General features: G+C 35.7%; 11 protein-coding genes and 1 long non-coding RNA gene across 15 annotated transcripts in view; 4 read left to right on the forward strand and 8 right to left on the reverse strand.

Annotated features, from left to right (window-relative positions):
* The first annotated feature begins 10220 nt into the window (after positions 1-10220).
* On the forward strand, positions 10221-11966 carry LOC130746239 (hydroquinone glucosyltransferase-like). The gene has a single exon (XM_057598797.1). It carries the CDS (start codon positions 10372-10374, stop codon positions 11782-11784), a length of 1413 nt encoding a protein of 470 aa, XP_057454780.1. The 5' UTR covers positions 10221-10371; the 3' UTR covers positions 11785-11966.
* Positions 11967-13795: 1829 nt separating this feature from the next.
* Positions 13796-15138, reverse strand: LOC130746240 (uncharacterized). Its single transcript, XR_009022068.1, has 2 exons — positions 14255-15138; positions 13796-14152 (listed from the first exon to the last, which is right to left on the reverse strand). It is a non-coding gene; the product is annotated as an uncharacterized LOC130746240 (long non-coding RNA).
* Positions 15139-17926: 2788 nt separating this feature from the next.
* Positions 17927-20817, reverse strand: LOC130746241 (probable WRKY transcription factor 46). The gene is made up of 3 exons (XM_057598798.1): positions 20155-20817; positions 19918-20046; positions 17927-18911 (listed from the first exon to the last, which is right to left on the reverse strand). The coding sequence occupies exons 1-3, from the start codon at positions 20463-20465 to the stop codon at positions 18320-18322; spliced, it is 1032 nt and encodes a 343-aa protein (XP_057454781.1). The 5' UTR covers positions 20466-20817; the 3' UTR covers positions 17927-18319.
* A 10961-nt stretch (positions 20818-31778) lies between these two features.
* Positions 31779-36369, reverse strand: LOC130746242 (rhodanese-like domain-containing protein 4, chloroplastic). Its single transcript, XM_057598799.1, has 8 exons — positions 35549-36369; positions 34651-34753; positions 34450-34536; positions 34063-34137; positions 33874-33948; positions 33035-33115; positions 32569-32904; positions 31779-32169 (listed from the first exon to the last, which is right to left on the reverse strand). Exons 1-8 carry the CDS (start codon positions 36196-36198, stop codon positions 32122-32124), a joined length of 1455 nt encoding a protein of 484 aa, XP_057454782.1. The 5' UTR covers positions 36199-36369; the 3' UTR covers positions 31779-32121.
* A 2060-nt stretch (positions 36370-38429) lies between these two features.
* On the reverse strand, positions 38430-39090 carry LOC130746243 (uncharacterized). The gene has a single exon (XM_057598800.1). The coding sequence runs from the start codon at positions 38878-38880 to the stop codon at positions 38671-38673; it is 210 nt and encodes a 69-aa protein (XP_057454783.1). The 5' UTR covers positions 38881-39090; the 3' UTR covers positions 38430-38670.
* A 1196-nt stretch (positions 39091-40286) lies between these two features.
* On the forward strand, positions 40287-44048 carry LOC130746244 (pentatricopeptide repeat-containing protein At4g01030, mitochondrial). The gene has a single exon (XM_057598801.1). The coding sequence runs from the start codon at positions 40584-40586 to the stop codon at positions 43410-43412; it is 2829 nt and encodes a 942-aa protein (XP_057454784.1). The 5' UTR covers positions 40287-40583; the 3' UTR covers positions 43413-44048.
* Positions 44049-45159: 1111 nt separating this feature from the next.
* Positions 45160-47288, reverse strand: LOC130746245 (abscisic acid receptor PYL9-like). The gene is made up of 3 exons (XM_057598803.1): positions 47000-47288; positions 46189-46404; positions 45160-45851 (listed from the first exon to the last, which is right to left on the reverse strand). The coding sequence occupies exons 1-3, from the start codon at positions 47123-47125 to the stop codon at positions 45636-45638; spliced, it is 558 nt and encodes a 185-aa protein (XP_057454786.1). The 5' UTR covers positions 47126-47288; the 3' UTR covers positions 45160-45635.
* Positions 47289-68721: 21433 nt separating this feature from the next.
* On the forward strand, positions 68722-77184 carry LOC130746246 (uncharacterized). Of its 4 annotated transcripts, none has more exons than XM_057598805.1 (9): positions 68726-69666; positions 70261-70449; positions 71836-71928; positions 72023-72205; positions 72283-72385; positions 72480-72665; positions 73296-75700; positions 75825-76408; positions 76578-77184. In XM_057598805.1, the coding sequence occupies exons 1-9, from the start codon at positions 69433-69435 to the stop codon at positions 76585-76587; spliced, it is 3987 nt and encodes a 1328-aa protein (XP_057454788.1). In that variant the 5' UTR covers positions 68726-69432; the 3' UTR covers positions 76588-77184. The 4 variants fall into 4 exon arrangements, with proteins under 4 accessions (XP_057454789.1, XP_057454790.1, XP_057454788.1 ...); XM_057598804.1 differs by having other exon boundaries at positions 68727-69666; positions 75822-76408; XM_057598806.1 differs by lacking the exon at positions 76578-77184 and having other exon boundaries at positions 68722-69666; positions 73296-75726; positions 75822-75959.
* A 9964-nt stretch (positions 77185-87148) lies between these two features.
* Positions 87149-92366, reverse strand: LOC130746247 (DEAD-box ATP-dependent RNA helicase 31-like). The gene is made up of 10 exons (XM_057598808.1): positions 91571-92366; positions 90727-90833; positions 90389-90444; positions 89666-89890; positions 88915-89121; positions 88721-88807; positions 88506-88601; positions 88079-88294; positions 87649-87831; positions 87149-87533 (listed from the first exon to the last, which is right to left on the reverse strand). Exons 1-10 carry the CDS (start codon positions 92248-92250, stop codon positions 87306-87308), a joined length of 2085 nt encoding a protein of 694 aa, XP_057454791.1. The 5' UTR covers positions 92251-92366; the 3' UTR covers positions 87149-87305.
* A 16633-nt stretch (positions 92367-108999) lies between these two features.
* Positions 109000-110032, forward strand: LOC130742740 (uncharacterized). Its single transcript, XM_057594841.1, has one exon. It carries the CDS (start codon positions 109059-109061, stop codon positions 109737-109739), a length of 681 nt encoding a protein of 226 aa, XP_057450824.1. The 5' UTR covers positions 109000-109058; the 3' UTR covers positions 109740-110032.
* A 20629-nt stretch (positions 110033-130661) lies between these two features.
* Positions 130662-144179, reverse strand: part of LOC130746253 (probable trehalose-phosphate phosphatase 7) — a 15436-nt gene continuing 1918 nt past the window's right edge. Inside the window, exons 2-10 of the mRNA XM_057598818.1 lie at positions 133034-133179; positions 132734-132874; positions 132425-132496; positions 132216-132341; positions 132028-132084; positions 131774-131878; positions 131612-131689; positions 131373-131513; positions 130662-131253 (exon numbers count right to left, since the gene is read on the reverse strand). Of these exons, the coding sequence (XP_057454801.1) occupies positions 131101-131253; positions 131373-131513; positions 131612-131689; positions 131774-131878; positions 132028-132084; positions 132216-132341; positions 132425-132496; positions 132734-132874; positions 133034-133132 (972 nt within the window). The 5' untranslated portion in view covers positions 133133-133179 and the 3' untranslated portion in view covers positions 130662-131100. The remainder of the gene's footprint in view (positions 131254-131372; positions 131514-131611; positions 131690-131773; positions 131879-132027; positions 132085-132215; positions 132342-132424; positions 132497-132733; positions 132875-133033; positions 133180-144179) is intronic.
* On the reverse strand, positions 142156-142572 carry LOC130744791 (uncharacterized). The gene has a single exon (XM_057596945.1). The coding sequence runs from the start codon at positions 142570-142572 to the stop codon at positions 142156-142158; it is 417 nt and encodes a 138-aa protein (XP_057452928.1).

Consider the following 144179-nt stretch of genomic DNA (forward strand, 5'->3'; position numbering starts at 1 on the left):
TGTGAGCTACCCACCCCACCCCATTTGATGGTTTTAGTAATTACTCTATTGAATCAGAGGTGTTTCAATAGAATAGTTATTGAATCAGACTCGACTTGCTGTATCCAGTTTTTAAACTCAGGGTGCGACAGTTCTCATATGCGTGCTCTTCTTGTGGGCCAAATTCGTTGCATTTTGCTTCAGTTCTCTAAGGTTGTTTAGGGGCACGTTTTCAAAGAAGCAAATGCAGTTGTTGTCGCCCTAGCGAAGCATGGCTTTGGTTTGATGATGGATATATAAGAGGATCTTTGATTTTTTTTCCTAGTTTTTGTTATGTTCTTTTCTTGTTAGATAGTGAGGTCCTTGTTTACTATAGGAACACTACAAGAGAGTGAGCAACTAGCGGCGGTCATTTTGCGGTGGTTTGGGTTAAACCGCTACTATAAAGCGACTGGCGACATTTTGCGGCAATTGGATTATACTTAGCGGCGAATATTGATATTTTTGCTTTTTCTTTTCTTTTCCTTCTGCGGTGGTTACTATCCGCCCCAAGTACTTGCCCCTTAAAATTTTCATTTTATTTTCCCTAAAATTTCATTCGTTTCCTCCCCTCGCTCTCAACCTCTCTCTTAACCCTCGCTCTCAAGTCTCAACCCTTCACTAAACATGGACATTAAAACAATTAACCTAATATAATTTTTTGTAAATTCATATTTTTAAACATGAGAATTCAACACCACTTTGGTGGCATGAGATGAAAGGCTTCAAAATGTATATTAATTAATTCCACCAAATCTGGGATACTGTATCAGAGATACAATAACCAAACATAAATGTGTTACACGATCAAGGATATAAATTTTCTATCAACTCAAGTCATTCGGATTTGAAATCATATTAGTAATAAACTTACATCCTACCTCTACCGCACTTAGAATAAGATAGGAATAATATAGGAATAGACTTCCAAAAAAGAAAGAATAAGATAGGAATAAAAAAAATGAAAAATGTAATAAGTGATATGATAAAATAATTATATAAAAATAAAATAGTGTTATGAATAAAGAGTAAGCAAGTGAATAAGGTAGGAGAAGAGAGGAACAAGAGATAGATAAATAGTGTGATGGATATGCTCTGCTAGGTGCAGACTCCCTTGTATTTATATTATTAGGTTTGGAGTGTTGAACAAGTATACATGTGGGCCTAGCCCATTGACTCTTAACCTTGATGGGCATCCATATATTTCATAACACTCCCCCTTGGATGACCATCCCTTAAGAATGTGCCTCATTAAAACCTTACTAGGAAAACCCAGTGGGATAAAAACCTAGTGAAGGAAAAAGAGTACATCATTCTATAGTTCGTCTTTGTACATTGCCTCATTAAAAACCTTACCATGAAAAACCCAATGGGAAAAAAACATGGTTAAGGAAAAAAGAGTACAATGCATTTCAATTGAGATCTTTGAGCCGACGAACTCCCGTATTCTGCACAAGCTTTTCAAATGTTGTAGTTGGAAGAGCCTTCGTAAATAAGTCTGCTAAATTATCACTTGAACAAATTTGTTGGATGTCGATGTCACCGTTCTTTTGTAGATCATGAGTGAAGAAGAGCTTCGGTGATATTTGCTTTGTCTCATCTCCCTTGATGTATCCTTCTTTTGATTGAGCAGTGCATGTAGTATTATCTTCATATATAGTTGTTGGCGGCATCTTTCCAGAGGACAAATCACCAATATCAAGTACGAATTGAATCACGAATCTCAGCCAAACGTATTCTCGTCTTGCCTCATGTAATGCGAATATTCCTGCATGGTTAGCTGAGGTGGCTATCATAGTTTGTTTCACAGATCTCCATGAAATGGTTGTTCCTCCACATGTAAACAAGTTACCTGTTTGAGATATTTAGACAAATATCCAGCATCTGCATAACCAATTAGATCAAGCTTGGACATATAAGGGGGAAATAAACGCATATTCATTATGCCTTTAAGATAACAAAAGACTTGTTTTATTCCATTCCAATGTCTTCGTGTAGGTGAAGAACTATATCTTGCTAATAAGTTAATAGCAAATGATATATCAAGTCGAGTATGACTAGCAAGATACAATAATGCTCTGATAGCACTAAGATATGGTACTTCAGGACCAAGTAATTCTTCATTCTTTTCTCAAGGTCTAAAAGGATCTTTATTTACATTTAATGACCTTACAATCAATAGAGTACACAATGGACATGATTTGTCCATATAGATTCCTTTTAATACCTTTACAATATAAGTCTTTTGGTACATAAATACCTCAGCCTTTAGATACTCAATTGATAAGGCTAGACAAAATTTTCATTCTCAACCATTTTATCTCAGATTCTTTCTTAGCAAATCTACAGCTTTGGTAGCTCTTCTAGAGTCCCAATTAATCATTGTCATTAACATTAATTATGACATAAGCAATCTCACATCTCATCATAAATATGCATGAGTTGGGTGGGTCATTTTGTGACCGTCCTTAAGCAAATAATCATCTAGATTGCTTCAATCTAGTAATTTGTTCATTGTTGAGAACATGTATTGTGTGCTTTAGGCATCTTACAATCTTCAAGGAGTTTTATATAGATATCAATCTCAAGTGAGCCATACAAATAAGTTGTAACTCCAAGTACTCTTTAAGCCTTATCGTCTTTATACCTTTAGGGTATAGACATCAGGTCCAAAGACCCTTAAATTCAGCAAATGAATTGCTTCTTTCTATTTATGGCCAATCATACCCATTCGTTTTTTTGTTTGTTCAAGATTCTCGCACATATTTCTAACATTGAGCGCTACTTCAACATGTCGACAATTCTTCATATTCTTGGTTCATTGTTTCAACTTGTAGAGACATAATCATATGAGATCTCTTCAATAAATAATTACAGGTACCTGAACCTCTTTAAGAGGAATAAACATTTTTGTAGTCTCTACACTTTTCAAGATAATTTGCCTCCTCAACAAGACCATCATCCTTCTCCAGGATATATATTTTTGAACCAAGTTTTAGGCATGCCTTAGTCTAATAATAAATTTCCAACTGGGATATTAAGTAAGAGAATGGTATTTGCAGCATATAAGGAATTTAATAATTCATTTTAGGTCAGAGAATGCATCTTTTGAACTTCTGGTTCATAGTGCGAGTGTACATATGCATTCTTCACAAATTTTCAGAGCTGCTTAATTTCCTCTCCCCCTAATGCTGAGAAACAACAAGTAAGATATGAAATATCTATCGGTAATGGTTCAAATTGATTACATAATCTCAGCTTTCCTTGTGGTCCCACCTTAGTGCGTTGTGGTGGAGCAATTGAAAATATATAACGCACATTGAAAATTTTTAGATGGAAGATATTAGGTTCCTGACCATGAACCAATTACAATATGGAGAATTCTAATGAATTGTTAGCTTGATGCGTGTCAATGCTGCTAATTGCAAAATCACATGTCCATAAATAAGGATATTTGTTCTCATATGTAATTGTCTAGCTATAAATAGGAGGCATTTAACTAAACAAATCAGCTAGATCATTTAAATACGAACATGTGCAACTAGATAATTCAAAATCATGTCATTTACCAACTTGATCAAGGTTGGAATTTTCACTCTATCAATATTGAGAGTTGATGACATATATTTGGTCATTTAGTCGATGCATCGATAAATTTATGAAATTCTTAAATGACTCATAAAAAGAGTGAATACGTGCACATGTATCGCTAGGGGTGTTCGCGGATTGGATTGGATCGGTTTTGAGGAGAAAAATCATCCGATCCGATCTCATCGGTTTTATGATTTTGTCATCCAATGAATTTTTTACTAAATTCAAATCCGAACCAATCTGATCCAATCTATAGCGGTTTGGATTGGATTGGATTGTTCGGTTTTTGTTTCACTTTTTTATACTTTGAAATTGTGTTGTATAAATTTTAAAAATATATAATATATGATAAATACAATGATACATAATTTATAACATTAATATAACATTCATAAATTATAACATAGTCAACATATTTTAAAATTATGATTATAATTGTTTACTTTGATGCATGTATATAGTAAACTTTGATGCATGTGTGATATAATCAATATATATACAATAAATATGTACTATGTAAGTGTAAATGGAATGATATATGTATAACTAAAAGTATACATATTTGTGAATGTTCGGTTTGGATTGGATTGGTTCGGTTTTGGAAATCAAATCCGAAATCCGATCCGATCCAATAAATAATTTTGGTTTTTTCAATTTTAAGTCTGTTCGGTTTTCGGTTTGATTGGATTTCGGTTTTTTTGGATCGGTTTTTCGGTTTTGTTTGGATTGGTTCGGTTATGAACACCTCTATGTATCACATCGAATATACTCAAGAATAATGAGGGATTTAAATCCATCCTTTTACCAATTATTAAATGGTCATGAGAACAATATATAAGAATTCATTATATTGAAGAATCTTCAGGTTCTTCGATGAGTGCTCATATGAATTCATATACTTTCGCATCATAAGACTCGGGATGGTCTAACCGGTCATGCCAATCACATTCAATTTGTTCCATATATAGAACTTTCTTATTCAAAATAATACTTAAATGTTTGAAGTAAAATTTTCTGACGTTTTAAATCCTTTAAGGATTTTGATATTTTCAACCCATAGTTTATCGTTACATCAATTAAATGTAAATAAAGTCCTTCAAGACTTTCAAATTAATAAGGAATTTGTGTACATGACAGTTGTGTCACAAGATGAGTATTACATCTCATAATTTCCTTTAACTCATATCCATCACATGAAAAGCGCAATAGGTTTGACATCTTTACATGTCTGGATTACTACTGATCCAAGCAATATCTAACAATAATGTTTATATATACTCTTTATATTTGTATACTTTGATATCAATTTAGGGGGTGATAAGGGGAGTAGAAAGCATGAGATCATGCGCCAATGTGAGACTGTAACTCACACTTTAATTCTCAACATTCTCCCCCTAAGTGTGAGTCACAAACATATTATTATGCTCCCCCTCAGCAAGCTAATAGCAATTGCACTGCAATTTGCTTCATCACCGTGCCAATAGGACACGTCGACTGACCACCACATTGTGTCAGGAAGACTCTGATATAAGGAGTCATTATCATGGCTACCATTTATAGGATTGCAACCGCATCTGGGGTTGTTTCTTGAAAAAATATAAGATTACTGATCTATGGATATTTTCAAGATTGTCAATGATCCCTTTTTGAAATATTGCTTTGAAGTTTAGAGAGCCACCACAAAGTTTCATTTCATGAAACAAATGAAACAAGATCAAATATACCATTTGATGTCCTTCAGGGACAATTGCCCATGCCTTAAAAAGGATCACAACTTTTGTCATGTTTGTTGAAATATTCACTTCAGGGAATATCTCAATCATTCCTTAATATAGCTATTTCAGTAGCTTATATGATAGACACATCTCTTTCAATCAACTTTATCATTTATAATGATAACGATATAGTTCCTCAAGAACTATAATGTAAATATTTGATAGCAATTCCGCAAGTGTACGGATTGATCGAAGTAATACAAAAGATTGTCGAACCACAGGGATAGTTGTTCATCAATTGCTTCTAAGAGTTTTGTGTTCAGAATGTGAAAAAGAAAGCAATATAAGTTTGAGGGTTTGTTGTGTTTAACACACTTGTGATGAAGAGCAAGAATTATAATTCAGATAAAGAAGTACCCTGGGCAAAGCTCCACTTAGTCCAATTATGGTTCTCAAATCAATTCTTATATGAAGTTCAGAATCCTTATCCATGATGTTATAGCCTCTACCTCTACTTGTTAATTCCTTAATCAAGTAAATCATTCAATTTCATCTGCCAAACCTAATGCCTTAGTGCCTAGTCAATTCAATTGAAGAATGAAGTTTATAAGTTCAGGCCAACACAATAAGTTTCTACCCTTATTCCTAAGTGATAGCAAACAAATCAATCTAATCCCAAGTCCCTTAATCCTCACCAACTTCCGTTGTGCAAGAAGAAAGCAAAACACTTGTGTGCACTCAAGAGAATATTGATTCAGAGAAAAGATACATGGAAAAGAAACTTTATTCATATAAGAAAATAAGAAGTTTAAACCATAATCAGAGCTAAGGTTCACTTCACCCAAAGTACAAAGAGAAACTAGCCAAGCATGGCTAGGGAATTCATAATGTAAACTAAATGAACAAAAACCTGAAAGAAGAGGGCCAAGAAGCCTCCCACAAGCTCCAAGGAACTAAAACTCTAAGTTTTGTTCAAAAAAGTACAAGATACCTAAAAGAAATCACAAAATCCTAATTTATAGACTTTTGGGCGGCCCGCCACGCATGTGCGTGGCCTCCTCCACGCACATGCGTGGATCATCTGTAAAAAAAAACTTCCAGGTCTGCTTACCACGCATGTGCGTGGCCAAAACGGCGCACATGCGTGGCCTTCATGTTCCTTTACTTTTTCCAGCAGAACCACCACGCATGTGTGTGGCATAGGCGGCGCACATGCGTGGTTCATCAGATTCTTCTCCGAATTTTGTAACTCCTTCTTCAACTATCATCATGACTCATTACTTTGCCTTCAACCATCATCATTGGCCATCAAAATCACCTGAAACCTTCAAAGAATCTCAAAAACCATCATTTCCCCAATGTAACTCATGGAAACACTCATTTAATCACAATAATTCAGAAATCTTTCATTCAACTCATCAAATAAAACTTCTAATATGCAATCAACTCTCATATTCTCTCAAGACTCTAAATCAAACCTGACCTTAGGACTTAAACCTCAATAAAAACTAATTAAAAAGACCAAAAATATTAATTAAAAATACCTAAACTAATGCAAATGCAATTATGAACTATAAATGGACTCAACTTGACTCAACACTCAATGAAGGACTCAAAAAGTAGAATAAAGAGGCAAAAAGGACTTGATAAACATAGAATAAGCCTCGGGTTATCAATATTGACAAAAGATAATAAGGTCTTCTTCTTTTGTTTATTTCAAACAACTAAGTTTGTTTAAATATTCCTTTATCATACAAGGTGGAAGTCGAAATACACGTAAATAAATTTGTTTATCATAAATAACAAAAATAATTTTATAACAAACTCATATAATTATTCCTAAATATGATCTCATAAATATTTACACATTAAAAAAAATCCCTTAAGATTTAATAAAAATTTATGTACTAAATAAAATAGTACGTCCACATACAAATGTTTCTACATGTATTCAAAATCAATAATTACCCTTTGATTCTAATTTTATTAAGAGTTACAAAATCAAATGATATCATATAAAAAATTTCCGTAGTATCTAGTTTTAAAATTAAGCACTCATTATAAACATAAATTGAGAATATATTCCTTTATGAATCAATGAGTATAATAAAAAGATATCCATATATTAAAAAAAAATATGGAAAAGAAACGACTTTAAATAATTGATAGTTTTGAGAAGAAGAAGAAAAAAAAAATGTGACAAAATTGATAGCACAAAATATATATATATTTTAAAAAAATCTTTTCATCATACAACTGTTTTAAAAGTAACAAAATTAAAGTTGTTGTACCTGTACATATTACTTATTTTTTTATTTTTATTTTTCAATTCAATAAAGAGATCAATTCAAATAATTAAAATATAGTATATTTTATGACTCTTTTCTTAACCTCTTTCCGTTATGATATATCTCATCACCTTTCTTTATCTCTTCCACTTCTAGTGGAAAGATTCAATAATATTTCATTCACGTCAAGAAAGGAATGAGGAATGAGGAATGATCAAATCAACTAAATGATATGTATAGAGATATAAAGCAATTTCTCTCATACATTCAAATATCCAATAAATCTATTGAATCCTTTTGAGATTTGATATTCATATAAATTTCTAGTTCTTCATGAACTGTTCTTTGTGTATTCATGCTATGATACTTCTTGACTCATAGCTCAAAGAGAATATATCTCAATACAATTCGGATATGATCTTTATGAATCTTCAGGATTCATATTTTAGATAATCAACTACGGTTTCTTTAGCCTTTGTGCTGTAAGTTCTTAGTTAGTTGCTTCTTTTTTCTTTACCATTCTTTCTCTTTGTATTGGGTTGAAGTACCCCTTGTGCTTCATTCAATATATTCTTTTGGCTTATCAAAAAAAAAAATCAACTACGGTACTTCCAGACCCGTAGGTTATGAATCTTCAAAACTCATATATATATATATATTTTATTTTTTTATGAATCTTCAGGATTCATTCAAAATAATTCAATTACAGTACTTCTGGACTGTAAGACTATAAATCTTCATGAATCATTCAAAATAATTCAATTCCAGTATTATGGACTGTAAGGCTATGAATCTTCTTGATTCATTCAAAATATTTCAATTACAGTACTTCTGGACTGTAAGGCTATGAATCTTCTTGATTCATGCAAAATAATTCAATTACAGTATTCTGGACTGTAAGGTTATGAATCTTCTTGATTCATTCAAAATATTTCAATTACAGTACTTCTGGACTGTAAGGTTATGAATCTTCTTGATTCATTCAAAATATTTCAATTACAGTACTTCTGGACTGTAAGGCTATGAATCTTCTTGATTCATGCAAAATAATTCAATTACAGTATTCTGGACTGTAAGGTTATGAATCTTCTTGATTCATTCAAAATATTTCAATTACAGTACTTCTTGACTGTAAGGCTATGAATTTTCTTGATTCATGCAAAATAATTATGAATCTTCTTGATTAATTCAAAATATTTCAATTACAGTACTTCTGGACTGTAAGGCTATGAATCTTCTTGATTCATGCAAAATAATTCAATTACAGTATTTTGGACTGTAAGGTTATGAATCTTCTTGATTCATTCAAAATATTTCAATTACAGTACTTCTGGACTGTAAGGCTATGAATCTTCTTGATTCATGCAAAATAATTCAATTACAGTGCTTCTGGATTGTAAGGCTATGAATCTTCTTGATTCATGCAAAATAATTCAATTACAGTGCTTCTGGACTGTAAGACTATGAATCTTCAAGATTCATATTTATTAATATGGTACTTATGGACTCATAGATAAATAATTCGAAGAAGAAGGAGAAGGAAGAAGAAGAAAAAAAAAATTATAACCTTCCACATGGATGTGATACTTACTCTGGAAGTGGTACTTACTCTTTCACTTAGGAATTAAGGAGAGACTATCGTGCTGATAACGTGTTATGAATAAAGAGTAAGCAAGTGAATAAGGTAGGAGAAGAGAGGAACAAGAGATAGAGAAATAGTGTGATAGATATACTCTGCTAGGTGCAGACTCCCTTGTATTTATATTATTAGGTTTGGAGTGTTGAACAAGTATACATGTAGGCCTAGCCCATTGACTCTTAACCTTGATGGACATCCATATATTTCATAACAAATAGAAAATAAAGTGGTTGTAAAGGATAAAAACTCTTCACTCACAACCGATGAGAGGGAGAAGATGGCAAAGCAAGAAGTTAACCCCATAAGCAACGTAACCTGGGGTCGAACAAAAGTATTTACACACAAAAATGAATTGCATGAAAATATGATAAAATATAATTACATGGAGAAAAATGTAAACTTTTATGTAATTTCATTGGTGCAGATATAATTTCCCCTAAAAAATGACTTTGTAGTCCTTTTTTTTAAAAAAAAAATGAGACATTGCTTAATGCTAATATAAAAAAAATTTGGTACATCAAAAAGTTAAATTGCACCCATTAGAGATTGATTCTTATACCTTCTCCTATCTTTATAAGGATTTCATTTAATTAGCTTAATCTATAAAAGGACGGATAAAACATTAGAATAATGCATTTCCACCAAGAATAGTCTATGGGGTTAGTTAGCTTAACTCCCATTTATTTGACTTAGGTTATTCAAATAAATTCCGTGTATCCTACGGTTCCCTAGGGTTATTACGAATAGTCTATGTGGTTAGTTAGCTTCTCCGATCCAATTTCAAATGGTTTACCATTCAATACTTATTGCCCTTGTTATTTTGATAAAAAATACATTTCAGCATATAATAAGTGTTTTTTATTTTAAAATATGGGCGACATAAAAACAATCAGGAGATGATAGTATCAATTATGGGATCGGAAAGTATTAATCATTTTTCTAGAAAGTGATAATTGGAGAAGAATTTGCTAAGCTTTGGCCAACAATTAACAATCAATCAAACACCCTCTGTATAAATAAAATCCTCCCCCCTCCCTCCTTCATTGTCCTAGTACTCCACCAATATTATTTCCATTAATTCTCAAATAACACTGCCTATAGTCCCTTCCTACTTGCTTCCATGGAAGGGCAACAACCACTAGTGGCCATGATGCCAAGTCCAGGCTTGGGACATCTCATCCCATTCATCGAGTTCGCCAAGAGACTCCTCCGCCACCATAACCTCCCAGTCACCATCTTCATCCCCAACGATGGTTCTGAACCCTCTAAGACTCAAACCACCTTACTCAACTCCCTCCCACATGGCATTTCCCATGTCTTCCTCCCTCCTGTCACCCTCTCTGACTCTGACATTCCACCCAACAACCAAATCTTGTACATCCTATCTCTCACCATCAACCGCTCTCTCGCTTCTCTCCGTCATGCCCTCCTCTCTCTCACGGCGTCACAACAAGTTGCTGCCCTCCTTGTCGACCTCGTGGGCACTGACGCCTTTGACATAGCCACCGAACTTAACATCCCCTCTTACCTCTACTTCACTTCCACCACCATGCTCTTGTCCTTCTCTTTATATAACTTACCTCTCCTCGACCAGGAGTATCAGTGCCAGTTCAGGGACCTCCCTGACCTGGTCAAAATTCCTGGTTGTGTCCCGGTTCACGGGAAAGATCTGTTGCAACAGGTTCAAGACCGAAACAACGATGACTACAAGTGTTTCCTCCACCACTCCAAGCGCTATAGGTTGGCTGAGGGGATCATCGAGAACAGCTTCCCAGAGCTTGAGCCGGGGGCTATTGAGTTGTTGCAGAAGGATGAACCAGGCAGGCCACCGGTTTACACGGTTGGACCGGTGGTGAATGAAGACTCAGCTCAAACCGGGGCGAGTGAGTGTTTGGAGTGGTTGGATGCACAACCACGAGACAGTGTTATATTTGTGTGTTTTGGTAGCGGTGGGACCCTGTCTCGTGCTCAGACTATAGAACTAGCTCTTGGGTTGGAGAGGAGTGAGCAAAGGTTTTTGTGGGTTGTGAGGAGCCCAAATGATGAGGTTGCTGATGCCTCTTTTTTCTCTAATGAGAGCCAAACTGACCCTCTTGATTTTTTGCCGAAAGGCTTTGTGGAAAGGACCAAAGAGAGAGGGTTGTTGGTTCTTGATTGGGCACCACAGGCAAAAGTGTTGAGCCATGCTTCCATCGGTGGATTCTTGAGTCATTGTGGTTGGAACTCCGTCCTTGAAAGTGTGGCGAATGGGGTGCCTCTGGTGGCCTGGCCACTCTATGCAGAGCAGAGGATGAATGCGGTCTTGGTCACTGAGGACGTGAAGGTGGCACTGAGGCCAAAGGTAGGGGAGAATGGGTTGGTGGAGTTGGTAGAAATTGCGAGAGTTGTGAGGACGTTGATGCAAGGTGAGGAAGGTAAGAAGCTTCGTTGCAAAATGAAGGATCTCAAAGAGGCAGCTGCTACAACTCTAAAGGAAAATGGGTCTTCAACAAACCAAATATTCCAATTAGCTCTCAAGTGGAAGAAGGGTTAAACAACATTATCAAAGTGAAGTCTTGTGCGCTTTTAACTTCTTCAATTCTCTATCTCTTTTATTGTTCTTATGTATTGATTTTTATTTTTTTGCTTTTTGACGAAGACTTCATGGTGTGCATTATGTTAAGAGTGAATATTTGAATCATTTGTGATTATATCAAAGAGATAACTTTAATGTCATGTTATCTCTATTTCTCATTCAATTTATCTATCTATCTATTATAATATAATAATCCTGAAGCGCGCGCTATAACGCTGCCAAATCATTCTTTGGACTACTATTAACACTTGTCACATCAGATTTAGAACTTAAGTGTCTCTTTCTCCTCCACCTTAATTAGCTACCATCCTCTCCGGAAACCCTCTCTTTTGTAACGTTTTCCAATTCTATATACTTTTCTCTTTCTTACTTAATCCTTTGGATAAAATATTCAGGTATTTTGGTCAAGTTTCTATTTACATGCTTTTTTGTTTTTATTTCTGCATGTATAACCAAGGAGAAAATTGCGGTGACTTTCCAAGGATTTAGATGTTGCTATCTCACTGTTAGTTAAGGACATCTCATTTGTCTACCACTAGAAAAGCATTTTCTTGGTAATAAATTCACATGTAGTGTTGATATACAGTAATAAAAATATTGTCAGAGATAAAAATAAAAACAAATTTATTTTTATACATTAAAATTGTAAAGAGTTTCAAATCTCCAATTATACCACTTCATTTTTTATTTTAATTTTTTTAAATTGAACAAACTTGTGGATTCTGACTAAACACATGTGCAAATCTATTTCACATTGTCATTGTCATTTATAATAGATAAATTCAATGAATACTTAAGGATTTATGGTGCGTTAGAGTAAACAGCTTATTCATAACAATGAAAAGTTGAAAAACACATATGTTTTCAAGTAGGATAAAGAACCTAACTGACAATGAATAGCTCCGATAGCATCCTAAAGAGAACTTTTCACCCATACAATAAAGAGAGAGCACGACTTTATATTTCCACGGAAGTCCAAGCACTGAAAGTCTGAAACTTTATAACAGTACACTGTATAACATCTTTCTAAAATAGTCTTAAAATATCATGAAACAATTTTCCTTAAAAATAAATTTTTACACATAGAAAATGAAATATTATAAGAGACATGATTGCATTATATTATCCTAATAACACAATAAACATCGAAGTAATGAAATATGAGTGGATATAATTATGTTATCTATCTTTTCTCATTTTCATGCCAACCAAATGGTCCTAAACTCCTAAAGGATATAAATAGTAAGCAAGTCCGGCCCCTTCATACAAACAATTGTTTTTTTTTCTTGGCTTAATCCTCATATTAGTCCCTGTCTTTGTGTCGCCGTCTGAACCAGGTCCCTGACCGGAAAAATTTGTGGATTAAATCCCTCTCTTTAAAAAATGTTTGGAGCCAGTCCCTGCCGGAGCTTGGAGCTCCGGCGAGTGATGATGTAGCGTGCTGACTGTGTAAATGAAGCTGACATGGCACCCATTTTTTTAATAAAATTAATTTACACATATGATAATTAAAACAAATTCCCCCCAAAATTAACCCAAATTCCCCCAAATTAACCCATAACCTAAATCATCTTCATCATCCATCCTTTTTCAATTATCTTCATCTTCATGAAGATCTTCAAGTTTTTGAACCTAAATCTTTCATCTTCATCTCTGATTCCAATTCCTATTTTTTTAACCAACCACGATTCCAAGATTAAAATGGATGGAGATGAAGAAAATGAGAAGAAAAAAATCCCAGAAACACAAGAAAAGAACCCAGAAGTGAAAAACCCAGATTTGTTCCCTGCAAGATGTTACCATCAAGTCAACAAGCATGCACCTCAATATTTTTTTAGCAAAGTGAATCTAATCAGGAATTTGTATTAAACCTCAAAATAACACTACAACAAGGTTTTCACAATAATTTAACCTTTTCCGGCTTTCCCAGTTGAATATTGGAGAAACTCATAATTAAGTTATAATAATCTACTGCAAAATTGGATTGGACAAACTTGTATTGTAATTGAAGGTGTCTACAATTTATGAGGAGACAAACTCACTAGTGAAGTTTTTCTCCCCCACAAAAGGTCCAATAATCTATGTTCTTAGTGGGGATCCATTGAAAAGCTGAACAAGAAAATCAGGCCTCTTCTTGCTACGTACGAGTTTGTTGTACTACTGCATCCGTTGCACTGCGAGTTCTTGATAGAAATGAAGCAGAAACATTTGAGAACAGAACTAGATCCATGGGTCTCGGCTTCTGTACCATTGGAGAAATTTCTCTCCTTAGAAATCTGTATCTGACAATGCTTCAAGGTCCCTCACAACCAGATCTGTTATACACCTAAGGAGAGCAAATGACGAATTCCACAACAGAGACATGGCACGTCAGCAAACAAACAGAGCAGCACCAGTGTAGAAAATTCAAAAAGGAAAACAACATCACCTCCCAGCCTATTACAGAGGTTCCAAAAAAAGGACTGAAACAACCACCCTAACAGGCTCTTCCTCCGCCACCTCGCTCCACCCGCCTCCGCCAAGCCCCACGCGCCCTCCTCTGACTCCCGGTGGGACACCATCCACAAGATCTGGTCGGAGTCCCCCAACTGCCGCATCGTCCTCTCCGGTTAACGATTCTCCCGCCGCCTCGGCTCCGGCGACATCAGCTCCGTCCAGAGCAAGGGACTTTGTTGGTGGTGGTGGTTGTTGGGGTGGTGAAGAAGAAGAGAGGACGGAGGAAATTGGGGAAGAAAGGTGAAATGGAACCCTAATTTGAGTTTCAAATTCTTGGTTAGTTTTAGGATAATTCAAAATCAATAATTTTAATTTAACTTTTAGTTAATAAGTTTAATTGATTTTTTTTTTGACATTAATAAGTTTAATTGATTAATTTGGAGGTAATTTTATTAAAAAAAAAATTTGGGTGCCATGTCAGCTTCATTTACACAGTCAGCACGCTACATCATCACTCGCCGGAGCTCCAAGCTCCGGCAGAGACTGGCTCCAAACGTTTTTTAAAGAGAGGGATTTAATCCACAAATTTTTCCGGTCAGGGACCTGGTTCAGACGGCGACACAAAGACAGGGACTAATATGAGGATTAAGCTTTTTTCTTTCTTGTAATGGTTTCGTGAGGGAAATGTTGTCTTCTGTTTGGAACATGTTTTTGTCTCTTTTTTTTTTGGTATGCCAAGGTCCAAGGGTAGATTTTGTCTATGCTAAGTTTTGGAACCTGTCTTTGTCTTTTTTGTGGTATGCTAGGGTAGATGTTGCTTGCATTGCACATATATACATGCAGCCACATGATAATTTTGTAAATTTTGTTTTTATTTTTTAGCTAATAATTCAGGGACTAAAAGTTATACAAAAAATTTAGCTACCATAAAAGAACTAATATCATTTTCTCAGAAAAAAACTAATATCCTTACTTTGATAGTTTTTATAAGTAATACTTATGTGTTTTATTCTTAAAAAAAGAATTTACTTGTAAATGTAACAAAAAGTAAAATAACTGAAGTAACGGGTTTCAAAATAAATTTTTTTATGTTGATATAATTGTATTTTTATAAACTTTTTTTCCAAATTATTAATTTATTGTGTTAGTGGTGTCATAGATATTATTGAACATAGCAATTAATGTGACAAAAAAAGTGAAAATATGTTTTTTTGTTTGGAGGGAAAATGAATTACTTAGGAGGGGACATGTGGCATAGGTCTTCTAGAAGAAAACCTTCTTTTCATATGTATATAGATATAGATTCAATCACATATCTCACATAATCTTTTCTTCTATCTCTCGAGTCCGTCTATCTAGCCATAACTGTATAAATGCTTTTTGCCAAAATATATGCATGTAAGCATCTTTACCAATGAGGTTTGGAGGACGCGCATGGATGAGAGCAGAGTTATGATATATACACACATCTTCATTTCTTTTCCACCTTCATTTCTATCTATTTCTCTTTTCTCTATCAATCAAATTACCTATCACATATTTACTTTCCCTTTCCTTTCTTCCTATCTTTCTCTTCCTCCACCTCTCCACACCTCATTTTTGAGGTGTGAAGATTTAATTATTCATGAGATCACAACTCTCAAATGACAACGTACCCTCTTAGCAACAATTTTGGTTAGAACTTCCCTAAACACTAGGTTAGTCGGAGGTCTTCCACCAAATAACCCTCAGGACTCACGAGGAATGTCATAATGGACATTAACATAAGGCTTAAATATGTTTTAGGTTCTTAATTTTGTAAGAGGAATCAAATAGGGTATCTGAAAAAAAAATATCTTTTAAATATCATCCATAATAAATTTTATTTCATCAAATTAAATCATTGTGCCTAGGTGTCTTCAATTTTGATCAGATCATCATCCACGTGGTGAGCTTAATCAGTTGAGGATGACCACATAGTCTTTTTAGTATTAGTTTTAGTCCCTGTAAATTATAATCACATTTAGTCCCCGACTTCCATCTTTATCTTCTTCCTATTCCACCTTCATCTTCTTCCTCTTCCATCATCCATAGCTCATGCATTTGCATTTCTAGAAATAAAAAATTCAGTTGCTCAATCTCCTCCATCTTCTTCACCTTCCTCCTTCCACCCACCACCATTCTCTTTCTTAATCTCTTCCCACTCAAATTCATCAAAAAAAGAAAAAACCTTAAACCCTCTCATCTCAAAAACCCGAAAAGTGGTGGAGGGAGGGGTGGCACACTGGTTCCATTGGTAGCAGGTCATATATCTTAATCATTATTTTTTTTGTCAACGAAACATATATTAATACCGCCAGCAACACTTCCACTATAGTGGTAATAAAATCTCGAAGAGTGATTCTACAATGCAACAAGATTGATAAATTGAGAACAAAGCATGCTCACTCAAACTGATACAAGTAGCTAACCTACTAAAATGCATACAAAGCCCCTAAACTCCTAAATTTAATCATGATCAAGCTGACTTTCTAAGGGGTGGAAATGACCTTATCAAGAAAATAACTTTATTTTCCTTTTTTAATCAATGCTCTAGCATTTACAACTCATATGGCTATGTCAGAATTACAATCTTTGCTACTCCAAGGAAAGCCAATATCATGGCTCCAATGGCGCCGAAAAGTGTCAAGCCGACAACACTAAGAACCTCTTAAGTAGGACAACTTCAGTACAAACCACAACCAACAACAGAAAAAAAAATACCTTTAAAATACCAAAGGACCATTTTCCAAATATTGGGCCTATTTCCTGGAATTGGGCTTTACTTGTAGTATTGGAATTCTTCTATGTTTGCTTTATTTCACACATGCTTTCTTCTTATATGCAAGAATGATAACCTTGCATTGACCAAAAAAAAAAAAAGAATGATAACCTTGCAAGTATTTATAACAAGGCAATAAAAGCCGATAAAGTGAGAAAAATATAGCAGTAATGAATGAACTGTAAGCCCTCAACTATAACTTACATGTACTCAAAAACCTCAAAAACCTAAATGTTAATAGAGTTCTTATAAAAAGAAACGAATGAAGAATAAATGTTAGAATTTTATTATCATATCATATCTGACATATAAAATGAAACTATATACGCTCTTCAAAAGAATGACACAATTTGGTGAAAATTTTATAGCAAAATGCAACAATAATACACCGATAAAAGTAATTATTTTCTGAATTCAAATAGTAAAAAATTGTGTTAGTACCAAAATAATAAAGATTTGCAATGATACCTTTAAAAAATAATCACTTTTGCAGCCACTTGTCACGCAATCACGCTAAAGAGAATATCAATAGCTAGTTAAGTGGGGATACAAACTTGGTTGGGAATTTGGATCCATGTTTAACCAAGACAACATCAATATACCAACACCATAACATGAAAAATGCATTCACATTCATTTTTAGCCTTTATGTGTTTGTTTCCTTTTGAAGAATCAAAATTCCATTTGGAGTGTGGTTGAGACATGAATTGACAGTTGTAGATTGCAATTCTTATCAGGAAGCTAGGGGCACTGTACAGTTTTTCTTTTTATTTGGCAAAGAGTGCATGATTTAATTAGGATGTGTCCAAAATCTGCAAATGTCTTTTCTGTAATGCATTCATCACAATCTTAGACAGCAAAATGTGGTAAAAACTCACTAATTTCACAATCTCTTGCTATTGCTTGAGCCAGAAGAAGACAGAAAACAAGTAACTATGTTACAACTAAATTGAGAAACCTCAAAACACTATACACCTACATACAACTTACAAATCATTTTCAAATTACATGATAGGCACCAGAAAACTCTCTTAACTAGCATGAGAGGGAAGTTCCACTGTATTTGTATATATGATTACTATAGTTTTCCTTCCTCTTTTATGTTGCTAGTCAGGATCTACAAAAATCACCAATCAATCCGCACGCACTTGAACCATGTATTGTGTTTGGATACCACTTGAGCGCAATGACGTGGTTTGCAGCGATGCCAACAGATATCTTAGCATAACGGTTAACTTGGAAGTGGGACAATTGATATCAAGAGCAAAGTTCTGTGGTGTTGATTGGGAAAACCGTGTCGAAATCCATGTTGTCAAGGAAGAGATCTAAATCTATCATTTCATAATTGGTAACTGAGGTTGGGGTTGAAATAATCTCTGTGACATCAAAATCTGAGGTATGCAAGACTAGTTCTGATGTAGCAGGAGATATGTATGGAGGAGAAAAGCTTTCAATGAAATTGTTTTCAGAGAATATGTTGTTGTCCTCTTGTTCAGATCCTATTGATGGAGAAGAAAAGCAAAATGATGGGAATGTGTCCTCCTTGTAGTCCAAGTCCTCAATTTTGAGTTCAAGTTCTGATCCAAAAGACAAAACTCTCTCTTGGGTTTGTTCTGTTTTCTCTTGTTGTGGTTGGTTCTTTTGATGGGTTAGAATATGGTGCTTATTTTCTCCCAAGCCCACCTTTACTTTTGTTGATGGGGATGCCTTGTTTGCATGACTAGCTTGGGTGCAAGTGTGTTTTCCTCTGTAGTTTATCTCATACATAGTTGGGTCTTTATCTGACTTTTGCACTTGCTTAGTAGCCTGACACCCTTGCACATTTCTGTGAGTGCATCTGTAATATCCTCTGTATTGAAAAACCAAATTTAGTCAGAAAAACATATAGCTATGAGAACAATAATAAGATTTAAAAACATAATGCTTTCTTTTTTCTTGCTAATTTAGGGAACATTAGGACTATTATTGAACAGCGAATGTGATTTTCTTAGTAGCTTTGATAAAAGTCATTTTCAGACTTTTAGTGTGTGTCCAAAAGTAAAGAATGACAAAAGGGGTAATAATAAAGGTCATGTTATTATCTTTCCACTATGCAAGTGGAAAGGGGACTCAGTAAATGCCACATGGTGCATTAATCACAAAGCATGAATTGCAGTGAATTAAATCCAACCATCTATGTCCTTTCCTTTGGATAAGTTGAAATTAAATAATAGTCTTTAATAGACACCTTGTCCTTAAATTTGATTATTTGATTATTTCCCTCTTTGCAGGTCCATTAGCTACTTGACCAAGTGACCTCTAGTACTGATTAAGTACTCCCTCCGTCCCTAATTATAAGCTAAAGTTGTAAAAATCACACTTATTAAGAAAGTCTTAACTGATGCATTGATTTTTTAAAAAATGGTACAATCTTTCATATTTAACCATATTTAAGTGAGTAGGAGAAGAGGAAAGAGAATAAAGTGAGTTTTAATTTCAAAATATTGGAATTGAACAACCAATAAATGCAAGGGTAAGTATGGAAAGAAATATTAGCTTTTACAACTTTAGCTTATATTTAGTGACAAAACATAAGTTTGAACTTTAGCTTATAATTAGGAACGGAGTGAGTACATGCTTAGATACCAAATAGATCTAAAATAAATGCGTTTTTTCCTCAATTTATAGTGATTGAAGTTTACTTTTATTTTAAAGTTAGTGCTAACGTCTGTTTACACTAATGTCTAACACGGGATCCAAATATAACTTAAAACACCATCCTATATCAAAGGTGAAACTTGTATATATAAAAAGAAAAACTTCTAACTACAAAATTCACAATAAAAGAATGTATAAGGTAAAAAGTATTCCTATACCTTGGAAACTTAGCTCCAAGAATATCCTTCTGTCCATATTTTCTCCAGCTATAACCATCATCCAGAGACCCCTCAATAGCTGTTCCTGAGCAAACCCTCACTTGGCTTGTCCACTTAGGCATGGTCTTTCTGCATCCCACAAATTCAAAGAATCCCAGATTGAAATAAGAATCATGAACCTTAAAAGTTTATCCCAATTGAAAAGGAATCATTAATTTGGTAACTTATTGACATTACCTTTTCTTGAAAACATTTTTGTGCTTAACCTCTGGGTCCAGGACCTCACTTCTGGGGCTCCCATCATAAGAACAATGAGAATCCATCATGGTACCATTGCTCATCTTACTGTCCTCCACATTAGCCTTCCAGTTCAGCATGGTGAGTGCTTTCTCATAGGAGAAAAGTATTTTCTCAATTAAGACTTCATTAGTTACATTGGATGATGATGATGATGAAATCAGATGGTCACAAAGCTGCTTTGTTAGCTCCTTCCCTTGCATTAGCTCACCAATCAAACCAACTTGTTCACACTTCATGTTCTCTTCCATTTTGTGAAGATGAAATAACTAATAGCAATTTTGAGTTGCTGCTGAAACCTTGGGCAAAGTCTTGCTGATTAATTGAGGATTGCAAGAGATTATAGGACTAATTTGGAAAGAGAATATGCAGGATAAGATTTAGTGTTGCTATTTTGGCAAAAGCATGAAGAACAAGGAATTTGAAAACTCTTATGAAATTGTCCAAGTGAACTAGGCCAGGTGGTAAGGTGATGATGAAGTGGCAAATGGATCATTCAAATTTACAAGTGAAGATGAGTGGACACTTGGAGTGGGATTGATGAGGAGATGGTGAGTTATAAGGAAGAAGATATTGGAGATATATATATGTGTGTGAAATGGGCAAGAGGGGTGTGCTTTGAAAGAAGGTGAGAGGAAAGGGAGATATAAAGGAAAGAAAAGGGAAGGAAAAGAGGTAGATTTGACTAAACAAAACTATGTGAGTAGTTTTCTACAAATGTGGGGTCCCTTGTTATGAGGCCTTAGATATAAAGGTAGATTCTATTAAATTCTCCTGTTGGAAAAAAGGAAAAAAGAAAAAGAGAGTTTTTTTTTATAAGCAAAAGAAAAAGAGAGTAATGTATGAATTTGGTGATGAAATTATTGACAATTTCCAAGTGTGAAAACTCTATATAGTCACAACCCCTTGAATGGGTCAAGAAATTTTAGAAAAGTGAAAGAGAGGGCAGACACGGTGTGCTGTACATTCCCACGAGGGAGTGAGAACCAACGCGGAATAAGGGCTGAAGATTCTTGGTTGCATCCATATTTTAGAATAGAATTTCAATTTCAAACACATGATCATCTTCTCAGTTTTCTTTTCTCACTCTTGAATGTGTTTTTTATATCTAGATAGCTTTATTTGGCAATGATTAACGTATTAATTTGAGTGGCATTCAACAAGGGGAAAGTGAAGTGATGTATGATTTGCGTAATGCAAAACATTTTGCTTACGCCCGTCGATGGTGATAGTTATTATAATATCTTTGCAGATACATAACATTACAACATGCAGGCCAGGGCTATAGCAGTGAATGAAGGAAAGTGGTTGATTTTTTTAATGAATTGAATATGCTTCTTAAATCTTAATACTTTATGTGCATTTAAATAGTTAAAAGTTAAAACCATTCCAGTTGGGCAAAGTATTTATTGGATAGAAAACAAAAAGAGACAGTCTTGATATGTATTCTAACCATACAATTGACACATGCAATTTGTGACTATTCTAACCGTGACAAACTACAAAGTTAAAAATGTATGATAATGAATGTGTAGGATTGCTATAAAGTTTGATAAGTCTTTACACACATTTTGCGGAGGTTTTACACTTTGATTCTCATGCTTTTTTTAACTTTATAGTTTGTGTTAGTCAAAAATTGTCACAAATTACGTATATTGATTGAATAATCAGAAAACAGTAAGTACGAATATCATTAAAGAAAATATACAACCATGTAAATAGTATGCTTAATTAGATCTCATTTAAGTTGGATTTTTATTTTATGTTTTGAAATTGTTTTAAAACTAAAATTAGTTTCAAATTTTATAAATTGATCAAATTTAGTTTTTTTTTGTGGTTTTCAGTTTTAAAAAGTTGTTATTAACTTTGTTTATATGAATTCCAAATTGAAAATTTGTGTGGGATTTTAACTTCCAAACAAGAAAGAAAACTTGCCCTCTTTTTTGCACTCCCTTCCCTCCCCTCTCAAAGTCTCCCCCTCCTTCCCTTAAAAAAACTACACAAAGCCTGAGGCAATTGCATTAGTTAATTTTCATGGAGTAATCGAATATTCCTTTTTATTCATAAACATAATGGAACAAGAAAAAGAGGATTTGTCAGTTGTGTATATATAATTGGATTGGCTGTATTCTATATATGAATACTGCCCAAGACCACATGCCTCCCAACAACACTGACTCGTGATGAATTATCTCTACAATATAAGTTATATAACTGTATACAATAACTAACGAATTCAAGTTGATATTTATTAAATAAAATCATAAAGTGTTAAGTTTTAGACTTCCAGTATAATATTTGAAAATCTCTTTGCCTTTCTGTCAAAAATATACTATATTTGCCCAATAAGCCGCCAACGCCAAACAGGCCTAGCAACTAGCAAGCCACTTTATAGAATTTTGATATGCATGTCAATGTGTAATTTCCAGTTCCACACAAAAAAATGTTAATATTATATATAAATTAATTGAATTACGTTTTTTATAGGCCAAAAAATTACAAGGGAGTAAAGGGGTACATCCTTAAAAACAAGAAAAGAGAACAAAAATTACAAAATGACTGAATTAGTTGAATTGCATAACTTCAAAGATTTTTTTTATAAGCACATGCATAACTCAAAAGATAAACATCAAAGGCTAACTAGCTTCTAGATATAAATACTATTTAATTTATACATCGAGATTCAAGATGCAAATTGATATTGAAGACCAGATTAAATGAATGTATGTCTCTATCAACGTGAATGCTGCTATTTTATTTAATTTCCTCAAAACGTATTGCATTGAAGTTGGCTTTTTATCAGTAAACAAAATTGGCTAGTTGTTGAAAAAATGAGGTGGACATGTTTGGTTTCCTTATTTTCTATTTTTATTTAAAAAAATGTTTAATTGTTAAATTAGTCTTTAATTTTGTAGATTAATTTAATTCTAGTTTTTCAGTGGAAAAGTGACGTTCAGTGGTAGTAAAAAATACTCAATAATTGTAAAAATGACTGTCACTGAACGTTACTTTCCCACCGAAAAACTAAAATTAAACTTGTTTATAAAATTAGGGACTAATTTGACCATTAACCCTAAAAAATAAATAAAGCTAATTATGTTTGGTTGATATCCTTTTTTTTAAATACGGTCAAAAGAGAAAAAAAAAAAACACATTTAAATTTTCGATAAGAGTGAATATAATTGAAAGTAGTGAAATGAAAAGAGCGATGGTGGTGAGGTGATGGCAGCAGTAGTTATTAGAATTAGGGAGGCCTAACTCAATTCAAACGCTAGCTCAAGAGTTGAGGGTTGTTCTACCCTTATAAGCAATTGTCTGGCCACATTTCTAGCTAATATGGGACTTCTAACACACCCCCTCACGCCTAGGGCTGGACATCTGGAGCGTGGAATTAACATCAACGGGTGGCTCAACTATGGGGATTTTCCACTGCATATAGATCTATGATAGGCTCTAATAACATATTAGAATTAGGAAGACCTAACTCAACCAAAAAACTAGCTCAAGAGTTGAGGGTTGCTCTACCCTTATAAGCACTTGTTTGGTTACATCTCTAGTCAATGTGAGACTTCTAACATTGGTGGTGTTAGTTGAGGTTTGTTGTGGCGGCAACAGTGAGCATGATAACAACAGTACTGGTGGGGTGGCAGAGATGACAATGATGGCGGTGGAGGTTGTTGATGATAGTTGTGGCAATGTAAATAAAATATATATATATATATATATATTCTAATTTTTGAAAATTAAAAAATGAAAACTATTTTTAAAAAAATGAATATGGATAAGGAAAATATTTTTGGAAAAGGAACATATAAAATGTTTTTTCAAACCAAACATACTCTTGTTATGTAATCTTAATTCTAATAAGAAGGGTTATTGAAATAATTTTTTTTGTAAGGGATCACATAAAATAAATATTTCATAAAATTATTTTGGTCTTGGGTGATCCTATAATATTCTAACATGCGTTATGAGTTAGAATTTTCCATACAACACATATCAAAATATTATTGTGTCACTTAAATTTTAGGTGATTTAGATAACTCCCTATATTAAGATTTTAAAACAAAATTTTATAATTTAAAATTTCTAATAAAAAATTTGTACTTCCAAAAAAACTTAAATAATTTTAAATTTTTGTACTTACTAATCACGTAACCAGTTATCATCATAGATTAACATTTTTTTTTGTTTCATCGGAAGATTCATCTTAGATTAATTGACACATAGTTGTTATAACTTAATATTTTTTATATTTTATTTAAATTTGTAATTAAATCTGGTAATATTTTACAAAAGCTAGCAATTATTATTGAGGAGAAACTCATTTAAACATATAAAAAATCCATGATTTTTATTTATTGTGTGTAAAAGCCTACTACATGAAAATTTAATAAAATTTATAAGGACATACAGATTATAGAATACTTAGTATTTTAAAATATCCGTATCATCAGCTTCAAGATCAAAATTCAACAACAGAAAAATGATCATTATCCTGTTCTTTGTCCTTTTCTCTCTTTTTTTTTTTGTTCCAGTTTGTTAGCAAACACCACTCTGTAGTCTTTACTATTGTAGACTTGTAGCATTATATTAAACAACATAACCAGCAGCTCTCCAAAGTACCTAGTTTCATTTGCTTGTGGGAGTATAATATTCTACTCGGTTTCTTGTAAACGCGTTGGCACTTCAACTTTCCTTTTCCTTTTGGATAGGCAAAAGAAAAATATATATAAAAACTAACACCAATGGTATCGAACTTCAGCATCATCATTTCTAGGTTAATTATTTCTTTACTCGAGAAGAAAACGTGCACATTCATATCCTTCCAAAGAAATGGTCTTAGAATGGAATAAAAAACTAACTTACTATTATCTGTACTAAAAATGATAAGGGTTTAATTTGAAACTTCAAAAACTCAATTTTCCACTTTTTTATTGTAGTAATAGATTATAATACCTTCACTTAGCTTCCTTATCCGTTTCTAAAAACTCGGAACGTATGGTGCGCGTTTTCTTATTCTGGGAATTAAAATTTAGAGAAATCTCTTAATCTCTTGCGATATTACAATATCACGTATAAAAAACAAGATCAGCAGGGGTAGTAACTGTTTTTCCATATCTCGGGTAATATCTAGATATATCTCTTAATCTTGTGTAATTTCACGAGATTACCACGAAATTACGAGATAAGCTTACTTGGTCTAGAATGTCGAAAAAGCTACCTAGTTCCTTCCCCTATTTCTTCTCTCGACATTACGTAGCTTCTCTACTTGCTCTTCGGGCCTCTGCGATTCCACCCTTCTCTTTGAGCCTCTGCGTCCTCCTCTCGCGCAAAGCCATCAGACCGATCTCCTTCTCTTGCGCGACCTCCTCCTCTCGACGAAGCATCATCTCGTTCCTTCTCTCACGCGATCTCATAAAAAGATAGATGTAGAGGAGAATGAGATTGATTGTGAGAAGGATGCTACTGAGGATATCGTTGAGTTAGTTCCAGAGGACCTTGAGAATTTGGTCCTTGATCCTAATCTAGGAGGGTCAATGAATATCTTATCTGAGGAAGAACTTGATGGTGATGATGATGATTCTAGTGTGTTGAATTCAATGATGTTGGAGGATTTTAAATTTGGATGACTGGTAACTTATTTGTTCTTATTTTAAATTTATCATAACTTGTGTTGATGTTTTGTTGATTTGTTCTGACTTACGTACCTTAGATTTAAATATTTGATTATTTTATGCATGGTTCTAATTGTCATTGTTGGATGATTTGGATATTATTTTTTTAGATGTTTTTTGTGGTACCTTAAGCCAAATTAAGGTGTGGTACCCAAAATGAGTTGGTTCAATAATAAAGACTTATGTATCGGTTAAAATTTTGATTTGGTTCTATCGTAGTAATGCAGCGTTTCATTCTTAGGGACGTGAGATATGCCAGTTTTGTTTTCTAAACTTTGTTAATCCATCAACTATGATCATTTTTACGCATATCTCCATCACCATCATTCATTTCTACCACTCATCCATCTTTTATTATAAAATGAATTTCATGAAATAAAATTATTTGACAAGTAAAATAAAATCTAAAGATGTAGTATTTACCTTGAATAACATGATAATAATCTATTGAATTGCTTAATGCTGATACCACGCCCAAAAAAAATTAAGGTACCACAAAATTTACCTGATTTTTAATACTATTTGTGTAACTTCTTCATTAATATGGTTTTAAAAATATTATTTTTGTACGAAATAATCTAAGTAATCTCCGAGATCGACAACGTTTGCATGTACCTACATTTGTTTGACATAATACACCTACTAGTTAGAACATGGACATCCAAACACATAGTTACATCATCATCAAAATCCCTACACATCTCATACCATGCAGCTACTAATCAGAACGTTTCCATGTAGGCGTGACTCACATGATCCCAGCGCTAGTCCGAAAGTAAGAAGATTTTAAATGAGAAATAATGTTCATATTAATGGAAACTAAGCTTTTTCCACCAAAATGTGAAGTTTGATATATAAACCATTAGAAGGTTCCCTTTGGTAATGTGGGACAATGAGGCTTTCTTCAAACTTAGTGAATTAAGTATTAATTAACACGCCTACAATCTTTGGCTAAGCAACGACAGGCTGCAAATTTTCCTTGTTGATGAAACTTTGAAACTACGTGGTTATTTTGTGGAAAGTGATATAGAGGAATAATAGTGACTGATGCTGTGATATCATTATCAAGGTTGTTGTCTCGTCGCTTCTTTTTCCTTTTAAGTTTGTGCCCAAGCTTCTTTTCCTATTGATGAAAACTGAAAACCGCGTGGGCTTTGATCTTTGACATTAACCTTTTTGTCTTCTAGCTTCACAATTTTCCAACTAACATTTTTCTTTCAATTTTCGTTCTAGTCTCTTATTTAGTTGTTTGTTTGTATGGTTAAGAGGGACAGGATAATTAAATGAATCTAGAAACTTTAGAAGAAGTGTTCGATTCCACTCATGTGCCAAAGACCACAACGCGCGTGTTGAAAAATTCCAGAGTTATTGACGCCCCGGAGTGAACAACGGGTTCCCAATAATTTAGCCATTTCTTTGCATTTTCTCTGAATTTGATCTGTGTTTGGTTGAGAGAGGAAATCATACAAAAGAAGAGAGAAAAAGAAAAGATAGAAGAGAAGAGAGAAAATAGTAAGTAAAGAGTATATAATAGCTATAGTTGTTTGGTATTAGAAAAATAAATAGAAAAGAGAGAAGTTAAGAATGAGCCAATGAGCTAACTACTAGCTCCTCTCGTTTTAAATAAAAAATAAGATAAATAAAATGTTTTAATGAAATAAATTTGTTCCTAGTTATTAATAACCGCAATTCAGCTTGCTTGTATTATTTTTTTCACTTATAATTTTCTATTACGGGGAGATAATCATGTTCGAGTCAAGAACAATCACATCATGATAGGGTTAATTATTTCAACGAAGTTTTTTTTATCCACAAAACTCAAACTTGAAATCTTACTTAAGAGAAACTTGAAACAACCACTGATTGATAGTTTGCTTGTTTGTTAAACTTAACTAAACAATATCTCGACTTGATTATTTATTCAATACAACCATAGATACAATTCTCTCTATAGCTTGATTAAATTCAATTGGTTTAGTTTGGTTCAATCTTGTAAAAACTCTCAGCAAATTTGAATCAAACTAATCCGATTAAAATCAAGCGGTTGGTGCATAAAAATTAAATAATTAGTTTTTTAAAAAAATCTGATCGTGAGTATGTTATTACATTTATGTGGGTTTGGTTCGGTGTTTAATGTAAAGTAAACTAATAAACCAAACAAATCTAACCGGTACTTTGGTTTTGATTGGTTCATCGGGTTGTCCATATAGCAAATAGCAACCTTCCAAGACTTTCCAATAGTGACCGGCCGTGAGTTGCTGTCATATCACTTTGCGAAAAGAAACTTGCAATAAAAATGCTCTTAATTAGTACTTTCTCCGGTCCTATTTATAAGCAAAAAAAAAAAATTTACATAGTTTAAGAAATGTAGTTAAACTAGATAAAATGCATTAAATTTGTCTTAAATTAAAATGAACTTTCAAAATTACCCTTTGTTATTAGTGTTGGAAAGTGGAAAAGAGAGAGAATAATTAATGAGACACATTTTACAAGTTAGAATTAATAAGGGCATCATTGAAAAAAATTAATTAATATAGCTCAAACTTTCATTTGGTTCTTATAAAAAGCACCAATATTTTTCTTCTCTTTCATGCTTATAAATAGGACCGGAGGGAGTAGTTATGAAAAATTGCTCACAAGTGAAAACTGCATAAATAACTTTAAATTCAGAGGGACCATTTAGAAGTCAAGCATTGATCAACTAGTTGATACCTCACAGTTGGATATATGATGAACACTTGTTTTATAAAATTTGATAAAGAATAATGTCCAGCAAGATTTGAACATGCTTTTCGTAAAAAAATTGAACAGATTTTTAAAGTATTTTTTATTCACTTGATTAATGTCCACCTTGATTCATTCATTCACATTTATTTATCTTGTGACCTTCTGCTAAATAGTATTGTTTCCTCTTATTTATTTTGAGAACAAAATTTCACGATTATTTGCCATTTGTATATATATATATATATGAGATGTATCTTATGAGAAAGGTAATCTTATGTGAGAAAATGAGAATAAATCACGACCGTTAGATCTAACAATCAACGGTTAAGATTAAAAGAATTTAATGGTCATGTGATTGTCACATGATCACTTAAAAAAGTCACATGACATAATGTTTTAATCTTGACCGTTGATGGTTAGATCTAACGGTCGTGATTTATTCTCATTTTCTCACATAAGATTACATTTCTCATAAGATACATCCTCTATATATATATATATATATATATATATATATATATATATATATATATATATATATATAAAAGGAGACTTGAGTTTTTTGCACTCTTTTACATTAAATAGTAAAAAAAAATTATATTAATACCTTTAATAATAAAATTAAAAATTAAATTAAATTTTAAGTCATAATCTATTCAACTACATACTAAATTGTAAAAGTCACTTTGAACCTTTGTATGAAATACATTAATTAAAATATTAAAAATGAATAAAATTGGTTAAGTCATTAGCTATTCAACTACCTACTAAATGTAAAACTCACTTGAAAGTTTGTTACAAATACATTAAGAAATAAAAAAAATCATGTTGTATTATATACATTAAAATAAAAACAGATCAACAAAATTTACAAAGCAATAAGTTAATCAATAAGGTAGAACATGACATAACACTTTAGTTCTTTAAAAAAGTGTGAAACAAAAAAGAATGAAACATACACTAATAAAAAAAATCACAATGATGTTTATCGACAAAAAAAGTGCATTGATAAAAGTACTCATAATTTACATGTGAACAATTTTAATTAGTTAATAAAAAATAGTTTATATACATAAATATCTTAATATATAAAACATTAATTGATTTAAAAAAATATGTATGGATGCTTAATTTCCCTTAAGCAATGTATCAGGTTCGAGTTTTGTGAATGAAAAAACTTCGCTGAAAGAGTTAACTCCACGATATTGTGAAAATTCTCGGCTCGAGCAGGATTGCCTATAAAGAAGGATTCCTCTGGAGGAGGATCCATGTAAGCGCAAAAAAGATTTCAAAAATATTTGTTTGTGGTAAGAAGTTTAATATGACTTAATATAATGATTTAAAAATATATGTTTACTTTAAAAATCCTAAAAAATATATTAGTCATAATATTTTTATTTTTTAATTTAATTAACATAAAAAATTCATTAAATACATTAAGAAGTAAAAGCGTCCTACATTTGTATTAAAATACATGAAGCAATAGCAAAGATTTTAACTATTTTTTGATAATCTGATTTTAATTTCCTGGGTTTTAAAGAAGAGTGATGAAGATGTGGAAAGAAGAGATAAAGAGAATATTTTTCGGGGTTTTCTAATTTTTTGCCCATAAACCTATAAGTTTTTGGACGGAATTGGATGGAAGACCAAAGTTGCTAACGGAGAACAACGTTGGGGTAATAAAAAGCAATTAAATTTTGTTAGAGATCAAAATCGTGAAAAATGTAAAAGTGGGGGACCAAATAAGCAATTAGACCTAATAAAATAAAAAACCGAAAAAATATATTGTCAAAATCTTTCAACTACCTACATTAATTAATAACATTTATAAACTTAGAAATTGACTTAAATTTTGCATTGGTGAAAAATATCAAGAATTAAACTTGATTTAGAATAAAATAATATCACAAAAAATAATTTAGATAAAACATGTTAAATTTAAAAATGACACTATGAGGCATTTACTATTAACTACTCCCTCCGGTCCTATTTATAAGCATGAAAGAGAAGAAAAATCTTGGTCCTTTTTATAAGAACCAAATGAAAGTTTGAGCTATATTAATTAATTTTTTCCAATGATGCCCTTATTAATTCTAACTTGTAAAATGTGTCTCATTAATTATTCTCTCTCTTTTCCACTTTCCAACACTAATAACAAAGGGTAATTTTGGAAGTTCATTTTAATTTAAGACAAATTTAATGCATTTTATCTAGTTTAACTACATTTCTTAAACTATGTGAATTTTTTTTTGTTGCTTATAAATAGGACCGGAGGGAGTATATTGTATGTGTGTCTTATTTGAAAAAACAATCTCCATATAATTTTTTGATTTTATTATATATTAGTAAAGACGATTTTGAGGAAGCTTAATAGAGAATTTTTTTTTTCACAAAAGTTGAATAAATTTAAAAAGTTATATCATATTATAGTCGTAAAAGTTAAAATTACTTTATTGTTCTCGATTTTGACAAGTGTAAACTAGTTTGTGAAATTGTGGTTGACCCTTCTAAAATATGACTTTCTCAGTAAAAGGTATAAAAATATGTTCATACAAGTTATTTGATGGTATTAAAAACTTATTGCTTAATTTTATTTGTTACAAATTGACTGAATTATTTTTCAAATTATTAAATAAAAAATCATTATATTTTTGAAATTATTTAATTTTAATTAATAAATATTAATTATTAAATTAGAGTAATATTAATTATTTATACAAGTAAAACTCTAATACTATTTACTGAAATGTCTTTTTTTAAAATTATTGAAATATCTAAACACAATTATTATTTTTGTATTAATTTAAGCGATTATCATTTTATACAATGTTAAAAATGTTCTAAATAAACCCGTAGAACGTGTTATCTCTATTGTATAAAAATATTGTAAGTAAACTCATGCGTACGAATATTATATCTAGTTTGAATGTAATACAACAAAATGACATAAGCATCATTGGCATTGGCATTTGCATATCAGCACTGATTCATGTACACGAAAATAGTGATAGACAACATACACCTGACGGCCACAAATTGTTGTTGTATGGTGTGCGCCACTATTTTAGTGTACACGGATCATTTTTCGTTGCTTATTTTGGATTTGTTCCACTTTTTAGTTATGAACTTATTAACTTCAATGCTTGACCCGATCCAAACTTTATGAATCAGTAGAACCTAGAAAGACATAATTGCATATATTAAATGTTATTTGCTTATTTAACAACTGAAAGATGGAAATGTTACACTTAATCCCTTCATAACAACTACCAGTAGAATGTTAACTAGACAACTACCACTACAACACTTCCATCAATTACAAAAAGTGTACCAAATAGCAGAAATTGAAGGACAATTATAAAGAGACTATAAATTATACAACTTGTGACATGGATCTTATCTTAAGATGTGGTATTGTACAGCTCTTGATACCTGCTGGCTATTTTGAACAATTGATTTGCCTGCTATAAAACTCTCTTCAAGATCAAAACAAAGTGAAGCTCTATGGCTGTGAAGGAGTAGGAGATGTTGGAGGCTTGAAATCTGGATACTGCAAATCAAGAAATAAAAATGAAATATTTTAAGGCTTGAAATCTACATATCACTTTCTACTAAAATCGATTTTGAGGCATAAATTAAATATTTCATAGTCAATGCAGCTTGAAATTTGATAATAATTATACTAAGTGCATGTTTGGAAAACTCGTACAAAAATCACGGTGAAGCCAAAATCATGGTGGACATAAGCAACTTCCCTTAGTTTTTGCTTCTACCCACCATGATTTTGGTTTCACCGTGGTTTTCGAACGGGTTTCCATACATGCACTAAATACTGCCTTGAAGAATGCTTATGAGATCCTATTTCATGGACTCATAATCACACTGCAAATATATATATATATATATATATATATATATAATTCAAGGAGGAAGGAAATTAAGAAATTACATATGGGTATGGTGAGAGTGATTTTGGTTGCTTGGGAACTGGTTCAGCCTTATCTTCAGTTTTGGGCACTGAGTTTATTTCAGGAGCGAGTGACGCTGCTACTACGTCTACTTTGGGCTCGGAGACTGTGTCAGGAGCAGCTTCTGCTATCTGTACAGTGCTTTCAGCTGCAGGTGATGCTGCTGCTGCGTCTACTTTGGGCTCGGAGACCGTGTCAGGAGTAGCTTCTGCTATCTGTACAGTGCTTTCAGCTGTAGCAAGCGCTGGACTTTGTTCTGTTGGTGCTGGAAGAGCCTTATCATTGGTGGAGGTTGGTAGAAGAGCCTTTCCAATTTGCTAATATTTCCAGCCATTAAATTTTCAGAAACATATGTACATTGTATATTACAATATGTGAACCATACAATGCATCACATCATAATTGGAGCGATTTATTAGTGCATAGATCAGGAAAAATCTCAATTACCTTAATTTCATCAGCAAGTTCTTTAGGGGCAACTTTGGTGGTCAAGAACTCATCAACTTGCTGTAGTGTTTTCTTCCGGTCCTGCCATCAAAATAAACAATTGAATAAAAAAGAAAAAAATCAATTGATACGAGCTTGAGCCTCCTCTACAAAGAATGATAAACCAGAAATTAAGGGCACCATGGAACTGGCATAATGTTCATGCAATGGTTCGCCGCAATTGTCAACAAAATCCATAATGTACAAATCCATGAGTTTACAACTTGATTAATAATATATTTTGATTTCCTCATCAGTCAACCCCATCCACTTCTAATATATTATATCATGTTCACCTAGGATGTGTAGACCAACCAGAAAACTGCCCCAAAGGATGTGGCTCTGCATGTTCTAAGCAACAACACTCAAAACTTATCCCCTTCAGAGAAAAAATGTTCTCAAGTCTTAACCAAGATCAGCATAATCATTGCACCTAAGAGTACATCCATAACCAAACCATCGAAAAACCATGCGATAATAGCGACCAACATTGAGGATCACCTATTGGTTATTGTCAAACATCCATTACAGTACAGAATATCTCAACATCTATCCCATTTCCATCACCAAAAACCTAAATCATGCTGCTAACAAAACTTCAAACAACAATCGTATTTGGGATTGGGATCACATATTGAATGCTTAAAGTGCTGAACTTAATGGAAAAACCATCACACATTTAGGAGGAATTGCAATGCGCAGACTAGCAACACAATAATGGTCCAGGAGTCAAAGGTTCATTGCTCAACAAAATTAATGATAACAAACAATATTTATTCATACTGCATGGAAATACATACCTCTGCAAATAGAAGCTTCTTGCTTGCGAACTGAACAAGTGCAGCTGATCCTACAAGTTGGAGAATTGTTTCTATCTACAAGCAGAGTTACATCATGAAGGAGTACTTTTATGTTAGCAGAGTCACACAATTGATTATTGCTTTCTGGGAAAATGGAATAAATTGTAAGTAATAACTCATTAGGTCAACCTCAGAAAATGCTAATAGACCCAGTCCAGTAGCTGCAACAATCCCAAGAGTAACAGGCAAGCCATCAGATGTGTCCTGCAAAAAAAACACCTTTAATTAGAAATACAATATCTCATCCTCATCTTTAACTTTTCTGATGTGTAAGTTCAGCTCTGCATTTTCCCCCTGTTTCCTTTCTTGCTTGCAGAAATCCTCAATTCGAGAAAGCTAACATTTTAATTCTCTCATAAATAATTGAATTGTGTATACCACATTCTTAAATTTAATAAAAGGGTTATGTATGCCTAATTGCCTACTATTTTACAATCTGAGAAGTAACTGTAGTATTTTGCATGCGTATAAGCATTGAATATTACAATCGCAATTAGACAAGACCGAGATACATACTCCTAGTGCATCATTGATCACATCTGTCAGATTGCCAAAATCCAAACTCAATGCCTTCTTTGGTGCTATCCATGGAAGACCACTATTCTGCAGAATTTCAGTCCAAGTCAGCACATTGATTATCAATTTATCATAGAAAATTTAGTAATTTAAATGAAAATATGACAAATATGAAACAAAAAGGGAAAAGAAAAGAAATACCGTCCATCCTCGTGGTCCTTCTGCACCATCCTTAATTGCATAAGCAGCTTTGAATCCATTAAGGGTGACTAACTCTGCAACCAGTTCAGAGTTCCCATCAAATCTGGCTTCCATCACAAGTTCACCCTATCAGCTTCAAGTACATTCTTTTGCAAATTGCAAGAAGAAGCAACAAATATTGGTAAACTAAAGTTCCTCAAATGTTAAATCAGACGATACAGTCTGCAGATGCATCAGCTGAAGTATTGATTTTCTTGCTAATGCCCCACATAGAGCATATGTATACTCTATGGTCAGTGTCTGATTGATTAAACTAAACGTTATTCATCAAACACAAAATTGAGTTAGTTTTTTTATCATTACTTCAACTATTGGTTGTATTCTCGCATCTAGAATCCCCCCTATACTACTCATTTGGAAACTTTAAGCTGGAATCCTTAATGCGATTGCGTTTTTTTCATAGTGGAAATACTTATATCCAAGATTGATCTAACAGAAATGGAAATCTGAATGCATGATCCAATCACAATGACAGAAATCTTTAAATGTTAATGCATTCACAATTTTTTTCAATTAATACCCAAAATGGGATTACTCAATATACCATAGCATCAATATCCATCATCTTAGAATTTGGCCTAAAACTACCCAAAAAGCTAACTAGGTTGCTCTACAATTTATAAACACACTTATTTAGTCATATGTCTAGTCAATGTGCGACTTCTCAACACACACCCTCGCCTCCAGAGGGCTGGACATAGTCAATGTGCGACTTCTCAACACACACTCTCCCCTCCAGAGCTAGACATTTGGAGCGTGGAATTTGCATAAATGGACACGTATACAATGACAAACAAACAAAAAAATTGCAAATAAAATAGTTCTTTGTTATTCTTACTTGTCAAGAACAAACAATGTGGTATTCTCAGGTTCCTTAAACTTCAAAGAAAGCTTCTTCAAAAACCCTGGCTTGTCATCACCCTTGTAAGCTATGGCCACCGGTTTCTTCTTCAACCCCCCAACATCCGGGGTACCCACCTGCCTAATCTCCACAGGTGCTCTTATATCAAGCAACTGAGCACTCCCATCAGCACCAAGCTTCACATACGCATTCTTCGCCGACTCAACACCCCACGCCTTAGGCTTCTTCAGAACCTGAGACAAAACCAATGGCACTGCCAAAATAGCAACCCCTCCAGCAACAACTGCAGGGTTCTCACCTGCAAAGCTGGCAACACTTTCCACAAACCCATTTGCATCAAAATCTCCAGAGTTAGAGATTTTCGGATTCATGGATTGGCCTAGTGCTTCTTCATAGGTTAAAGCTTTGGCAATTCCACTGTTTACCACTGAAGCTGCAAGAATCAGACCCCCATGTAAACCTGTTGATAAACACTCTTGAAATGTTCTTTTCTTGGTGGTGGAGGTGGAGAAGTTTGAGACTTTGCATGCAGATATTGTGGGGTGTGATGAGAATTTTCTGGGTTGTTTTCTTGCATCAGAAAGCACAGAGAGAGGGGTTAAACCAGCTGCATTGAGGGCCTCCATAGCATAATTTTTTATGAGGCACTCAAAGGCTGAACTACCATCAATTTACAAGCTCAAAGGGAGTGATGATGTTGAATTCTTTTCCTTGTGAAGATGATGATCTAGTTTGAGTGGAAACTGGTGACAGAGATTGAAGTAAAGGCCTAAAGGGTAAGCCTGTGTTGTTTTGGTGGCTTTGGTGCAATGCAGTGATGGACAAGTAGGTGCTGAGGTGTAGAGATATAGGATCACAGCCAATGGTTGCTTGACATGTGGATGATGAGGATGAGATTGCAGCTGATGAGGATTGTGTTGAGGCTTCATCTTCTGGAATTGTGTGGCCTAGAAACATCTGAGGCTACTACTCTTGTAGAAGAGAAGTACTACTAATCTACAGAGTACTACTACTCTTAGACTTAGTGCAGTACAATTTTAAAAGGTATTTTTTTCTCTAATTTATACTTATGAATCTAAAATGATTTTTGAAAAAAAAATATCTCTGAAAAGTATTATTTGATTTAAAATAGGGATTATGATACCATAAAATGTATGTGATAAAATTTTACTCGGTCAACAATCCACATAAACTTCCCCATGAACTTTTCATATTTGTTTTAGTCACTTAAAATTTTCTTTCATTAAATTTAGGCATTCTCATATTTTCCCCGCCTCCATGAAACCATTGACTCCACCATACCAACCATCGCTCGCCTCCTCATCCCCACCTCATTCCACCATTAATTCCGAACGGACATCACCAACCTCCAATTCTTGACAATAGGTAAGAAGTGGAAGGGGTGGAAGGAAGGGGTATTTATCTAGAGCAGAAATGAATGTCGTTATTAAATTTGCAGCCCTGATGGTTCCATCATATATTATGTGTTGTTATGCTCTCCCTCAAGGAGTTTGTGATCAAATTGAATCCACCATCAGTGAGTTCTTTTGGAGTGGGGATGTGGGCAAACAAAAGATTCATTGGCCTCGTTTGGAGTGGCCCGCCGTGCCCAAGCGAATTAAGGCTTCAGTTTTCCGGGTTTTTGTGCTTTTAATTATGCTTTGTTTGCAAAGAATTAGTGGCGCTTTTACACTAGATCGGATCTTATTGTGAGTAGATTGCTTAAGTTAGTGTATTGTAATAGGAGGTCTATTTTGGAGGCATAGTTGGGGTATAAGTTAAGTTATGCTTGGTCAAGCATTTTCAATGCGGTATGGTAGTTAGTGAAGGTAGTGTTTAGTGGCAAAAATTCTGAACGTGACATTATCTAAATGTGAATGTGTGCAACTTTGAGATTGGTGAGGATTAGTTCGGTGAAATTTTCTAAAGGTGGCACAATGATAAGGTGTAAGGTGTAAAAGATCGTCTATGGTCTTGCTTGGGATGTATCAAGTAAGAACTAATGTTATCGTGAGAAGTGAGAACTAATCATATGAAACATTGGATTCAATTTAAACTCAGATTATAGATTTATGTAAATTGAAAGTCACTTTAGCCTTGTGATGAGACTCACAATTTTGAAAGAGAACGTGGTTTGCCCTATCTTCCCTCACTCTTGACAGCTTTGATATGCATCCTTCACGCTCTCCTACGCAAGTTCCTCATCGAAAGTTCATCCTTTTTATCTATATACTTTCCTCTTTTTGTTATGCACAACTAACCTTCTTCAACTTCTAATGGTACACTAAGAAAATCCTGTCAAGCAACCTTCCTCTCTATAATGCCATCAACACAGAGAAGGTGGCGAGCAATATGGATTGGGCATTGTAGATGCTCCTAGGCATTGCAAAAGCATCGCTCATGCGGTTGCTCAAGGTCCACGGGACTGTCGGTGGCAGACTTGCATATGACTATATGAGAACGCGAAGGATGCATACTAGAGCTATAAAGAGTGAGGGAAGATAGGGCATATCATGTTCTGTGCTGAATTGTGAGTCATGTCATAGGGTTAGAGTGTCTTTCTATTTGAGTTTAATCTAGGCCTTAAAATTGAGTCTAATGGTTCATATAATTAGTTCTCATTTCTGACACTAACATTACACTTTCTTGATTCTTATAAACTAGTTCGGTTTAATAAATCTAAAATAAGAATTACCCCCTTCATTTTCCTTCCTTAAATTTTTTTTTTTTTTTTGCTCATATGATTTCTTCTCATGTGTTCATGTGATCCTTCCCTAACCAAGTAAGCTTCTAGGATGGTTGTTGTTTGATACTAATCGATTTATACAAGAACCTAAGGTGAGGCATTGCGGCCACATAGAATGTCATTACCTTGAACTAAATTTCAGATAATTGGAACCAAACACGGATTCTATGCGTTCCAAGCAAGAAATACTCAAATTTTTACTTAACGCATTTGTCATTCCATTACAAGCATGATCACCAAAGAAAAGAAAACCATTATAACCAATAAAATCCCCCAATTCAAACAAGAAGAAATGAACCAATAATAAACAATCTGTGTTACCACAGAAGGTATTGATAGAGAGATAAATCAGTTACCCCATGTACATGTGGACTCCAATAGCTAACAAAAAGATGCAAACGAGAACAAAGTACAAGATAGAATGAACAAGTATAGAAGCTCCACTGGTCTGAAAGTTGCCAAACTCTACCATCCTACTTTTGCCAGGAATCTGAATCAGCAACCCTGGAGTCAAGAGAATGAAGAGCACCACTGACACAAAAACTGGCCCCCAATCCGCCATCTTCAATTTCCTGTTTTCCTCTCTACTCTAGCTCTCCCTCTTGATCTCTTTCAATAGTTGGTTTTGTGGTTGCTATTAATTGAGTGCACATGGGACTTGAACATGGAAATATGGATAGAAAGGTGAGGGTGGTGGCTTTGGTACAAGAGACAAGAATTTGATGACTAGATTGTTGTCTAGAAAGGGGAAAAAGTTAAGTTGCATAATGAAGCCATTCTGATTCAGTTTTTAGTTCTTTACAACTCATATGCAACACAACAAGCTACCAACGGGTAGCAAATTAGCAACTGATTAATTAATTAGTGTTTGTTTAATCATTATAAACAACAAACTTAGTGAGGAAATAACATAAGGCCATAAGGGGATATGGGGGAGGGATGCATAAATTAATCTAAACCAATGAACACTCCTACTAACGATACTAAATGAGTGGAAAAACTAAAAAATTGAAAATGAAACTTCATCTATTTTACCATATGGTCTATGAAGTAGCAAGAACAAATGTTAATGAATAACCTGAAAACAGATTAATCCAATCCCAGATATATAGTAGACAACAGGGAAAAAAAATCATGAAGTAACACTATAGGACAAGCCCATGTTTCTAAAACCAGTCCCGTTATTAAACCAATGAAGAGAGTTCACGGTTTAATGGTTCAACCGTGCTCGAATATTGACAAAAAAAAACTGTGCTCGAATTTTGATTGAACAAAAAATAATTAAATATATACTTTTAAAAATATATTATTTATCAAATAATTTATTAACATAAAATGTTAAGAAATTAAGTCAAAATAAATTTTAAACTAACATGAAATCATCGCTGTATATTTTATTAGATAAAAATGAATAATATAAAGATAAAAGAAATTTCAATACAGGTGAGTATTCTAAATGAATAAAAATATATTTTTCTGTTTTTTTTTTGTGATTTAAGAAGTTTTTTAAATATGAGTGGTTCAGACCATTTATAACTAATTTTGGTCGATTTTGACTTGGTGTGACACTTTTCATATTATTTCTTTGAATAGTTAAGTCATTAGACCGGTTCTCGATTAAATTGATCGGACCAACCAGTCCAGTTTGATTTTCACAATTATGCCAGAAGTTAACCAAACCTCCCTTGCTATCAAACTTTATGAGTTTAATTGATAAAATTTAATTTTAAATGACTACATCTATGAAAGATACTTATATCAAGGATTAAAACATAATTTTACTTTAAATAATATTTGAGAAATTTTAATTTTGATATATCATCAGTATGAAAATATGTTTAATTATTATTTAATCATGTGTTTCTACTTCATTTAACGAATTTGATATTTCAAAAAATTATTAAACATAATCACTCATTAAATAAGATATCACCTCAAAATAAAATTTTAGAAACACCATGAAAGAAAAAGTCTGGGATTCTGTAATCTAGGAATAGTATTCTACAATCTAGTATTTGCAATTGTAGCTAAGGTTCACCCACCAACCATTTTACCTTTTTTCAGTTCAACACTTCACTTGTATGAGAATCAACCAAACCTTATCCACAAAAAACTCAAGTTCTGGCTTGGCATTCCACAAGCTCACAACAAATTCTCTAGCATTCCCTCCAAATTCTAGGAAATGGATCATTGGAAATGCATCACTAGCTAGAGCTATGTTACTATGATCTTGTCATTGCCATTTCATCACAGTTATTCAGTCCAATGAAATTTTGCATCTTCTCTCAGAACCAAAGCTTTATGGATAAGCTAGCTCCCTTTCATAATCTTAATCCTTATACTGCTCACATGCTACCAAAATGCCATTCACCAACTTCAGTTTCTCTTGGATTGTCAGATACTCAGTTCTTTTCTTCAGCTCAATTTTCCACACCAAGATTTTCTCCTTCCTTTCAGTCTTTGGATGAGTTGGGTGGGATAAGGACTTTGAATTCTGTCAGGGAATTGCATGCAAAGATGTTGAAGATCCCAAATAAGAGGAGCATGACAACAATGGATGGAAGCTTGATAAGATACTATTTGGAGTTTGGAGATTTCATGTCAGCAATAAAGGTGTTCTTTGTGGGTTTTGCTAAGAATTATCATCTCTGCAATTCTTTTCTGGATGAATTTGGAAGTTCTGGAGGTGACCCACATCAGATTCTGGAGGTCTTCAAGGAACTGCATAGTAAAGGTGTGGAATTTGATAGCAGAGCTCTCACTGTTGTTCTGAAAATTTGCATGAGTTTGATGGATTTGTGGGCTGGGTTGGAAATTCATGCTTGTTTGGTCAAGAGAGGGTTCCATGTTGATGTACATTTGAGTTGTGCATTGATCAATTTCTATGAGAAGTGCTGGGGTATAGACAAGGCAAATCAAGTGTTTGATGAAACTTCTCACCAAGAAGATTTCTTGTGGAATACAGTAATTATAGCAAACTTGAGGAGTGAAAGATATGGGAAGGCCTTAGAGCTATTCCGTAGCATGCAGTCAGCTTCTGCCAAAGCCACTGGTGGTACCATTGTCAAGCTGCTGCAGGCATGTGGAAAACTGAGAGCTCTCAATGAAGGAAAGCAGATTCATGGGTACGTTTTAAGATCTGGACTAGTGTCAAATACGTCGATTTGCAATACTATAATTAGCATGTACTCTAGAAACAATAGACTCAAACTAGCTAAAGCAGTTTTTGATTCAATGGAGGATCCTAACTTATCATCTTGGAACTCAATAATTTCGAGTTATGCGATTGGTGGCTGCTTGAATGATGCATGGGACACTTTAAAAGAAATGGAGCATTCCAGCATTAAACCAGACATTGTAACATGGAATTCTCTTTTGTCTGGCCATCTTCTTCAGGGGTCATATGAAATGGTTCTCTCCAGTTTACGGAGCCTGCGAAGTGCAGGCTACAAGCCAGATTCATGTTCTATAACTAGTGCCCTACAAGCAGTTATTGAATTGGGTTGCTTTAAATTAGGTAAAGAAATCCATGGTTACACAATTAGAAGTATGCTTAACAGTGATGTCTATGTCAGTACCTCATTGGTGGATATGTATGTTAAGAATGATTGTTTAGGTAAAGCTCATGCAGTGTTCCTTCATGCAAAGAACAAAAACATTTTTGCCTGGAACTCATTGATATCTGGTTACTCCTACAAGGGCCTGTTCAGTGATGCTGAAAAACTATTGAACCAGATGGAGGAGGAAGGGATGAAACCTGATCTGGTGACATGGAATGGTTTGGTTTCAGGTTATTCATTGTGGGGCTGTAATGAGGAAGCTTTTGCTGTGATCAATCGAATCAAGAGTTCAGGACTTCGTCCTAATGTCGTGTCGTGGACCGCTATGATCTCAGGATGTTCTCAAAATGAGAAGTATATGGATGCCCTACAGCTTTTCAGCCAAATGCAAGCAGAAAATGTAAAACCTAACTCTACTACCGTTTGCAGCTTGCTTCGCGCTTGTGCAGGCCCATCTTTGTTAGAGAAAGGCGAAGAGGTACACTGCTTCTGTATAAGACTTGGGTATGTGGATGATGTATATATAGCCACAGCCCTAATTGACATGTATAGTAAGGGAGGAAAACTAAAAGTAGCCTATGAGGTTTTCAGGAAAATTAAAGAGAAAACACTACCATGTTGGAATTGCATGATGATGGGGTATGCCATTTATGGCCATGGCAAAGAGGTAATTACTCTTTTTGACAAGATGTGTAAAACAGGTATTAGACCTGATGCTATAACCTTCACCGCTCTTCTATCTGGCTGCAAGAATTCATGTTTGGTTGATGAAGGGTGGAAGTACTTTGACAGCATGCAGACAGATTACAACATTGTTCCGAGAATCGAGCACTACACTTGCATGGTAGACCTTCTTGGGAAAGCTGGTTTTCTTGATGAAGCTTTGGATTTCATCCACACCATGCCATTTAAGCCAGATGCCAGTATTTGGGGTGCTCTTCTTGCATCCTGTAGAATTCACAAAAACATTCAGCTAGCAGAGATTGCAGCTAGGAATCTTTTCAAATTGGAACCTTATAATTCTGCTAACTACGTGCTGATGATGAATATATATTCCGACTTAAATAGATGGGACGATGTGGAGCGTCTTAAAGATTCAATGGCTGTCCAGGAGATTAAATGCCCCAATGTCTGGAGCTGGACACAAATTAACCAGACCATTCATGTGTTCTCCACAGATAGGACATCACATCCAGAGGAAGGGAAAATATATTTTGAGTTATATCAATTAATTTCGGAAATGCGAAAGCTGGGATATGTACCTGATGTTAATTGTGTATATCAGAATATTGACGACAATGAGAAGGAGAAGGTTCTGCTCAGTCACACTGAGAAGCTGGCTATGACTTATGGACTGATGAAAACAAAAGGTGAATCACCAATTAGGGTAGTTAAGAACACGAGAATTTGTCATGACTGTCATACAGTAGCAAAGTATGTTTCCTTGGCTCGAAATCGCGAGATTTTCCTCAGAGATGGTGGCCGTTTTCACCATTTTAGAAATGGGAAATGCTCCTGCAATGATCGGTGGTAGTAAGAAACATTGGCAGAAAGCTGAAGTATTTTCTACTGTTATATTCTTGTGTATCAGTGGAGGGAGTGTTTTCATGAAGGAAATACAATTCTTAGTTAAGGAATGACTTTGTTACTTGGGAATCAAACTCTCTTTGAAAAACACTTTTTCAGAAATTGCAATCTTCACCTGAAGTACTTCACTTTTCTGCAAGTCACAGTATGAAAATTTTGGTGGCAGATACATTACTAGGGGATCAGCATCACCAACAAAATGCCTTAGCTCCGAATGCAAATGTAAATTATCACACTCTACAACATGGTCCCGAGATAACAGTTTACAGTTCTGTGCTACTTGTGCAACAAGTTTAAGTACTTCCAGGTTTAACCATTGATAAGAGTCGCATCTGTTCTGCTTCATCAGCAAAAGAAAAGTGAACTCAAGATTGCTTATAGAAAATACATTTCATATATAGCAATCCATCTTGACAGAAAGAAGAGTCTTATATTTCATTGAACTTGTGTCTAGATGCTATGATTATTACGTTTTTTTAATATCCTCTTCACTATCTTTGTCAGATACACAACGCACAATGCATGTATACAGCTATTTCCACAGATATAATATAGAAGCTGAGTATGATAAAAATTAGAACTTTTTCACACCTATTTTTTACACTCGTACTTATCTATATGTCTATTTTTCTTCCTTATCATTTTAAGTATCTTATCTTTTACATGTGTACACTTCAAGGGCATGAAAAAAAATACTTTTATTGTAAAAATGATTCAACTCAATTTAGAGAGTGGTGTACATGGAACCAAAAAAAGTTGAGTAAGTAGTTGGGTTCGAGAGTGTACACGAAACTTCTAAATTGATTTCCACCACAAATAATCACCCACTTTACTTATCCAATCGCACATTCGAGTGGAGGAGTGATGTTATTAGCTAACCACTTTGTACACTAATTAATATGCAGAAATTTGTCTCACATCAGGTAAACATGTTACTTAATCTGTGTTTGCATATGTAGATACTAGATACCCACATCTCGAGCCAAAACCAAGTTTTGCAAGTTGGTGTGTTTGTTTATTCATTGAATTGAATGTGAATGTGATTTTTCTCAATCCAACATATTTGCTTAGTTGGAAAAAATGTCTTACAAAACCAAAAATGTCAGTAACTCATTACAGATGAGGAAAAAAAGTACATGAGAAAAATCCATTTCCTTGCAAATTCATTCTCCTCACTAGCATAATTTTCCTTACTTGCTTCTTTAGACATCCCTTTGGCAACACTTTAACCTTTCTTGTTCGTGTCAAGTATGTGAAATTTCCTTTTCCTTACACCTTTACAATGTCCTTCCAGTTCCTGTGTTACAGTAGTGAAGCCTCCAGAATACAATGATACACCGGTTGTTTTAAACCCCTTTTTTTCCCTCTGACTAGCATATATTTTGCTCATAACTCAAGGAGAAGAACAGGTTGAATTTGAAAGCACTTGGAAAGTAATTTCAGATTCACTTTTAATCCTGCCAGCATTAATTCTCGCTCCACAAAAGCTACTCATAGCAGCTTCTGTCAAAATCACTTTTCCCTCAAATATGAAAACCTACCAAGTTTCCAAACTCAAGCCATCTGAAGTGTGTATTTGGAAGAATAAAAAGCTTATCTTAGAAGTTCCTGTGCATGGTGATGCCTTCTAATAACTAGAAGCAAAATCAAATTGATTGTGTGTTCTAAAACAAGAAGAATTTGGAATAGATAACTTACAAAAAGTACAACATTACTTAAAGTAAACCAAAGTAACAAGGCAGTACTATCTACTGTTTGGGGACCTCTCCCACCAGCACATAATAGTTTCTAGTTGCCACTAAACATGAAAAACTACAGAAATGTCTTTTTTTTCCAACAAAAATATTTACAAATAACTGTAGTAACACACCACCAGGAAGAATTTAGCAGTAAAAAACAACTTCCCCCACTCCCATCCCTGTGTGCTTTTGAAATCCAGAATCTCATCTTACAAAAACTGTAGAAGAGAGACTCAGCTGTTCAAAAGAGAAATACACAGCTAAAATTGTAGGAGGATGGTTGCAGGGAAGGTGTCCACGATAAGAGGAAAATGAACATCCAAAACTTTCGGGAACACGGAAGGACTAATCCAACCAATCTCCACACTTGAACTGGGCAGAATGAATGCAATGGATCACATACCCAACACTTCACTCTCCCTTAGACATGCTTAATGGTTGAGCGGATCGGTTCGACCCTGCACGGCCATCCTCTCTGAGACATCAGCCAAAGAGCTTAGGTTGCACCTGATCAGAGCCTCCACGAAGTAACAAGTTTCATCTCGGGTGTTCCCTTCAGGCACATCCACCACAAATGACTCAATCACCATGGTACCGGGTCTTCCATCGATGACCTCCGGATGGACAGTGATTATGGAACAATAGTTCTGCAAATTCCACATACAAGATTTAGAGCTAAGCAAATACATCTGAGTGCATATCATAGGAAATGAATTAACACACTTATAGTTAGCCTACTGAGAGCATATCATGCAACTTCAAACAAATATCCAAGCATTGTAATTCGGGAATATGAGAATGCTTCCTCTACAGTACACAAGCCCTGAATAAATTTGCTTAAAACATAGTCCACATATGTGACATATCAAATAAGAATACCAAATTGTTCTGGAATGCAATTGTTAACAAGAAAACAAAACATGTATTCTTTTCTCTCACTCAAAGTCAAATTCAAATAAGGAACAAAAAATGGACCATTCATACCCTGAGCCTGTGATCACCTCCAACAATCCTGATACCAAGGATGTGTTCCTCATCATCAAGCTGTTCCAACCTCTCAGTGCTAGTTGTTGCTGGAAGACCAGATTTAACATTCACTTCTCTAACACTTCCAATGCCAAGGTCTCCTTGCATGATACACCTGCTCACAAATGGTTTATACTTCTGAGGCTGATCAAATCTTCTAACCAGAGACCACACCTGAAAGAGTGAAAATCACCAATAAGATCAATCAAAAACCAATCTTTTTATCTTCTCCCACAAAATTCACCAAATAATGAAACATGGCATCACATGAACTTTCATCAATTTCATGACACAGCATAAATTGAATGTCAAACAGAGACTAGAATTGGAAGATAATTTTGTAAAATTGACTAATAAGCTTTGATCTTCCAAATATTGAAAGTGACATGAAAATTCGAATGAAATCTCCAAACTGATTTCATAACCACAAACCAATCAGAACAGCTGAAAAGTTCAACCTTTTTTTGTATACCCTTAAAGAATCTGAAAACAAGATTGAAGATCCACCCTCAAGAAAGAGACCAAATCCAAAGCAAAAGCCATGACTCACACACCCAGACGGGAAAGACAATACAAGAAAACAAAACAGAGTACCAATAAACAAGCAAAACAGAACAGGTCCTCAAAGGAAGGTGAACAAGAACTAAAAATCAATTTTTTTTCACAAAGAAACAATCTTTCCAACAAATAAACCAGACCCATCAACGAGAAAACTCCAATTCAGAAACAAAATCCATTAAAACAAGTCGAAAGAAGAAGGAAAACTAACAAGATGAACAGGGGCCTTTATGTGTTTGACAAGTGCAGAAGTGCACTGATTGTCCCTGAGTTCATGCTTGTGATGTCTCCTAATGTACTGTGACTCAATAGCACTGTAAGGTTCATCACCATTCATCTCTTCTACCTCTCAGAAACTGAGCTCTTTTTTCTTATGGTTGATGCTGCTTCTCTCCCTCTAGAAGATACAACAACAACAACAACAACAAGTGGAGAAGGATAAGCTTTGGCTACAGAGAGAGAGAGAGTAGTTGGTGTGAAAAAGTGTCAACCCTTATGCTTAGCTTGGCAGTTTATCAAAATTCATGAATCCACCGACAATGAAGTTATTTTATTCGTTTTTTAGTTCAACAGTGATCAAAATTTCAACAATGCTCAGATCATGTCAATATCAATGTGAAGCATATTATTGGAGGGTATTAATATTATTTTATTTTATATTTTTTGTCAATATTATTATTTTATCTCTTTTATGTTGTTGTGATTGTGAATGCTCTGTCTCTTTGGCTAATTATTATATTTATTGACAATAATAAGAAATAAAGAAAAGATGGAACAGGAAAAAATTAAAAGAAAAGACAAATGGGATCATCATCGACATCTCTTGTGAATTTATTTACTCAATTATAAGCATTTTATAAATTTGATGATTAAGTAGTTTAGATATTGTATTTATTATATATGGTATTAAAGGAAATGATCAATGAGTTTTTTCTTTCTTTCTTGTTGGTGGGTTAAAAATGGAAAGGAAATGAAAGTACAGCTCTAGTGCCACCACCATGTGCTTCAGATCTTTTATTTGAGGTTGCAGCCAATGCTTGTTAAGGTCAAACCTTGAAGTGGGTTTGACTTAACCTTTCAACACTTCCCAAAAATTGACAATAGTTAAAATTTGATGACGGCTTATGATTATGTGTTAGAGCTCATACCCCAACATATGGAATATCGCGATATTATTATCAATTTCATTTAGTGCGTAGGAGCACTTAAAAATCCGACTAAATATATGTTGTGAAATTTTATTTGTTCATAGCTCAAGTGGTAAGAGTTATGTGACATGTGTTAGGGTGAGGAGGTTCAGGTCAGGAATCAATCTCTGGTACGAGCAATTTATCTTTTCGATGTAAAAAAAAAAGACAACAGTAATAATAAAAAAAAAAAGATAGGGGAAAAAAAAGACAATCTCTAATAAAAATAAATAAATAAAAAACTCCATTACGCTTCTGCTAAGCATATTAAAGCTTAAGACTATCCGTTTCAATCTGAACTGAAAGAAAGCCAAGCTGGATAGCTAGCTCCATGGACCATCGAAGGCTAAGTGCTTCCGCTAAAACCAGAGAAAGAACCACCACGGGGTTTCAGGCTGCAGCTGCCATTATTTCGTCATTTGAGTCGCGAGCAACCATTCCAAAACCGCCAAATGATCCGCGCCTACGGCTGTATTTGAGTTCATTTTAATCCACCCTTGCCTCGGTTTCTTCCATTTCGATGGGTGCTACACTCGCTGGGTATGTGTCGCCGATAATGGAGGAACACAAAGAGCACCACCACACCGCAAGATCACTGCAACCTGCGCTTCCACACCGTAAAAAACGCACTTGTTCCGCCCTTAAATTTTAACATTTATTACACTTGTATCGAATACGATTATTTCAAGTAGATAATGTTAAACCAAAACCAAATAATATAGATATCTATTGAGAGTTTGAACATAGTTGTCTCTCAATAAAAAAGTTTCAAAAGTTGAAATTGTGCTACAAAAATAAAATGTTTTCAAAGACATCTTATTATCAGATTTTGACGTTTAACTAATTATCGCGATTGGCATCCACTTGTGCAACGGAATAAATATATAATCTACGAATAAGCTAATTTTATATCAAGATTCCAGATTTACTTTTCTAGAAAGTGCTGGAGCACAAAATTAAGTGCCCTTAATACTTCACAATGGTTCTGTCTTCTTCTTCTTCAAGGTCACTATTTCTATATCTGTTCAAAAAAAGAGGTCACTAGTACTTTTTGGTTCGAGGCCCTTGTTTAATGTTAGATTTAATTAGCTTTCATTCCTTAAGCTTTAAATTATGTACTTGTGATGTATTCTAACATATAAACTCTATGATATTATTGCTGTCAAAAGAAAACCTCTATGATATTATTTTAATTTTATAGAAATTAACCGTTTGATGTGAATAAAATTTTATTTATTCTAATTTGATTTTGAATTTTGAATTTGTTTTGTTTTTCAATATAAACTAATTCTCTTAAAGGTTTGGTAAGTGGTAGATATCTCCCAACGATCATTCTAATATACATCTCGCATGGTTCAAATCTCGACTAAATGTTTAAGATTCCAATTATTTAGGTAAGTACTTTAAATTTTATAATCTCTCCTTTGCACTCTGTTGTTACCACCGATTTAGTGAAGAGAGAAATGGAGTAGATGGAGTTTGAGGAGAGAGTTTTATCTCACCCTCATTTAATTTGGTTTCAATTAGTGTAGCGCAGAGAGAGGAAAGAGGGTGATTCATATGCTTTTTGTGGTCTTCTCATTTTGAAGAGAAATGCAACTTCATCACGTTTTTTCTTTCCTATTACCTTTATGTCCCTGTGTCTTTTCTGAATACAATTATTTTATTATTTTATATATTTTTTTTGATATAATATTATTTTATATATTGGTCCAAAATGTCTTTTAATATAAAATCTAACTTTACACCTCATTTTTTCTCTTCTCTTTCTCATTTATCTCTATCATACCAAACAACCTCTAAATTCACTATATTTCTCACATATTTCTCTCTACTCAATTTCTCCCTTCTCTACTTTCTTTTCTCTATCTCTTTTTTCTCTACCAAACGAAGTGTTGATGCATATTTCATTTTTAATGATATCAAATCAAATAGTACTTTGATTTTAACGCATGTTTCATGATGGAATATCCTGCAGCATCTTTCCTGTTTAAAACATGTGGGGGTGAGAAATGCTACGCAATGCTTATAATATTAGCCTTTCAATTCTCAAATAAGAAGACAAAAGTGCACGAATCAATCACTGTTAGAAAATTTAGTTAGGGTTCTATTGTCTGAAAATAAAAACAACCAACTAATACGTCTTTTTTTTACTGGATGAAATATTAATAGTTTAATACATAGGCTTTTTGAGTTTTTGGTGCATTAGTGAATTAGTGTTGGGGAAATAAGGGCATTACAGGAAATAAGATACTTGAAGAATTCGACGTCACATTGACACATTTATATCCAAAATCTTTAATTATTAGATATAAGGATCACATTTATTATAAAGTCTTCATGTCACTTATGTTTAACTAATGTTGGACTCAAACTCACACTTGAATTCTCAACAGGTTTCTCCTTAAGTGTGAGTCACCACCACATTACTGTGTTCCCCCTCTCACACTTGCGCCGTTGTTCAATTCACCGTGTCAATGAGACATGCATGTCGCGCCTGGTCACACCACCATTTAGACTTTCAATACAAGAAGTCGTCATCATGGTTAAACTGACCATCGACTCTAATTCCAGTTGTTGGGGAGACAACTAGAGCCAATGATCCAAGGAAATAAGACACCAAGAGAATCCGACGCCACCTTTTTACTCAAAAACTGAAGGCATTAACCAATGTTCACATCTCTTATAAAATCTTCACCTCACTCATATTTAACAATTGTGAGACTCCAACTCAGACTCGAATTCCCAACAGATAGAAGTGTGTGATTTTTGTTATAACAAGAAGTGTTGCAAACACTTACTTTAATATATATACTCTCTTTCCAACACTCACTCATTATTGTTAAAATTGATGTGGGGGCTCCACTAAAGTAGATGTGAGACCCAAATGTTTAGTTGATGACCTACATAAAATTTAACTAATCATTTAGAAGGTGTTGCTAGCTTTTTTCTTTTATGAATTAATGAGTTTGAGTAGTTTGTCTAAGATTATCAGTGCAAGAAGAACAACAATTTGCAATAGACGTGCAATTTGCGGCAACTTTACTAAAACCGCTGCAAAATGTCACTTGAGGTGGTTTTTGCGACAATTATGCTAACTATTGTAAAATGCTCACAAATATAGACAGTTCTTTGTCGACTTGAGGCGGTTTTTATAGTATTTAAGACGGTTCAGTTAGCAGTTGTTAGCCAAACCGCAGTCAAATGATAAATAAGATTTAAAATAAGGATGAGCCATCAGGTTTCATCTTTAAAACCTCTTGTTCTTTTTCTCCTCAAAATCCTTCATTCTCTCCTCAAGTACCTTTCACACTCATCGAAAGCCTCATTCTCACTGAAGGTAACCCACCTTGTTTGCTTTCTAGGTCACATTTTCTCACTCAATAATATGATGAACAATTTTTGTTTATGTTGTATTAATGGTGTGATTTTAAATTTGGTGTTCCAGAGTGACAAAAGGAATAACAAAGGTTTTGGTTCGATACCCATTAAACTGGAGACGATGAAGGTTTTTGGAGACGGTGAAGGTTTCTGGAGACGGCGAAGGTGGTTTTTGTGACAATTATGCCAACTATTGTAAAATGCTCACAAATATAGATAGTTCTTTGTCGACTTGAGGCGGTTTTTATAGTATTTAAGACGGTTCAGTTAGCGGTTGTTAGCCAAACCGCAGTCAAATGATAAATAAGATTTAAAATAAGGATGAGCCTCAAGTTTCATCTTTAAAACCTCTTGTTCTTTTTATCTCCAAAATCCTTCATTCTCTCCTCAAGTACCTTTCACACGGTGGCAACTAGAAACTTGTTTGCGTTCACTCCTTTTGTCACTCTCGAACACCAAATTTAAAATCACACCATTAATACAACATAAACAAAATTTGTTCGTCATATTATTTGTACTTTTGTAACACTTTGTTATAGGATAATCAATCCAATTGTGGTTGCTCCAACTGTTCTTGTCTTAGGTTTACACTAGAAGAAAACATAGTATTAATGATGAATTATTATCGACGGCCTAATATTGGTCGGAAATTCCAACTATTACCAATAGCTTAATCATCGATAATACATTTTTCCAAAAACAAAAACTCCATTTTCGATAGGTACACTGCCGGTGGATGGTGGGAAGACTTAGCAGGAATGTGTAGGTGGTGAGAATACTTGGCAGAAAAGATTACCGATGGTCAGTTAATAAATGCAAATTACTAACAAGTATAATTGTCGGTAATTTCACCAACCACGCCCTTGAACAAACGGTCTCACACAGTTGTCGGTAACTCCATCAATTGCCTCATTAATTAATGTCATCAGCTACTAACCTACAATTTATACTGTTAGTAGGCCAAACACTTTATAGGTTAAGTGTATGCAACACGTCACTTTCACCATTTTATAGGTAATTTAGTTGCAGATTTTCTGGTCAAGAACACCTCTAGTTTTTTCAACTATGTGTTTGGGTAGAGAAGGTTCCTCACACCGCAGCAGCTCTTGTTAACGCTGATATATTGACATCTTTTCCCGCTTCGTCTTAATCATATTTGAGGTTATTTAAAAAAAATGTTGTATAAGTTACCTGAATGTCATGTTAAAATAAAATGTGGCTATAATCTTCTACTATATATTGTTGTTGTAAATCCCTCATAACATGTACTACATTCGTCCCCATATGTAAGTCACATTTTAAGAGTTTTTTTTCTCCCTAAATATAAGTCATTTTATAATATCAATGAAGTATTTAAGGTTTTTTCCTCGAAACTACACTCATATTTAATATGAAAGATTTGATATGAATTTGAAAAGTTTTAAATTGGTGAGAGAAATTCATGTGTAATTTAGAAAAGTTGATAATTTTTTTTTACAAATTTATTGCTACTAAGAGCATCTTCAATGTAAGGTTCTTAGTTCTTATTTTTGAGTTAAGAACTAAGAAAAGAACTAAGAACTGAGTTCTTAACCATTGGAGGTGCTGACATGAAGTTCTTAGTAATAAGAAATCAGTTCTTATATAAGGAATTTTACTTTTTGAGTTCTTAATATAAAAAATTATTTTTTTTCTCTCACCAAAATTACTTTATTACTCTATGAGTTTTGTACTTTTATTTTTTTACTTTATGAAAATAAAAAGTATAAATAATTTGGTTGGTGAGACCAAATGAATAGTGGTAAGAAAGAACTTATGGTTGAAGCAAAATTGCTTGAGAGTTGTTTAAGCACATGTGACAATACGGCTCCACATGAATAATGCTAACTGCTAAGAACTAAGAATTAAGAACTAGTATTGAAAATGCTCTAACAACTTTTCTTAATTCTTGAGAATTAGGTAAATGCGACTTATAAATGGGGACAAAGTAGTATATAATATGTTTATCTCTAAGCATCATCCAATTCAATGTTCGATCTGGAAAATGACCTATATATATGGTGAGGATAATGATAGAGGAGACTTGATGAGTGTTGAAGCAGTGATCAGAAAGTCATGAAGCTTTTCTTATTTCCCAAGTTGTTAATTCCTAACCCGTTAGAATAATGTTATCTTCACACCTCTCTTTGAGATGGAGAGAGGTGGAAAAAGAAAAGAGATAGAAAGAAAAGAAAAAGGAAGAGAGAGAAAGTATGAGATGTGATAGATGATAAGAGGAGAGAGATAAAAATAAAAATAGGTGGAAATAGAGTGTTTAAAAAATGAGGTGTGTGTATATCATTACTGAACCCGTTATGGTATATGCTTAGCCCGTACATAATAAATGATGTGCATCTATAAATAGCAGCCCCTCGTATCATATGAAAAGAAAAAAAGAGAAAGAACTTCAATGATATTTTGAGAAGAGGATCATGCATGTAGAATTTTCACTGGACCACAATCACATAAGATGAGTTTTTAATTTTTTTTTCTTGATTCAACCGACCAGTGCTCCAAAATAGCTTGTTTTATTCTTCTCACACACTTTGCTAAAATGAAGTGAACTTTTATAATTCAGTCACTTGGGGGACAACTTTGATGCAACCCCGCGCTATTGTAGTAATTGTGGATATATAGAGGAGGCCAAATTCTCGGTGATCAATTTAAATTAAAATTCAGTCACTTGGTGGTCACTTTAATATTGTAGCACCCGTAGTGCTTCTTGCAATAAAATTTGGCTTATCAAAAAAATTAATACATACCTAACAATAGTGATATCTGAAATCCTATTACCCAACTCGAATATGCTTAAATAAAAAAAACTGCATACAAATCAAGTGGTCGGGCGAGTCGGTTGACAATTTATGCGAAAAAAGTCTAGAGGCGGTTATGTGACTGGGTGCGTGTGCAGAAATTTTACCTCGTCAGTACCCAACCTGTACGAGACACTATTTTAATTTATAAAGACTCAAGCCCAAACCTTACAACTCACACACCATCCTTCATCAATCACTAGCCCTTGCGAACCACTTCCCTACCCCACTAGCCACTCCAACCACCTCTTATAGTATAATAGCATATTTCCTTCTTTCTTCTCTAAAATCGTATTCATGGTTTACCACTTTACCTCCTATCTGCCACTTGTCTGCACGGGATTGGACTCCTCTAAAATGAGTTTATTGATTACTTTATAGGGTAAAGTAAGTCATCACACTATTGATTAAGTTGTTTTTATTGACTTTTCAAATCAGGTAATCACTATTAATAATATGATGACTTAATTTAAAGGACTTGAGTCCGTCTCCATGATCCATCACCCCCACCCCCTTTCTGCCTTGTCCTCAGACCTTTTTGTTCTTTTATGAACTTGGTACAATTTTAATTGGAAACAATGTGGTATTTCTACCTTCTCATAGTTAATGATGAATTAATTACTCATAAACAAGTATATATGCTGCGTGCATTGTTTGGTATTTTTTATTTTTTTTAAATAATACTAACAAATATTTATAATTATATGTATGTTCATAAATGGTAGATGTTGTCCGTCCCCGTATGATAGCTCAAGTGGTAGGAGGTTGGAGACATATGGGTTGGGTAGGATGAGGTCCAAGGATCGATTCCTGACAGGTGCAATTTATCCTTCCGATGTACCAAAAAAAAGGTAGATGTTGTCCCCGATGTTAGTTCAAGTGGTAAGACTTAGGTGACATATGAGTTGGTCCAGAGATCGATCCTTGAAGAGATTAATTTATCGTAAAAAAATAAATAAATGATAAATATTAAATCAAGTAATACATATTTAATTCCTCCATATTAGGACATTTGAATGAGACATCACCAAGATGTTTCCAACTAAAAAAAACTTTACCCTGAAGAATACATGTGATAAGAAAATAAATAGTAGATATTATTAGATTTTTAAAATTAGATAAATTAAAAATATTATATTCTAGCCCCCTTTACTTTGAGATGCTATCCAAGCTTACCCTATGGAAAGCTTTATCTTTAATTTGCTTCTAGAATCCGTCCAATTGATCAACAGTCACGTGGAGCTGCCTTATTCCTTTAAGAATACAAACCAAACCTCTTTTTTTTTTTTGGTTAAAATACAAACCAACCTCTTGTGTAGAACTAACGTGAAAGGGCACCATAGATTCTTTTTTAACCAATTGGAGTTCTTTGCAGTTGGGTTAGGTCCAATAATGTGTGGTTACTAGCTAGCTAGTTCTTAGCTAGGGATCCAAAGGTAGGGGGAACATATTGTCTTTGTCGAAGTGGACTCACATATTTGAGCTATATTCAATGCTCCAATAACTCCCTACCTCCTGAGAAAGCATTTTTTTCAGATCCACAATGTTAAAGTGATAAAGCTCATAGCATTTGAGGCAATATTTTAAGGTAATCACTAGAGATAGGTATAAATGGTGGGACCTAAACCTAAATCCAACGCGTAGAAGGACGGCTAAGAATTTGCAATGCTTTCCCCCATCCATGGAGATCTAAGATTGAACTTGACATATAGGGAATTTGCTTAATTAGTTTATCATTTTACATCATGCTTTTTAATGCGATCCATGTTGTTGTACATTAGACCGCACTTGAGTTGATCTCAAATCTTAAACTAGTGTTTTATACTTTAGTTAAACTATTGTGTTAATCTTTATTATTTCAGTTATTAATAACATGTTTAATTTAGTGATAAGCAAGCTAGATTTATAAGGGTGAAGACACAAATTCGATTTCTAATAAAGTTATTTGTTAAGAGAGACAACTACATTTTTCCGAACAAGTGGAGATATCGGTCAAATACCAAAAAATTAATTGACATTTGGTATTATTTGTGTTTCGTATGAAACATATGATATATACTCAGGATAATCTCATTTTCTTACTCTGGATTCACTTGTCCTTCTCATTCTATTCCAAACCAGGGCAGCAATTTTGTGAAGACTAGATTGTATTTTGTCTTGGGTTCACAATTAGTTCGTTAGGTGTGTATAACCTTACGCAAAACCGATCTTCGAGATTTGCTTTAAGATAGTGACTTGTAACGTACTGCACGACATCTCAGACTTTCTTTCTCCCAACAATATGAAGCAAAGTCATTTTCGATGCTGATAGCGCTAATACTCAACAAGAACTCCCTTTCGACCCTCCAAACTCGAGCCATTGGATATGACCAACTACAAGATATGGTCACATGTCACAACAGATGCTCATCTTTCAAGCAACTTGAAGCCGATCACATCCTCTTCAACGAGCCTCCAATCATTCCTTTTGAAGGCAATGTTGATGCTATCAAAGATTCGATTAAAGCTACGTACCCAAACTTTTGAAAAGAACAACAAACTAATATCGTCACTTAGCTTGCTTAACAAGTCTAATTAACGATCTCTTTGATTTGTTTATCTCAAACAAATCTGCCAAGTATATTTAGGAGACACGGGAAAAGAAGTACAAACGGATATGATGCTATAAGAATCACAAGTATGTCACTAGACATGACTATGTTTCCAAATGGTTTTGATGACAAATCAAACAAGTGCATATAAATATGAACACCTGGTCACAAATGTGTTGAATGAGGAAATGATATGAAGATGTGTGAGGTACTCCAAGCCAACATCATGTTGAAGAAATTACCTATCTCCTAGAGTGAACTTGAAAATCATGCATCTCAAGCATAAAAGAAAGATTTTACTTTGCTGTTGTTTGAGCTCGTGATCTTGGTTGTCTTGAGAATTAATGAGTGCTACATGTTTGTGCCATGACTCACTCAATCAATAGATCAAAGGTTTTGAGCGAGGTATGAAAAATTTTAACTAGGGGCGGTGAGCGCCAAATGCTTACAATAAGTTCAACTAGGATTATACCCGTTTGTCCGTGCGATGCACGGATAATTTTTAACGAACTCTACTGTGAACTACAATTATTCAGAATTCGATATATATGAATAATACAATGATATATTTTCTAATACATACAATTATACTTAGTCAAACACTTACATATCGTTATTTTCTTATGTTTATTTTTAAATGTTTTATCTTTCTTATATATATGAGTTTCAAATGTGAATTGTGTTTGACCCCCTGTCGACTTGTAATTTGGCGCAATCTTTACTGTAAAAGATGAAAAGTTGGCTGAAATGTAATAACATATTAGACTATGAGGGAGATATTTGAAACTAAAAGAAAATATTTATACATATATCCAAGAGTAATGAGATTACAAAATAAAAGAACCTTTGTTTAGTGATCACTCTGCTGGCTCTTTGTCATATTCTCGATCTTAGCCGCTCTCTTCTCTATTATTATTAATATATTAATATATTTGAATTTCCAAAAAAAAAAACTCTATTGGTTCTTCTAGCCGACTGTCTTCAGTTCCTGACACCACTGTTTCTCTTGATGACATTTCTTCATGTGGAGATTCAGCAGTTACTTTACTACCTTCCAACCCAGGCACTGAAGAGGCAAGTTCATCAAAACCTGCAATGAAGAAAAGGTTGATCCATGTGAAGAATGAAAAGTTAAGTTGCTTATGTATCTATAATGGACATCTTCAGAGTAATATTATGGTTGTACTTTCATGGATATCAAATTTTATTTTGTATCTCTAAGTATGATAAAGCCCTAAATCAATCTGCCCTCAATATCCCACACATTTATGTGTTTGAGTGTTAGATGTTATATAATTATATATTGTAAGATTAGGAGATGTCCATTTTTTAGTATTCCAAGGGATTCTAATGTGTAATTTTCAAGACATGTGTTTATTTGAAGTTGCTTTTTGTTTTTGTTACAGAAGTTGCTTTTATTTAAGCTACTTATGTTGTTCCTTATCCATTGTTTATTTTTATGTTCATTCGATCCTTCTGTAATCATATATAGTGCGATGCACGGGAAATATATTCAACAATTCGCTCAGATTAATTATGTGATAAACACATGAGTTATATAATCATGATGTCATCTCAAATAAATTAACAGTCATTCGTATATAAATGATAGAATAAAATTTAGAGTTAAATATCAACATTAAACAAAAAAATTAGACAGCATACTTGTACTTGAATTACATTTGAGAAAAAGGATGATAACGTATCACAATTGTCTTTTTTCAAAAATATAAAAAATAGATTTCAGCATGAAATTATTAAACAATTAAAAAAATAAATGTGGTACATTTTTCCAAATAGTTGAATAAAAAATATGATTATTTTAAAAATGTTCATACTCATATATCAGATCATATATTAGAGACATGATCATATAACTTTAAAAGAGATTAAAATAAATCATAACATTATGGGTAAAATGGTTCATGTCATCCAGTACATAAAAAAAAATCAAATACACTTAAACCATAATATATAAAAGTAAGGAAGACCAACAAAAAACCAGTAAAACCCAAATGGTAGAGACCTAAACAACGAAAAATGAGAGACCTCAAAGCATTCTCCAAAACGAAAGAGACCCCAAAGCATTCTCCATAACGAAATGCTTCATATCAAACATGACTTTCACTGCCTATCTCTTGATGGCCTTATTCAAACGGGTTCTCTTCTAGATGGCCTCAGAAAAGCGATTTGTAGAGACCATATAAGCAACATCCTCATTTGAACCTATTTGCACGTGAGACCAGCTTCATCTAAACCTTGCAAGGATCATGAGTGCCAACAACTTATACAGCAGCATCAGATAACTGGGACATGTCTTGAAAAAGTAGCAGAAGATGAGTTTAAAATTAAATCAAACAATAGCACCGATCATCTTACAAAAACATAACATTAAAAGGCATAGACTTGGAGGGGACCTTAGCAGAAAATGACACATGTTGATGTCAATCAATAATATACAGCCAAGTAATGGGTTGTTGAACCATGTTGACGAAATGAGATTAATTTAGAACTAAAAAAGATCAGCTAGAAAATGCATAACAGCTAAAAGATGGCTCAAGAAAGTCTTGTATTACACACATCAAATAAAGGTCCAAATGATGCAGATAAGTTGAAGTCACATAGCATGCTGCTCCACCACACAATGATCATAAAAAGAAAGCAATGTTTCACCACACAGGGGGGATAAACAGAGAGCAAAACATGAGGCAGAATGGAACAAACAAAACTGGAAAACTTTGAATAGAAAGGAAAATTTAAAGTCATGAGCTTGTCAAGCTCATGCTTAACTTGTCATTTTATCTCAGGCGTACTTAATGGAGTGTAAAACTTAATAATAAAATCTCAGTGTTGGTGAACATAATCAGGGACATGCCATCTTGAGAAATAAATATAATGTCAGATTTTGTATTCAACAGTTATTATATGCGGTAGAAGAGGTCATAGATAGCACCAGGGCCACACAAGATAGTAACCATGTTCTACAAAATATTGCATAAAATCAGCTATGCTATACTCACAAAGAAATGGAGTTATAATTTTGCTTAAAAAGAGACACCAGATAGATACAGGATCTTCTAACAGCAAAAAAGGATCACATCAGATTCATCATTGAGTTATAAAATTGATAGAAGAAGTACATTAGGTAAAGAAAAGAGAAATTCATATGCAGACTCTAAGAAGGAAAATTGTGATATCAGTTCTGATTTTGATGGTCATATCTTAGTTTTAGCTTTTTCTACTTCACCTTATGTGTCTTGCTTGTCACAATGATGCTTAGTTGTTTTTACTGGCTCTAACATTTGATCATTCCTATAATAGCTTAAAATTTGCCTTTTATTTTTTCTTCTTTCTTTAGTTAGTTCTCATCCTAGGAGATTATGTTACTTTCACTTAGAACACATGAACTTTCCACGAACCCAAATCAATAATGAATTCATAATGTAAATTAAATTCACAGAAAAAATGTGAAAAGTTGAGGAAGGAGAAGCCTAGATTAAGAAAGCAACTAATTCTATCTCTGGTAGAAGTTTGTTCCTACTTATTTTCCTCTTCACTGCTCTATGATGGGATCCACTCTATAGTCCATATACCCGGTAACCAAATCACTTGAACTCCCTCGAATAAATCAATCTCACACTCTGCAGAACAAAAACAAAGAAATTAGTAATGATATACAATCTCACTAACCTGTGTTTATATACCAGATGAGATATGCTACAGTCATGGAGCATTCATGTGTGTGGCAGAAAACAGGGAATACAAACCTTTGGAAGTGACTGTTGATAAATCAAGTGGACAATAGTTTGCCCTCTCTCTAATTTAGAGCTTTATATCAGAAATTATTAAAGAATCAATAGATTTACACATTGGAACTAAATGAAAATGATGCTAAATAAATTTCCAGAGGAAACACATAGGTGAGTCACAAAATTAGGTGACAGTCAATATTTTTTTTGAAGGATCAAATGACTGATTAATTCTTCAACCCAAAGATTACATTACCCACCTCTCCCACCCTTATCTTTTAAGCAACAACTAATATCAATTGAAAAACACACTTTGGAAGAGAACCATGACACTTGAGTAAACCAACCTTTAATTAAACTCTTTCCTTTGCACAGAAACCCCCTTCACGAAGCATAGTTTAGATAAGAAAAAAACAAATTTGAAAATATTAACCAAACAATCAGATTTTTTTTTCCTAAATGAACCAATCACAGCAAGCTGGTTATAATAATTCACTGGAAAACCTATTAGAGTTCATGTCCAAAAATAAAGCAATATATATGGACACAAAATCTTAAGAGAACAATGGGACATCAGAAAAATACATGCTTCATAATAACGAACGAAGCATCACATTGTCTACTTGCCTATATTTGTGAGCCCTTGACTGCTCAGTATCCTTTATTTAACATGAATTATTCAAAGGATCAATTGAGTTTTGGGATCCAATGCACCTCTGAAGTAATCCACATACATTTGTATAACACTTCTATTATTATTTGCATGACAAGTAATGTGCTATGCTTTTTTACTTAATCCTAATTGGCATAAATATTATCACTATGACCTGCCATATATAGTGCAGAGCATAAAATTTACATGCACCACAAGAATACAAAACCTTCTAGTTTATAAACAATGTCTCAAGTACCAAACTCATAATCTGAATTCAGAAACATTAATTATAGGCAGATTATCCACCTTTATAGTCAAGGTTCAGCAGTAGGTGTCATCTCTCACTTCCTAATAACCCTTGCTCTGATCTTCCATTCTTCTCTACCATGGCATAAGCTTCGAATGGAATTCATGTGTGCAGATACAGAATAAATAAAAGAGCAGGAAAATTCAAACAGATAAGTGAGTGAGATAAAATAGAGGTGGGGGGTTTGAAGCAGAAGGATTGGGATATGAGAATTCGATTAGATACACAACAACATGGATAAAATCAATAATTAAGACAAATGAACACAACTAAAATATATTTATGGTTAAAACTTATTTTGCATCCTCATCTAATAAACTATCCATGCTAGTTGCTGCTTTTTTAACTGTTAAAATATATTGATAAACTATATATGTATTGTTAAGCAATTTGGATTTACCACCTTCAAATGCTTTAATGTTTCTAGGCTATATAATAGGAGCTTAATGGCTGTAATATGCGATAAATACAAAAGAGTTTTCTATTTTCTCTAGTATCTACTCTAGGATTCTTTACCCTATCTATATGATCTACAATGTTCATGCTTCACCTTGCAAATACTCTGGTATCTAGGCACCATGTAAAAGGATAATTCTTTGACAATATACCAGAGAAAAGACATGATTCACAAACATTATGGATTGAGTATTCAAGCCAGTCTAGCACTCTAAGGTCTGACTACCAAAAACTCAGCACATTAAAATTCAATCTGTTTTATAACCTTAAGTATTAGCAAGATGAATATTTGTTTCCTTAAATGGATTTGCATTGAAGTCATGAAAATACTAAAATATGATAGTAAAGATGAATTAACTATCGGTGAATGAAGTTGTAACATACTTTTCAAGTACTGTCAACTTGTGGAAACATGCTACTGTCCTTCCTCCCATTACCTGAAACCATCATTGCACAAATTCTTTCAGCTTAACTTCCAGCTTGGTAATAGACACACATAAACATGACAAAAAAAGTTGCATGTTATCCTCACTACAAAATGCAAATGCTGTCAAGTTTTCAAGAAGATATTGGTGGTGAATCTAAAAATACTTTCGTACTTATTCAAAATATAATACATGAATAGGTGAATACATCACAATGACAACACAGAATCCCTAAACATTATGGATTGAGAAATTAAAAAAATATAAACTATGCCTAATCACCTATTTATGGAAAAAAATAATTAAAATTATAAGCAACAAAAACAACTACATACTACCAGTGGCAGATACTACTTCAACAAATTCAAGATCATAATTACCAACTATGGAACTCCCTTTCTGATAACCCTTTCTCTGATCTTTCATGCTTCTCTTCCAGGGCATAAGCTTCAAATTTGCTGAAGCAGGACCAGACATAGGAGAAATAATGAAAATACACAAATGGTTGAACAAAGGTGCAAATGGGATATGGAAAAGCAGAATGAATGAACATCCTCACACATGGAGTATTTATAGATGAAGATGAATAAAAAGTACAAAAAAGAAAATCCGTAAAAATAATGGCGATTTAGACTGCTTACTAACCAAAGGATTGTGTATCCGTGATTTGCTCCTAGGGAATGCATTCCGATCTGGAAATTAAGAAAGAAGGATGAGCAATCAACAGTGATGAAGGGAGCTTGTCGAAATCTGGTTGGTTCCTCCATTTCCAGCGAGTGAAATCTCCTTGAACACGGAACGACGAGCGTCGGCGATGATGTAATGAAGGAAGGACATACGCGAGATGACGACAGTAGATGAGAAACTATGAGCTGTGGAAGAGAAAGGGAGAAGGTGAATGGTACGATGGAGTGGCTAGAAAGGGAGAAGAAACACGTGATTGCCAGCTAGGGTTGATTAGAGTTGGGAGAGAAACAGAGCAGAGAAAGAAACGACGTCGTTTTGCAGGGTCCAGTTGAAAAAAAAATATGTGAAAGAGAGCATGCCACGTGGCAAGCAACGATTGGAGGTCTTGTAGGAATAGTGAAAATGAAACTCACAAATAAGAAGTAGTAGAAGACGTCTAGGTCAACATGAGAGAATTGAAACACAATGATTGGCCTTAAAACCTCTAAAAATTAAAAGGCTTAATTGCACTTTTGGTCCCCCAACTATTGCCTTCCTGCGAAAATCGTCGCCAAAATTTAAAATTAGCAAAAAACGTCCTCCAACTATACATGTCGTTGCACTTTTGTTATGCCGTTTGCCTTCCGTGAGAAAACTAACGTGAGAAGCTGATATGCCTCCTTCGCGCGTGTCTCATGTGATTTTTTTCAGAGTACTTGATGACTTGACAAGTCACATGTTTCTCATGTGACTCTAAAATGGTTCCATGGTGAAGAAGACGATGGAGGAGGGAGATGACCGTTGGAGCCTTTCAGAGTCACGTGAGAAGCATGTGACTTGTCCAGTCATCAAGCTCTCTGAAGAAAGTCACACGCATGAAGAAGCCTCGTCCGCTTCTCACGTTAGTTTTCTCACAGAAGGCAAACGGCAGACCCATAGTGCAACGACATGTATAGTTGGAGGACGTTTTTTGCTAATTTTAAAGTTTGGGAATGATTTTCACAAGAAGGCAATAGTTGAGGGACCAAAAGTGCAATTAAGCCAAATAAAAACATGTTTATCACGTGAAGGGAAATGCCCTTTATATGATCTGGGGCATTTGAATACATTAATCTCCTAGGAGGAAATTATGGGATAATGTTTTGATGCAATTCAAGTAATTTAAGTTGACTTGGAGGCATGCATGAAAGGGAGAAAGAGCTAGCTATTTGGAGAGAAAAAATAGAGGATTAATCCACGCAGGATGCATATTAATTCCCTCAATTATATGATCAATGAAATAAAATACACATCATTTATAATTACACACACTAGTACTGAACCAACTTAACCTAGTTACTTATTAACCTTTTAACTAACCTCTCCAACTGAACTAACTACCATATGACAGCTTACATATCAAAAGAAAACAATTATTGCCACTAGGAGAGAAATTATAGCGAATAGTATATGACCTCAAATGATCCAATTAACTACCCTTCCCCCAAACTTTCAACTGTAGAGAATATTGATTGAGGTTTTTGTCATCATTTTTTCAAACATTAATTAATTGCTGGTTAATAGCCGAGCCTTTCGCAAACCATGGCTGTGTTAGGTGGGCATGTGTCCAACAGAAATACGTTCAAAATGTTCCACATAATATGGAAATTAACTATGTTTAACTTAATGTTGTAACTAACCAAGCAAGGTGTGTAGGGGTGGTTACATTATTGCTCACTTTATCCATTAATTATAAAATTGAAAGTTCAAACATCGCTAATGAAAATGAATCATATATTTCATGATCGCCTGTTACGTATACCGCTAAATGAATGTACTTGCAGTGAGATCCTTTGGTCAATATAATGAAAAAAACCCATTTAAAACTTACAGGGATATTTTTTACAGAAAAAAGATTTAATCACTTTTAAGTATATAAATTTCTCTAAAATTAATATTGGATATGTGAGTAACACCTCTTATATTATTAGATTTCATCTTATCTATTCTTAGTTATTGTGGAACTCCATATTCATACTTGTATTAATTTTAAACAGTGAAAGATAATCATATATACTCGAAAATCTATTTTTTAAGTTGGATATTCATTCGTCTATATATCATGGCAAGACTGCATAAAAGAAAGAAAATGACAGCAGTGCATGAGGCCAAAATTCATGCATGTGAGTGTAAGAAAACTCAAATCTCCTCGACGTTGTCAAATTCCCAAACAAGGTTTCGGATTAACATCAAAGATTTTATCCCTGGAGAATAGGGTTTAATTATGGTGTTAACCAATAAAAGCTACTCCATTTTGCCACATACTTATTAGAGAAAAAAAAAGAGATAAGTTTCACCTACCAAATTGAAGCAGAAAGAAAGCAAAAGAAGTGACTGGTAGAAACTTAAGTCCTTATCCTCTGCAAAAAAAGTTACTGGACCACTTCTTAAGTTGGAATTTTGCTTCATAAAGTTAATCAATAATTACACGTAACAATATAGTCACATCCATACAAGTTCAAGGTGTTGGCATTTGATAGGGTCTTATTGCAAATCTCTAGTCAATAACATGATAGATCTCATGATAGCGCACAGGAATTTGGCTCTTCTTTTGAACTCTTTAGGCTGCATACTTTACTATCACAGGGCAATTCATCTAGAGATTCCAAGCGTGCTGTTATTTTTGTTGTTTTTCTCTTATTGCCATTTGAAGGTTTTCCAGCTAAAGTAATTAACTGCCTTAAAGGGTTTATTATTGCTTTATTTAACAAGCTTTTTTGCTTGGAATATTTATCCGAAGTAGGTTTCTATAAATAATATATTTTTATTTATTTTTTAAAAAATGCATGAGTCAATGTGACAACTAATTGTGTGTGTTTTTTTTTTTGAAATAAACTAATTGTGTGTTTAGATATCAACTAATTTAACATAAAACCATACTCATTTTAATTATACGAACAGTTTCATCTTTTCCATAAAATGGATATAACGTTTGTTAACATAAAGCTACTGATATTTAAACATATGCTAAATATTTAATTGGAGATTAAAATACTGAGCAATTGTTGTATAACGTATGTAGTTGTTCTTACACACCCCCTTTCCTCTATGATCTAGGGTTTAGAGTCGTCAATACAATAAATATAAGAATGAATGAGAATCTGTCTTATTGAATGAGGGTTTAGTAGAGCTGTCAATATGGGTTCCAACCCGCGGGCCAGCTCGACGGGTTGGCTAAATGAGCCGGGTTGGGTTGGTTAAATTCCAGCTCGAAAAGAACTTGGGTTAGGGCAACCCGGCTCGTTTAACCCACGGGTTAGACGGGCCAACCCGCGGGTCAAGCGAGCCAACCCGTCGGGTTAGAGTTATTAAAAAATTTATTTTATTTCTCTTTAATTCCAAGTTAGTTTTATGGATTAATTTTAGATAGAAAAATGAAAATTTTCATTTCTTTTATTTTGAGTCAATTTTTTATGTTTTATTTATTGTTATTATATTTTTTATCTCATTTTAAATGTGACAATAAAATAATTGTGTTCTTATATCCTGTAAACTAAATTCTTTTTCTATATTTCAAATGGGAGATAAAAATAATTGCGTTGATAAACCTGTTTTTTATGAGTTGATATCAATTTCTATAAATATTTTTTTGAAATTATTTTTTATAGCATTTTAAACATTTTCTAATCCAATTTCTCAATTTTTTATATTTATTTCACTCGACCCGCGAGCCAGCCCGCCAACCCGCGAGCTCGTAGCGAGCCGGGTTGAGTTCATATTTTCCTGGCTCGTTAAAATCCGGGTTGACACAACCCAACCCGTTTTCAACCCAACCCATACGGGCTGACCCATATGGGCTGGGTTGGCCCATATTCACAGCTCTAGGGTTTAGCCTTTCATAGTGGGGCTAAACCCTAACCCTAAATCTACATTTGGGCCTTGACTCATTATATTGGGCCTTTAATCAAGACAAGCCCGACTAAGCTACAACCTAGATTCTAAAGAAGTCGACCTGCCTAGGCCGACGATCCCTTCTAGTAGTCAACCCGTCAAAAGTAGTTTAAGGTTTTCATTGATAGTCAAATAAATATAAGTATTATTTTTTTTCAATAAATATAAGTGTTTAAACAAAAAGAATTGGACGGCTTTTTACCAATTTAATATTAAAATTATAGTATTCCAATCATTCAATGTATGCATTAAATATAATTCTATTCAATATAATTCTTATTGCCTATAAAAAAAATGCATGTTTTGCCACATTGGAAGGGACGTGGAAGAGTTGCGGAGAGGCCAATTTTTTTGTAAATCGGCATCAGTGTGCTTTGCAATGAGCATTAGGGTAGGCATGTTTTGCTCCCAGCACACTGAGTTATATCTAGATGGGGTTAGCACACTTGTGTCAATGCAATTATTGTTTAGTCAAGACAAAAAAAAAATTAGAGTTTATCAGCATTGTCACTTGTTAACTAATGAATATTCGATCTAAATGGTATGTTTGATTCCTCTTAAGTAAAATTAAATATAAAAGGTTTGAATTTTGTGTTGGAAAACTCTATTATGAGAGCTAGTCACGATAATGTGGATGTTCGGAACTCAAACAAGATTGTTGGAGTTAGAGGAAATATGAGTTCGATAAAAAAAGATTGTCACTTGTTATCGATAGTTAAAAGTAATGGTTTATGGTGAATTCATATTTAAAGGTGGAAGAATTAATTTTTTTTGGGCAGATTGGAAATATAAAAAGACAAGCAGCAAAAGAATAAACAACTAACAAAAACTACCCATTCTTCAACAAGGGAGAATCTCAATAGGAGGAGATGATCAAGTTTTCAACCCTTCTCGCGTCTTTATCTCCAATTTTGCTAATGCATCCGCCTTGTTGATATCTTTGGAAACATACAGGAAATACAATTTCTCAATCCTGCTGAATCAAAAATAGGTATTATTAATATAAGGGAACTTGAGAACACTCTCTCTTAAGTGACTTTAGAGTGACAAATACAAATCTCACTAGATAGAAAACCAATAAGCAAAAAGGGCTAATAACACTCTTCTAAACACCCTTTAAGCACATTTTGTGGGATTTGTTTATTTTTAAAAATGGCAAAAATATGGTCAACTCATGAGGTAAATGTATTAATGTTTCAAAAGATAGATAAATTGTACATTGAATGTGTACAAGGTTGTAGTTATCTCTTCTATGGAGAGTGTGTAGGAGTTTCTTTTTCCACACCTGTTTTAGTTTAATAGATTGGGGCTTGCTCCTCATTGGTACCCAAAAAGAAAAAGAAGAGTATATTCAAGGAGTTTATGATTAAGGTTCTTAGGAATAATGGTATATACTAGTTTTCATAAGTTCTTTTTGTCAACATTGGTTTCATTTAGCTCTTTTCTTGTCAACATTGGTACACACAATTAACTAGCTTTTTGGGTCAAATTTTTTTTTTGGGTTTTCTGAATGAACTACACACATGCAGCCCAAAAACAAACAGGAATCCACATGAATGGGCTGGGCTTTTCTAATGACCCCTCCAATCTCAATATTAATTTCACGCCCATTCATAAGAAAAGGACAAAATATGCAATAAAATTCATTGATTTTCTCCCCAGTTCCTTTCTCTGTGCTTTCTTTTTCTCTGTCTATCTCTCAAGATTCTATTATTTATTTATTATTATCACCCTCAATCTGCCAATAAATCTTTGCATTTCATTGCTAAAAAGCCAAAAACAAAACCCCCTTAAATGCACAAAATAACATTAACAACAACACTTCTCAACGCCGAACCCCTTTTCTGTCTTCAATCCCTAATTCATTCATATTTCACATACCAGAACCATTTCCTCTATCCACACCAACCAAGTCTCGATTTTGATCACAACCCAACTCTTCTTACCCCTGAAATTTCATGCCCACCATCTCTCCTTTGCATTTCTCGGTTTCTGATTCGCCTCCAACTGTGTAGGGATTCACCCTTTTCAATTAGGGTTTTTATTATCTAGACCCTTGTCGTGTTGCAAAACAGCAACTTTTTTCCATTCTGATTTATTGGGATTGGATTTTTGGAAAATCTGGGTAATTTGTACTTTTGGGGATTCGTTTGGTAGTTGGTGGGCACTCTGAAATTGTTGTGTTCTATGTGTTTGTGTTTGTTTTTGTAATCAAAACCCTGAATTGTTGCAAATTTAGTGTACTTTAACAAATTTTGCTTTTTTATTAAATTTGAGCTGCGGAGGAATTGTTGTCAATCGTGGTTTTTTTGTTGTCTGCTGGAAAAATTTTACCCTTCAAAAGTTTGAAGGAAAGCACTGAGATTCTGCTGCGAGCTTATTGGTTTATGCTTTCAACATTGGTTGTTGGGGTTATCAAGAACAAGTTGTTGTGGTGTATTGGGTTGGGTTGGTAGGGTTGAAAGGATGGAGGAGCATGAGGGGTGGGCACAGCCATCAAATGGGCTATTGCCAAATGGCTTGTTGCCCAATGAAGCCGCCTCTGTGATGAAGGTGCTTGACTCGGAGCGATGGTTGAGGGCTGAGGAAAGGACTGCAGAACTCATTGCTTGCATTCAGCCTAATGCACCCTCCGAGGAGCGCCGTAATGCAGTTGCTGACTATGTCCAGAGGCTGATCATGAAGTGCTTCCCTTGCCAGGTGAGTGTTATGTGAAGATTGTGGGTTATTTCTTGCTGGAAAACTTTTGATTGGTGAGTCATGCATTGTACAGCTATAATTTTGATATAATATTTTAACTGTTGAAAATTGTTATGAGTATGACCCATAGTTATTGATAGCGCGCTACAGCGCTGTCGCGTAGCGGACCCCTGCCGCAACGGGATTGCGGCTGCAAAATCCCGCTATTTGCGGCCAATAGCGGCCTTCCCTTGTATGGGATTTCATTTTTTTGGGGTCATCCGCGACAGGCCGCGATCCGGGATTGACTCTATGGTATGACCAATAGTAATCACTAATCACAATGTCATTAATGAAGGATGTAAGCATGTAGTAATACGCTGTAAGAAATCATTAAACAGAGTGGCATATCCTAGTTTGTGGTTATACGGTGCACATATGATGTGTTTGTAGTGAGATAATGTTTTTCCAAGTAGTGAATGGTATTGTGCCTTGCCTTTTTTATGTGTATCGTGGATTTGTTTGTTTCATCCAGAAGAGCTTCAATAAAATTCTTGGCATCACTTTGTAGTTGTACTTACAAATTATTGTGTAAATGATTGTTCACGGCTACAGGTGTTCACCTTTGGCTCGGTTCCCCTCAAAACTTATTTACCTGATGGAGATATTGACTTAACAGCATTCAGTAAGAATCAAAATATGAAGGATTCATGGGCACATCAGGTTCGTGACATGCTGGAGAGTGAGGAGAAGAATGAGCATGCAGAGTTTCATGTCAAGGAGGTTCAGTACATCCAGGCTGAAGTATGTTCTATTATAAGATAGCATCTCTGAAATTGTTGAACTCTGAATCTGCTTACAGTGTTGTATATTATCTCTAATTTGTTAATATTAGTTGCGCTCTCATTTTAGTGCCATGCTTAAGTTTGGGATCTTCTCTGGTTTATTATGAAGTATTGAGCTACTCTTTGTTGACAGATTCAATGAGGATGAAACCTTTCAATATGTCAACTTTCCTACATTTCAGGGAAGAGCTTTATGGGTTGATGTTTAGTTAAAAAGTCATGAAATACATGATACTTTTATGCTGGCTTGTGCATGCAATTTCATTTGCATGTGCTACTCTGTACTATTGATTGGCTTAGTCCATAAATTAACGCAATGATCATTTTATGAGGAAAGTACTTTAACATAAACTAATAAGAGGAAACATTTTCTAGTTATCAATATAGAGTGAGAGTTTTATGTGAGATTGTTGAACTTATCAATGGTCATGGTGCACCAGTTATTACTGAAATTCTCAAGGTTGATGACAAAATATCGTACAATCTTGTAATACTTCCTCTGCTTGATTTTTCTTCAGGCATTAACCTAGTGTGATAGGTGGGTATTATTGGTGCTTATGACAAATGTGTCTGTTCTCGGGTGAATTATTCAACTCATAATTCGTAAGAGCGCACACATATTTTTCAGATGCTCTAATGATTTTCATCTATCTCAGACATATCACTAGAGCTTTAGATGAGAATGAAGGTTTTTGTTTGTTTGTTTAAACTTTAAATATAAAGTGGTTATGTGAGATTGATACACAAACTTGAGGTCATAGAAGTAAGCCTGGTATGGTATGCCCAGTTATGTGATTTTGTGATATTGTTGCAGTCTTGCAGAAGCTCAAGGTATGGTATGCCCAGTTATGTATGTGGATGTGATAGATAATGAATCAGTCATGCTATACATTTGACAGCCATGAAACACAAGATTTAGGTTGTACTGCTCTGGTGCGAACTAATACTAGTTAAACAATTGCTAGCTTGAGAAACACATTCTGTGCTATTAATTGCTGAATTTATTTTTATGCTTTAAAGTTGTGAAGTATGGCATTTGTGAGTGCTTAAAATTTATAATTTCAATGTACTAGCTTGTCTTAGATACAGTTTTTTACAATGTACTGCCCTGGTGAGAACTAATACTTAGTTAAACAAATGCTAGGTTGACAAATATATATTCTGTGCTATTATATTTTATGCTTTGAGTTGTTGGTTAAGTATGGTTATCCGTTTCTAAGCACTTAGAAGTTAAAATTTAACTGTTAATGTACTGGCTTTCTAAGATGTTTTTCCCCTGGGCCAGAGAGATTTCTATTGAAATTTTAGAATTCTTATTTTACATGGTTTCCCTTCACATTTGCAGGTGAAGATTATAAAGTGTCTTGTTGAGAATATTGTAGTAGACATTTCATTTAACCAGCTTGGAGGGTTGTGCACCCTTTGTTTTCTCGAGGAGGTAATGTGGTGCATCCACTATATCCTTATCTTTGAAAATATGACCTTGGTACTATTTTTTCTTTGATTACAAGAATTTGAATTTGCTGCTGTAGGTTGATAATCTGATTAACCAAAATCATTTATTCAAGCGTAGCATTATACTGATTAAAGCCTGGTGTTACTACGAGAGCCGTATACTTGGTGCTCACCATGGTCTTATCTCGACTTACGCATTAGAAACCTTGGTTCTTTACATATTTCATGTTTTCAACAATTCCTTTGCTGGACCACTTGAGGTAGCAGACATGTTCAACTTTATTTTATTTGTGTTTTTTATGATTGATATAACATGGCTATGTCTTTGCTTACGCAGGTATTGTATCGATTCTTGGAGTTTTTTAGTAAGTTTGACTGGGATAATTTCTGTGTTAGTCTATGGGGTCCAGTACCCATTAATTCACTCCCAGATGTGTCAGGTAATTACATTCTAATTGAAGATTCCATTTCTGTATAAATTGTGGTCCATCTTGTATATTGATTGTTTTTCTTCTCTCCCAACATTTTCCACAGCTGAACCTCCTCGAAAAGATGGTGGAGATTTACTACTCAGCAAGTTATTTCTTGATGCTTGCAGCTCAGTTTATGCTGTTTTCCCTGGTGGCCAAGAAAATCAGGGGCAACCGTTTGTTTCTAAGTTTTTCAATGTTATTGATCCTTTGCGTGTCAACAATAACCTTGGCCGTAGTGTCAGCAAAGGTGTGTTAGTCTCTAAAAAATTTGATTTGGCTCATTTTACTAATCCTTCTATTACAGTATTGCTATTTCTTAGATTATAATTTGGACGAAGTTTGTAGGGATCTGTTCCTCCTGATTGTTTTTTAATGCGACAATTGTAGTTCAATATGAACTTTGTAGAGTTGGATGAATTAAGAGAAAAAGATGTATGCAAGTTATGGGGGTTACCATCTTTTTCTAAGCTGCATGTCTTTTTTGTTCCTTTTCTTGCCACACAGAAATTTTTGCAATGGATGTATAACTTATTAGCAATATTTAAACATGTATCATCGTCTTCATGATGACCAGCAATGTCCCTACATGACTGTGGTAGTGTACCTTTATCTGTATGTATTTGGAGCCATTCCGTTGAATTCTTGACTTTTTAAGGGTTGATATAGAACTCTGTTCGTATCATAGAAGATTGATGTTGCATATACTAGTTTAAAAAAAAAATGTAAACAAAACTTAGCCTTTTAGATGTTTATCTAAACAATGCAAATGATAGGAGTATGCATCCGGATGGAGTTAGACTTCTAAAATATTATTGTGTTATTTATTAGTTTCACTTCTTACTGTGGCTAATTTGCATATATGATACATGTGAATCAGGCAATTTCTTTAGGATCCGCAGTGCCTTCGCATTTGGGGCTAAGAAGCTGGCCAGATTACTTGATTGTCCAGAGGAGGATTTGCATTTTGAAGTCAATCAATTCTTTTTGAATACTTGGGACAGACATGGAAGTGGACAACGACCTGATGTTCCAAGCAATGACTTATGCCGTACAAGATTATCTAGTCATGACCAATTACAGAGATCTGATAATCTCAGGAACAATGATCATAAAATTGATAATACCTCCAATCGTGAATTTCATATTGAAGGGGAACATGTTTCACATAGCGGTCTATCCCAGCACAGTAATATATCATCTGGAAATTCATCTAAAAGTACAGTGTTACGTACTCTGAGTCAAAGGAGTTACGGAATCCAAAATAATTCAAAGAACATTGATCAAGTCCAAAGGGAAACTAGTTCTAATCAAGGTGCACATGGTGATAAAGGTCAGAGAAATGTTAAATCCATTAACTCAGTAAGTGGTGTTCCAGGAAGATTCCTATTTGCCAGGACACGTTCTAGCCCTGAGCTGACTGACTCATATGGTGAAGTTTCTTCCCAAGGAAGGCGTATAAAAGCAACAGAAAGTAGTAAAGGCCAGAATTCCTTTGTAAAGTTAGAAAATAGTCGTAGGAAAAACTTTGAACCTGATGCAGCTGTAAGAATTGATGACTTTTCTGCTAGGCACATCTCATCTCATCAAGTTCTTGGTAATGCTGTTCATTCAAATGGTACTCATGATGAATCAGGCTCAGGTGTCACAGGTGAAGAGTTTGCACCGATTGCAGGGCCCAGTGGAATGCAGATGATGCATCAGGAGGAGCAAGACCTTTTGAATATGATGACTTCTCCTATTCCTCAAGGTTACAGTGGTCAGGCTCATGTTCCAATGAATTTTGCTCCTGGTCACCTACCATTCCCCTTTCCACCTTCTGTTCTTGCATCTATGGGATATGCTCAGAGAAATATGGGTAACATTCCCTTTATTGAGGCTCCTTGGGGTGCAAACATGCAATTTCCTCCAGGTTTAGTTCCTTCACCATTGACTCCATATTTCCCTGGCATGGGGTTGACACAAAGTCCTCAAGATTTATCTGAAACGGGCAATGAGAATTTTAGTTCAGTTGAAATGAACATAACAGAAGCTGATAATGATTTCTGGCATGAGCAGGAAAGAGGTTCTGCTAGTGGGGTCGAAGTTGATAATGGAACTTTTGAAATGCTTCCAGATGATAAGCAACAGTCAACTTCAAGTAGTCATAACTTTTCCCAATCTTCTCGGGTTGGCAGCTCTAGTAGTTCTGGCAGATTTCAGCAGAAGTTTAGTAAAGAAAACCGAGGATCAACAAGAGAAGAGCATATTGATAATTTTCATTATCAAGATGGCCAAAGAAATGAGGTTTATTTTGACGATAGAGTAGCTAATTCTGAGTTACCCAGTGTACCTCATTCAAGCTCCTTCAGAAGTAAGAGCTCTTCCGAAAGTTCTTGGGATGGATCATCGGCCAAATCCTCAAAATCAACAAGGGATAGAAGGGGAAGAAAAACTACACCCCCAGTGGCATCTGCTGTTAACGGGAAGGGTAAGAATGCCTCAGAAATTTCAACTAACCGAATAGATGATGAAAACAGAGAGTGGACTTCTGTCTCGACCATGGCATCTGATATGTCAGAAAGAAGCACTGGGCCCTCGGCTGGTACTTCCATGCATGTTCCAAGGCATCAAACATCTGGTTTTGAAGCTGCTCAGACAAGTGGGCCAGATTCACCACTAACCATAGCTCCTGTGCTTTTAGGTCCTGGTTCTCGCCACAGAGCAATTGGTAATTCTGGAGTTGTTCCATATGCATTCTATCCTACAGGGCCACCAGTACCTTTTGTTACGATGGTTCCTTTTTATAACTTTCCAACTGAGTCTTCTGACACATCAACTAGCAACTTCAGTCTGGAAGAAGGGGCAGATAATAGTGGTTCAGGTCCGAATTTTGATTCATCCGAGGGATATGACCGGTCTGAGGTGTCAAGCCCTTCCAATTCTATGACACGAGCAGCTATTGAGTCATCAGAGCACAAGGCTGACATTCTTAATAGTGACTTTGTTAGCCACTGGCAAAATTTGCAATTTGGGCGATTCTGTCAAACCTCACGTCATCCACCTTCAATGATGTATCCTTCACCTGTTATGGTACCTCCTGCTTATTTGCAGGGTCGTTATCCTTTGGATGGTCCGGGAAGACCTGACATGAATCTTTTTGCCCAGCTTATGAGCTATGGGCCACGAGTAGTTCCTGCGGCTCCTCTCCAGTCAGTTTCGACTAGACCTACAAATATGTACCAACGGTTTGCTGATGATATGCCTCGGTATCGAAGTGGGACTGGAACCTACCTGCCAAATCCTGTATGATAAATTTCTAAGAAATTTTGGTATTTTTTCTGTAGTTTATTTCTCCTTCCTAAGATGTGTGTATAAAAAATAAGCAAATATTTATTTTAAATCTCTGTCCATTTTTTTATTTCAGAAGGCTTCTGCTCGGGATCGACATCCCACAAATAACAGAAGGGCAAATTACAACTATGACAGAAATGACCATCACAGTGATAGAGAAGGAAATTGGAACATGAACCCAAAGTTGCGAGCAACTGGGCGTGGCCATAATCGAAACCAAGCTGAGAAGCTCAACTCAAAGCCAGAGAGGTTGACTAGTGAGAGCCGTGGTGAGAGACCATGGAATGCACATAGACATGACTCCTTCATTTCTCACCAGAATGGTCCAGTCCGAGCAGGTTCCTCACAGAACAACCCTGCCAATGCAGCTTACGGAATGTACTCTATACCAGGCATGAACCCTGGTGGTGTCTCATCAAGCGGACAACCAATGCCATCTGTTGTGATGTTGTACCCTTATGATCATAGCGGTGGCTACAGCCCATCAGCAGAGCAGCTTGAGTTTGGGTCTCTGGGACCAATGGGCTTCCCAGGTGTCAATGAACTTGCACACCCAAATGAGGGAAGTCATTCTGGTGAAGCACTTGAAGATCAAAGGTTTCATGGTGCCTCTGCTCAAAGAGCCTCACCAGATCAACCATCTTCTCCACATATCTCTAGGTACGTGTTTCTCACCTTTAAGTGATATATTCTACTCAACGTACATTTTAATCTTTATCTCATTCCAGTCATGGAGCAAGTTGTTGGTGAAATATGATTTAGATGTTTGTATACTACATGTTTATGCTGTTGGTATTTTTATGTGTCACAATTATATGGTTTGTAACAGGGGCCCCTGATTCATCTGTCAGATGAGTGACCAGGAGAATTATCCATTGAAAGAGGAGGGGATCTTCCTCCTTTTTCAATCAGAACCAGCCAGGGCATGTTAGTGGGGAAAACTATAAACATGAAACCTGCCCAATCCGAGGCATTCTTGTTCTCAACCCACTATTGCAAAGAAAGAATCTGAATATCATTGATTGATCTTTATTTTGAAGGTCCCTTGTTTTGCCCAGGCTCTTGCATGTATCCTTATACAGGTGATTGAGCAACTCTACATACTTTTGTACATTCAAGGCCTTGCTTAAGGCTGAAGGCAGTGGTGACAAACAGGAGGCAGTACTCCTCCCAGTCTACCAAGAAAATAAGGGACGACAGAATCTGTGATTAGATCCTTGTTGAATTTAGACACAGTAACTGAATCAAAGTAGAAAACTGGTTTAGGTTCAGAATTTAGAAAGTTTACGATGTTGTTATAGATTTGTCAGCTTCCCTTGTACCCCTGTACTCTATGTAGTAATTGGGTACTTGTTTTAGAACATGCAGACGATCTTTGTTGAAGTTTTTAACTTTACAGGATAGTAATAAAATGTATAACATATTATCAGATGTCATTTGCATGTCTTCAAAATGCCTTTGCATGTTTTCATTAGGTCTCCTTTTCCATCTTTAAATGGTGCGATTTTGATTCTAGAATTTAATTGGATGCTTCTGTTACCTCCCCTCCACCTCATTTCTTCCCACACCCACTTTTTCTGTTCTACTTCCCCTTCTCACACCCACCATGAGAGCAACACCACCATTCCAAGTGTTGGTGATAAGGAGTCAAGGTACTTTGGAATTTGGAATGGTAATTCACAACCACTAAATCACACTTAGCATATAGCCCATAATTCTCCGTTCTTATGGCCCCAGCCTTCAACCTCACCCTGCCCATAAAATCCAGTTTCAGATCCACCACCCCATTAGTCTTCTTGTCCACCATCAACCCATTTGCCTCCTCCACCAACACCGGCATCGGCATGCCTCAGATCACTGGTGACAAAGACACCTAGTTAGTTATGCTTCTCCAGTACTGCGATGGCAGCAAAGCCTGTGCTGTGATGGGCTGAATCATGTAGCACACAAAGGCAGAGAACCTGTCATAGTAAATACTAGACTCTAATGGTCCAGAAAAGAAGGAATCGTAGAAAGGAAAAGTGGGTGTGGGATGAGGTGAGGGAAGAGGGAAGAGGAAGTAACACGTCCTGTGAGATGAGGTTGAAGCCTGAAGGTGTCTAGGAAGAGTTACATACTTACATGGCAAAAATATTACACGTCACATCATTATTTTTTGTTAAAACTTGTATGTCCCATTAACGCAAGACCTAGTTGTAACACGTCAAATTGCACAATCGCAATAGATGAATAAAGTGTAACTAGTATATAGCCCGCCACCCGTGCGATGCATGGGAAATATACAACAATTTGTTCATATTAATTATGTGATAAACACATGAGTTATATAACTATTGATGTCATATCAAATAAATTAACGGTCATTTTTATCTATCACGGATGACATTTTCTATTTATTTTAGATGACATTGTACATTTACTTTATGAGTAATATTTATCAAAGGTGTTCCACTTAATAATTTTTACATATTTTGGATTTGACAAATTCAACAAATTAATTAACCAACGCTTTGCAGTTTGGCCACATGGTCTTTGTCTCATTTGATTGTTCACAGTTTTGAATCATAAATTTAGGGAACAATTTGTTATCCACATTTTTGAGATTTTTCTAAATTCACTAAAAAAAAGAATATCTCTTATTATTTTTCAAAAATAATATATATATATATATATATATATATATATATAATGTTGAGCTCTCAATATATACATGAATATCTCTTATATAAGATATTTTCTTGTCTTTAGCTCTAATAAAATAAACAGATAAACAAAAAATTATTTTGCAATGCATTTGAAAGAACTATAAACATATTATAGCTTAAATTAAAAAAAACTTAAAAAATATTACATACCAGTTTAAAAAACTTTGCAAATTTTTCAGAATTGTAAGGCCATGATCCAATTTTTACATTTTTAATAACTTGATTTGATGAACTTCTTACAGGTGTTATACTTTAAAAGAAAAAATGGCGGAGGCGTGAAGAATTGAACTGACTCATTATTTTAGAAACAAAATAATCACACACTCAAAAAGAAAAGACAAAGGCATGAACATGGGTTTTTTCAACTCATGAATATTGTCTAAAACTGCTACGAATCATGTGAGATAGTTTCTTCTCTTTCTCTCACTATGAGATCTCATACATGTTTAGAGGTCATACCCTCATTTGATTGTCCACCATAATTACCCGATCAAGGTACCATAATCTCACTATACAAAAGTGGGTTTCTACCCAAGCATAAGTGATAAAAGATGTATTATTTATACAGATATCGTATATAGACACTAATGTCTATCACACAAAAGCCAAAGGATTCTATGGTTCACAGTTCACACACAAACACAAAACAAAAATAATATAAAAGAGACAAAAGGGAATAATTAGCAGCTTTCTTGGTTAATGTCATGTAAAGAATAAGAAGTTCGTATTAGAAATTTACCCATGATTACAAAATAATAGAACATAAATCAATATCAATATTTTTTTATATAAAACACAATCCTTACCAACTTACACAACACATGTGTTTAAATTGAATAATATAACATTTTGATGTTATATTGTGTGTTTTCGTCTCATAACTTCATTGAATAGGCTTTGAAAACCAGTTGAGGTTTAAGCCTACAAATTCTCAGGAAGCCATCACAATATTTGTTGAAGTTGTTAGAATAGAATATTAGAATAGTATATTTATAATATTTATTCTTGATTTATTTTGATGTAATTAGGCCTGTAATCTAGCCTAGATTCATTCCCTAGTTAACGATTAGCCTAGGAACTTTGTGTATATATACTCAGTTATTTATTAATGAAAGGCACGAAATTAATTTCCTTCATGGTATCAGAGCGTTATATGTAAGTGATGGCAGGTCTCAAATTGTAGGTGTGGATTGTGACGAGACTTTCAGCCCCGTGGTGAAACCGGTTATCATTCAGACAGTTCTCAGCATTGCTCTCTCCAGATCCTGGCTCATTCATCAGTTGGATGTCAAGAATGCTTTTCTGCATGGTGATCTCCATGAGACTGTCTACATGCATCAGCCTCTGGGTTTCTGTCATTCTCTTTTCATTTTCCGGCGGGGTATTGATATTGCCTACATCCTTTTGTATGTTGATGACATCATCCTCGTGGCTTCGTCGCATGATCTCCGCACATCCTTTATGGCACTTCTTGCATCATAATTTGCTATGAAGGATCTTGGCCCTCTGAGTTACTTTCTTGGCATCGTTGCTACGCGACATGCCGGGCCTCTTTCTCAATCAGAGCACATATGCTCGTGAGATTCTTGCTCTAGCAGGCATGACTTCGTGCAACCCTTCTGCTACTCCGGTTGACACCAAGCAGAAGCTTAGTTCTTCTTCTGGGACTCCTTGTGAGAATGCCACCTTGTATCAGAGTCTTGCTGGTGCTCTCCAGTACCTTACCTTTACTCGTCCTGACATTTCTTATGCTGTTCAGCAGGTTTGCTTACACATGCATGCTCCGCGCACCAAGCACATGAATGCCCTCAAGCGTGTTCTACGCTATGTTCGTGACACTTTGACTTATGGTCTACATTTGTATCCATCTCCCATTGAGAAACTTGTTTCTTACGCTGATGTTGACTGGGGGGATGTCCTGACACCAGATGCTCCACTTCTGGTTACTGTGTTTTCCTTGGGGACAACCTCATTTCTTGGTCCTTCAAGCGGCAACCCACCCTCTCTCGCTCTAGTGCTGAAGTTGAATACCGAGGTGTTGCCAATGTTGTCTCTGAGTCTTGTTGGATCCGTAATTTACTTCTCGAGCTTCATTTTCCTCTCTCTCAAGCTACATTGGTCCACTGTGACAATGTTAGTGCCATCTACCTCTTTGGAAATCCAGTGCATCATCACCGTACCAAACATATTGAGATGGATATCCATTTTGTTCGGGGAAAGGTTACGCGTGGCCAGGCTCGCGTCCTACATGTTCCTTCCCGTCATCAGATTGCGGACATTTTTACAAAAGGCCTACCCCGGGTCCTTTTTGATGATTTTCGTTCCAGTCTCAGCGTCGGTGAACCTCCCGCTTCGACTGCGGGGGTGTGTTAGAATAGCTTATTAGAATAGTATATTATAATATTTATTTTGATGTAATTAGGTCTGTTATCTAGCCTAGATTCATTCCCTAGTTAACGATTAGCCTAGGAACTTTGTGTATATATACTCAGTTATTTATCAATGAAAGGCACAAAATTAATTTCCTTCAGAAGTTTTTAGCTGCATAGAGAAATTAAGTGAAACCATATAATATACTAATAAAAAATCAAATAAACTGGAAAAATTAACCACAACAGGTGCCCCATAGCAACATGATTTTGGTTAGTGTCAAAATTATGCAACATTTCATTGATGTAGCAACAGATCATTGAATCTATGCAGTTTGAAAATTTACAATTGTTTGAAACTTTATTTCTGAACTCTAATTCCTAATTGTATTCACAATATCACGATGAGAAATCATTGTCAACTATTTTTAAATGTATTATAGAAATGAGATGATGAATTGTAGATTGTAATCTGATTTTTATTGATTGAATGGTAACCGTACAATATATAAATGAGAGCAATAACAGAATTACGAGGCAAACTACCTAACTGTGAGAGGCTGAGAGCATCTGGTTAATTAGGAAAAATCTCTGATTTGTCTCCCAGAATTAAAGACTATGATGCTGCCTCAATACTTGTACAATTACCTTTACTGTGTATCATTAATTTATTGTATATTTGAACTTCCAATTATATGCAATTTGTCATTAAGACTAATATATTGAAAAAAAAATCTGTCATTAAGACAGAATTGTCTATATATTATTGTAATACCATTACACTACAAAAAAAACGTTATTTAGTGGGGTTTTTTTTGCATTTAGCGGGGGTTTTCAACCCCCGCGAGTTACTTAGCGGGGGTTTTGAAAAATCCCGAAGTTACACTCCCCACAAATCATTAGCGGCGTTTTTCAGCAAACCCTGGTACCTGCATATGGATTTAGCGGCGGTTTTTAGCGGGGCAAACCACATATTGAGACTGAGAACGAGATCGAGAACGAGACTGAGAAGTGAGAGTGCGAGAGTGAGAGTGAGAGGGTTAATTAATAAAACATTTGCGGGGGTTATTAAAATCCCCCTTAACTATTAAAAATTATCCACATTTGCGGGGGTTTGGAAAACCCCCGCTAAATAACCCCCACTAAATAACGTTTTTTTTGTAGTGTTATTCAAGGTATAACAATTTGATACGTTTCTACATGGTATCAGCTTGCCTCTAGATTTACTGCCATCGATCCTCTCCTTTTTTTCCTTCAATTCATGGCTGCTGCTATCACCACCTCCCCTACCCCTTCTAAATCAGCCCTTCTTCTCAATGCTTCCATCACCTTCAAACTATCTCGCACCAATTTTCGTGCTTGGAAACGTCAAGTGACCACACTTCTCTCTGGTATCCACGTCATGGGTCATATTGATGGCACTACATCCACTCAACTCCCTACCAATGTTCAGGGTGGAACCTCTATTTCCAACCCTGAATACACTTCGTGGTTCACCATTGATCAACTCATCATCAATCTCTTCTTTTCTGCCATGACAGAAAGTGATGGTCTTTCCTTTGCCTCCTATGACAATAACAAACTTCTAATTTCCTCACTAATTGTAACTAAAGCTAATAACGGCTTGGCGGGTGGAGACTTCACTTGACAAAATGACAATTAGAAGTGTTATTTCAGGCCAAACCTGAACAGGGCCGTCTCAGCCCTTAGGCCAGTAAAGCCCTCGCTTTAGGCCTTAAAATTTTAAAGGCCCCAAAATTTTAATTTTTTTAACAAGTATATATTTCAAATTTTTTTTTTATCTAAGAATAGAAGAAGTAAGTAAATAACATATTGAGTGCCTTACAATATGGACCTCTTAAGTGCAACATTTATTTTTAATTAAATTTAACTTATTGTCTATTTTGAATTGATAAAAAGTAGAGGAGGAGTGACTTTTCATTTGATCTCTTTGAATTCTTATTCTTCTACGGTTCTATCCTCTCCCATTCTTCCTCTTTCAGACCTTTCCTCTCCTCTATTTTTCCTTTTCCCTCTCAAGTCTCTTTAACTCTTTATTTTATTAAGTTGTTCTTCCCAAATCCCAAATTCTATCTTGTGTTACGTCATTATTTACAGGTGTGTGTTTCTGTTATCTTCATATGATTCTGCATTTTCTGGTGTGTTGTTCTGCATATATTTCTTATAGAATAATGTTAACAATTCTTGTTAGTGTTGCTTCTCCGGAACGTAGTTTTTCAAAATTAAAATTAATAAAATCCTATCTAAGATCAACAATGTCTCAATAAATATTAAATGGATTGACTTTCTTATCTATTGAAAAAGATTTTTTTAAAAAAATCGATTATGATAATTTAATAAACAATTTTACATCTCATAAAGCTCGAAAAATAAATTTAATTTAAATTATTTATATAAAAAAATAATTTTATAAAGGCCAAATTTTTATAGTTCGCTTTAGGCCTCAATATTGGTTGAGACGGCCCTGAACCTGAATCATTTCTAAAAATTCTTGATTTTTCCAGGGCCCTTGATCGCTCATAAGGCAACCTCCATATTCAGAACATGTGCAGTCGCTCATAAGGCAAATTGCTGTAAAATCAAACAATCAAATATAGGAACTTCTTTCTATGCAGAACCTCACAAGTCACAAACACATACATCAATCAGGTTTTCATATTTTTAGTACTGTGAAAGAGACTCATTTCTAAATTTGCAGAATTCATGTTACCTTGGATCGATAGCCTCAAGCAGCACAGTGAGATAATTAGAACCCAACACCTGAAACAACAATGTTACATGTCTAAATTTTCAATGTGCCATACTTGAATTTTTACTGTTGTGCGTGCATCTAGAAATGTCTTCACTGCTATCCACAACAGCTTAAACCTAGATCCAGCATTAATAATAAAGGGATTACATAGAGTCTGGAAGAATGAAAATGAATACTAATTAACTGCACAGTAATGCTCATAAATTTTAATAATGAAGGATCAATAGTACCAAATCCCCCAATCTAAGAAGGAACATAAATTCAAAGGACCTATTAATGAAAAAAACTATGAAAAAACAAATTCAAAGGATTAAACTACCTCATAATCAATCAGGACAAGCTGAAAAGCAATTGCTTGGAAGGATCAGTAGTAGGCGCCATCTCCCACGTCCTAATAACCCTTGCTCTTATCTTCCAGGCTTCTCTACCAGGCATAAGCTTCGAATGAAACTCATGTGTCCAGACACTGGTGCAAAGAAAACAGAGAGATGAGTGGAAATCAAGGGGATTTTTCAAACAGAATGAGAAGGTAAATGTGTTGACCGGAAGTTCAGAGCAAGGGCGTATTTATAGTAAAAATTATAAACTACACTGACAGAACCATACCAATAGCATGTGTAGGTAATCATAATACAAAAGTGTAAAAGTAGTACGAAAATTAATTGAGATTTGGATTGATACTGACCATTTGATCACAGATCAACCTTTGAAGATGCAATCGAACCCAAAATTTTGCCTACTGAGGAGAAAGCATGACGAACGAACAGTAGCCGGCGGCGAAGATAAATGAATCATCAGATCAATCGAAAAATACAAAGGTGATAGATTGGTCAATAGTGGGTGAAAAAACGAAGTTCAATACGGAAAGAAATCTAGGGTTCCGATTAAGAAGGAGAGAAGGAAATTCGTGAGAGGGTAGAGAGGGTAGAGAGAGAAAGGAAACACGCCAGTGCCAGCTAGGTTGATTTGAGAAAGGGATGAAGACAAGTTAAGTGAAAACAACGTCAAAGTCCCTTCTGAAAAAGAAAAAAAAAAGGAGAGGATAAATGAAAGAAAGCCAGGTGGCGGAAGCTCATTGGTTGTTTCTTATGAATAGTAACTGGAGAATTAGATGTAGTAAATTAGGCCTAAAGGAAAATTTTAAGGAGTAATGAAAAATCAGTATTGTCTAAAGTTATAATATAAAGAGTTATTGACAAAAAAAATTCTTTTCAATCTCATTTTGAGGAAGGGTTTTGTTGCTGTTGCGGGGAATAATATTCCATTCACATCTCTTTTGGAGGTGGAATGAGGTGGAATGAAGAGAGATATGAAGAAAATGAAAAGTAAGAGAGAAAGTATGAGATGTGATAGATGATAAGAGGAGAGAGATAAAAATAAAAATGAGTAGAAATGAAGTGTTTTGAAAATGAGGTGTGTATATATCGTTGTTGGTTTTGTTACTCCAAGAATTACTCTTAGTAAATTTACTCCACTTATAAACTTTTTATAAAATACAAATTTGACAGATCCGGCTATTGAACTAAAAGTTCCAAATGGGTAGATCCAATGTACAGAATTTCAAAAAAAAATTAAGACCATTGGATACTTTATTAGAGGAATTCAATTTATGAAAAATATACATTTTAAAATATAAGTAAATATCCACTATAAGATTATACACCTACGATTTCTAAGAAATTTAGTATAGATCATCATGATAATATTATATAATTCAATGGTTCAGTTTTTTTAATTCATATCCTATAAAAAGTTATCAAACAGAGTAACTCATGTCATGTTGAGTTACTTGAGTTACTCTTAAAGTAAGTGGATCCCTTATATTATTTGTTAAAATGATAATTATAGGAAAATTTGTGAATCTTTTGTCAATTTCTACTATGTTGTGTATAACGGTAATACTATTGATAATAATAATAATAACTATGCATTGACCATATAAATTTTGTTTATGTTGTTTAATTGCATTTCATATATAACTTTTTCTTTTTAATTATAATGTAAAAAGATGATCAAATATGAGAAGTCTGGTCTAGGTTAAATGCTCTCACTGGTCACGGTTTGCAGCATATAATGTTAAGGACTGGGTTCGATATCAGGTTCAGGGGCCTCATGCGACCTTGTTTGTTGCGGCCATCTGGGGACTCTGGCGGTGGAGGAATATCACAGTGCTAGGGGACAATGATTGGTCTGTTGATGTAGCGGTTCGTTGGATACTTCAAGAGCATATGGAGTATGAGATGTGGCTTGGGAAAGGGAGTAGCCTGGAGGAGGATACAGGGCCTGTACGCTGGAAGCTTCCTCCTACAGGTTTTAGCAAACTTAATACAAATAGTGCATACAGCCATAGCCAGAAACGCATGGGATTTGGAGGTCTGGTTAGAGACACTAGTGGTAACTGGGTTACGGGTTTTATGGCTGGTAGTGTTTGGGCGGGGGGGGGGGGGGGGGGATCCCTCATGGCAGAGATTACAACCTTGAAGATTGGTCTCAACCTCTTGTGGGATCGCAGGATTCGGTCTGCAGTATGTGAGGTGGACTGCAAAGAGATTGTTGATACGCTACATGGTGATCAGTTCCACTTTCATCAGTTAGCTAATGAGTTTGGGGAGATTAGGAGGTTGCTTGAACGGGACTGGACAATCCAGATTGCTCATATTCCTCGCAGTGCTAATGATGCTGCATACTACCTTGCTGGTTTAGGAGCTATCCGTCAGTGTGTTACTCTCTACTCGGAGGACCTTCCTCCTTAGCTTAATCTCATCTTGGCTAGAGATTTGTTAGCTTTATGGCTTTTTTTTATCTTTTATTTATTTTCTGATGTACCAAAAAATATTATGATTGGACATCTTTTTAAAACAAATATAGGCTGTTAAATAAATTGAGCTTATTTTCTTCTTGAATCAAGCACCTAATGGGTGGATAGCAAATTTTATGTCAATTGAATAATTTAAATTCCTTCAAATTAATAGTAAAAGTATTTTTACATATTATTTATTTAAAGAGTTTATTTAAAACCAATTTTGCTAAACACAAACACAATTAAATCTATTAATGTTATCATTATATTTTATTGATGAATCTAGTCCCTACTATACGTTAGAACATGCCTCCGATTTGTTACATTACATATTTCGCTCAATATCAATAGTGGAAATTGAACACAACCTGATGAGAGAAAGTGGTCCGTCCAGAACAACTAAGCCAACATGTGTTAGTACTATTATCATTTTCATGAGTTGCCTCAATCAAGCAAATTTTCACAATTCAGAAATGATATGTTATTGAGTTCCGTAAACTAAATATGATTAACATAATATTTAATTTAAAAACAGTCTTAAATATACTTATTTTATTTGTTATTTTACAACTAAATATAAAAAATCATCCTTTAAAAAAAACATCAATTTCACTATAAATTTTCCAAAATTTAACCGTGTAAATACAGGGATTCACATCTGCCTTGTTGCAACATAGTGAATTACATAACAAAGGAGTAGCCTTGTCTTGCTGCAGTAATTTTGAAGAATGATAATTCATCTGGAACAACAACTGCCAGGGAATAAAAATTCCATAGATACACCAAAATTGACGATATACATAATTGGAGTTTAGATGTTTCAAGTCTTACAATCAAATTAGAAGGGCACATTGTATCTTTTCTTTCCTGACTAGTCAGAAACTGAATTTGAATAAACAAATTAAATTACCTACTTGGAACGTAAACCAGGGATATTTCTAAGACCCATCTTACCAAGAACGAGTTTAGGAATAGCTGGAGGGTTATCAAGCCCCATGCTTTTACTGAACTCATTTGCAAGCTCCACTAGCCTATACTTGTCTTTCCCAATTTTCTTGTTGGAATTGTAGTAACCAAGCCATGCCTGATATGCTGCTTCTTTATTCTTCATCTCTACATGCGATAGAGCCTTTTCCACCTTTTAACACCAAAACATAATTGATATTACTCCAAATTCAAATTGGTTTGTCTATAAAGTAAACTTGCAAAGCATTAGAAGAAAATAAAAATCTTGCATGTCTAAGTATAAGTACCTTTCTCTTAGTGTCAGGATCAACTGAAGGTACTGGAGCTTTCTCAATAGGCAAATCTTTTATGGTAGATAAAAAGAACTCTTCCCAAGGAGTCAGTAGCAGTATGCCTTGCCCTTCTTTCCCTCTTCGCCCTGTTCTTCCGAGTCGATGTATATACTGTTCTCTATCAGATGGTAAACCAACCTGTCCATTTCACAAATGGATAATTACTTAACATTTTATCAAATGATAGCATGTTTATTTTAACTTCTACCCAAATGCCAACAGGCTTTAAATTTCCGCAAATGCATTGATTATTAAGAGTTCTTCTGAACTTGCATAGTTGCAATGATCCTCACTGTAATAACTTTTTGAAACTGTGGGCAAACACGCACGTGGGTCAAAAGATGCATGCCAAAAGTGAAGATGCAAGCAGTTCTGAATATAATACCTGTACAACAAGTGTAACATCTGGATAATCTACACCACGTGCAGAGACATCTGAAGTAACAAGGATGAGACCCTTTGACTTCCGAAATTCCTCAGAGACTCTGGTTCTATAACTCTGAGGCTTTCTTGAATGGATTTCTCTCACATTCAATTTCAATTCACTGAGAAGATCAGCAACAAGTCGTGTGACCATAGCAGTTGTGCAGAAAACAAGAACCTGATAAAACAATAGCTATATTAGACATCCTTCGACGATGTGTGAAGTGTGATGGTAAAAGTAGAACTTTTTTTGTCAAATCAGAGTTAAGAAGAAATGACTAGACTGATCCGGAGTAAGCTTTATCTAGTTTGTTAATTATGTTATGTGTCTTCAAGAGAAAGGAAAAAGAAAAAATTCAATGAAGTTGGTTTCAGATTAGAAAGCGTACCTTATAGTCAACATCATCTGCAATGTGATCCTTCAGAATAGCATAGAGTAAAGAGAAATGCTTGTCTAAAGGGGCAACTAAATGCATCTGGCGGACCTGAAATGATCCAAAACCCCATGATAATGTTAATATGAAGGCTATATATGTTTGCTAGTGCATAAGCACATGCACCACACAACCAAAATAGTTATAAGCACTAAACTATAAACAATTACCTGTGAATGTGTCTCCTCACTACCCTCTTGAACTGTATTAATAAATTCATGATCCCTTCTCAAAGCAATATTACAGACTTGACGCACCTTCATAACAATGAACATATCATATAAGCCCAGCACTCCCATATTTTATACATGAAATACCACACTAAATAAGGGAAACAGAAACGGAAAAGAAAAGAAAGGCATACCTCTTCAGGAACGGTGGCAGAAAACAGAAGGGTTTGTCGTTGTTTAGGGACAGCAGCAATTATTTTCTCAATATCTTTACGAAATCCCATGTCTAGTAAATGATCAGCTTCATCAAGAATCAAGACCTTAACACCCATAAGCCTAGATGCAAAACCAGCAGTATTCTCAACATGATCCCTAAGCCTTCCAGGTGTAGCAACAAGGATCTGTATAATATGCAAGCAAATAAAGTTCAATCTGGAAAGCTAGTTAGCTATAAGATGATGGTTTACCAAAGGTAGGCATGAAACCAGATTACCATGTAATAATTACTGTTTAAGCAAATAAATAAAAGGTCAGAAGCTTCAAAAGGACTTAATATATCAAGATGCTATAGGTTCCATGCTTACAAGTTTACAGAGGTGATCATCCCAAAGTCATTTTCTATAAGACTTTTACACCTTGGAAGTTTTATATCAAAATTTCTTCTTTGTTTCTTGATGTTTTATGTAAAAATAAAATTAGTTAAAAAAACGAGTTATGACTGATGATAAAAATAAGTTATAGTTTTTTTGATAAAAATGAAAAAGAAAAATATAAGTCCCAATAATAAGAAACATAATATTCATCATTTTTATGTCAAGGCTGTTTGGTGGTGTGGGGAGGGATAATTCAGAATCTTTTCATTGTTTTGATTATTGATGTTATGGACGTTCACAAGGTTTAAGCCTACATAAAAAAAATTTGGTGGTAACGACAAGAAACAATTACCTGGCAAGGGTTTACTTGCATGCGTTTCTGTTCTAAAGCAAGTCTTGTTCCTCCAATCACAACTTGAACACCAATGGCCGGATGATACTTAATCAGTTTATTGGCTTCTGCAGCAGCTTGGGATGCAAGCTCCCGAGTTGGGCATATGATAAGCACAAGAATTGGTGGCCTCCTTTGATCACGATCACTTGCAGGTGACTTCACAACAACTTCAATTGATGGAAGCTGAATGAAAGCGCTTACAAATTGAGTCAAAACTGCTATTCATCACTAACAGCATGTGCAGTATAAGCAATCAATCTGTTTCCAGTAACAATCAATCAATCTATTTGGTTCTGTTGTAACACACTTAATTGGTATTTTAAAAATATTTTAAGATAATTTGTGATCGGCAAGAGCTTCTTTTTTATTATTCCTGCTGCAGACTAGCTTAACAAAAAAATGGTTATAAGCTATAGAAGTCCTCATGCCTGAAAAACAAAAAACATTAAAAAGAATACAGAAACAGAAACGCTACATATCATGATATAATATTCAACTCTAAAGCCCAAGAGATTAAGTACAGAGGTCAGACGTTCAATTGAGTCAATTGCTCAAATGTTTGCAGTACCTTATTTTAATTGTCACTCACAAAAGAAAAATTGTGCAGAAAAATGGTAATGATAACTGATAGAGGCTGTTAACCGCTAATTCACTCAAGCAAGCAGAAATAAAGAGACTTACCAAAAAGGCTACTGTTTTTCCTGTTCCTGTTTTAGCCTTGGCAAGCACATCCTTACCTAGAAAAATTCACCGGAGTAAGTTTTACCATCAACAATTCACCGTTGCTTTTTTTGCTTAATATTATTAATATGATTAATTAGGGATAGGCAGATAGCCCATTATTTTGGACACTGATTCTTCACATAGTTAAATGATAGCACCCAAAATTATAACATCTTCATGAATAGAATCCAAAATGGAATAGGAAAAAAAGGATGACAGTGTATGTTGGAATCAGATGATACTATGGCTGTTTCTCTTAAAACTTCCATCCTCCATGCCCAATAAAAAAGACAAACCTTTAAGAATTATGGGAAGAGTTGCCTCCTGCACCACAGTCATTTTCTCATACCCAGCATCCTTGACTCCTTTCAGTGACAGCGGGGAGACCGAACATTGGTCAAATCTATGGCATTATATCCCAAAAGTCAGACATACAGAACACAAGAGCAATATAATGTACAATAAGAAGGGCAAATCATATGCCAAAGTTATGGAAAAACAGCATGGATGTATATAAACACAAAGCTCACCTTTCTCTCTCTCTACAATAGCCACATTCCTATCCTTCTTCACAAATACAAAACACTGGATTTCTAATACGTGCCCACCCTGAAAGTATGCACAAAATACCCCACCAATTTTCAAACTCATGCCAGAGAAACAAAAGTAACCAATTAAAGTTGCATAATGCAATCCACCTAATACCATAATGAATTAGACGTGCATAGTGCCGTATCAACTCAAGTTCAACAACCTCTACCCCCATACAGAAAAAAAGGTGTGCAAGCCTAATCATTTGAGAATAAGCTACTTATATCATGAGGGTGTGCGCGAAACAATTGTTCCACAAGCTCATTCTCAATGTAGGCACTAATAGTAAAGACAAAAAACACAGTGAAAGACAGAGTCATTGCTGAATCCAGGGTATGCAGCAGAATAAATGGCACCTTGTAATTCCTTTATATATGTATCCTCTATTTTCAAGGCCAAACAAGTATCCAGCAAAGCAATTCCATAATAGTTATTAGCCAAGTTATGCAATATAGAAATCAAGAACAGAGAAAGCAGCAAGGTTTATGGCAAATAAGCTCAAAGAAGCAAGACCCAGTTAGCAAAAAGTAATTTTGATCATGAACACACCTGGTTTCACTCAAATAAGAATCAGACCCAGACCCAGAAGATGAAGAAGGTCTTGGAGTTGGTACAGGCACAGCACTCTTCTTCTGAGCAAACAAAGCAGTTCTACTCTTGTTCAATATCCCCTCATCCTCACTCACTTCATCTTCCTCATCCTCATCCTCATCTTCATCATCATCTTCTTCATCACTGAGAAACTGCCCAATGCTACCACCACCACCAACCTTGAACTTCCTCCCCGCCACGTCATCCTTATCCTCATCATCCCCACTCAACGCAAACTTCCTCCTGGCGTTACCACCATTCTGCCTCCCTCTCCTCAAATCCTCACCCTTCCTCTTCGGCGCCCTGGTATTCCCCCTCGGCGCAAACTCACGCCGTTCCACACCACCATCCTCGCTGACCCTCCGGGGGGCGAAGGAGTCGGTCCGACCAGTGCGGAGCTCATCGACCCAGTCGCTGAGCTCGGCCTCGTCATCGACGAGGCTCTTGCTCTTGGAAGGGCGGAGCTGCTCCCTGCTGCTACCGGCGGCGCGGGCGGAGAAGGGGCGGGGGTTAAACGCTGCGTTGCGGAGGTAGAGGTGGGAGAATTTGAAAGGGGTGAGGAAGGTTCGGGAGAAGAGAGGATTCTTCATGGGTTGGAGGACACGGAGTTGGGATAAGAGGAGCAGCTTTGTAGGCATGGTTGGAAATGGAAGGTAGGAGGAGGTGATAGACAGACACAGAGGAGAGTAGTGTGAACTGTGACTGTGAGGGTAGGAAAAGGGTTTTTGTGGAGATAAATATAGCTAAGAAGGTGTTGTTAGGGTTTTAGAGTTTGCATTGATATTTTTATTTTTAGTTTTTAGGTCTTTTAAACATATCTTCATGTGGAGATTTGGTCGGGAAACGGTTGCATATCCTTCTTAGTTCTAAGTGTGTGTCATGATGTGTGACTTGTTTATCATTAGACCAGCATATTATTGGTTCTTTCATCAATATTTTATTGTCACTAAATTCACGTATAAATGGATAGCTTTATGAGAAATGTCACGCATTTCAATACATTCACTACTTATAATGATTGATTTATATTTTTAAAAGTAAATATGTCTTTAAATTTTTTTATATGTAAAATGTATTCGGTTAGTATAAAGAATGCTAGAACTGAAATTCTAGAGATACAATTAAGTTATACTGGTAAGTAAGAGCCTTGAGTTAGTAAACTTAATAAGTAGGGGGGAAAAAACGCCACCAAATCCCACAAATTACAAGGGCTTGTCCACAACCCATCTCAATAACTGAAATCTAAATCCAAACTAACCATTGTGCAACAGTTTCCATACTAAGTACTCCCTCCGTTCCTAATCTTTTGTTGTTTTAACTTTTGGCCTAAATTCCAAAACTTTTGTTATTTTACAAATCCAATGCATTTTTTCTCAATTTATTCCATGTTTACCCTCATTTAATAGTATATCTCTCACCTACCACCACTTATTTTCACCAATCAAAACCATAACAAATTTTTTAACCAATAACTATCATTCTCTCTCTTCACTCTAACTCAACATTAAATAGGGGCGTTTATGTCAGCAAATATATCAATAATTGCACTCTTAAACAATGTGCATAACTTTAAACAACAAAAGATCAGGAACGGAGGGAGTATATAATTAGGGAGCAACTTCTAATTCTCATTGTAACAGTATCAGTTACCCGATAAAGATAATAAGAGAGATTATTAGAATATAATATAAAACTACTGTGAACATCTAATTTTATCCTACCTTTTTATCTTTCCCTTATTCTAATTTTATTCAAATTTCTATCATTTTTGAAAAGTTTATAGGTGCATGCGCACCATCTTTCTTGCAGGCCATGCACCGGCTTGGAAACTAAAGAAATGTGGTGGAGGACATCAAGTGAAGTTGAAGAAATTTGTGTTGAAAATTAGCATCTCATTAAATGCTTTCAAAAACAAATTTCAACCAGCTTTTTTTATCCCTGAAGTATTATAGAAGAAGAGAAAGAAAGGGGCACAACGTGACCAAGCAATAAAAGAGAATACAAAAATAAAGAAAAGGGAGACAAAAGCCCTTAGTAGCATGCCAACCATGTGCTTTGCTATCTACCTATCTGAAGCTAATCTAGAGATATGCTGTTGAATATACACCTTGGTGCTAGATTTACGGTTGAAAAAGGAGAACAAAAAGAGGGAATACAACCAGAATATTGAGAGAAAAAATTCAGAAACAGAGTGTTGAGATAGATAGTGCTGAGGAAGAGAGATTGGTCACTGAGCAGTGAGAAAGAAATCAATTGCAAATAGTTATATCACCAAGTACGTAATTGTTGTCTTTCTTCATTCTTTTATCTCACCTTTTGCACAAATTGTAACACTGCAACTTCATTTATGCATCTCTGTGATTTAATCTCAATATGTGTTCATCATGACTAAACTTTGTAATCAAACAATTGGAGATGTCATTCCTTTCCTCTTAATTTCTCTCTCGGAATGATGCGTATTCCCCTGCCCCTCATCTCTTAATTTAGTTTCACTTTCTTTGTTCCAGATTTTTCTTCTTTAAGTTATCTTTCACTAGTTTATTGTTATTGTTATTATACTCCTAAAAGCAAAGTCAATGTAAAGAAAAACTGATGAAGATTTCTCTCCTGGGCAGCGAGTTAATTGTGTGGCTATTTCTTGCTAAGATGGTGATAACAAGTAGTAACAAAGTGGTTATTGTGTTGTCGTGTTTTCCTAACAGTTCGGTCTAGTATCTTTACTGATCATGCTTTTGAATAAAAGAAAAAAATGTGTTTGATTAGTTAATTAGAATGTGACTTGAATATAATAAAAAAGACAAAAACAATTTTTGGGTGAAAACAAATATTTTCAAAGCTATAATATTTTGCACAATTAACTAGAGGTACCGTTTTATAAACGGACGCTGTGGGGTGCTAATACCTTCCCCTCGCGTAATCGACTCCCGGATCTGGATTTGGTTTCAAAGACCATTCTCTTTTATGGGTTTTCCAATGTTTTCCATGTTAATAAATATTGGTGGCGACTCTTCTGATTTCAAAACTCTTATTCGCCGTCCCGCCGCGACCCCGGTTGCGACAACTATACATTTAGTCTTTTTCCAACAGCTTAAGATTGTGGGTTAATTGGTTGTTTGATATGGTATCAGAGTCTCTATGACCAAAGCAATTCAGAGTTCGATCCTTGCTCTCCCCACTTTCTAATTAAAACATGGAATTTAATTAAGCACATGGTAGGCGGCCTTGTGCATTTATCCACGCTTCAAGCCCAAAGGGCTCTTGCGTGATGAGGCATGTTAGATTATAATATAAAATCGTTCATTTAGCCCTTACCCAGCAGGTTAAGCTTTTGAGTTGATTAATTGTTTGAAAGAGACGTTGAAGGTAATAATTGTTAATTTTCATTCTTTAGTGTCGACTAGCTAAACTGATGCAGACCGCAAAACACAAGAATGTTGTTTTTAAAAATGTAGTGTTAGCTTGGCTGGCGTTGATTAGCTTCAGTTCAGTCCACTCCACAAGTCATAATGGTCGACACCTTCGTCATTTTGAAGTCGACACTTGGTAAAAGGTGTCCAAATCCAATGGCCAAAAGGAGTGTTGAACGAGCTGACTCTATAACTCTATTTCAAGACTAATCTTTAGCGTTGGACAAGTTGAATCTAGATTTTAATGAATAAGGTGAAATAACCCTAAATCCCCATTCTCATCTCTTCTCTACTTCTGGCCATTGTGAATCACTGCACATATCGCAGTCACCACCACCAAGGTAGCAGCTATGTTGTGAACCCCCACACACCACTACGTCACCATGAACGTTGTTGTCAGACATTGCCATCACCGCCAATCACCCTGCAAATTAAGACGATGATAACACCACAAGTGCATGGTAGTATTATGGTAGTAAAATATCAATCCCACGAGGACTTCTAACTACTAGCACATTTACTTTACAAATTCTGAAAGCGATTCAAAAGGTTGAATTCGTTGATTGCTTGAAAACTTAAATTGCAAAAAAATTAAAAGCGTAATTAAAAGAGATTGATCAACAAACTAAACAACGATGATGTACGATAGCTCAACCACAAGCAAGAACCACACATGCAATAGAAGGTTGGAATATTATCCTTTGGGGTTTCCTTGATTTTCTTAAGTTGGTACGTACTAAGAGTCAAAGCTATGAAACTGTCCTCCCTTCAAATTTCAAACATCACATTGCATTGATTCGTCTAAGGTGTCATAAGTCTCACATCCATCTACACTCACTCATTCTTATAATACTCGTATTGAAAGAAACTCTATTTTCATTCGTAAAATTTGTCTATGTAAAATAATAGAGTAGCTAGCCTATTTATAATCCTAAATTGTTAGTAGTTTTTTTTTTTTGAAAGAAACATAAGCTCATATAAATCAAGCTAGCCTAGAAGCCAAAATGTCCTCCAACAACAACGGAAATAAACTCGGCAGACCATCCTCAACCCAAACCTCATTGGTTAAGGTAGAAGCGTTCCGCGCTAAAAAAGTCAGCCGCAAAATTGCCCTCACAGCGAACAAAAGAAAGATCAACAAAGTCGAAAAAATTACAAAAATGAAAGCAATCCTGAATAACAGTAAAAAGATAAGAGCCACCCGACGCCTTCTTCCAAGCTTGGAATAAAGGAAGACAATCCGTCTCAAACACAACCCTCTGGAATCCCAACTGTATTGCCAAATCCATAGCCCAACGAAGCGAGAGTGCCTCTCCAACCGTCGGCGAAAGAACCATAGTGGGAAATTTTGAAGCAGAAGCCATTATTTCACCATTTGAGTCTCTTGCCACCATCCCAAAACATGCAAGTTTGTCCATCCCAACTGATGCATCAACGTTGATTTCAATTCTTCCTCTAGGTGGTCTTGTCCACTTACCCGCCACCACCGCAGCTCGTGTCCTCTCCGTCTCCTCCTCGGGAAGGCGCAGCGCCACCATGCGGGCTAGCACCGTTTGCCACTCTACACGGCGGTCATCGAACGCAGCTCTGTTTCTCGCCTCCCAAACTGCATACAACAAGCCTTGCACCTCCGCCACCCCTTCCTCATCTAAGTCGCGCAAGAGCTGGTGCAAGAAAATTGGAAAATCTTGTTGTGGGTTCTCACTCGGATGCCCAAACTCGACCCAAACCAGCAAGCTTTCACCACCTCGCATCTAATGAATAAATGATTAATGGACTCCTCCTCTAAGCCACAAATAGGACAGCCCGGATAGACATCAACAGTTCTTTGGCGAAGCTTTAAGCGAACGGGTACAGCTCCATTAAAAAGCCTCCAAGAGAGCTCCTTGCATCTAGGAAGAGAAGGAGCCTTCCAGAATTTTTTCCACAAATCTTCCTCCATCAACAACGCTGTTGAAGAGGAGGCCACCTCTTGACCTTCCACTTGTTGCAAAAACAAATAACCTGATTTGGCACAATAAATTCCATCATTAGCCCCCAACCAAAAAAGACAGTCCTCCATAGGTGTTAAAGGGAAGGGGACAGCAAGTATTTTTTCAGCTGTTGCGGGCCTAAATGCCCACTCAATTAAAGGCTTGTTCCACTTTCCCGAAGGTAAAAGTAAATCAGCCAGCATCTTGAGCCCAAGTTCCTCAACTACCTCTTGGCGACAATTCATAGGCGCCCCATGAAGGAGCCATTGATCATCCCAAATACGAACCTTAGTACCATTACCCACTCGCCAACATCCACCTTGTTCAAACATCCAAGAGCTCTTTAGAATACTAGTCCAAGCATAGCTTGGTCTATAACCTCGCTTTGCTCCGACAATGGAGCCACCTGAAAAATAGACAGCCTTAAAAACACGAGCCAATAGAGAATCCGGCGATGTGTGAATACGCCACCAATTTTTAGCCACAAGTGCCAAATTAAAATGCTTAAAATTTCTAAAGCCGAGACCCCCACTAAGTTTGGGCCGGCAAAGCTTTTTCCAACTCAACCAGTGTAAACCACGCCGGGAGGCATCACCTCCCCAAAAAAATCGAGCAATCATTCCCTCTATTTCCTCAGAAAGACCATCAAGCAATATGAAACAAGACATAACATAAGAAGGAATTGCCTGAGCTACAAATTTAATTAATACCTCTCTGCCAGCACGGGACAAAGTTTTTTCTTTCCACCCCTTTAGTTTCTTCCACACAAGATCCCTGACAAATCTGAACACATGGGTTTTAGACCTTCCAATGATGGTTGGAAGTCCTAAGTACCTGTCATAGCTTTTGTTGAAAGGTTTTTTACCACTCTACTCTTGAATCCCTTTCAAGATTCAATTGTAGTATAGTAAAGGGTTTTTATCGTCCTCAGGGAATTGGAATACAATGTCGTTCTCTAGCTAAATCACTTAAGCAAAGAGTCAAGAAACGTTTAGTTGATTGTTTTGTGCTACGTTGCAAAATTAAAAGAAAGCAATAGTAAATGATTTGTAAACAAGCGGAGAAAACGGTTGGAATTGGAGTTCATCAATTAACTCTTCGGTATTCTTATGATTCCATAAACAAACCATGTTCTATGTTCGATTCCATCACACCACATCTTATCTTTTTCATAGTTCCCTCATGAAAGAGATCAACAACTTACTAACTAATCATCAATTCCTTGAATAATTAAGCAAGCAAGTAGCATTAAACTTAGGTGTTATATGACTATTGAGCAAACCCTATTCCTAGGCCTTAGATTCAATAGATGATCTCATCTATCTCAGATTCAATGAATTAGTTTCCACCAATTTATCAAATCTAACATCAAGTTCTAGTTGATCACTCTAAAACTAGCATTAAGATCAAGATAAATCATTGAAATCATCACATAGAAACATGAATTTATACATGGAAATCAAAGTGAATACATTCAAGTTAAAAGACTACATCCAATCCCAACACAAAGGGTTTAGCAATCCATTTCCATGGATGCTTTAAGGCTTACAAAGAGAACAAGAAGATGATGACGATCCGTGATGTCCGCCGAGCGTTCCCACGTCGATGGATGATCAAAGAGGTCCAAACTATCTTCTTCACCTTTGTTCTACGAGTTCTGTGTTCTGTTTCCCTAATTTTTCCGCTCTGCTGTAAAATACGGTGGTGGGTTCTTTTTATAACAGCTTTGTTTGCTCAAGCGGTCCAAAGTTCGCTCAAGCGAACTCTTTCTTTAACGTGAAGGAAGAACTAGGAACCGCCTTTCAACCGCTCAAGCGACCAAATGTTCGCTTGAGCCAACTTCAGGGCCAAACACTTAAAACCTTCTGTTGCTAATGGCTCGAGCGAACTTCTGAGCCAAGCAGAATTCTTTGATGCTTTCTTATGGTTCAAGCCTCTTTGGAGCAAATCTTCATTCCCAATTCATTCCTACACCAAAATTTGATAATTAACACTTAAATTATACATGGAATTCTAGTAAACCATATCTTTACAATTGAGGGTAAATTTGATATCTATTTCACATTTCTAACCTAAATAAGTGCCCAAGAATGATATGAAAATTAAGTAGATTTGACACTTATCAGCTTTCCACTGCCTTAACATCTAAAAGCTCTTTCAGCTCATGAAAACAATTCTCCGGTACATTGCGGCTTACCGAAAGCATTGACTTGTCCAGATTGATCATCTGCCCAGAAGCACGTTCATAGGTAGCAAGAATTGCTTTTACACAATTTGCTTCCTGAACATTTGCTCGAGCAAAGAGAACGTTGTCGTCTGCAAACAAAATGTGAGAAATTACTGGTGCAGATCTTGCAATTTTAATTCCATGCAATAATGAAGCCGCCATTGATTTCTGAATCAATGCAGAAATAGCTTCACCACAAAGAATAAAAAAATAAGGAGACAATGGGTCTCCTTGTCGCAAACCCCGGTGAGGTGCGAAAGTCGGTTGTTGGTTCCCATTTAGCATAATTGAAAAATTAACAAAAGAAACACAATTCATGATAAGATTAACCCATAAGTGCGGGAACCCCATGCTACATAAAATAGCTCTCACAAAAGGCCACTCCACACGATCATAGGCCTTTGACATGTCAAGCTTAAGAGCCATCATCCCCTGCCTACGTGTAAGCTATTAAAGCGTTGTCCGTGATCAGACGACCCGGAACAAACGCACTCTGAGATTCACTAATTAAATCAGGCAAAATCAGTTTCATCCTATTGGCAAGAGTCTTAGTTATAATTTTAAAAATAACATTGCAAAGACTTATCGGCCTAAACTGATTTGCAAAAACAGCTTTCTTTACCTTTGGGATTAAAACATGGAGAGTTTGATTAATCATACCTGGCAGAATTCTCCCCTGTAAAACGTCCAAACAGAAACCGACTACCTCATCGCCAATGATACTCCAAAACTTTTGATAGAATAGTGCTGGAAAGCCATCTAAACCTGGTGCCTTTGTCGGGTGCATCTGGAAGAGTGCCTCCTCCACCTCTTCCCGCGAGAAAGGTGCATTCAGAACACCCAGGTGGGCCTCTCTGACCCTGTTCGCCACTAACTCAGTTACCTCCTCAATACCAGAAGGATTGGACGTAGAAAACAATTCTCCAAAGTAGTCCGACAAAACTCTGCTAATATCCACATTCCTCACATAGGATCGACCACTGTCACCCTTGAGCTCTTCTATCAAGTTTCGTTTCCGCCTTTGAGTGGAAAAAACGAGTGTTTCCGTCCTCCCTGCTTGAGCCAAGTTGCCCTTGATCTCTGGCCCCACATGATTTCCTCCTGTTCTAACAACTCGTCCATATGACTTTCAGCTTCCCTCAAAGCTAACTGTACTTGTTCTGTCTGAACCTGCCTCTGTAAATGTTGCAACAAAGCTTTTGCATCAGCTATTTTCTTCGGAAGGTCACCATACTTTTCCTTACCCCAAGAGTCCAAAGCCTTGCCCAGGCCCTCCATTTTACCCACCAAGGACTGATCGGAACCAATCCAAGCCTCTAACACTATCTTATTACATTCATTTCCGCTCTGGAGCCATAATTCCTCAAACCGAAACAATCTGACCTTCGGCCTTCTGATCTCAGACCTGCGAGCACCACAATTTAGAACAATCAGGTTGTGGTCCGAATGGTATCGCACCAAGTGAGAGACCAAAGATACGGGCCAAACAACATCCCAAGCATCGTTAACAAGAGCATAATCAATATGTTCCTCCACCGTAGCTGGATAAGTTTGTTTATTCGTCCAAGTGAAAGTATAGCCTGTAGATTCCACCCTGTGAAGCCCACAATCAGAACAAGCATGGTTTGCCACCTCCAAGAAACCCACATTTGGAGGAGCACCCCCAAGCTTATCTGACGAGGAAATATTGTCATTAAAATCACCAATACATAGCCACGGAACACGAGAAACTGGTTTACACCGGGTAATCAATTCCCTGGTACGAGCTTTGTTATGTTTCTCCGGGAAACCGTACACCGCTAACACCTGCATACACACAGAAGGGTGGTCCGGATGGACCAAATTAAATAAAATATGGTTAAGTGACGCATTAATAATAGTGACATCGATCTCTGACCGCCACAAGAGACAAAGTCCCCCGGCGCGAGATCTCCCACGTTCGGCACACTGAACGGGGAAAATATTACCAAGACCACCAATACCACGATGCGTGAGCATCTCAGAACAATACTGTCGTGTCTCCATAAGAAACACAATATCAGGAACTTCAGAATGGATGAACCTCCACAGAGCCCGCACTGCTCCCAGGTTCCCAAGCCCGCGGCAGTTCCATGATAAGGTCCTCATTGAGGTGGACGGGGCTGATCTACAACTGTCGCCGATCCCAATCCATTAATAGAGTTGATTTTCTTCAAAGGTGGTGAAATCCCCGTGCTTCCGGAACCCGTTGCAGAGGATGACTCGGTTAATCTCTTCCGGTGGTTCAATGGGCCATTATCAAAAAACCCTCCTGTAGCATCACTAGTCCATCCTTTTATTATTTCTCTAGAGGTCCCTCCCACCTGAAATTCAAAACTGTCCTCTGGCCCTTCAGCAATAATGTTGGACGTGTCACCCTCCGTTTCAAACTCATCCTCAAAATCTCCAAGATCATCCTCACCAAAGTCCTCCTCTTGGCCCTTAGTCGTTTCCTTCTTTTTCATAACCTCATGCACAGCCCGCTGTCCCTCCATCTTTCCCTTCCTCAATCCAGAATTCCGCCCCTCATTACTAGCCACCGTCGCCCGTAGCCACGCCCCAAAGCGAGGGGGATTAGTCGCCACTTGCACTTGCCTACAGTCCTTTGCTATGTGGTCAAGACGCCCACATCGAAAGCAGAAATCATGCAGCTTTTCGTACTTGAAAATAGCCTTGTATGGTTCTCGTGCACCGCCCGCCACTAACTGGCCCTTCCGCAGCGGAGCCTCAATGTTCACCTACACCCGAAGACGAAGACATTCGCCATCTCGTCTTCTGTCCCAGTCAAGGAAGCCGACGAAGCCCTTAGCTAGAGATTTTGCCACGTTCACAGTGCGGAAAGGGTACGGGAGTCCATGAACTTGCACCCAAAACGGAACTCTCGTCATCAGTATCTCGGTCGGATTGACAGTGGCGTCAAAAGAGTTCAGCGCTAGCAAGTGGTGGTTGAAGAACCATGGCCCTGACTGTAGAACCAGATCTCTGTCTTCTTTTTTCTTGAATCTAAATGAGAACAAATTCACACCGACCTGTCGGATTTCTTCACAGTTACGTGACTCCCACAGCCTCTGCATCACCATTCGGAAAGGCCTTGCCGGCACTCTGCCACTGGTTAGCACCTTCCCTAGCAGCCACACGTCTTCTTTGAGCATCGGGTCAACCTCAATGACACCAACATCCAACACCTCAGTTTTGTCACCTTCCAGGATCACATCATAGTTATTTGCCATGGCGAAGTAAACACCTGCGGAAATAGAAACCTGCTAACAAAAGAAAGCGTTAACCTCAAACACTAGTGTTTTCTAACAGACCAGAAAAAACACTCGCGTGAGGAGACACAACAGCAGCGTGGAGCCTTGGATCACGTTGCGTTGTGGAAAGCGATGTCGGAAAGAGACAAAAATCCCTTGGCGGCGCACACCCTCAAAACCCTAGACGTTGACGGTCTCAAACCCTAGGAGACCGAGCGCAGGAAAATACAATCTCACCACGGGTTAGTAGTTAAGATAAAACTAAATTCTAATATTGGGTGGAGACTAATCAACTACTAATTAAAATAAAAGATAAATTCCTAATTAATTCTTAAGAGATTCAATAGCAACAAATCCACTTCCAATCAACTAATTAAATGAAAAGATAATATCATAATTTTCTTAGAATTCTAACTTAAAATAAAAGATTACAAAAGATAAAAACCTCTCTCTCTATTTCTCTCTCCCTCTTGTTTCTTGTGCTGATATTTTATCATTTTACCCCCCAAAATCTTTACTTTTTTGTTCTTCACCATTTCCAATGATGTTGTCTAAGGTGCAATAGTGGGTGGCAAAATAGTAGAAAATTCATTCAATAATATGTTTATTCAGATCAAAACATATAATAAAGATTTTTAGATGTATGAAAAAAAAGATTAATTTTATAGATTATGAGAAAAGCATAGGTTGTGTTTGGCCCAGCTTATTTTTTACTTTTAAAATAAGCCGGACCAATCAGAATTTTAAAAAAGCTAAAATTTTAAGTAAGTTATTTTTATAACATAAAATAAAAGTAAGTAACATTTTAGAAAAAAGTCGTGGAGATGAGCTTTTTACTTAAAAGTAACTTATGCTCATGTAACAAAAAAAAAACTTATTACACCTCTCTCCCATGACTTTCTATCTCTTCCGTGACGCTCATGTGCCATCAACGGCGTCTCTATTATAGTTTTGCTCGACACAAAGCTTGATCTACAACTCAATCTTCACTAATTCGTCCCTGTTACAGACTCTAATATATATGTTTTAAAACTTTCAACCTCTCTTTGAAGAAAGAATGTAACAACAACAAAAAGTGAGAGGGCAGAGCAAAGTTAGTTAGTCATGTGTTGGGATCGGTGGTGTGCTCTGTGGGGTAATGTTCACAGACCCCTTCTTCACCTTTTTTTTTCCTGGTTTCTTCAACTTTTTCATTTTTTTCTTCTGGTTTTTAAACGAGTTTAACATTATGAAAGAGGTTAATTTTGTTGTTTTCTCAAAGAAATTATCATGTTAACGAGTGCTTCATGGATGGGAAATGTTTCTGATGTTGAGTTAGATGAATGATATCAACCTTTGTATGTATATAAGTTTGCATTTCAACTATTTAATAAAATGTTTAGATGAGTAAATATGTAAAGATATCAATTAGTGATTAAACAACTTTTAACTTAAAAAATACATTTAAGTTGTAAAAATATGAAAATTACCAAAAAGCAAACCACAAGTGAATCAGATACCACATATTTCACAAAAAATCATAAGACAATGAGTTTATGGGTCATCACACTTATAAACCACTCAAACTTATTCTTATCTTCCAATGTGAGACTTACTCACACTTGATACCAGTGTTTAGAAAATTGGACCGGTCATCAAACCGGTCGAGGCACAGGTTCAAGGTTCAAAGGTCAAACCGAGGTCCGACCGTGACAATTTAAATGATACATTACATATATATTAATATAGATAAATTGTGAATAATTAATAGTACATCATAAAATTTTATTTACTAAATAGAAAAATATAGAACATAATATTACATTTACATTATTACTTAGTCTTCGAAGGATATCTCAAGTAGTAAGAGTTGGGGACATATGAGTTCATGAGGTAAGATCCATAGATCAATCATTAGAAGAAGAATTAAATGTTTTCTTATGTAAAAAAAATTAAATTATTACTTAATTATCTTAATATTTAAATAAATATAAATTAATATGTCATAGATATGTATTTAATATATTCTTGTGTATTCAAGTGATCACTACTCATAAGTTAAATATATGATAAGTGCACATTGTTAAAAAGATTTAAACAAAAGTATGAAAAATTGTCTTCATCCAATAAGTTATAAATATATAACTTTGGCCTTCTTTACATATGTTCAATTGTGGTACTGTGTGATTCATTTAATTTTTTCCCTCATGTCACGGGTTCAAACCCACAACAACACACATTTTTGTGAATTTATTTTATAAATGTGAACCGGTTGGAGCGTGATCGGTCCGGTTCAGCGGTTCTGACCGGTTTCTCCGGTTCTAGGCTGGTTAGACAATTGGGCGGTTTTATGTGTTGATCGGACCGATCATAAGCCCGGTTCCCAGTTGAACCGGTTGAATCGACAGGTCCGATTTTTTGAACACTGCTTGATACACAACAATCTCTCCCTCAAGTGTGAGTTCATCTCAAACGAAAGTTGAGCTTGAACTCAAACGGAACCTTAGAAGTTGTAATTATGGGCTTGAACCCAAAGCTTACAATCCAAACTCCAAAGCATATTTATAAGAGATTTTTACTTTTTGTTTTTAGCATGATCTCTTTTCATACAATTTTATTCTAACAGAACCCAATGAGTTTAACTTGACCGACTTTCATCCAGGCCTAAATAGTGATAGAATCAGTTTTTAAATTTGAAATCATATGTCCTTAGACTCGAAGAAACCCGTTAAAGTAGAGTTTAACATAAGTTGAGCCACAAAAGGACGAGTTTGGTTGAATCAAAGGATAAATTGAATGTTAATTTCAAGGTTTAATACATCAGAATGCCCCTGAATTTATAAAGAGAATCAGTTTCAGGGCCTGGAAAATTTTCGTATCAAATTGGGTCCCTAAGAATTTTTTTTAATTCAATTAAGGACAAAGTGTGTCTGATGTTGAAGTCGCTTCAATTTTAGCCTGCTCAGCTTTTCCACGTGGCATTTTAAATTTTTTTTAGTTAAAAAATTCCTCAAACTTAAATTTTTAAATCCAACTCATATATTAAAGCATAAATAAAAAAAATAAAAACTTAATAAAATCTCTACTGTAAATAAAAACCTAAATCTAAAATAAAACAGAACGCTCTCTGCAACCTTCCTCACCTCTTCCCTTTCCACCATTGAAAACCCATAACCACACCAAAAATCCAGAATCCAGAAACAAGACCCCAACCCACCTCAACACCTCCAAACCCACGCAGCACCACCATCTACCCACCCAAAATTTCATCTTCTTCAGCCAGCAACCAGCAAAACCGAAACCCACCCTAACCACCACACCCAACCCTTTCTTGTTGCCATTGCCAAACCCAAGCTCTCCTTGCTGCACCTTTGTCGTCTCCTTGCATCAATTTTGTCCGGATATGCTTCGATCTGGGTCGGATCTAGGTTGGTGAGGTGAGGCTGAGTTCGGATTTGCAAGTGGATTGAGGGCGGTGGGGTTCTGGTTGTCTGGGTTTGTTGGGTGGGTGGGTGGGTGGGGGTGGGGAAGAAGAAGAAGAATGAATTTTCTTGTTCTCTCCTCAGTTAGGGTTCAATTTGGGGGAAGATTGGAATTGAGTTTAATTTGGGGGTGAAAATGTTTTAATTAAGGATTGATTATAAGGATTATTAGATTAAATTAGGTTAGATTATTAGATTAGTTTATTAGTTAGATTATTAGATTGTTTAGTTAAGGATTATTAGATTAGGTTTTTTATTAAGTTTTAATTTTTTTTTCTGATTAAATAATTGAGTTGAAATTAAAAATATTTTTATTTTTATTTTTTTACTTAAAAAAAATTTATAAAAGCCACGTGGAATTGATGTCTGGGATAAAATTGAAGACTGACATACTTTGACCTTAATTGAATTAAAAAAAAAAATTCTAGGGACCCAATTTGATGCAAAATTTTTCTAGGCCTTGGATTTGATTCTGTTTACAATTACAAGGGTCTTCTGATGTATTAAGCCTAATTTCAAATATCATTAAATAGTCATAAATACGTATCTTTTCGCAAAAGAATTAATTTCTAATCTTATTAATGAATTATGAAAGAAACTACATAAAACTGAATTTTTTTCATAACAAAATGTTGAAGGCTTAATTGCACTTTTGCTCCCTGATCTTTCATTTTTGTGCGATTTACCTCCCTCATCTTTAAAATGAGCGAATTCCCTCCCTCTTCTATTAATATGTGTGATTTAGGCCCTTCCGTTAGTTAGCCGTCCAATTACTAACGGTGGTTGCTATTTTCACCCCCCCTTTTACTAACCACACCCCCTTATCAGAAATAAAAATAAAAAAATAAAAAAAACAAAATAAATTAAATAAAATTAATAGAAAATAAAAAAAATTATAAATTAAAAAAAAACTGAAAAAATATTTTTATAAAAATCAAAGAAAAAATAATAAAATAAATGAAATAAGTTAAATACAATTAATAGAAAATGAAAAAATATTTTTATAAAATCAAAGAAAAAACTGAATTTTTTTTTATAAAAATCAGAGAAAAAAATGTTTTTATAAAATCAAAGAAAATAACATATTTTTTTTAATTGAAGATAGAAATTTAAAAATAAAATAAAAGAAGAATTTGTTTCTATTTGCACCACCTACACTAATTTAAAAATAATTATTCTTTTATTTTATTTTTAAATTTCTATCTTCAATTAAAAAAAATATTTTATTTTCTTTGATTTTATAAAAACATTTTTTTCTTTGATTTTTATAAAAATATTTTTTTCAGTTTTTTTTTTTTGATTTTATAAAAATGTTTTTTCATTTTCTATTATTTGTATTTAACTTATTTAATTTATTTTATTATTTTTTCTTTGATTTTTATAAAAATATTTTTTTCAGTTTTTTTTATTTTCTATTAATTGTATTTAATTTATTTAATTTATTTAATTTATTTTTTTTATTTTTTGGCTTAATTGCATTTTTGCCCCCTGATCTTTCACCTTTGTGCGATTTACCTCCATTTTATTTTATTTTATTTTATTTTTTTTCTGATATGGGGGTGTGGTTAGTAAAAGGGAGGGTGAAAATAGCAACCGCTGTTAGTAATTGGACGGCTAAATAACGGAAGGGCCTAAATAGCACATATTAATAGAAGAGGGAGGGAATTCGCTCATTTTAAAGATGAGGGAGGTAAATCGCACAAAGGTGAAAGATCAGGGAGCAAAAGTGCAATTAAGCCAATGTTGAACTAAAGATAAAAATACAAATATTATTCACTTACAATCTGACTATTAATTCATAAAAATATACAAAACTAAGTTTTCAAGCTTGTGAATAAGAAATTGTGGGATAAATTGTGATGAGTATGGACTTACTTTCACTCAATTCTAAATATTGAACGAGTTCACTTTTTAAATCTGAAATCTTTTTTTTAGAGGTAAAAGGCCATAGATATATTGAAAAACGCAGGAAAAAATTAAATCACAACGAGAGTACCAGTACAGAACAAAACACGAGAAAAAAGGGCAACGAAAGCAACAAAATAACAGAGTAACAGAAGGAAAACAAGAAGCGGAAAAGAGAACCCACACGAGACCAGGAGACGCCTTTTAGCTAGAACTGAGTAGAAACGAAGCACCCTGAGACATAACAGATCACCTAACAAAGTTGGAGCAACACCCTATTGCAACCCGACTTTGCCAGCGAGCTCGGTCCGCTGAGCTATTGGATTCTCTGTAGACATGATAAATCCCATGGCGTTGTACCTCTGGCAGCAAGAGATCAATTTGGTTGAGATCGTTTAACAACTTCCAAGGTCGATTGGTTTTGTTCTGCACCCAAACCCAACCCAAAGCCAGGTGGAATTGGTGTCTAAGATCAATCATATCTGAAATCATTTATAAATCCAAAAAATTGATAAAATGCAGTTTTAAATATGAGCCTTGACGGATCAATGGATAAGGTTAAATTTTGTACACCTCTAAAAGTATGTTAATTCTTGTGTTTATTTCATCTCCCCCTTGTACTAGATAGCATCATAGCATGACATATTGTAGTGCCATCATGACACTGATATGTATAGTTGAGGACAAGTAAATAATGGGAATTAGTTTTGACATGTAAAGTTGAGGGTAAATAATGAGAATTGACTTTAATGTCAGTTATTTTCATTTTCTCACTATCCAAATTTAGCCCTTTTTTTATAAATAAATATTAGTTATTAGTAATAATAGTAAATTATTTTCTTGTCATGAATCGAACTTGGGACCATTCACCATTCATCCCACCCAATTCTTATATTTCATAGCTTTTACTATTTAAGCTAATGTTACCTCACTTATGTGTGCGAAGTTAATTATATTAATTATGAAGTACAGAACATAAATTATATATTAATTTTGCAAATTGAAAGTGTGAAAGGATATTGTATGAATATCTAAAGAGATGATGAGTGGGTCTCTGGTTGTCATGTCACAAAAAAAAATTGAGTGAACAAAGACCTCATCAGCAATTATACTAAAATCTTTTCTCTATATAAATGTATCGATTTGGCATAAGATTTTCAAGGTGAGCGAGGGAATTTCAATTGAATAAGCATTCATTGATAAAATGAATACTCATATGGAAATTGGTGGTGAAGAGAGAGCTCCTCCGAAGAAAGGTTGGGCAAAGTTTCTGGGCTGGGTAGAAAACTGTTTGAAAGATGAAGATAAGTTGAAGTGGGTTGAAAACATGAGAGGAAGTCTGAGTTTAATGGCTTCTATAATCGCCACTATGACCTTTCAACTCGCCACTAACCCTCCCGGCGGCGTCTTTCAGGCAAATGGCGGCAATTTAGTAGATGATATTATAAGTTGTCTAGACAATGATACCATTCAATGCCCTGGGGAAGCTATATTGGCTGTTGTATACGAATATACTTATACACATTTCTTAATTTCCAACACCATCTCCTTCGTCGCGTCCCTCAGTCTTTGTCTCTTGCTCGTGAGTGGAATCCCTCTCAAACATCGATTTGTGATATGGGGTTTGTCAATCGGCATGTGCATCACCATCACCAGCCTCGCTCTCACCTACATGTTTGCGGCCTCCATGGTCACCCCAAATCCCGTTTGGGAGACAGCTGATAGCATGTTTGGACTAGTCCTCAAAATTTGGATTGTCTTGCTTGGAGTCGTCGGTGTTTTCCTCATCATACGAATGCTTTACCGTGTGGCTAAATGGATCAATAAATGTTCTCGCCCGCCAGCAAATACAAGTACAACAAGAAACGTACATCCCAGCAGCTAACTAGCTTCCTTATGGTTGGTTGCAGATTACGAATAAACGTTATATACGCACGGTTTCATCTCAAACCATGCATGCATGCTCATGTGAGTATGCATGATTTAGGAAATTTGTTGTATTTAATTCAAGTTTTAAAATAAGGGTACGTAGGTACTCTAGATCTTGCTTTCATCTGCGGATGAGTTGTCAACCGGTCTAGCTAGGTTGATGGTTTCGTCCATTGTATTTACTTGTTTGAAGATGTGTGTTAAGTAGTTTTGATTAATTTCTTCGCAATATAGTTATGTTGAATTTGAGTTTCTTTTCTAGCAGCATGCACATGTTGCTTTTCATATCTATATATATTTAGTGGATTTGTATCCAACACACCCAAATTCGGCGAAGCTCATACTGCCAACGGCTTTGGCCAATCCCAAAGATTTCCTAGACAATTTAGAAGAACATACACACTTTGACATGGCATATCCGCGTGTCGGACACGCTGATAACATACACGACACTGACACACTGTGACGTACGTATGTTCGACACATGTGAGAAGTGTCAGAATAGAAATTTATTTTTTTCCAACTCAGACACAGCTGAAACACGATTTGAACATTGAACAGACACACACCTTTGTGGTTGGACACATATAAGAAACACTTGTAGAGTTGTTGTGTTATTAATTTTTTTATTTAAGTTATTAAATCATATTTTCTGACCAAAAAGAGGAGATTAACTAGATAGATTAACTTTGGGTTAATAGTGCGAGTTTGATTTTAGTCCCTTTGAAGAAACTGACGTTTAGTAGCGGTCATTTTTACAATTATTGGTGGTTTTTTACCGCAACTAAACATCATTTCTCTTCAGAGGGACTGAAATCTAACTCACTTACAAACTTAGGGACTAATTTGATAATTAATCCATTAACTTTCTAAGAAGGAGGAGAAAACCACTAGATTAATTTAAATCATTTTTAGGAGGCTATGTTTTTCAATGATGATATTGGTCAAGAAGAAGGAGAAAGTCACTAGATAGATTAATTCTATTTTTTTATGGAGACAAAGTGCTTAATTTGTAAAATGAGGCTTCCTAATATTTCTTTGGTGAAGCTCATTGACATAAGATATAAGTTTTAAGTTTTTCACCATAAAGAGATTAACTTATGTTTGAACTTTGGAAAGGTTGTTATATAAACCTGAACTTGTCTCATGTTCTCTTAATTAATTTTATGAACATATTATCTTGTTTCTTTTTTAAAAAAATGTATTTTTTAATATATAAAAGTTGTGTCCACGTGTCATACTTTGGGTTTTAGTCGTGTCGTGTTGTGTCTCGTATCTATGTCTGTGATCGAGCCCGAGTATGTGCTTTATAGTAGCAAATTAAATTCGACTAATTTTCTCTATTGCGGCATTATCAACCATAGATATACCTTCAGTCATTAGCATCATGACTTACCACATTAGTTAACAACTTGAAAGATAGAGTTAACAATCCTAGGAGTCATTAACTAGAATAATTTTGTATTATGAGAACCTGCATTGACTAAGTCGACTATAAACATGCAACATTAGCTTTGGCTTTTCCGATGCTACAGTTAGGGGTGGGAATAGGCAGGGCCCATGTAAGCTTTGCGTAAATAGGCATAGCCTGCAGTGGCGGATCCAGGACCCCGGGGTCAGGGGGTTCAAATTTTTCAAATGAACACACCGGTAAAAATATAATTTAAAACAACTTTAATATGTTCATATATCATAAATTATACAAGTCATAGTTTTTCTATGCGTGATTTCATATTCTGAAATCGTTGAAAACTTACACTAACACTACCGATCATTTTCTCCCCTCAATCGAGGGAAAACTGAATAAAGTTAAATCTTACATAAAACTTGCAGAAAAATATAAAAGCGACTTTCTCTTATCATTTTACTTGCTAACAAAAATAGCAGGCAAATAAGTAAAAACAGAGGAAAAAGTACCCGTCACTTGAAATTCTGTATCTGCAGATATTTATCTATATATGCACATGCATATGTATGTATGATTCATTAATATCTATCATTTTAGTATCACTTTTGACATTCAATAATTATTTATTAGACTTTTAGGGACTGCAATTGAAATTCTATTGTGTTATACTGAATTCATGCTCCTTCGTTCTGTTTATGTTATTGGTTGCCTACAAATGAAATTACCAAGTTTGACAAATCCAGTGGAGATTACATGTGATGATGGTGATTTGAGCACATATTACTTCACATATCCCAATCAGCATTTTGTAAAATATCTTAGTTTAAATTGACTAACAGAGATGAGAAATCTAAACTGAAAACACCAGAAACATATACTATTCTCATTGAACGTTTCCAATTTAGTAAAGATCAGATAAATGAATATGTCGATTGTCTTCAAGAACTAAGTAACTAACTCGAAACATAAAAATTGAACAAAGGAAGAAGCATAATTTGAGATTGAACTATTGTGTAGACGATGATCCTGATTGCAGTTCTCACTTCTCAGTTGGGTAAGACTAAGGGTAGCGAGAGAAAGAGGGTGAGTGGCTGAGTGCGCATGTGTGAGAGAGAAAGTGAGTGTGAGTCTTTAGTACAAATAGATGCAAAGCTTGGTCTACTAGTATAGTTTAAAATTTTCAGGGGGTTCAAAAAAAATATTATATAAGGGTGTAAGTGCAAATTTTTTTTGTTCAGGGGGTTCAGTTGAACCCCCTCAAGCCAATGTAAGTCCGCCCCTGATAGCCTGTTTAAAAATCTTAAGGCCTGAGTCTGGCCTGTGGCTTGTCAAAGGCTTTTTATCGAGCCTGCCCTGGCCTTCTCGAAAGCCTGACTTGACCTAGTAGCCTATTTAAAGGCTCGTTTCACAAGAAGAGTTTTACGTTTGCTACCAAACTTATCTGTAAAGAAGCTATCAAACTTATAAGCTAACGGGTTAAATTATACCAAAATAATTTTTTCAACAATTAGACTTATAATATTATAAGCTACTAGGTAGAAATGAAACTAAACGAGATTATGCTGGTTTCATAGAGTCGGAGAGCCGATTTAAAATCACACTTCATATTAAGGTATTTAAATACATCATATATCTATTTCTAAATAGACTTATAACTTTGAGTCATTATATAAGTAAATTTGCTTAAATATATAAAAATGTGAATAAGTCTATAATATCAAGATATTATAATAAATTTCTAATATATAGACATCATCAATGGTAAAATATATTTATAATGTACCAGAAAAATACTAAACATTTTTACTTAAATAGGCTAGCCTATAAGGCTTACAAGGCTTTTTGAATGGCCTGAGCATAGTCTTTTTAACTAAATAGACTTTTCAAAAAGCCTAAGTCTTGTCTATTTACCAATTTGGCCTGGCCTGGGCCTGTGATAGGCTAAGTCATAGGCCCCTACGAACGGCCTGACCTATTCCCACCCCTAGCTACAGTAACGTCGGTCATGAAAAATGATGCTAAAACATTAATTAACTTCAAGTCATTTAACATAAAGACATGTTGCACACGTTAAGCCAACCCTAATTTGGATGTAGAATCCACTTTTGCCTCATTAATATCCACAGTCAACTGACAGTAACGAGCGTTTTTCTTGTAGTGAATTTTTTCACCTTTTTTCTTTTTATTATACATTTCTTTCTCATCATACCACTCGTAAAGAGTTTCATACAAAATAAAATGGATGAAAGAAGCTAACTTGACTTGATGCCCGACTAACTATCCTATGTACGCATAACCTCAAACGACAAAAAAGAGTTTCACTATGAGCACAAATGTACTATAACATCAGTAGCACCAGGCCATAATTTAGTTTTGATTCATTTTATCTTTTCTTTTTCATTTGTCTAATTTTCACTCAATTTGTTTTTGTTAGATTGGATAACTCTCACCACCATTAGAGTTTTCACAGTTTCCACCACGAGAACCTTCACTGGAATTTCCACAGTTGACACCATTGGAAGACTGATTGCCAAAAGAGCAAGTCTGATTTCTCGCATGGAAGGCAACAGGTGTAGGGGTTACTTATTCTTCAAGAGAAGCATGAAAAATAGCATGGCTATCAACCTTACAAAGAATGTCAGTAAAGAAAGGCAGAGGTGCTTGATCAAACTGACTCGTGGAAAAAATTGCATATGAGGGGTCAAAACCATGAAGAAACCAGTGAACTTTGTCATCATTAGCAAAAGGGGCACCAATAGCAACCAACTGATCACAAATGGTGAGTAATTTTCGTCCGTACTCAGAATCATTGAGGGAAACGCGACGAATAAGAGCTCATCACGGACATGCAATTCATGGGCCTTGCTTGGCGAAACATAAGTAGTGTGTAGAGCAATCCAAACATCTCGAGCAGTGGTTTCACTGAGAGTCTCAGATAAAGCCTCCTCGGCCAGCGGTCAATAATCAAAGTCAACAGTCAACGTTGACAGTAAGGTCAATGACCAAAGTCAACGGTAAGCGATGATTGCACAGACAATCATGTCTGCAACTGCAGCTGGCAGCGCACAGTCTGATTTCTCGCATGGAAGGCAACAGGTGTAGGGGTTACTTATTCTTCAAGAGAAGCTTGAAAAATAGCATGGCTATCAACCTTACAAAGAATGTCAGTAAAGAAAGGCAGAGGTGCTTGATCAAACTGACTCGTGGAAAAAATTGCATATAAGGGGTCAAAACCATGAAGAAACCAGTGAACTTTGTCATCATTAGCAAAAGGGGCACCAATAGCAACCAACTGATCACAAATGGTGAGTAATTTTCGTCCGTACTCAGAATCATTGAGGGAAACGCGACGAATAAGAGCTCATCACGGACATGCAATTCATGGGCCTTGCTTGGCGAAACATAAGTAGTGTGTAGAGCAATCCAAACATCTCGAGCAGTGGTTTCACTGAGAGTCTCAGATAAAGCCTCCTCGGCCAGCGGTCAATAATCAAAGTCAACAGTCAACGTTGACAGTAAGGTCAATGACCAAAGTCAACGGTAAGCGATGATTGCACAGACAATCATGTCTGCAACTGCAGCTGGCAGCGCACAGTCTGATTTCTCGCATGGAAGGCAACAGGTGTAGGGGTTACTTATTCTTCAAGAGAAGCTTGAAAAATAGCATGGCTATCAACCTTACAAAGAATGTCAGTAAAGAAAGGCAGAGGTGCTTGATCAAACTGACTCGTGGAAAAAATTGCATATGAGGGGTCAAAACCATGAAGAAACCAGTGAACTTTGTCATCATTAGCAAAAGGGGCACCAATAGCAACCAACTGATCACAAATGGTGAGTAATTTTCGTCCGTACTCAGAATCATTGAGGGAAACGCGACGAATAAGAGCTCATCACGGACATGCAATTCATGGGCCTTGCTTGGCGAAACATAAGTAGTGTGTAGAGCAATCCAAACATCTCGAGCAGTGGTTTCACTGAGAGTCTCAGATAAAGCCTCCTCGGCCAGCGGTCAATAATCAAAGTCAACAGTCAACGTTGACAGTAAGGTCAATGACCAAAGTCAACGGTAAGCGATGATTGCACAGACAATCATGTCTGCAACTGTAGCTTGCAGCGCACAAAATCTTAGGAGAATCTTGTCTAGCGGCGCACAGAGTCTTAGGAGAATCCTGTCTGACGACGCAGGGGACCGGATCTGGCTTTTTGGCGGGTGACGCTAAATCCGAGGGCGACTTGTTGGCGGCTCGGTGGGCAGGATTGGCACTGTCAGCGGCTGGGGGACAATTCAGGCGGCTGCCAGCGGGCAATCTGGCACAATTTTCGAGGCGGTGGTCCTGCACGGATTTTGAGGCAGTAGAGAAAAAGAAAGGGAGAACGGTGGCGCCAGGTTTGGAACCTAAACTTGATACCATGCAAGATTAGATAATTCTCACCACAAACTATGTTCGAGGTAGACAATGTTATTATTTACAATAAAAAAATACATAATATGCTAAGGAATATTTTAAGGCATATTACAAAATGTATCAAATAATAATAACAATAATATCTCGTACGATACTATGCCTATTTATCTCTAACATTTTTTTTATCTCATTTATCTTCGGTACGTATGTCGCTCCTAACTTTCAAATAAAATGTAATATTTTTTATTTTATTTGAAATGAGCATGAAATATAAGTTAAATAAAACTATTCAATCATCGTGACTCGTGAGATGGATTAAATATCACCAAATAGCTCCAATTGAATTGACTGAGTTTTTGAATATCTCTACTTGATGGTTTAAGGGGAAGGAGTCGGGGTTGGTATTCCACACTCATTGCATAGAATAATAATACTATGTAGAAAGTAAGAAACAAGGCGGCAATGTATCAATTACCATGTAACGCACTTGACATCTGACAAGAAAATATTTTTATTTCAGCGATGGATATACCCTAAGTAGTTTATAAATATGAACTGAACTATTCATGCCAGTGTCACTCTTTAATGAATATATTGTTCTATCACAATACATTGGTATCTTTCTTTGTTTTCACCTTTGGAATTTTATCTACGACGTCGTTTTCATTGTAGCATGGAAAAAAACTTGGAGAACAAACATTCACTAACAAACATCTCCCCACATTCCCACCCTTGGGCGCCAGGCAAGAGGCATTCCGCGTTTACTTTGACTACAATGTTGATTTCGAGGAACATTCTACTTTTTCTGTCTCACTTTTTATAAGTTTTTATTTTAAAATATAAGTCAATTTACAATATTTATTAAACGTTAATTTTTTTTTTTCTTTTATGTCTTATGTCTATCATTATGCTTAATACTTAATGTTAAAATATTATTTCCACTATCATAATTTTGCTTTATTTCAAATACCACTTTCATCTAGAGATAGTGGAATATTAAGGAGAGATAATTTTTAAAGAGGGTAATTCAGGAAAACTATTAAAAAGAATTACAAATTTATTACTACTAAATAATTTTAACTATTTTTCTTAATTTTAGAGAATTGGGTAAGAATTTTTTTTGGTAAGGTATCTATCTATCTATCTATCTATACTATATATAAAGGGAGAATTTATGCAACCTTGGGGGCAAATCTGTCATTCAACAAATAATTTGACAAATTGTGAAAGATGAGCATGGATATTTTAGTAAATATGCATTTTATTTTGCTTAGATTGAATCTCAGCCGTTCATTCCATATAACCTTAAAAAGAACAATTGATCCAACTTCAAAGTGTCTAATAATGTCACAAGAACCTTTCAAATTCTACAATCATATTCAAATAAGGAAAGTAATATAAAATTTAACGTTTTAAATTTAAACATTAATTAATGTGTGGTATTTTTTATATTCCATTTGGTTTTTTTGAAATGATATTCCATTTGGTTAATCAACAATTCTTTAACAATCATGCATACTTTTAAAAAATATATATTTTTACTTATTATGTGATTTTTTGAGTGATATACAAATATGTTATTTTGTTAGCACATAGATTTTTAGTTTTTTATTTATTCTAAATTTTTAGAATTTATGTAGTTTTATTTCTCTTTTAATTTCACCATTTGTCCAATCAAATATTTATATTTTTTTATACATTTTCTAAAAATATATATTTTTAATTCATCTCTTATGAAATTGATTTTAAAATTTGAGATCACTTTAATGATTTTAATACTTTAAAAGAATTCTTGATCTTTCAATATTCTGATTGTTTCAACTTTTTTAAATTAATGATTCATGACTTTTCACTATCCAAAAAATTTCCTCCAATTTTAATTGATTCTAAAATGAATATTATTCAATGAATGGAATGGGGAAGTGAACTGTTGGGGCTTTTCATATCATTCATGGTTTAGTCTTTAGGTATAAATACTCTTCATTTGTTTGATTTGTCTACTCTACGTCTTTCCATTAACCTCATCTACATTTTTTGGCTCCAGAGTTGTTTGTGACTACAAATCATAACTCTATGCATGGTTTCTTTGTTGCTGTGACATTGGTGAGTTACAAACTTATGTTTTAGGTTTCAAGTTTTGTAAATCCTGCTCCGAAAATCAATGCGGTTTTTAGACAGTGTACATGTTCTGTTTTAATCTTTATTTTTTCTTTAGATTTTTCTAGAAGGATGTAAGATCAAGATTTCCTGAACAATGACTTCATGTTTATCAATTTCATTTTTGTGTGATTTATTTTTCTATTGTTGTGTCAGTATGTTTCCAATATGCATTCTTCTTGGTTAGCTTTTTGTTTCTACTAATCACCCCCTTGCTTTGTCTCTTTTTTAGCTTTGTTTTTCAAAGCTGTGAATAATACACTCTTTTGCTTTCTAAAAAAAAATGCATTCTTCTTGGTTCAAAAATCAATCCAAGATTTGAAGTCAACATCCTCTTATCTGAGGTCAATTGTTGCGGTTGATCTACTCTCTAAGGTATAATGTAACCGATGTTAAGTTTCTCATGCTAGGCTTGGTGTTAGCCATTAAAAAGTTGTACATCTCAAGGTAGCCAACTAACTAAACTTTATGAAATCTCATCTTATATATAGTTTCTTCATATCATTCTTCTTAGTTTGATTCAATATTTCCATTGCCTATTTGTCATCCTTAAAAAATTTGGTGTATGGCATTGAGAAGTTTTTGTGAACATCCTCAAGGGACTCGAAACACCTGAAAAATTGATTTCCAGTGGCCCAATTATTCATTCATATCATTTAACATCTAAATTATCATTGAATAATTTTTTAAAGATTGTTTTGTAGGCTGACAACCCTTTTATTTGACTTTTTTTGTCAATTGTGAAGGTATGTTTCGTTAAGTGTGATAGATATATTTTATGTCATATTTTTACTCTTTGTCAAATTGAGAAATATTTTTTCTCGATTTTTATTTTCTTAATGAATAAAAGTTTATGCTTTTGAAAAAAGTTCACTTAGATCCAGCATGAAGACATTTTTCTTTGAATGATTATATGACAAAAGAATTTCTAACCTTCAAGTTAGATTTTCATAATAAGTGATATATTATTTTCAATTTTTTTATTAATGATATTTTCTAGACCAAAAATTGAAGGATATTGGTCCTTTTTTATTTTCAGGGTCAAATTCTTATATATACAAATAAAAATATAATAAACTGAATTTTTTTTATTATTGAAAAATATTCCATTAACATGCTTAGTCTCTATCAGCAAATATTATTCAATAAAATATCCAAAAGTTAAATCTTAAGTACAGGGGTGAAAAACACAGGAAGATTAAAGAAAACACATTAATACACTATAGGGGTTATATATAAGTTAGAAAATATAAACTTTAAAGATTGAATTCAAATCTAAACATAAGAAAAGTATATAAAGTTACATATGACACATTCAAGGACGTGTGTTATACAATGAGTTTACTTGAAGATGATAAAGAATATATTGATGAAGTAACAGAAGCCTTGCATTGCGGCACAACAAACAATCTTAGAAAACTTTTTGCTACATTACTATTATCATATCTGTAATTCAGGTTCCCTCTGATACGATTGTCCTGCACGAAGCCGGGACAAGAGGTTCGACAACTGCTTAACAATAAAACAAAACTTAACAACAGAACCAAGAACACACAGTAATTGTTAACCCAGTTCAGTGAAAACTTTCACCTACGTCTGGAGGGTTTGCACCCAAAGAAAGGAAATCCACTATCTCAAGATTCAGGAATTACAGACACTCATGAACAACTCAGTTCATAGTTCACTTCCTAATCTACCCAGTGTATTTCTACTTAGAATCTCAACCTAAGTATGAGAGCCCCTCTCACTTTCTCTCAATCACTGCCACAGTGATTGGTGAACACAATGAACAATCAGAGTTTGAACGCAATCAAACAACACATAACCCTTCTTTGCTTTATAGAATCAGTGAGCAAAGAGGATTCACAACTAACAAAGGACAAAACACAAATAACAAATCCTAAAACACTTGATCTCTCTCTATCAGCTTCCTCCCCTTTATGTTTTAGGTCTTCATCCTTTTATAGACTTCAGCAGCGGTAGCATGGGCTTTAGGGTTGGCACGGGCCGAAGATACAGATTGCAGTAACAGCAATTCAAAACGCAATCTTGAGAGATTCGGTTTCTTATTGCACAAGTAAAGATAGAAACCAATCTTTTAACAAAGATTGTTTCAACAAATAACAACCCAACAAATAAACCCTTCTCGATAGCTACTTGTTCCTCAAGTAACTCAAAAAACATATCTTCAATAAATCTTCAGAGGGCCCACAAACAGAAACACAAGCTGAGGACTGATGCCCTAGCTACACGAGATCAGATGCCACGGCATCTGCTTCGACAATCGGTTGTTTTGACAAAATGCATGGCAACATGTTCCAACAATATCTGCTTTTAAGGGCATAATTTGTTTGGAAAGAATCCTGAGAGTATTTAAGTGATGATATTTTACATATAGACGAAGATTTATTACGCAACGTAGTGGTAAATACATATTCAATCAAAGCTCATACAAAAAAAAATTTAGGACAAAAATCACAAAAAATTTAATTTCACCGCATCTACAAAATAAAAACAAATACATTCATCACTTGAAAAAAAATACAAATTTATATTTTCTAATATCTAAAATTAATTTTATTCTTTTAATTCATAATAAATTTTCTATCAATAAACATAAAAAAAAATACAAATTTAGAAAGAAAAAATATACGCGATAAAATGAATAACCCCCGTGCATCGCACGGGTATAAGTACTACTATATATATATAAGGAGCTAGGGGCCCCTCAACCCAAAGTTACAAGGAAAAAATACAAACACACCTTAAGTTATGTACACAGTCAGAAAACAGAGCTGGGAAACAAAGTGCTACTAAGAGCAAAACCAACCATAAAACACTGAGATACAATACTAAAGCAAGCTTCATCAGACTTCTACTACCAACTGAAAACACAACTTCAGCCCGACCAACCCAAGGGGACAAAGAATCACATAAATTCCAAGCAATATAGAGGATTCGCTTGCCATTCATATGAGGAGCAACAGAAGTTCTTTGACTTTGCTCTTAACCAATTCCAAGCCCTTAACTTTGCAATATCCACTACTTTCTCAGCATCCAATTGAGCATTGTCAAGATTATCTTATTTCTTACCAACCAAATAGACCATGTGACAGCAAACCAAAAAGATTTCATACCTCTCCTCTCTTTTGCATTTTTCAGCTCGGCCCCATGTTGAAGAAAGTGATGCCTGTAGTCTTGAGGTATTACTATAACTATTCCAAGCCACTTGTAGCAAGCCTTCCACACGCTACATGAAAAAACACAGGAAAACAAAAGATGTTCCAGAGTTTCCTCTTCGATTGAGCACAAAACGCACGGCAAGGAGGCTCCAACCGGGATAGCTCTTCTTCTTCTCAAGCTAACCTTTGTTTGCAATCTTCCCCATAATACCCGCCATCGAAATGCCATCACATTTGAAGGAGCAAGATCTTGCCACAACACTTCAAAAGCTTGAACTGTTTCCTCTAAATCCCGACCTTCCACGATGTTGAAAGCAGACTTTACACTGTACCTTCCATCGGTGCTTAGTTCCCAGGACCACGAATCCTTCCTTCCTTCAATCAAGCTTACTGATTGCAATGCTAAATGGAGCTCTACCACCTTCTCTTCCTCTCTTGGTAGCAATGGTCGACGCCATGTTAGATTCCATCTCCAAGAACCCCTGTCCCACTGACCTATATCCCCAATAATAGAATTAGGCTGGTTAGATAATAAATAGAGTCTCGAAAAACTATCCCTCAAACTGTGCTGACTAGCCCAACAATCTTCCCAAAATCTTGTGTCATTTCCATTACCCAACCTCTTTCTCAAGCCCTTGTCAAACCAACAAGTTTCCGGCTCAATAAAGCAAGTGTTGAGAATATCTTTCCACCAACTTGACAGCTTTCCTCTCAATACAACTTGGTCACCATGGGTCGGGATAGTATACTTGCTCCGAAGGACTTTCTCCCAAAGACTATCCCTCATTTACAATAAACGCCACCACCATTTTCCAAGGAGAGCTTTGTTAAAAGCATCCCAATCCCCTAACTCTTTCGGTTTGCAAATGGCATCCCAATTAATCCAAGTTATCCCTCGATCACCTTCCTCTTTACCCCATAGAAAAGACTGCATTATCTTGTTGCAATGATTAATCACCCCTTGAGGCATTCTATAGAAATACAAATAGAAAAGCGGTAAACAAGATAACACACTCTTGATAAGCTTAATTCTACCTCCAAAGGAAATGCATTTTTGCTTCCACCGAGTAAGCCTTCCTTTTAACTTCTTAATCACAGGATCCCAAAATTCAATCCTTCTCGGATTTCCCCCATAGGCAAACCCAAATAGGTGAAGGGCAGTTGCATGACTTTACAATGTAAGAGGCTTGCTAAAATCTGAGAAGTTCTTTCCCCCACTTCGATTCCAGCAAGCTTACTTTTGTGGAAATTGATCTTCAAACCGGATGTCATCTCAAAACAACGCATAATGCATTTGATTGTTAGGGAATTTTGCATCATTGCCTTACCAAAGATCAAAGTATCATCTGAAAATTGAAGCATCGACGCTATCACCTCGTTGTCCCGACCAAGAGTGTACCCCACAAACTTCTCTAATTGAAGCTTGTCAAAATATGCCATTTAGACCCTCTGCGACAATCAAAAAAAGAAAGGGTGCTAGAGGATCGCCTTGCCTTAGCCCTCTCCCCATCCCAAATTCTTCACTTGGACTCCCATTGACAAGAACAGACACTCTTGCCGACCTCAAACAGCCCTCTATCCATATCACCCACCTTTCATTGAAATTCATTCTCCTCATCATGTATACCAGAAAGTCCCAATTTACCGAGTCATAAGCTTTTTCAAAGTCCGCTTTGAATACCATTAACTGTTTTTTCTTAACTCTTGCATCATGAATCAATTCATTTCCCACTACTATACTATCCATCATACTCCTACTAAGGATGAAGGCACATTGTTCCCCTCCAATGGTCTTGGGAAGCACTACTTTGAGTCTATTCGCTATGAGCTTTGAGACTATTTTGTAGATACAACCCACCAAATAGATCGGCCTAAAATCATTAAGGCCTAGAGGTGAGTCACACTTCGAAATCAGAGTATTGAAATAGGAGTTGCTTCCTTTCGGCCACACTCCATGCACAAAGAACTCATCCACAACACGTTGCACATCCTTATCTAGAATATGCCAAAATGCTTTAATAAAATGGAAGTTCAACCCATCTGGACCCGGACTTTTATCTCCTTCACAGTCCCACACTGCTTCCTTCACTTCTTGGGGTTCAAATCTGGCACACAAGATCTCATTGTCAACAATTGAGAGTGTTTTGAATAGGAAACTATCCAAATTGACCCAAGAGTTTGTAGATTCTTTGAACCGGTTTTCAAAGTAAGCCTTCACCTCCCTCTTTACCTCCTTTGGTCTCCCCTCCCACCTACCCTCAACCTCAAGACCCACAAGTTTGTTGACTCTTCTTTGCCGATTTATACAAGAATGGAAGAATTTGGAGATGCAATCCCCTTCCTTTATCCATTTGGAGCGAGCCTTTTGGTAAATAATTGATTCTTTACTTTGTTCCACTCTCCAATAGTCCCCCAAAAGCACCTTACTCCTAGTATATTCCTCCTCGGTGAGCCCTTCTTCCTCATTCTTCTTGTCAAGCCTTGACATTTCATCAACTAAAACTTTCCCTTGTTTGTTCACATCCCCAAACACCTCTTTGTTCCAAGAGCGGATCTTTTGCTTTCAATACATTGATTTTCTCCTTCACAAAAAAGGCTCCCCACCCATGAACCACACACTCTTCCCAAGTCTTCTCCACAAAAGGTTTGAAACGATGGTCCCTTAACCAACAATTTAGGAATCTAAATGGTTTTGGACCCCAATCTTGAACTGAGCTTCTCAATAGTAGCGGGCAATGGTCTAAAAACTCTCTGACAAGCACTTGCATATAATAGGAGACATAGGGAGTAATCTTTGTGGAAAGGAGAGTATACCCTTGCATTTATTAGACTTGTATAATTCAAAAAATTGGACTACCACTAATAATTACTCCATCCATTCATATTTACAAGATACTACTAAGACAATTTTGCTTATTAAGAAAAAAATGTAATGAGATCAATAAATATATTAGTTTTAAAAACGTTTATGATTTAATCTTCCATGTTTACCCTTAGTGTGTACTTGGTAGTGTGGAAGAGAATTAATAATTTCAAACTTTGGAATTAGGAAAGCTAAATAAATACGACAGGAATATATGGAAGAAGATATTAAATATTTCTAAAATCTAGTGGGAGGTCTTTGAACACTAAAATATCTTTTCGGGTCTTATAAAAAGGAACCGAGGGAGAAATTCTCTTCAACACTATAAAATACATTTCGGGCTCGTTTGACATGTTGTATAGTGTAAGGTCTCATAGTATTAGGTCTGATAGTATTACGCCTGATAACAATTTAATATTATATAACGTTTGGTCAAACACTTTATAAATTATAATTTCGTTAAAATTAATATAAATATATGTTTCGTGAAATATTGAATGATGATATATATTATAAAAATGAGGATAATGTTAGTGAGGGGTAAAGAAGCGGTGGCGACTGAGGTGGTTGCGATAATGATGGTGATGATGGAGGGCAGTGGTTTTAGTGATAGCAGTAGTAATGTTGAGTGGTGGTGGCAGCAATGTTGAAAGTGATGGTGGTTGTTGTAGTGGCAGTGGAAAGACGTTGTGGTGGTGGTAGTGGTAGTGTTGGTTCAAGGATTGCGGTGGTTATGTTGCAAATGATGGTGATGGTGGTGGAAATGGCATAGAGGAAGGTGGTTATGGTAGTATGTAGTGATGGTGGCGATGACAATGGTAGTTGAGTAGTGGTGGTGGTATTGGAAGGTGATGGTGATGATGATGGTGGTGACGGTGGTAGTAGTGGTAGGTGGTGACATCGGTGGCAGTGGGGATAGCAATAATGGAAACAGTGGTGGAAGAAACTGTGGTGGTGGTGGAAGGTGATGGCGGTCGTGGCGATATCAGCAACAACAGTGGTGGTAGTGGTTGAGGCGACGACTGTGGAAGGTGGTAGTGGTTGTGGTGGAGAGTGGTGGTGGCAATGGTGGCGGTGGTAAAAATTTAATGTAGCTGATACATCACACTCTTATCATACCTTATCCATCATCTATAAAGTGGATTATATAATCATCATTTTAATGTATAAGAAGATATTGATGTATAAGCTTTTTTTTTTGGAAAAAACCAAATATATATATCAAGGGAGCTTGAAAAGCTCAAAAGTACATCAATAGATATTGATGTATAAGCTTATACAATACAATGTTAGCACCAAAGAATGGATAAATCCATAATGTATTGTATAACGTTATACTATCTTGCCTAATACGACACGCCAGACGAGTATGGATAAATGTGGTTGTATACACTTTTTAAAAACTAAGACATTAATTAATCTCTTACTAACATTTTTGTATAAGAGTAATTAATTAATCTCTTACTAACTTTTTTATTTCTCATATTTAAAATTAAATATTCACATTATACACAATTTGAAGAGAAAATTTAAATAATAATAATAATAATAATTATTGACTATCTTTATATTAATATCAATATTAGATAGTTAATAATTATTTTTATATTTATAACTAATTGTAAAACTTTCTAATTTTTTATATAATAAAACTAAAATTAATAATTTAGGAACTTCTAAAAGTTTTAAAAAGTATATTAAGTACTAAAGTTAAATATCATCATGTTATATTTTTTTTTAAAGAAAAAGGAGAATTATATATATAACAAAAGATGATTAGGACACCAAAAAGCTAATCATTGCTCACTGTACCCAGCCCCCCAAAGAAATCAACCAATAAAACCCAAAAAAGCCTAAGCCAACAAGGGTAGACAGAAACACCAAAAAGAACCCCGGGCAAGCCATCAAGAACCCTCTAATCACCACTAACTAAACCCACGAGAGCTAATACTAGCTGCTATGCCTTGAAGAGCCTCCTCATCAGAGCAAGAATAAGACAATCCTAATCAAACCCCTAAGGCCAACGCCGCTCTCGCCCGCGTCATAACACCCAAAGGACCCTTGACCCTCTGAGAATCAAAGACCACCAGTTGTTTCTCTGAAGAATCCAAAACACCCTCCCCCGAGCTTGGGGAGGAATACCTCACAGGCACCAAATCCATGGACGAGCTCACTCCTTTCCTGGGTCTCCCTCGGGGGCGAGAAACATTCTCTAAAGGGCAACAACCCTTAGATGTCCCTTCCCTAAGATCAATGACCAAAGCACAGGCAGTAGCACCATCACGGGCCTTTTTTGGATGACCTCGCCGTCTAGGCATCCCCGATGATCCTACTGCAGAGTCAACAGAGACAAGACCATCCACCTCACAAGGTGACTTAGTCACTTTGGCAACATCAAGAAAGTCAAGTCCAGCCGAGGAAGAGGAAGAGGGGTGCAACTCAGTCACTATGGCAGCAACACTACCCACGTCCTGACATTGGATCCTAGCTTCCTGTTCAGAAAGACCCTCACCACCATCCAAGTTGTTCGCCCCAAATCGCCACTCGGGGAACAGAAGATCCACCAACATCCTATTTGCCTCCTTCTCTTCGAGTTGAGCCCCCACAGACCACCGATCAGAGGCGAGCTCCGGGAAGAGAAATTCCTCCGGCAGCCTATCAACCTCATCACAACTCCTCCAAGATGCCAGAAACATGCAGTCTTCTGCCACCGATAAAACATGCCTCCGCCAAGCTCCGAGATTGCCCGAAACTACATATCACCACGAACCAGACAACAGACCTGTCCCAACCCCCTTACCTCTCACCTTCTGCGAACCAGAGAGAGTTCCACTCTGACTGGAAACCAAGGCTTTTGAGCCTTTATGCTGCAGCGTTGAATCGTTCGCCAGTGGGAACTTCGCCACCGTCACAGAAAGGTGAGAGTCGCCGACCTTCGTGCCATTAAGCTGAGCCACCGCCATCTCAGCATGGATCCTTGATAGGAAATGGACGAACCCGAACCGAAATCTTCGCCCGATCTTCCTATGTCGCTGCACAAAAACCTTCCCAAGCCTCCCAATCCGAGCAAAAAGGGCTCTAATTTAGGAACCCTAGCAGAGGAATAGTTCATAACAAACTATAAGTAAAATTGATTTCAGTTTTAAGTTAGTGACAAGATTAATAATTTATTTACTTTCATTTTCATTACAATATATTAATTTTAAAACTTCTTATGCATATAACTAAAAATAAAAATATAAGAATTAGTCAAAATATATAATTATCGACCACAAGTTGAGAAAAATATAAAAGATAAAAGACTACAAAAATTATAATACATTTTATGTTAAATAAACATGTTAAAAATTGAAATTTGTCAATAGGTAAACATATTTTTGTAATATGGACTTCAGAAATTATTTTTAAAATCTTAAATGGTTACATGTATTGTTTAATATTAACTATAATGTTGTTTCTTGTTATTTTAGAAAATATTTTAAAATCCAATTGAACTTTGTCTTAAAAAAGTAGTAATAAATTATTGATATCTTTTTATTTTTTATATTTTTATTTTATTGATTTTATTAACTATTATTTGCAAACTTTTTAATTTCTTATACAAAGATATAAATTATTAAGTATTAATCAAATAAATATTTAGAATATTATTTATCAATCATAAATCGAGGGAAAATATAAAAATGTTAAAACAAAACTAAGAAATAAATTTATATCGAAACAACATTAAAATTTATAAAAAGGTTAAAATAATATTTATCAATAAATATTTTAGAAAAATAGTTTAAATATTAAACAAATATCTCGATAAAGTATTTACTATTAACTATATTGTATGGGTGTGTTATTTGGAAAAGATTCTTTAAATATGCTTTTTGATATATAGTAGGAAAAATAACTAGAGGAAACATAACATAGAAAAATAATTATAACAAAAAATGAATAAATTTAATTTACTAAATCACATTTTACAATATTAAAATTATATTAAAAGTAAAACTTATTTCATTGTTGATAAAAAGTAATGCTATTATAACTTATTATTTGATTTAAAATTTTTCATATTCACCCAATGATTTTTTGTATTATTAAATAAATAAATTATTAATTTTTTAAAAACAGATAAGATATGATTAAATATCATAATAATATCTTGGGGACAATAGTCCCTTAATGAGTATCAGCGTTTACAACAAGATATATGACAAAACACGCCCTCTACAATCAAAACCATAATAATAATGAATCCCAAACTGAGAACCCACTTATTAAAAGAGTAATATTAATTATTTTCACAAAGCGAACTCTAACACGAGAAGTTTAATACTCCAAAAAGATTCTATATTCAGATGTGAAAAGAAGACAAGAAAACAAAAATGAAAAACTATTTTTTTTTTGTGAATGGGAAAAGAAGACAAGAAAACAAAAAACTACAAAACAAACATATCCCTAGATAGGTACTCGAAGGTTAGCTCAAGTGGTAAGAGTTAGGGGACATAAGAGTTGGGCGGGATGAATGGTGAAGGGTCCAGGGTTCGAACCATGAAGAGAGACTAATTTACTAAATTAGTAACAACTTACATTTGCCTATAAAAAAACGTATCCCTAGCTAGAAGGGCCTCTATTCTTGGAGTAGGATCGTCCAAGACTATGATGGTGCACTAGAGTTCTACACATGAAGCTACAAGACAGTCTGATGGCTCTAGCAATATGTTTGAGGTGAATCTCTCAATCCCTAGATAGAAATTGACGGATCTGAAGGAACTCTCTGGCTAACACATGGAACTATAAACGGACCTTCTCAAGGGTTTCAACAAATTCCATGCAATATGTCTCACAAACAACCGGCTTAATATTAAGATCTTAGAGAAAGTTCAAACTCATCTTCAACGCATGAAGCTTATCCAAAAGAGGTTCTCCTCTTGCCATAACGACATGAAAACCTTTAACCCAATCTCCTACGTCATTTCTAATCAAGCCTCCTATTCCCATTCGATCCATACGAGCACTATAAGATCCATTCACAGCTAGCAAGGGAGAAGTTGTTCATTTAGTTACATTATACTAATTTTAACACTACATTAAAATATATTTTAAATAAACTCGTGCAATGCACATGTATTATATCTAGTGAATATGTAAAGCTAAAGTGTAGGCAAAGTTAAGAGAATTTAATTCCAATTGAATTTTGGTTCTATCAAGTCTATCCCAAATATTATCCAATCTAAGGGTTGTTCAAGAACCTGTTACTTGATCAAACTCGAACAAATCGATTGCAATGTAAGCTCAATTGCCTCTCTTGTTTTGGGTAGGTTATAGGTATAAATCATGTATTCAATTAGATTTTTCTCTTCTGAAGTGAAAGTACAAGCCCATGTTTGTATTAAAGTTAACATGAGGTAATAGCACTTTCATTCTAATGGAAGCCAAAACATCCTTTCACTTTATTATTGTAAAGCATGAAAATCACATTCATTTTCTCTTTACATGTGCGCCAACGACAAGCTCAACCTGTTACCCAAACATGCACTAACTTTAGAGGGTAAAGTAAGTCATCACAACCATTAATAGTGATTAGCTACTTTAAAAAGTAAAAAAAAAAAATTCATCATTGATTGTGGTGGTTTACTTTACCCTCTAAAGTGACTATCTCTCTTTAGAGGTCCGTTTGAAGAGAGAGAGAGAGAGAGAGTAGCCACCCTTTTTTGGTGGGAATGAGGAGGAAGAGAACGGGAGCTGCAGATGTGGGCCCCACACCTTTTTGCAACCCCCCCCCCATAGAGAAGAGATGGGGCTGATGTGCATGACTTTTTTTGCTAGTTTTTTTTTTTTGCTACATCGAAAAATTAACAACAAAAGACAAAAAGCTTTTTTTTTGCTAGTTTTTAATGCTTATTGACAGCTTAAAACTGCCAGAATTATGTATCCAACCGCCAGAAAATTTTCATAGTTGAATAAAATTGTTTTTTAATACAAAAAGTAATTTTCTCTCTTCTCTCTTTATCTTCTATCTCTATGAGAGCAAATCACATATAGAATCTACTATATTTCTCACATCTTTTTTTCTACTCAATTTTTCTCTTCTCTCTTTCTCTTCTAACCTAAACATATTATGTTTTGTTTGTTAGAGGTTGAATACACAAGATAGAAATGGAGCAGTGAGAGTTTGCGAAGAGATCTTCATAAGGTTGTCCATGGTCATCTGGCTTGAACAATATCCAATCAAATCGAGCCCATTTTTTGTAAAATCGGGTCGGTTTGGGATAGAGGTGGAAGTGGTGATGTTAAGTGATGGTGGCGATGGATGGAGGTGGTTGTGGCGGAAGTGGTGGTGGTGACAATGGTGGTGAGTGTAGCGACATGTAGTGGTAGTGGTGATGATGATAGTGATGGAGGTGGAGGTGGATGATAGTGGCAGAGAGAATTGTGGTGGTGGTAGTGTTGTAGGGCGGTGGTGGCGGTAATGGTGGTGGAGGTTCGAGTGGTGGCATTGGAAGATAATGACGGTGGTAGTGGTTTCAATGGTGGTGGTGGTGGTGGTGGTGGAGGAGGAGGAGGGTGGTGGTAGTGGCAATAGAGATGTCAGCAGCTCCGGTACTAGCAGTGGTGGTGGGCGGTGTGGAGGCAGTGGAGGTGGTGCTAGAGGTGAAGGGTGGTGGTGGTGGTGGTGGAGGTGCTAGTGACAGTGGATTAAATATTTTTAAGTGACTTATACATCATCTATAAGGTGGATTATATAATCCATCATATTAGTGTATAAGAGTGAATTCATAGATAAGTCTATACAATACACTATTAACTCCAAACAATAGATAATTCTATAATGTATTGTATGAGCTTATACTATCATACATAATACGGGTATTAAACGAGCCCCTCGATCTCTTTGACCTTTGCCTACTTAAAGGAGCGAGGCAAACACTACCAGGTACCACCGGCATGAGTTTTACACCACGACGTGAAGGTCACCATATCAAAGAGACGCCCAGAACCACTGCAGATCAGTTTTCATGGTTCCCCTTCAAGAAGTTTTACACTCGTTTGAGTGATTGACGCTTTGCCTGATTACCTATTAAGTGAATGTACTATAATCTAATGTATTAAAGTAAAAGTAACTTTGTAAAATTAGAACTATGATACTCCATAAAAATCTGAAGAGCTGAAGTACATCTACAGAATCATTTCCTATTTTTATCATCCTCAAGTCCTTGTCTCGCCATACAAACTCAAGGCTAATTTGTTAAATTTAAAAAGGAACAAATTAGCCTACAATTCACTCTTTACTTTTCCTTCACTGAAGTCTATTTAGTTTTCTGTAACATGTTCTTCCATTTTGCTAAACGTATCAAGAATGTCATCACATCAGCAGGGTCACGCAGAGAATATGAAGCCTTGGTCTCCTTGGCAATTGAAGAAACAATGATGGGAAATCCTCTTCCAATGTGTCTTATAACCTGCATGCATTGCATCCCCATCAACATGTTATCCTCAACCATAGACTAATGTAGCAGTAATTAATATGTATCGCCCAAAACTAATCACTAAATAAGGTTCCTATTTTAACTAACCATACCTTAAAAGCATCTTCATCTGTTTTGTCATCTCCAAGGTAAATTGGTAGAACATCATTAAAGCTCTCAAATCCAAGAGTGTCAAGCAAATACATCAATGCATGGCCTTTATCCCAGTTTACATTTGGGCGTATCTCCATAACCTGATCATGGATGTTGAACTTATGTCAACTGTAACAATCTCTCTGATAAAACTAAGATAAGAATAAAGTCTCAGCTAGAAACTGAAGCATTCTTGTACCTTTCTTCCTCTAGATATGTGAAAATTGGGGTAATCTTTCATTACAGACTCCACAATTTCTCTGAGAACTCCAACATCCTGTAATTTTGAAAAGCAACTTAAGCTTATGGGCCTCTTTTTTGGTTAAAAAAAGTTTGCTAATCTAGTAAGAAATCTTAATACCTCTTCATTTTTCACACGCCGGTAATGTACAGATATACAGAACATGTTATCCTCAACCATAGAGCCTTTGATTCTTGTAGTATTTTCTTTCAAAAGCTGAATTATCTGCAAAAAAATAAACAAAACATTGATGGACTTATTTGTATCAGCTTCTCTTTCCTTAGAATTAATTCTGACTCCTAGAAGCTTCTCCATAGAGTTAATTTTGGCTTTAGGCCCGACCAAGCTACAAGAAGTAGCACAAAAGGAAATACCTCTTGGATTGTTGGCAGAAATTCTTTTGCTGGATGAAAAAGAACAACTTGATCTCCCTACAAAAGCCACACATTATAAGTTATGACTAGCATCATTTAGTCAATCATTCAAGTTCTTATCTTGGCCAACACTAGGCACAACTCACTCTTGCACAAAACACAATAAGGAAAGGCACATTTATTCAAACCTTTTCTCCAATAGCCTTTGTGTGATGCTTCTGATCATCATATTTTGCAGAGCCTAAAGGGGTTGATATATCCATACCATGACTTCCAGCATAATAGACATTCCTTAACTTCACAAATTCATACACCTACATGTCAAAATGAAATTGATGTCCTCAAAAAACGGGGTGTATATCTACAGAGTGTACCATTTGTTGAGTGAATGGTTTACCTTATTCCTGCGCCTTCCACTAACAATGGCAGTGGGAAAACAACTAGCAATTTCACGAACAGCAGCACGCATCTGCAATTACAAATCATGTCGCATTGATCAATGACAATTAATACTTATTGGAGCTTATCCACTAAAACAATACTAAATAAGCTCTAATAAGTGCTATGTGGTTTGCATCCAAATGGGTTCTGAGAGGAAATGAAAGCAACAAAGACAGCAAGAAGTACAGAAACTTGATATCATAAATTCATCACCAACTAATGTTATGTTATGGCGTTGAGTGTTCTATGCAAATTAAGCACTTACAGCATCACTCATGTAAGCCTGATCAGGGTCATCTACAATCGGCGAGAGTGTTCCGTCATAATCCAAAAACACAACAATCTGTTTCCCTTTGGCAATGCTCATCAGTTCCTCAAAATTGTCCAAAGCAGAAGGATGGTTTTCCTTTAAGAAAAAGGAACATACAGAGAAGCCAATGTAAATCAATGTGTATTCAAATATATCATAGAAAAACATAAAAGTTACAGAATATGCAGAGAAATTAAGTTAAGCACAGATCAAGTGTTAAGTAAATTTTTACAGTGTGCAAGTTTTAAAGCTTACTAGCCAGGAAGCATAAGAACACAAAAGTGATTCTCCATTCTCATCTGACTTGGCAAATTTCATGTTTGAGTGTGTTGATAGTTGTGATATGTATCCCATCTGAGATGATTCAAAACAGAATCTTGCAGAAACTGAACTTCTGGCACCTGCATTCAAGTGTTTATGAGAAAAATAATGAGGATGGAAATTGGAAATTACATCTTGCTTTCAATATCCAAGAAATAGATTTGATAATTATTAACTATATATGATTAATAAAAAGGTAACATGGGGTTACTTAGTGCAATTAACCTGACACCTGATCAATCTGAATAAGCAGAAAATAATTAAGAAAATGACAGTAATAAACAGGTAGATACAGTTTGTGGCAGTTGACCGTTAACAGAAGAATGCAAAAAGTTCACAAGTCTTTTGTTTTCATAGGGTGCCTTTGGCTTTATTAATGTGAAACATGACCATATTTTGTTGTTCACAAAGTGAAAATAAGAAAGTGAAACCACGTGATACCCTTATCTAAGAAAAAGAAGTTCCTTATCTAAAACTTATGCAGAAGCAGTCATATTCTGATTTGGTTTCCACATCAACTGCGAGAATTCAATGAAAAAACCCATGTTTCTTTTTGTGGCTACAATTTCACTTTCATAATTCTTACCATTCTGATGCTTATAACTCTATTTTAATTAAAAACTAACTAGCTTAGAGCTTAGAGGTATAGATTGTTCTATCATTTTGTTAGACATATCTCTATGGACCTTAACACACTCGTCACACCTTATGCATGGAGAACACAAATTTTATATTATGGAAATGCTCTTATGCGCACTCATCATGAGATATCTACGCCTAGATTGACTTCATCATATTATCTTGAAACAATTTTTGGAGCGATTAACTTCATTAAATTTTCTTGAAACAATCATCGGTCGGATTGATTCTTGAACTACTTCAATTTAAACTTCATCAGGTAGACTCATCATGGATGGTTCAATTAATTGATTTACGATAGACTCAAATATCATTTTAAAATTTGGGTTATATCTCTCTAAAAGCCAGCAGATTGCATCATCCTTTATATATATGGACTTAATTAGTCATACATTTGATTACACCTTAGCAAAATTTGAGCTGATATAAAGGTGGCAAAGATTTTTATATGGCGTCACAAGAGGAATATATGGGAAAATGGGAATGCGATGACTCTAGCTCATGTAGAACGAGGAAGAAAACTTAGGAGGTGTCAATCATGCATGATTCACATGCATTTGCTCCCAGACCATTTTACCATTGGTTATATAAATTCTATTTTTTAACATTATATTTTATATAATTATAATCATAGATTGTTTTAGTTAATATTTTTTTATCAATTTTTGTTCGAATATCCAATATTTTATTAAAAATAAATAAATATTATGATAGCTAAAAATAATAATACAGTATTAATTAAAATAACCCAAGAACTAATATAATATTAACTTAAATATTTATGACCCTTATAATTATATTTAGCGTTAATAAAGAGTGATTTTATTGTAAGATAATATGAATTGGTCGTTATTATTGATGAATTGTTACAATATTTATACAAAGCATAATTGACTAATGCATAAATGATATGTCTAATTACAGAGTAATTACAGGTGAACAAATATGGAATAGTTGACATATTTCTATTCTATCACACCCCCGCAGTCGAAGCGGGAGGTTCACGAACGCTGAGACTGTACCGAAAATCATCAAAGAGAACTCGAGGGAGGCCTTTAGTGAAGATGTCTGCAATCTGGTGACGTGACGGAACATGAAGGATGCGTGCCTGACCACGGGCGACCTTCTCTCGAACAAAGTGAATGTCCATCTCAATGTGTTTAGTGCGCTGATGCTGGACAGGATTGCCGGATAAGTAGATGGCACTAACATTATCACAATAGACTAAAGTAGCCTGAGAAGGAGGAAAGTGAAGCTCCAAAAGCAGGTTGCGTAGCCAACATGATTCGGAAACCACATTAGCAACGCCTCGGTACTCAGCCTCAGCACTGGACCGGGAAAGCGTGGGCTGTCTCTTGGACGACCAAGAAATGAGGTTGTCGCCGAGAAACACACAGTAGCCAGAAGTAGACCGACGAGTGTCAGGACATCCACCCCAATCGGCATCAGTGTAGGAAATAAGCTTCTCGATAGGAGAAGATTAGAGATGCAAACCAAACTGTAAAGTGCCCTGAACATAACGCAAGATGCGCTTCAGTGCAAGCATATGCTCTGTGCCGGGGGCATGCATGTGAAGACACACCTGCTGAACAGCATAAGAGATGTCAGGACGGGTGAATGTGAGATACTGCAAAGCTCCAGCAAAACTCCGATATAAAGTAGGATCATCACACGGAGTACCAGCAGAAGTACTGAGTTTCTGCTTGGTGTCAACTGGAGTGGCAGAAGGATTGCACGATGTCATACCGGCTCGAGCAATAATGTCACGTGCATAGGTACTCTGACTGAGAAAAAGTCCACCTGCATGTCTAGTGACGGCAATGCCAAGAAAATAGCTCAACGGTCCCAGATCCTTCATAGCAAACTCTGAGGCAAGAAGGGCCATGATAGATTCGCGAAGGTCATGAGAGGAGCTGATGAGGATGATGTCATCAACATAAAGCAGGAGGTAAGCCATGTCAGAGCCTCGTCTGTAGATGAAAAGAGAGTGATCAGAGGTGCTATGTTGAAACCCAATGGTGGAGACATAGTCGGCAAAACGCTGGTACCAAGCGCGAGGCGCTTGCTTCAACCCATAAAGAGATTTCCGCAAGCGACACACATAATCAGGATGAGTACGGTCACGGAAACCCAGGGGCTGATGCATGTAGACTGTCTCATGTAGGTCACCATGGAGGAAAGCATTTTGAACATCTAGCTGATGAATGGGCTAAGACTTGGAGAGAGCAATGGTGAGAACTGTGCGAATGGTCACTGGTTTCACCATAGGACTGAAGGTCTCATCACAATCAACACCTGCAATCTGTGACCTACCATCACCTACAAGACGAGCTTTATAACGCTCAAAACAACCATTAGCTTTCGTCTTATGACGAAAAATCCACATGCAGCGAATGATATTATGATCACTAGGACGTGGAACCAAATCCCAAGTTTTATTTCTAATTAGAGCATCAAATTCAGACTGCATTGCGGATTTCCAATTAGGGTCTGAAAGAGCTAGCTTTGGGTTTTTGGGAATAGGTGAGATGGTGGGATCATCAATGGTGACAGAAAGGTTGAAGAGCTTTCTGGGTTTGTAGATACCACGCATGCTGTGAGTGGCCATGGTACGGATAGGAGGTACAGGCTGAGTCGGCGAAGAAGGTGAAGGAGAAGATGGTAGGGAGTTAGAAGAGGAGGAAGAGGTCATAGGGAGTTGTGGTGTGGGCAGGGCTGGAGGCACCACAGGAGTAGGGCTAGGGGCAGGACTAGTCAACTGGTGAAGGATAGAAGGATGTATAGTATCGAAGAAACAATCATATATGGAGGGAGGAGGGTTAGTCATGGTGGCAAAGGGAAACTGAGTCTCATCGAAGATGACATGTCGGGAAATAATGATTTTTCTGTGCGACAAATCAAAACACTTATAACCTCTGTGATGAAGTGGTTACCCAAGGAAGACACACGGGGAGGAGCGGGGTTGTAATTTGTTAATGGTATTGGAGGGAACCAAAGGGTAACAAAGACAACCAAAAACGCGAAAATGTGTGTAAGATGGGTCACGACGAGACAGAAGTTGAGTGGGAGAGAGATGAGACAAAGCTTTCCGAGGAGTGATATTAAGTAGATAGGTAACCATTTGAAGAGCATGATGCCAAAAAGACGGAGGAACAGACGCATGGGCGAGAAGAGTGCGAATCATGTTGTTAATGGTGCGTATTTTGCGCTCCGCCTTGCCATTTTGAGATGATGTATGTGGGCAGGAGAAGCGGAAAATAAGACCATTAGCAACACAATAAGCATGAAACGATTTATTATCAAATTCTCGCCCATTATCACATTGAAGACATTTTACAGATTGAGAAAAATGCGTGCGAATTTGATTCGCCAGAGAAGTGAACATTTCAAAAAATTGAGATTTATTACTTAAAGGGAACGTGATGACCCGGGTTTATATGATGTTTTTATGGTTTTTCCTTGTAGGTTTTGAGTCTTTTTCTTGTGTCTCATGTAGTGTTTCATGCATTCTCATGCATTTTTATTCTTTTCTTTAGTCTTTATTTTGTTTTGGTAATTTAGTAGTTTTATAGGTAGTTTTCTTGCATTGTAAGTAAAGTTTAGGACTTGCATGGTTTTGTTGTGTTTTATGAAGGACCTCTTGTGCTAATGAGCTCTAGGAGCTTCTAGAATCTTCCTTGACTTGTTGGTTAGGTTTGGAGAGCAGAAACTGAAGGAGAAAGAAGGCCAAGAAGCATGGAATTGATGAAGAACTTAAAGAGGATTGAAAAGAGGAGTTTTAGAAGCCAAAAAGTCCTTTTCAGGCGAGCTTAAGCGCCTAGGCGCTGGGAATGGGCGCCTAGGCGCCAATTAGCTCCAGAAAGCATGTTTTGGGCATGCAATTGGCGCTCAGGCGCTCTGAATTGGCGCCTGAGCGCCCAGAACAGCCCAGACTCGGGGATTTTGCCTATAAATAGGATTTTAGTCATTTTCTTTTGTAATCTTGGATACCCATTCCATTTTTACATAAGTTTAGAAGGAGAGTAACATCTAGGAGAGGGAGAGAAAGCTTCCAAGCTTGTAATTCAGGTTCTTAGCCAAGCATGGCTCTTGCCATGCTTGGCTAATCTCCTTTCTTTTGCTTTGGATTTCTTTGTAAGACTTTTTATATTTGAGTTATAATCTTAAGTTCTTTCCCACATGTTCTTCTTCTTCCCTTGAATCCCATTTTCTGAATTTCAATCTAAGCTTGTATGCATCCTTGCTTTATACTATTCTATAATCAGAACGGAAGTTTATTATAGATTAGGGAACCGATTTGGGATTACCCCTTCTATACTTGCTACTAGGAATAGAGGAAGGGTTGGGGTTTGATGGCCTGAAATTGCATGATCTAAAACCTCATATAAATGACTAAGTACACAAGGAATTGGGCTTAGCTTTTAGTATGAGAGAATTGCTTATGTGAGGAATCAATAAGTGAGTAACTAGGCTATATCATCAAGGAGAGATTCATGAGTTCATGTGCTTAGAATGATGTGCTTAAATTGACTAGTTGAACAAGAACCCAAAGCATGTTATTTTTCTGAATTGTCTTTTTATTTTTCCTTTTCCTTATTACTACTTCGACATTTCTTTGTTTCAATAATACAAACCTTTATACTCAAGGCTTAAGCTGAATTTACTCACTCACAATCCCTGTGGTTCGATATTTAAAACCGGGTGGATTCCGTACACTTGCGGATTGACCAACAAGTTTTTGGCGCCGTTGCCGGGGATTGTTTGTGATTTTGGTTTGAGTTACGAGTTTGAGGTAAGGTCTACTTAAGACTCAAACTTAGGGCTGAATGGGAGACAACCCATGTTTTTTTTCTGTTTTACGTTTTGTCTTCTGTTTTGTTTTTCAGGAAATAAAAGCCATTGGAGAACACTTGGAAGCACTCAATCACTTGAAAGGAGGTTCTTTTCTTACTCTGAGTTTAGTTCATGCATTTTTGCATATTTTTCTTGTGTAGATTTTTGTTTTTGTTTATCCTTTTTTATCATGCATAGAGTCTTTTAAACCTTGGTCATTACTTTCTTATACTCAAATGATATGTTCCCAAGTTTTGCTCTCTCACATGATGCTGGTTTTGAAAATGTTTTTAAGTGGATACTTTGTGCTTCTTTTGGGGAGTGATTGTATGTTTGGGAAAGAGAGGGAGAGACTTCGGTCTTCTAAGTGTTGTCTTGAGGATAGAGTTGATGTGAGTCCACAAGGGTCCATCTTTGACCCTTCACTATATAATTTCCCTAGAGGATCCTGACTCACTTGCACTTCTTGGTTCTGTGTTTCATTTTATGCCTCCTTGAGTGTAGCTTTAGGAGACTTGCATTCTTGAGACTGGTAGGTTTTCTTGTACTTCAGAAATTGTTTTATAACATCTTTGTCCCTAGTTGACCCTTTTGAGCCTTTTGGAGATTTCTTTGTTACCTTTGTTATTTGGGCTGGTTGTTTGGTAGGAAAAATGGGGAGTTGTGGTTCTTAACTCTCAATGGAGCTAGTTTATAGAAAATGCAATTGTCTCTTGCCCCAAAGGAAAAAAATTCAAAAAATTCAAAAGATGAACTCCATGGCCGGATGGAGTTCCAAAAAAAAAGTCAAAAGAAAAAAATGAACTCCATGGAACGGGTGGAGTTCCAAAAAAAGAAAAAAAATATGAAACAAAAAGGGGTTAAGAGACTTGAGTGCTAAGTATCAATTGCTTTAAGCTCCGGTTTTCATGAAGGACCACACTCAAAACCTTGTGCAACCTTAGTCTTCCTTAGGGACCACCTACCTTGTGCTTTACCTAGCCAACATTACAACCCTTTTGATGTCTCATTGAATAATGCATTGTCAACTTTAGTTGCTCTTGAGGGAATGATTCTCAGAACCTATGAACTTGCTTGTGTGCTCAGTGCACTTAATAATTGTCTCATGCTAGGATGTTAGCTCTAAATGCTTCTCATAGTGGACGCTAATTCTTCTTTATCTAAGAGTAGCATGACGTTGATTGTTGAATTTTTCTCTTGGAACTAACTACATTCACTTGATCCCCCGGTTTTCTAAAACAGTATCCCTCTTTTTGCATGTGTGTTGGGAGTAATTCTTTGTGCTTGAGGGCAAGCTAATCTTAGTGACGCTCGAGGGCGAGCTGTCGTTGAGTATAGTGGTGTGATGACCCGGGTTTATATGATGTTTTTATGGTTTTTCCTTGTAGGTTTTGAGTCTTTTTCTTGTGTCTCATGTAGTGTTTCATGCATTCTCATGCATTTTTATTCTTTTCTTTAGTCTTTATTTTGTTTTGGTAATTTAGTAGTTTTATAGGTAGTTTTCTTGCATTGTAAGTAAAGTTTAGGACTTGCATGGTTTTGTTGTGTTTTATGAAGGACCTCTTGTGCTAATGAGCTCTTGGAGCTTCTAGAATCTTCCTTGACTTGTTGGTTAGGTTTGGAGAGCAGAAACTGAAGGAGAAAGAAGGCTAAGAAGCATGGAATTGATGAAGAACTTAAAGAGGATTGAAAAGAGGAGTTTCAGAAGCCAAAAAGTCCTTTTCAGGCGAGCTTAAGCGCCTAGGCGCTGGGAATGGGCGCCTAGGCGCCAATTAGCTCCAGAAAGCATGTTTTGGGCATGCAATTGGCGCTCAGGCGCTCTGAATTGGCGCCTGAGCGCCCAGAACAGCCCAGACTCGGGGATTTTGCCTATAAATAGGATTTTAGTCATTTTCTTTGGTAATCTTGGATACCCATTCCATTTTTACATAAGTTTAGAAGGAGAGGAACATCTAGGAGAGGGAGAGAAGGCTTCCAAGCTTGTAATTCAGGTTCTTAGCCTTGCCATGCTTGGCAAATCTCCTTTCTTTTGCTTTGGATTTCTTTGTAAGACTTTTTATATTTGAGTTATAATCTTAAGTTCTTTCCCACATGTTCTTCTTCTTCCCTTGAATCCCATTTTCTGAATTTCAATCTAAGCTTGTATGCATCCTTGCTTTATACTATTCTATAATCAGAACGAAAGTTTGTTATAGATTAGGGAACCGATTTGGGATTACCCCTTCTATACTTGCTACTAGGAATAGAGGAAGGGTTGGGGTTTGATGGCCTGAAATTGCATGATCTAAAACCTCATATAAATGACTAAGTACACAAGGAATTGGGCTTAGCTTTTAGTATGAGAGAATTGCTTATGTGAGTAATCAATAAGTGAGTAACTAGGCTATATCATCAAGGAGAGATTCATGAGTTCATGTGCTTAGAATGATGTGCTTAAATTGACTAGTTGAACAAGAACCCAAAGCATGTTATTTTTCTGAATTGTCTTTTTATTTTTCCTTTTACTTATTACTACTTCGACATTTCTTTGTTTCAATAATACAAACCTTTATACTCAAGGCTTAAGCTGAATTTAGTCACTCACAATCCCTGTGGTTCGATATTTAAAACCGGGTGGATTCCGTACACTTGCGGATTGACCAACAGAACGTTCACAGGAAATCCGTAAAATCATCCAAAAATAAAACATAATACCGATGACTGGCGGAAGACAAAACAGGCGAAGTCCATAAATCACTATGTAAAATGTCAAAAGGCATCACAGTAGCATGATTAGAAGAAACAAAGGGCAACCTAACATGTTTGCCAAACACACAAGACTCACAAACTCTGCTAGAATTTAAATGCTCAAAACTAATGAACTTATTACTACGAAGAGACTGCAAGGCAGAAGAACTGGGGTGACCGAGACGACTGTGCCAAAGACTCTGAGCTAGACCAGCAAATGGAAAGGACGGAGTGACTGGGTAGAGATCGCCGGGACTATTACATCTCATGAGTGGAATCCCCGTCTGAAAATCATGAACCGAGAAGCCATATGGGTCAAAACAAACAGAAACGTTGTTATCAGTGGTGAGTTGTCGCACAGAAATCAAGTTTTTTACAATATTTGGTGTGTGCAAGACATGGGAAAGGGTCAAAGGCTTGTGTTTATGGGAGGTGGGGAGGATTGTGTTTTCAGAACCCTGAATTGGAATACCCTGTCCGCTACCAACATACAGTTTCTGATTAAGATGACTCAAATTAGAATAAGACGTGAGATTACCTTGTGATGCTGCAGGAGGTTCAGCAGGTTTCAGCTTAGCCATGCCAGCTTCCTCCAAGGTAAGCATGGAGCGAGCCTGATGAAACGAGGGGAGCGGATTGCTCTGGCGAATCAAAGTGGCAACCCCCCATTAAGCATCAGTGAGGCCGGAGATGAGCTGCAATACCAGACGATGATTGTTCACAGGAGACCCGACATCACGGATCTGGTCAGTAAGCGTCTTCAGACGCTGACAGTAGGCGGCAACAGTCGGAAATGCTTCCATGCGAACAGTAGAGAACTCCTGCTCTAGGGTGACAGCACGAGCGTTCTGATTATCCTAGAAAATATCAGCCAAACGCATCCAAGCATTGAGAGCGGTGGAGTCAGGCTCCATGATGGTAGTCATCAGGTCAACAGAGATGGTGGCATAAATCCACTGAAGGACAATGACATCCAAAGTGGTCCATAACTCGTAAGTAGGGTCAGTGACAGGCGGAGTAGGCTTGTCCGCAGCAGGGACAATGTGGTGCAGAACCCGGTGGGAACGGGCATGAATGCGGAAAAGCTCCACCCAAGTGCCATAGCGATCAGTCTCCACGTCAAGCATAATAGGAATGTGATTCCTAATATTCGTAACCACAAGCGCCGGGTGGAAATCAGGTTTGGCCGGCGGGGCAGGAGCGGCCACAGGGGTGGCTGCCGTAGGAGTGGTGACGGTCACGGGTGTGCTGTCCGAGGAGGTTTGAGAAGACATGGCGATGAGGAGTTTGGCTGCGAGTAAAGGAAAATAGGGTTTTTTTTTTAAAGGTTACTGGTCCGGTTGAACCAGAAACAGAAAGCTAAACCGGAGACAGTGGCCGGTTCGGGTGAACCGGGTTTTGCTGGCGAACCGGGTTTGGCAAACAAAACACGTGACTGGAGGTTTAGGATCCGAGTGCAGAGGTAGCGGATCTGTGACGGGTTTTGGGGACTCGAGTGCAGAGGAAGGAGATCTGGAGGTTGCTGGCGGCGGCTGGCTGGGCGAGCGGCGGCCGAAAGGGAATAGGCGACAGCGCTGGAGGGTGGCCGGAGGCTGGATGTGACCGGTGGGCGCGGGCGTGTCCAAAACAAAAGCAACGAACAGAAGAGGAGAATGGAGGACCAATTCTGTGAAGGGAGAAGAAGAAGAGGCGGCGGCCGGCAAGCAGGGAGGAAAGGAATGCAAGACGGCGGCGGCAAGGTGAAAGAGATATCAGAATCAGTAGAGGATCTGAATTAGGGTGATACCATGTAAGATAATATGAATTGGTCGTTATTATTGATGAATTGTTACAATATTTATACAAAGCATAATTGACTAATGCATAAATGTTATGCCTAATTACAGAGTAATTACAGGTGAACAAATATGGAATAGTTGACATATTCCTATTCTATCATTTATTAACCAAAGAGATATTCAGGATACATTTTAAATGAAACATGAAAAAAATTGTAACAACTAAGCTATATATATTATATATATATATATATGGACTTACATGGAATTAGCAGTGAGGGAATTTACATGGTAAAAGTGCAGGGGTTGGTAGTTTGTGCTTTCAGATTATGTTTTGCAGGCTTTGAGGCATGTTGAGTCTTGACAAGTTTTTAGGTTTACTGTGATGGGGTGATTTTTTACGGGTGGGATTGCAGTATTATTGAGGTTCACATACCATAAGGAGTGCTTTTTGGAGACAAGGTTTTGGGCTCAATGAACATGTTATTATATTCAGGTGTTGCCCGAGCTATTTGGAGACAAGGTTTTTGGTGTTGCAATTTTGTCTTTGGTAGTGGCGTGTCTGATCTAGTTTCTTTGCTCTTTTTAGTGGGTTAATATGGTGTGATATTGTGAATGTTTTTGGAGGGGTTGTTTTATGGAGGGTTTTTTTGGGTTTGATTTGTAAAGCACTTTTAGGATTGTGGTACTATTTTTCCTTCACTAGGCTTTTATCCCAAATGGGTTTTTTTTAGTAAGATTTTAATGAGGTTCAATCCTTAAGGTTTGGCTTCTCTATGGGGTGTTTGTGGTTTGGTTTCATGTACTTTCAATCATTCAATAATTTATCTTTTTGCCGTAAAAAAAAACTAAGCTATATATATTTTCAGGATACACACATAATATAATATAATATAATATAATATAATATTTATATAAAAACCTTTGAGTTACTTAAGCAGTTTATTATAAAGAGATATTAAAATGAACAATTAAGTGTACAAAATTATTCTATTTATATTATATGCTCACATCCACGTGCACGCACACATATTACTCCCTCCGTTCCACAAAGTTTGTTGTTTTGCACCATTTTTCAATATTCTAAAATGTTTGTTGTTTTA

The sequence above is a fragment of the Lotus japonicus genome, chromosome 3 (assembly GCF_012489685.1).
Source record: "Lotus japonicus ecotype B-129 chromosome 3, LjGifu_v1.2".
In the NCBI taxonomy this organism is placed as follows: Eukaryota; Viridiplantae; Streptophyta; class Magnoliopsida; order Fabales; family Fabaceae; genus Lotus; species Lotus japonicus.

Excerpts from the sequence above, each read along its gene's own strand:
- LOC130742740 (XM_057594841.1), top strand. The coding sequence starts at position 109,059 with ATGAATACTCATATGGAAATTGGTGGTGAAGAGAGAGCTCCTCCGAAG.
- LOC130746247 (XM_057598808.1), bottom strand. The coding sequence starts at position 92,250 with ATGCCTACAAAGCTGCTCCTCTTATCCCAACTCCGTGTCCTCCAACCC. Across the intron at positions 88,295-88,505 it reads CAGATGATGTTGACTATAAG|GTTCTTGTTTTCTGCACAAC; the intron begins GTACGCTTTCTA and ends TTGTTTTATCAG. Across the intron at positions 87,832-88,078 it reads ATGTTACACTTGTTGTACAG|GTTGGTTTACCATCTGATAG; the intron begins GTATTATATTCA and ends TGAAATGGACAG.
- LOC130746246 (XM_057598804.1), top strand. The coding sequence starts at position 69,433 with ATGGAGGAGCATGAGGGGTGGGCACAGCCATCAAATGGGCTATTGCCA. Across the intron at positions 70,450-71,835 it reads TTCAGTACATCCAGGCTGAA|GTGAAGATTATAAAGTGTCT; the intron begins GTATGTTCTATT and ends TCACATTTGCAG. Across the intron at positions 71,929-72,022 it reads CCCTTTGTTTTCTCGAGGAG|GTTGATAATCTGATTAACCA; the intron begins GTAATGTGGTGC and ends TTGCTGCTGTAG.
- LOC130746244 (XM_057598801.1), top strand. The coding sequence starts at position 40,584 with ATGAAATTTTGCATCTTCTCTCAGAACCAAAGCTTTATGGATAAGCTA.
- LOC130746243 (XM_057598800.1), bottom strand. The coding sequence starts at position 38,880 with ATGGCGGATTGGGGGCCAGTTTTTGTGTCAGTGGTGCTCTTCATTCTC.
- LOC130746245 (XM_057598803.1), bottom strand. The coding sequence starts at position 47,125 with ATGAATGGTGATGAACCTTACAGTGCTATTGAGTCACAGTACATTAGG. Across the intron at positions 46,405-46,999 it reads TAAAGGCCCCTGTTCATCTT|GTGTGGTCTCTGGTTAGAAG; the intron begins GTTAGTTTTCCT and ends TCACTCTTTCAG. Across the intron at positions 45,852-46,188 it reads GAGGTGATCACAGGCTCAGG|AACTATTGTTCCATAATCAC; the intron begins GTATGAATGGTC and ends TGGAATTTGCAG.
- LOC130746239 (XM_057598797.1), top strand. The coding sequence starts at position 10,372 with ATGGAAGGGCAACAACCACTAGTGGCCATGATGCCAAGTCCAGGCTTG.
- LOC130746242 (XM_057598799.1), bottom strand. The coding sequence starts at position 36,198 with ATGGAGGCCCTCAATGCAGCTGGTTTAACCCCTCTCTCTGTGCTTTCT. Across the intron at positions 33,949-34,062 it reads GTCTATTAGCATTTTCTGAG|ATAGAAACAATTCTCCAACT; the intron begins GTTGACCTAATG and ends CTCTGCTTGTAG. Across the intron at positions 33,116-33,873 it reads AGAAGCTTCTATTTGCAGAG|GACCGGAAGAAAACACTACA; the intron begins GTATGTATTTCC and ends TTTTGATGGCAG.
- LOC130744791 (XM_057596945.1), bottom strand. The coding sequence starts at position 142,572 with ATGTCTTCTCAAACCTCCTCGGACAGCACACCCGTGACCGTCACCACT.
- LOC130746241 (XM_057598798.1), bottom strand. The coding sequence starts at position 20,465 with ATGGAAGAGAACATGAAGTGTGAACAAGTTGGTTTGATTGGTGAGCTA. Across the intron at positions 20,047-20,154 it reads AAAAATGTTTTCAAGAAAAG|AAAGACCATGCCTAAGTGGA; the intron begins GTAATGTCAATA and ends TGTGGGATGCAG. Across the intron at positions 18,912-19,917 it reads CTTGGAGCTAAGTTTCCAAG|AGGATATTACAGATGCACTC; the intron begins GTATAGGAATAC and ends TTTTCAATACAG.